The 124413-nt window shown below is 52.3% G+C and overlaps 1 protein-coding gene across 1 annotated transcript; it reads left to right on the top strand.

Annotated features, from left to right (window-relative positions):
* Window positions 1–1403: 1403 nt before the first annotated feature.
* On the top strand, window positions 1404–120441 carry Nol4l (nucleolar protein 4 like). The gene is made up of 11 exons (XM_027421460.2): window positions 1404–1724; window positions 47390–47545; window positions 53197–53308; window positions 60963–61072; window positions 96064–96205; window positions 111640–111917; window positions 114341–114526; window positions 114606–114797; window positions 115007–115129; window positions 115694–115895; window positions 119613–120441. Exons 1-11 carry the CDS (start codon window positions 1404–1406, stop codon window positions 119828–119830), a joined length of 2040 nt encoding a protein of 679 aa, XP_027277261.1. The 3' UTR covers window positions 119831–120441.
* Window positions 120442–124413: the final 3972 nt, after the last annotated feature.

A 124413-nucleotide genomic window follows, 5' to 3' on the forward strand; every position in this document is an offset into this window, starting at 1 on the left:
TGATAAGGAAGACAAAAATCCTGGAGAATTGGCCTGAACCTTTATTTATGCTTGTAATTGTATGGGGGAGGGAAGAAGTTCTATACTGGTCAGATCTGCTCAGGTGTGTGGTGTGTGTGTGTGTGTGTGTGTGCACGCGCGCGTGTGTGTGGTGGGGGGAGATGTGAAGTCATTTAAGTTTATTTACCAAGGAATTCTAGGCCAAGGTGCACCCGGGAAGGTCAGGCTTCCCAGCATGGGTTTGGGTGTGTCAAGGTCTTCAGAGGCACAGTGAGGTTGGCACTAGTGAGGCCACAGGACAAGGTGACTTCTGTAGGGCCCGGGGCTGCCCACCCCCATCTCCATTAAGGCAAGGGCGGCCAATCTTTGGGTAATCCAGATGAGGCTGAAAGAGAGGAAGTTTGGGGGCTGGAAGGGTGGCGGCTTGGGGTTCTCCAACGGGAACACTCCGGTACTGGCACCCGGCTGACACTGACACCAGAGAGGTCAGGCCAATTCCGGAAGGGACAGAGGGAGGGAGAAGAGCCTGCCCCATACCGCCCGGATTGGGCTACCTCGGCTAGGACGACCCGACCCAGGAGGCCAGGGACGTGGGTCGCTGGGCTAGGGTCTGTGCCCTACTCCCCGCGGGACAGCCAGCCCGTCCCGGCAGAGCGCGGCCTTCTAGGCTGTGAGCCGGGGCAGCCAGATGGAACCCAGTCCCTAGCTGGGTACTGCGCGCCTGCGGCTGCTGCCCTCCCGGCCGCTGCGGGTGCGCCGGCCCCCGCGCCCCCCAGGGGCCGGGCCGGCGGGGCTGGGTTGGGCGCGCGGGCGCGGGAGGGAGGGGGCGGGCGGCGGCGCAGGCTGCGCCGCTCTAACAGGTGGGATCCCGCGGCGTGGTGGAGGCGGGCGCGGGAGGAGGAGGAGGAGGAGGAGGAGGAAGAGCAGCGGCAGCGGGAGCCCGAGCCGGAGCAGGAGCAGGAACAGGAGCAGGATGAGCCGCGCAAGCTGACAGCCACCGCTGCCGCCCGCGCCCAGGCTCGGTCTCGCTCCCCGCGCCCGGGGCCGCTCCCCGCCTCCCGCCTCCCTGGCCGCCCGCGGGGCCCGCCCCCTCTGCACCTCCGGGCCCGAAGCTGCCTTCATCGCTTCTGCATCCCGGCCGGGGGGGAGGAGGAGGCGGAGCAGGAGGCGAGCCGGAGCCGCCCCGCCAACGCCCGCGCCGCCGCCGCCGCCCGAGCAGGACAGAGCGCAGCCCCGCGCGTCCGGCCGCCGCCCGCGCCCATCCAGCAGCCGCGCCGAAGCCACACCGCGGGACAGCCCGGGCTGCGGCGCGCCCCTGCCCAGCCCGGCCCGGCCCAGCCCAGTCCCAGCACCGGGCGGCCCGGTGGCCGGCCCGCCCCGAGGGCGCCGGGCGCGGCGAGAGGATGCCGAAGCCGACGCTGCTGCTGCGCGGGGGCTGGGAGCGCGAGCGCAGCCCCGGGGACTCGGAGCTGGGCCGCCAGTTCCGGGACTGGTGCCTGCGCACCTACGGCGACTCGGCCAAAACCAAGACAGTGACACGCAGCAAATACCAGCGGATCGCCGAGGTCCTGCAGGGCGGCGGCGGGACCGGCGCGGGCAGCGGCCCGGCGGCCGGCGAGAAAGGCAAGTTCCAGTTCTGGGTGCGCTCCAAGGGCTTCCGCCTGGGCAGCGGCCGGGAACCCAAGATGGGCCAAGTGGTGTATGTGCCGGTCAAGACGGGCTCGGTGAGTGCGCGCGCGGCGGCCGCGGGCCAGTCCCGCGGCAGGGCTCAGGGCGGGCGGGGGCGGGGTGGGGGTGTGGATGTGTGTCCGAATGGTGTGCTCTTGGGGTTGTCGGTGTGTTTAGCCCACCCGGGGCGCGCGCGTCCCTGATCACCAGCCCTTCCTGGCCCGCCTGGGCAGCGCTCCGGGTTTGGGGTGTCCCTGCCCCCCTCTGCGCTGCTACCCGGGCTGTGGCCGTGACGGGCGGGCTGTCCCGGGCTGCTCACCCCAGCGTGTTCTGTCCTCCCGTCCCCTCCCCCCCACCCCCCCGCCAGCAGGCGGCTGCTCCAGAGCTCCAGCTTCCCCCCTCCCGCCCGGGGGCCGCCTGTCCCGGGCGCCTCGCGCTCCCGCCCCCGGGCCGGCTGGGCGGTGTGTGTGGTGTGGTGTGTGTGGTGTGGTGTGGTGTGTGTGTGTGTGTGTGTAAGGTGGTGCTGCGGGGGTGGCGAGGCAGGGGCAGCGGCGGGACGGGTAGTCCGCTGGGCCTCCACGCACCAGGGGAGGGGGCCAGCTCTGGCACTGTCGCCCCGACCCCACCCGGCGCTGGCCCGGGGAGGGGCAGCCGGAGCCGCAGCCTGGCGCAGGAGCAGCCTCCCAAGGGTGGGTGGGGCGTCCCTGCCGCCCCCCGGGCCCCGCGCTCCCCCCACCACGGGACAGGGGCGGCATGACCTATCCATCCCCTCCCCTCCCCCGTCCCCCGGGTCGGCCCGGGTGGCGCTGGGGAGGGGGGCGGGTAACCGCAGCCCCGGGGAAGGAGGAGGCCGGTGGCCGGGCGGGGGCGTCCCCTTCGGCCCGGGGCGCCCTGGAGAGGGCGTGCGGCTTGGGCCCCGCGGCTCCCCCCCGCCGGGACCTCATTGTTCTGCAGAGGGTGGGGGCTGGGGGGGGCGGCTGCTCTCGGGGCGCTGCTGAGCTTTGAACTTTCCGTCGCCCAGACCTTCGGGTAGTCTGTTCTGTCCCCGGCCCGGGCCGGCCGGACCAGCCTATCTTTCCTCCCCGCCGCCCCTCCCTGGCCTCGCCCGGCCGGAGCGCTAGAGCCCGGCCGCCCCGCGCCGGCCTCCCTCCTCCCTGCTCCCCCGCTCCCCCCTCCGCGCTCCTCCCCCGTCCGGCGCGCCCGCCCCGCGCTCAGCCCTGTCCCCGGCCGGAGCGGGCTCTTCACACACAATTGATTCGGTCGTTACGAAAAGTGCACTTGTCCCCTCCCCCTCCCCCTCCGGCGGCCGCCCGGGCCGGGCCCGTGGGGTGAGGGGACCGCCAGGGAGGGAGGCGGGAGGCAGGGAGCGGAGCCCGAGGCGCCTCCCCCCCGCGCCCAGGGGACGGGGCTGCAGGCCGCGGGGAGTGGGAGCCGCGAGCGCGGAGGGCGGGCGGCCCATCTGCGAGGAGCGCTGATAACCGCGCCGCTGCCGCTGAGGCCGCCAGCAGCCCATCTGCGCCGCTGCCGCCTCCGGCCGGACGGGGAACAGGGGGCAGGGCCGACGGGCGCGCCCACCGGCTTCCCGGAGCGGGAGGCTGGGCCGGGTCACAGAGCCCTCAGCGTAAATGGGCACTCGCCCCCAAACCCAGGGAGTCTGGGTCATTGTCCCCTGCTCCGATGGGCCAAAGATCCTCCCTCAACCAAATCACTGTTCATTTGTCCTTACGGGGCAGGTGAGCTGTCACCTCCCACAAGCAGGCTAGGTCAGCCCTTCCTACCCTGCCAGTTTGGGACTTCCACTTGGTTCTCCCCATCCTGAACAAGCCCTCCCTATCCCAGGTGGTTTTTCCCAGGGCAGCCATCCACTCGACGGTTAGTTAGACCCTTGCCTTCAGCCTTCAGGGCTTCCCAGGTCAGTCCCCACCTCATCTTTCTCCTGGCTACCCTTCCCAGAAACCTAGAGTCTTGCCCCAACTCCTTTTTAGGTAAGATCCCCAGTTCATCCACTATGGGAGTTCAGGGGCGATGTTCCCACACCTGGCAGCTGGTTTACTGGCTCTCTGAGGGTCACCCACTCCCCTAGGGAGTAGGAACCATGAGGCCGTTTGTCCATCCCTTTATTCCACACAGCTGTCACGGCAGAACACCCTTTCCTATCCACTAGCAGAAGCTGGTGCTAGGCTTGGGCTCATGTCCCGCCTGAGCTGGCTAGCTAGCTGCTTCAGCTCTTTCCTGAAGCCCACTCTGTCTCTCTTGCCTGCCTTTTACAGCAGGGACCTGACAAGCCTCCACCCTGGCTCTAAACCAATAATAAACCTTCCCCAGGGGACCACCTGCCTGGGAGGCAGAGAAACAGGACCCAGACCTCCCTGCCCAGGCTGCCAGGAGGATGACAAACACAACAGGCATGCCCTCCTGTGACAGCCTGCCCCTCCAGTTCCCCCATGCCTGCTTGCCTGGCTTGCTTGTCCCCAGAGAACCTGTTAGTTACCTGCCACATGCCTAGCCAACCAGAGCCAGCCACTGGAGATGTCCAGAGTGCTGCCACCCCATCTCCAAGTATCTTCCTGGGGTGCCTTATCATTTTTCCATTTCCATTTTCCTTTTCACTGATCTAAGGAGCAGACCCTGCTGGGAATTCTGAGGCAGCCATGGCCTCTTCCTAGGACAGACTGAATGGGACCTTTTTAGAAAGATGTAAAGGTCATACCACTGCCTTTACTGATCCACACAGGCACATACATAACACACATGTGCAGACATGCACATGGAAATTAAAGTTGTCATTGCTTCTGTTGTCAGTGGGGAAGATTCCTTAGTTTGTCTTGGGTGGGTTCTTGTGAAGGTCATTGGGCCATAAGCCTTTGTCTATGACATTTATTTGGTGTCTCCAGGCCTTGGGGGTAGGCCCTGGGCTATTGAGATGAGAACTAGGCATTTGGAGTGGGTGAGTGACTTTTCCTAGGACGTTGGCTAGCAAGGAAGACAGGTGTGGCTGACAAAATGATAAAGTCTTTAGAGACTGGCGGTGGGGGTGGGGTGGGGAGGGAGGTGTAGGATATGTCAGAGCCCTGAGGAGCCAGACAAGCCCACAGTGACTTCAGTAGTCCAAGAGTGACCATCTTGGCCCGTCGGTGGTGGCGCATGCCTTTAATCCCAGCACTCAGGAGGCAGAGGCAGGTGGATCTCTGAGTTTGACACCAGCCTGGTCTACAGAACAAGTTGCAGGACAGGCTCCTAAGCAATACAGAGAAACTCTGTCTCGAAAAACAAACAAACAAACAAAGGAAAATAGAGTGGCCATCATGTGTGTCCCCCTACAGTTCTATGAAGAGCTGTGGTAAAGTCCTTTTCCCAGTTTCCAGGCTGGAGATCTGACACTTGTCCTGTCCCATCTGGCCCTGAGCTTTTCTGGGTGTGTGTGTGACAAAGGCTTAATCTGTCCGGACGGGCCAGGGCAGAGAGGAGGGCGCCGGGAATTACACTCAGCAGGGCCTCCTGCAGCTGGGGCCCATGTGGGGGTGGGGCTTGGCGGGGGAGGGAAGCCTAGCTTCGGGGAGGCAGGCTGGTCTCTGTGTGCAGGTTGTCACAGGAAGTCGAAGGTGCAGGCAGAAGACTGAGAGAGGGCGGAGTCCCTCACTGGAGCTCAGGGGATAAGATCTTTTATGATAAGAGGCAGCCAGGGCCTCTGGCTGGGCAAAGCCTAGTTAGGCTTTTTATTTCTTGTGTTTGGCCTGCTTTGGCCACATTGGGTATATCTAAGCCGGGGAAGTGAACCCTTTGGAGGGAAGACCCTCTGATTTCTGTTCCATTCACATAGTGAGTCCACTCCTCTCCTTTTCTCCTAGCCTGTGAGTGGGGTTGTCCCTGGGACCTGGGAGCACCACAGGTTAGGGCAGGACCCTGAGCCAGTTGCTAATTCCTAGGTCAAGAGAACCCCAAGGCTCTTTGGAGAGAAATGGTCTCAGACCAACGGTACCATTTTCCAGTACACAAACTGGGGCCCTATTGGTGGAGGCAGCTCCATTGGTGGAGAGCTAGGGCTGGGGCATAGGTCTCTGAGCGCCTCCATGGTCTCTCCTGGGCCAGCACATGGCTTTGGATCCCACCATGAGAGCCATATTCCTCCAGGGCCCCCTGTGTGATTGCCCAACGCCACTGTCAACACGAGCCAGACCCCAGGTGTTGCGCTGGCCAAATTGACTAATGGTGGTCTTTTCCCAGTTTGCAGATGCCGTTCATTTAGTGGAAAACGGTTTCACAGTCTGAAGTCTTCCTCCCCAGAGCTTTTGTGTAAACCTTTGGCACCTGCGGCCACTGGTCTGGGCGGGAAAGGGCCTCTGGTGCTGCAGTGTAACACTGTAACAGGCTTTGACTTGAGTAACAGGCTTCGGCCTTCAGCCTGGTACCAATCTCAGTATTAGCTTTGGTTTTCTTCAAACTATCACAACACCTCTCTCTCTCTCTCTCTCTCTTGCTCTCTCTCTCTCTCTCTCTCTCTCTCTCTCTCTCTCTCTCTCTCGCTCTCTCTCTCCCTCTCTCCCACCCTCCCTCTCCCTTTCCTTCTCTCTGTCTCCTTTTTTCTTCCTCCTGAATTTTTTTTTTTAATAGGGTCTCATTGTGTAGTCCCCTGGCTAGCCTGTGTAGACCACGCTGGTCTCAAAACTCATAGAGATCTGCCTGCCTGCTTCTGCCTCTCAAGTGTTGGGATTCAAGGCAGAACGCTCGCTCAGTAGGCTACTGTGTGCCTGTCACTGGCTGAGGTGCCACTTTAGCAGGAATCTCACAGCAATGTAGAGACCAACACTGCTATTATCATTACCTTTCAGATGTGTAAACTGAGGCTTAGGGAATGTAAAAAAAATTCCCTAGACCACACTATGGAGTGGGCAGGCCTTGGGCTTGGGTACTGCCTCATGCTTGTTTCTGCTGTGACTCTGAGGTATACTATAACCTAATCTAATTTGAATGTCTAAGCCCTTTTCTATAGGGTTCCAGTCCCTTACATTTCAGTCTGAATATGTTTAGAAGAATCTCCTGGTCAAGATGTCTGGAATTGTAGATTGGTGCCATGTAAGACTCTCTGGGGCTCTCCTGGAGCACAACAGGGGCAGGTGGGCATGGGTGAGGAAGGCCTCTGTTGTCCTGGATCCCAAGGGACTTTGGGAGAGAGCTGACGTGGTGTCTGGTACAGGCCCCATTTAGATTTCTCAGGAGTGGCAGAAGAAAGGAAGCCTTTTCATTAATTAGGCCTCCATAATTTGGGTAACAGGGTCCTGGAGCCTTGGGGAGGCATTTTAGAGCTGAGTGTCATTTGGATACTGAGTGTCAGGCCATCAGTTTCTGAGGCCTCCTCTCTGGGTCTGGGTCACTCAACTGGGGTGGGGACAGCATGTACTCTTCTTCTTTCTCCTTTGTGACCCAGATGGGCCACCTTCCTGTCTAGAAGGCCAGACTCTGAAAATGCTACTGGGAACACTGGTGGGTGGGTGAGAAGGAGTTGGAGCTGGGAAGCCTGTGGCTAGGGCTTTCTAGGGACAAAAGTTGATGGCTTCAGACAAGCCTTGGCTTCTCTAAGCCAGCTCTTCCCTTAGAGGTTGTACCACTGATGAATGGGGTCTACATGGGTGTGAGACCGTGGGGTGAAACACACGTGCACGGTGCATGTGCATAGAGTACACGCACAAGTCAGCCATGTAGGTGTGGCCCTCAGTGCATTGGCTGAGAATGGCAGTGGGAATGGGTGCCCGGGCACTGGTGTGTGCAGGTGGAGGGAGGCAGCATGCTTGTGATGCATGTGGTTGTTAGCATCTGTGTTGGCAGACGTGGGAGCACCTGGGTGCTGTGCTGGCAGACCATGGTGTGACTGTGTTGTCAGGCTCTGGTAGAAAGCACTGGCTGGCTGGCTGGCTGGCTGGCTGGCTGGCTGGCTGGCTGGCTGGTGTGCTACTCATGGGATGTTCTTTATCATAGCTAGGCTGGCCCAAGTGTCCAGCCTGACTCCAGTGTCCCTCTTGGCCAGCTGAAGCCAAGTTAGAGGAAGCGAGTGAAAGATGGGGCCTTGTCCCTATGCTGGAAATTCAGACATTTCCTTGACAGCCTCTTTGATCCCCAGGCCCAAAGTCAAGTCCCTAGGGTAGGATGGATCCTTCTGGGAGAGGAGGTTCTGAACCTGAAGTGAGGCCAGGCCCCATGGACAGGACCTCACCTTGACTTTGGTGGCAGGTAGCCTGTCTGGCATCTTCAAGCCTGTTTCCTTGCTTGGAAAACAGTCAAGGGATGCTGAACCTGGACAACCTGGAGAAGGCACTGTTGTCCTTGAGAATGGTAGTTAAGGAATGTGTTCAAGGTCACCCTGCTAGTGTAAAAACCAGGTCTGGCCCTTGAGTGCCAGAGCAGGCAAAGGGGTGGGAGGAAGCTGGGTGGCAGCCTGCTGTGGCTGCTGGCATGTTAAAGACTGCTCTTAGATACGGGGTGGGCCTTGGGGCAAGGGCTTTCCAGCCACAGGGCCATGGGTTTGCATCCCTGTTCCAACCTCTCCTATGGGACTACTGTGAGGTTCACATTCCAAGGCACACAGAGTCCACAGACAGCAAGTGCTAGGAAAAGTTAGCTGCTGTGCAAGCTTTCTGAGTTTTGTTCTTCTCAACCCACAAACAGAGATGGTGATGAAAACTGTCATGGACATTGAATGGGACCCAGACCAGTCCCTGGGACTCAGTGGGCAGGTGCAAGGATTTGGTCCCTTGAGATTGTGCTGGAGCATCTCTGCTGCTGTGTCATCAGGGGCTGGGGAACTTGGTGGGAACTGAGTATGTCTCAGCACCCTGTACTCTCTTTGCTGCTAGGAAGGCTGGGGGAAGGGGCTTATCACAGCCCGGTGGCCCTGTTGAGTGTCCTACCCACCACCTGCTCACCCATTAGGCCAGGGTCTGAGCAAGTCTCCCAGTTACCCAGGCCCCTACCCTGTGCCAATTAATTAATGTTTCCCCCAGAATGTGAGACTAGAGAGGTCAGAAGCCCTTTCTGGGTTCCCCAGTAAGCTGGGCTCAGGCGCCAGACCTCTGTCTGGCCTTCTCTGCACTCTGGGAGGGGTGGCAGCGGAGTGTCCTCAGCCTCCGCCCACCCCAGGCTCACAGAGCCCTTGCCTGAGGGCCATTCTGAGGCTTCCCAGACCTCCATCAGCCCTTCCACCTGCTGGCCCAGCCTGGGGAGGCAGATGCCACCCTCCCTCCTCTTCCCTCCCTCCCTCCCTCCTTCCCTCCCCCCTCCCCTCCTCCTGGTCCTGATCAGCTGCAGCTGCAGGCCTGGCCTGGGCAACTCCAGGGGGTGGGGAGACTGGAGGGAAGGAAGCTGCTTGGCTCCTGAGGGCAAGGCCACCAACTCCTCGGTCTTCATTCCTCTTGGCCACCGTGGGACCTGTAACTCCTGTGATACAGACAGGAAAAGTGAGGCAGCACAGAAGGAACTCACTGGAGGTCCAGCAGAATCCTAGGACGGAGCAAACATCTGGTTATAAAAGCCGAGCCCCTGCCCCCTTCTTGTCGTCAAGCCCCTCCTCCCTGTCCAGTCCCATCCTGCCTTGTGTGCTACATCTAAGAGGCGTTTTACCTCTGTCTCTGACCTTTGTCTCCTTCCCCAGCCAGCTCGTTTGAAAACCCTGATTCTGTCTTCAACATCTCAATCCCCATCACATGTATGCCTCCTTCCACTGTCACCAGCCCTGGCCAGCCTACAGGGGCATCTGTTCCCGACTGGCTCCCAAATCCACTTTGACCAGAGGACCCCTTCTTCATCCAGACAGCAAGCCAGGTTCTGTCCTTCTGCCCAGAGCCCTTCAGGACTTCACCCGATCCCTGATATAGTGGCACACACCTGTGATGCGGCCCTCAGCGCTCAGAGGACAGCTTGAACACAGCTGGGGCAATACAGCGAGACTCGGCTCGGAAACAGAACACAAGATCCCACCTCACTCAAGGCAAGGGTAGAAGTCACAGAGCCCCGTGAGCTCCAGCCAGCTGCCTGCTGTCTGCTGTCTTTACAACCCTCTTCTCTGCCTCATCCATCTGGCCACACCCTACTTGACTTCTGCTATTTTGCAAGTGCAGTAGGCCCCAGGGCCCTTGCATTGGCTTACCCCACCATCTCCCTTCACCCCAGTTTTCTGTGTGGCTGGCTGGCTCTGTTTCCTTGAAATCTTTGCTAAATATCACCTCTTGAGAGAGGGAGCCTACCTGAGGCCTCTTGTCCCCATCTGTCCCCATCTCTCTGTCTTTCCTATCACCCTTATGCGACTTGGTTGACAGCACTGCTTCAGTGTTCTGCCTCAAGGTGGCAGCTTCAGCAGGGCTCTGTTTGGTTTACTTTACAACCCAGAGGCCTGGAGTAGCCCCTGCCTCTCTGGGTTCCCTGCAGGGAAGGGTTACAGAGATGCATCTCTCTGAGTGGGACCCTGGGAACTCTCTGTCCAGTCCTGCACCCCAGGGTCCCAGAGCCCCAAGCATAGACACAGCCTTCAACCCATGGCTGCCTGGAAAGTCCTCAGAGAACTGACCTTTGACCTGAGCCTTAGGGTGCCCAGAGCTTCTTTTAGTGAGTATAGAAACAAAAATGATGTAACTGAAGCAAGGTGGATGCAGTTGATGAGGCCTTTGCAGGGTGCCATCTGGCTGGCTTTCCCCATGGCTAGGGATGGCAACTGATTTTGTCTCCTGAGAACAGAATGGCTTAAGGGTCCTGAGGACTGTACTGGAGAACCCGGTGTGGCCAGTCAGAGAAAGATCTGGAAAAGTACTATTCCTGCAAGGTAGTTGAGTGAGGGTTGAGGTTAGGTTGGTTTAGAAGGAGCCCTGGGGTTATGGGGTTATGGGCTCTAGAGAAGGAGAAAGAGGGGTTCTGTCAGAGAAACAGTCATGGGAGGCTTCAGGCCTGGAGACTCCTTATAGGAGATAGGGTAGCAGCTGGAATAGGGTGACATGTGGGATGAGATGGAAAGAGAGGCGTCTGGGAAGCCAGGAGATATGTGGGGGCACTGGTGGATCTGGATCAGGCTGTAGGTGGCAGGGGTGTGTGTGTGGGGGGGGGTGTCTTAAGCAGAGTCTAGTAAGTAGAATCTAGGAAGTGTCCACAAGCCCAAGGGTGGCTGAGGGAAGACAACAGGGAACTCTAGTGACTCGGCCTCAGTGACCAGCTCAGGAGCTGCCATGTACACAGGCACCCTGGGCTGCCTGAACTTTCCTGCTGAATTGGGACGGTCATCTCCTGCTCCTGGAAGGCCTCTGCTTGGGTGGATGACTCGGCATTTCTCAGTATCAGAGGACTGAGCAAATGTTCTAGCAGACATGGAGCCTTCCCTCATCAGGCCAGGCCTGATGGGGTGGCAGGGGTAGACAAGAACACATGAGGTCCATGGCTTCATCTTGGGTCTGCCCATGGCCTGGCTCCTAGCTTCTCCAGGCTTGCACATTCATCAGCCACCTAGAGAGGCTGTTATGACCCCATTCTGCAGGTTAGCAAATCAAGGCACAGCTTGTGCTGGGTACCCAGCTAGCTAACCACTAGCAACTTCTATTTCTTCATCCGAAAAATGGATCTGATGGCAATTCTTCAGGATTGATGGGGAAATTAAGGAAGGAATTGAGTTAAATGCATTACATAGTGGGATTGACAGTCTCATGGGGTTGTGAGGAGGTCCACACAGACACTCATGTCTAGGCTGGAGCACAGGGAAATCCAGATGGCAACAGGCAGGCCTGCCTTTAGAGTCCCACCAATGACTGTGTGACACTGGGTAGATGATCCTGGCCCTTTGTGCTGATAAACTCTGTACCCTGTGGGGTGGTGGGATGGTGGTATGAGACTCAGTTTGGTAGGCTGGTTAGAATAGGGGCTATTGCTCCATCTCAGGCACCTGGGTTGGGGGAGGCTTCTTCAAAGCTCCCAGAGTCAGGCCACTGTTAACCTCCGGTGAGACTGTCTTTGGGGTAGCAGGAAGGCTGGATGTGGGAAGTAGCTCCCAGAGTTCATCAGTGCTCTAGGGACCTGGAGCTTCTCCAAAACTCTGGGTTGAGAGTCCTGGGGGAGTGGGGGGTTATGGGTGGTTTTGTTTTGGTGATGGTGTTAGAACCTAGGGCCTGTGCATGCTGTACCCTCAAGCCCTTTAGGTTGACACTGAGGCTCTCTGCAAGTATGTGGGGTAGTGGGGAGTTGGAGGCAGGGGGCTGGTCTGAGGCAGGGAGCCCTGCCATTTACCACCTTGCAATCATGAACACATCCCCTTTTCTACCCCCAGTTTCCTCTTTTATCACATAGAATGATGGGACTGGTGGTATAACCCAGTGGTTGTGATCTTACTTAGTATGAACAAGTTCCTAGGTTCTATCCCCAGCCCCATGAAATATTTACTCATTTGTATGTATACCTGCATGAGTTTATATGCACCCTAAGTGTGCGTGCAGGTGCCCGTGGGGACCGGAGAGTGTTGAATCCTTCCAAGTTGCAGTTATAGGTGTTTATGAGCTACAGCACATGGGTGCTGAGAACTGAACCCAGGTCATCTGCAAAACCAGTAAGTATTCTCCAGCACTGAGACATCTCTTCGGCCCTAACCACGAAGTAAGTTTAAGGAGTATAAATAAAATGGAGTAGAAATAGCTCTGAATTCCATTCATCCCCTTGTAGGCTCTAGGCCACTGTACAGGGCTTCTGCCCCAGGGTGCTGGTCCTGTCCTCAGTACCAGTGAGCTGCTGTCAGAGCTCTGATGAGATGAATGGCCATTGAGCCACAGGAGCAGCAGTGCTGCCTGCAGACCTCTGAGCTCTGGCCTGGCCTCCTGATTGAGCTCTCAACTAACACCCACTCAGTGACCTTGAGAAAGTCCCTGCCTCCCTTCAAGCCAGTTTTCCATTCTGAGCCCGGTGGTTTTGCCTGTGTTCACGCTGTGGGAAGTAGGGAGACTCCCAGCAAAGTGCTCAGCCCAGAAATCAAGAAGTGTTTGTTGCTGTACCTGGCCTGTCGTCAGCAGCAGCTGCAAGGGACTCTGGGATCAAGGGTCAAAGAAGCTGTGAGTCAAGGTGGGAGAGAGTGACGGGGGGTGGGTACAGGGACACAGGCATGGCAGGGAGGAAGCTCCCAGGAAGAGGAGGAGATCAGCCTCCAGGATTGCTGGGGACCTGGTCCTCAGTCACTGAGTCACTGAAGGTGAGCCAATTGGGAAGGTGGCTTTTAGAAGGCAGGAGGAAGAACCCAGCCAGCTTCTTGGAGTCCAGGCCGCCCATTAATAGCTGTTTCTACCCTAGGTATACAGGCACACAAATTTAATCCCAGCACTCGAGAGGCAGAGGCAGGTAGATCTCTGAGACCAAGGCCAGCCTGGTCTACATAATGAGTCCCAGAACAGCTGGGCCTACACAGAGGAAATCCTGTCTAGAAACACTCCCTGCTGCCCCCAAGAAAGAGCTGTGTGTGTGTGTGTTCCCTGAGGTCTGGGGTTCTGAATTCAAATCCTTGTTCCCTTAATGATTGTGAAACCTTAGAGACAACTTCAGGTCTCTATTTCTACATCTACAAAATGGAAGCGTGATATTAAAGCCCTCTTGGGCCGAGCGTTGGTGGCGCACGCCTTTAATCCCAGCCCTCGGGAGGCAGAGGCAGGCAGATCTCTGTGAGTTCGAGGCCAGCCTGGTCTCCAGAGCGAGTGCCAGGATAGGCTCCAAAGCTACACAGAGAAACCCTGTCTCGAAAAACAAAAACCAAAACCAAAAACCAAAACAAAACAAACTCTCTTGGGGTGGTGGGGATGATTAGAGTCAATCCCCCCTGCATACTTCCAGAGTGAATAATGATAGTGATGGCCCAGCCTGTGTTTGTTGTATACTTGGGAAGTACCAGGTCCTGTGCCAAAGACCTTAGGTGTGCTGGGCCTAGTGTGACTATCCCCCTGTCTTTACTATCCTCACACTGCTGATAAAGAGTCAGGCTTGGAGAGCTTACGCCCTTGTGTCTAGGCTTCACAGTTGTAAGAGTTAGGGCAGGCTGGGAACCATATCATGAAGTCTGGTTTGGCTCTCATACCACCCATCCTTTTGACAGCTGGACTGAAACCTAAGGGGGGACCCTAGGGGTGCTGTGTAGGCTTGGATGGTGGCTCTTGCAAGGATGGGCAGAGATGTGAATCCATGTGGCAAAATGCACATCAGCCCAGTGGGAGAACCTGGTGCCAGCTCGGAGGGACAAGGCCCTGCCCTTTACATTGTCAGAAGGAGATGCAGTTTCAGCCCAGCCACAGTGCTGCTGCGCTCCAAGAAGAGACCAGTATGGTCCAGATGGCATTGGGGCTCAGGGTGGGGAGAGGATGCCATGGGGTCAGGGAGGGATGGGGGAAGCTGCTGTGAGCCAGTGATTCTGAAACTGAGGAAGGAAGGGCCAGGGCCTCTCAGGAGAGCTAGGACCCTGTGGACAAAGGTGCTTGGACATGCTTGCTTACCGGGAATGTGTGTGCCTGGCTTAAGGCAACAGTAACTCAGCAGCAACCCCCAGTGGCCAGTTCCTGCCCCTGCCCCAAGCTCTCCAGCCCTTGAGTGAACAGCCTTGTCTGTCTGCTGGACTCTGGGGCCAGGCTGCCAAGTTTGGATCCTGAGCCCACCATCTACTTGCTGTGTGACGTGGGCAATGTGTCTAACTTCTCTGTTTCAGTTTCTGAACAGTATGGGATAAATTACAGGACCTGCTTCAGTGAGATTAGAGGGCTTCAAATTGGGCATGTGGTTGAGGTCTCATTGCCGCAGCTGTTGGCACCACCATCACTACCACCACTGCCGCTGTTGGTATTATTGTTGTGCATGCATGGCTGTTCACACTTGATGTGCAAGTTTAAATATTTACTGAGAACCCTTCTCAGGTCCCAAAGCTCAGTTTTTATGGCCCCAAACTGGAAAAGAGACAAGAGGAGAGGCCAGCCTGAGGTCAGCCATAGCTCCAGATCTTGCAGCAGGCCTCTGTGTAGAGGGGTTTCCTAGTTGCTGGTAGGCCCCAGGACCTCACTGCTTCATCCAAAGCTTGTGGCCAGGTCCTCTACCCCTAGACAGGGTACTTTGGGTGATGATGGGTACAGGAGGGGTCAAAGCCAAAGAAAGATCTGTGTCCAGGCTCCAGTGACGGGGCACGTGGCTTTCACTGCCCCTCCTCAACCTTGTGCTTTTCGGAAAACCTATAAAGCTCCAGCCCTAGGCTCCTGTGAGGGAAGGTGGTACCAGGTTGCTGTGGGGAGCTCAGACAGTGCCTCAGGTATGATGGAGGGCTGGGGTTACTCACTGAGGACCTGGCTGTCAGGCCCCTGCCCTTGGGAGGAATGATGCTGCCTTTTGTGGATCCCAGCACAGTGGAGAAACTCACCACAGTGCTATTGAGCAGCTGGGCAACTGTAGGGAAATTACGAACCAGTCCGGTCCTCTTTCCTCCTCTGTCTAGCAAACCCGGTAACAGACATTTATGTGCACAGCTGTCTGATGCAGGTAAGGGCTTCTGGCCCAGGACCTGCCTCCTGGCTCTGCATTCAGCAGCAGTTGCAGTTATTTCATAGAATGAAGGCTAACATGGAAGCCACCAATGAGGAGCACTGGGCGCTGGGCATGGTAGCCCCGCCCATGAATTCCATGCTTGAGAGGTGAGTACAAGGCACTCTGAGTACATTTCATGGTGCTGCCTTAAAACACACTCTCAAAATATCCAATGCAGACCTCAGGAGGGCTAGGCCACTCATTCAGCAGCAGGCAGCAGGCCCTGCTCATTCATTCCACCAGAGCGCGTGAGTGAGGAGTGGGCACAGCAGACTTCACCTCCTGCCTCCAAGAACATGGAGCCTAGAGACTGGGGAGCTAGGCAGCCATCCATATCCAGATGGTGCCAGCTCTGTTGGACTCTGTGGCCGCTTCTGTCAACAATCTCCAGTGCCCACTGGCTGCCCCATTTGGCTTCCTGGACCCTCCCTCTTCTGGGAAGTTGAACTTTGGAGGTGCAAGGAATGAAGGGCCTTTTTCTTCTTCTTCTTCTTTTTTTTTTTTAGCACTCATCCTGATTCTTGTCACTTCTATGCAGTAGCATTCACTGTCCTTCCTCTGTCCTCTTCACCGTCACTCATCATGTATTCATTTAGCTATTTACAGGAACCTCCTGGGTTGCAGCATTGAGCCCCACAGGCATAGCTTCTGCCCTGGCAGAGTTCAGGATACATTGTGGTAAATAGATGCTACATGGTTACGATTACTGTGTGAATGGCGATTGGTGCTGGTGTGGGTTGATGGTGGCGATAGCAATGGTGGAAGTGGTGCGGTGGTAGTCAGGACGCTGGTGGTGATATTAATGGCGGCGGTGGTGGTGGTGATTGTGATAATTGTGGTGGTGGTGATGGTGGTGATGAGCTGGTAGTTATGATGATGGTTGTGATGGTTGGGGTAATGATGACGGTGATGATGATGGGCTGCTGGGTTATAACCATAACAGTGGTCCTGGTGATAATAACGATGGTGGTGGTGATGACAGGATGATAATAGTGTGTCAGCTCACAATTCAGTGAGCGCTCATAGGGTGGCCTTTCCTAAGTGCTTCCTATGTATTTGCACATTGGCTTCTGCACCAATACTGCATGGCATGGAGATCTTACACAGGTTGCCAAGGCCCCTGTGAACCGGATGTGAGCTCAGGCAGGCTGCTTGAGCAACAGCCACTTCAGCCATGGCTGCTTGCCAGTTGAAGCACACAGCCGCCTTCTCTGTCTCTCCTGGACCAGCATGGGGAGAAAAGTGCCTGAGTCTGACTTGCCCAAGTAGGGTTTATGCTGGTTTGTCTTCTCCACAGCACCTTGTCTAAGAGAGTAGAGCCATCCTCTGAGGGGCCACTTGAAAACTAAGGAGTTTCCCTTTCCACAGGCAGTGGCTTCTCAGGAGGGGATGTCACATCATAACCCAGGAGGCAGGAAAGAGAAGGTTCTGTTTTTCACCCACTTCTGGGATCTGGAGTGGGCGTGGCTGGCAGAGGCTACATGGAAGGACACATTTTATCCACCTTGCTGATTACACAGGCCCTCTGCAGGGGATACTGTGTCAGGAGGGAGGGAGAGACCCAGGCGCTCTGCTCTCTGTGCTTACAAACCCAAGCTGATCCCATGATGGTGAAAGGAATGGGCGGGTCTAGAGGCAGAAGGCCAGGATGCAAAGGTGGCTTCAATTCCTAGGTGTCCCCATTCTGGGCCTCAGTTTTGCTCACTTGTCCAAGCATTTGCAGTGTGCCTGCTCGGTACCCGGGCGCTATGCAGTGGAAATGCAAAAGACAATCGCTAGGGGCTGACAAGACAGCTCAGCAGGTAAAGATGCTTGCTACCCAAACCCAACAACCCGAGCCTGATCTCTGGGACTCCCGGGGTGTATGAAGAGAACTGACTCCTGAAAATTGTCCTATGAACTCCACATGTGCACCGTGGCATGAATGCCCCCCCTATATAAATGATTGTAATAAAAATGAAAAGAAAATCTGTGCCATCAGAGAACTGTCACATGGTGGGGCTGACACTGCACAATAAACAAGGACAGAGCCTGGCTTGTCAGGGGCTGGCAAAAGCCAGAGAGGTTAGAGCAAAGGAAATCTTAAAGGGTGTCAGGGAAGGCTTCTCATGATGACAGCTGAGCAAGGATCCCTGAAGGATGCTGAAAAAAGTGAGGAAGAGTAAGCACAAGGGCCCTGAGGCAGAGTCTGTGAGTCTGAGGAACAGTGAGGAAGCCATGATCCTTACCTTCTGCTACCTTTGTATTTAGAGGGTATTTAGAAATAAAAAAGACCAGCTATTTATTTAAATAAGTATTTGCTTGCTTTCAAGATAGCATCTCACTATATAGCCCTGGCTGTCCTGGACCTCACTCTGTAGACCTGGCTGGCTCTGAACTCACAGAGATCCACCTGTCTCTGCCTCCCAAGTGGTGGGATTAAAGGCGTGCGCCACCACCACCTGGCCAGCCTCCAGTTTTAAACACTGACTGAGCACACCCTGCTGCTAGGGCCGAGGCTGGGCTCTTACTCTGATCTACAGGCACTCTGTCCTCATTGAGGTCACTGACGCTCAGAGAAGAATTTGCCTAAGGTCACACTGAAAAACCAAAAAACCTAGAGGTCGATCTTTCGCATGATTCATTCAAATCGTTCTCCTGTTTTGCAACCTTGTCTTGCTACATGGGTCTCTAGGAATCCCACGAGGAAGAGGGGGTAAGAAATAATAACCCACCTTAGGAGAGATAAACTGGGGCCTGGATTGCACGAGTGAGTGGCCTATGATCATAGAGAGCAGCAGGACAGATGGATATGAAGACCAATGCCTCCTGGCGCCAGGAGTTTCATGGAGTGTGGGAACTGTTGGGTACTCATCTGTGGCCATGAGTGTGCACACATAAGCCAGCTGCACATGGCATTCTCCACCCCCACCACACACAGTAACAGCCACTCAGATTTGTGGTCCAGAGCAGGTTTTGCAAGGCACGGTCAGAAGGGCTGTGGTGATGCTGGTGAAAGGCCAGAACTGGGAGAAAGACAGGCCACAGGGCAGTGGGCGTGGGGCCAGGTCTGGGAGAAGAGGAAGGAGGGCATCATGTGTTTGGTGAGGGCTGGGTCTCCAGACTGTTTCGCCATAGTGCCCCCAAAGACAGCTGTGCCGTCACCCTCTCTGAACGGCATCACAGCCCCACAAGGGGATATCACAGCAGAGAGGGACATGCCTGTCTGGAGCAGAGAAGCCAGCATCTGGGCAGGCCTGCCTGATCTCAAGCCCCAGGTGCTGGCAGGCGGGCCTGCATAGGAGGAACCCTTGCTCCCTTGACCCACCTTTCTGACTTTCCAGCCCAATTCAAGATCCAGCCCAGGAGTCCCAACTCCTTGGTTACTGTAGCCTCAGCCCTCCAATTATTTGGCTTCTGGCCACTGGATCTGGCCCAGCTATGCACTAGCCTTGTAGAGGACAGCAGACTGCCTGGCTCCTGTGAAGGAGAGGCTGGGGAGCCCACTTTGGTTCACACCGTGAAGGACACAGACAGCCTTTCTCACCAGTAGCTTCATTTTCTGAACCCACTTTATAGATGAAGAAATTGAAGCCCATAGAATGAAGATTATGTTGTGAAACATAAGAGGCAGAGCTGAGAATCCTAGGGCCATGTCAACATCCAACTTGTCATCCTCTTCCTCAGTCTCTTGAGGTTACTGGTGTGAGCCAACTCAGCTTTTTCCCCCCTGTACTGTGGGTGGCTGCACAGTGAGAGGCATAAGCCGGACACTCTTAGAGCACAGTGAATCCTGTAGAGTGAGCTGGCTGGATTCAAATCTGGTTTCTTGGTTTCCTGGCTGGGGCTTTGGCCCACCCCAACAATTCCCCTTACTATAGCTGCTCACCTGTCATGGGCTGAGAGCAACAGCTACTCAGTCAGCTTCGGTGAGGTCCATCGAGCAAGGCACCAAGAGAGGACTAGTGGGATGTGGTGGGAGGTGGCAGTTCCCATTGTTCAGTTCCCCTCTGGGGTCCCTCCCTTAGAGGGGTTTCTTCTTCCTGAGGTGACCCAGACCTAACTGGAGCTGTGTGCAGATGCTGCAGAGGACAGGGGGCCGGGTCTGGCTGGTGACAGGTCCTTGTGGATGAGAAGCTAGCTGCACCAAGGGCGCCTTTGTCCCCTTTGTCTCCTCTCGTGCAAATTAGCAATTACCTTTCTTGCTCCTAGCTCAGTCTTTCCTGGGAGAATTGCTCTGCAGAAGCCACCTGGCTAATTAGTGGGCGGCCACCCGAGACAAGGTTGGGGCCTAGCGGTCAGAATTGGGGCTACCAACGCCTGGGAGTTGGCATTAGCTTGGCGGAGACCAGGCAACCTGGGCCCCAGGGTGGTACAGCTTTTCCATCCTGTGGCCTCAGTCTCTACGCTCTAGCTTTTCAGCCATGTGACCTTAGATAAGTCACTTTGCCTCTCTGGGAAGTTTCCCTGTCATTGATGTTGGGATTCTATGAGGTTGGGAGGCTGGTACCCAAACAATGGCAGGTATCATTACTGCTATTTTATTGTTGCCTCGCGCCATTGCCTCAGGCTTGTTTTAACTCAGTTGAGGGAACGCAAGGAATGCAAGCCCAGTGACTGCCCTTGGCCCTGTCATGTCATGTTGGTGGCACGGGCAGAAAGAGAAGCCCAGCTAGGCCTCAGTCCCTGGGGCAATGGCAGGGCTTAGTTTCTGCAAGCCCAGGCCTTCCTTTACTCCTCTTGAAATGTGGTGGACGGGAACCGGGAAGAGTGGGTGGCAAGGCCCCTCTAGGGCACAGGGGATTCAGGAAAAGGCCAAGGAAGGGATTTGATCTGTACCTAATGGGACAGAGCCAGGACACCTTCAGCCTTGTGGAAAAGTGTGAGGTGCCTCAAGAATAGAGGTGCAGGTGATAGGCTGTGTGCCGGGACAGGTGAGGCTGGACACACAGCAGAGGGTACCAGCCTGGAAGCTGTGGAGAAGTGAGGCCAAGACCAGAGATGGTACCTGCCTTCAGCCTCTGATGCCAGGCCAGACTGGCTCTCCTCGCTGGTCCTGAAGCTTCAGGAAGCTCTTGGACATCCAGGGTCATGAGGCATAGTTGAAGGAGTTCCCAGCTTGACCTGGAAAGACTTTCTGGAAGGGTGAGCCTCAGGCCTAAGGCTCATCAAGAAGCTAAGCAGAGGGTGGCTGTCCCTACAGGGGTGACAGACTGTGCAGAGACCTTAAACACCACTCATAGCCAGGACTCTGCTCCTAGGAGTGGAACCCGGGTCCTTGTGCGCGCAAGGCAAATCTTCAGCCATCGAACCACATCTCAAGGCATTAGTCTGTATTTTATCTTGGCATTGGGGAGGCACAGAAGGTTCAGTGCACACGGCTTGGCTTCTGATTGTTAGGGTAGGCCCACAGTCCTGCTAGCCAAGGCACACACACCCACCTCCTCCCTAGTGTCTGACCTGGGTAAAGCAAGCCCAAGGTTGCCTCAATTTCTGTTTTTATCCACTGAGTGGGTGTGGCCAGGCTTCTGGTCTCCCTGAGTGTTTGAGGGCTAGAATAGCATCCCTATGACATGCCTGTGGCCAAAAACACTGTGACATTCAGTGAAGAGGAAACTGAGGCACAAAGACTTGCTCAGGAGACAGCTGCAGTTTGAACCCAGGCTATTCTGACACCAAGATCCTTGCTGCTCACCCTTTAGTAGTCTTGTCCTCAAGCTAGACTGGGGTGTGGCCCAGTCTCTAGGCTGTTCCCCAGGGCCCAGTTAATCCCCTTTCAGGGCCCACCAGCCCAAGAGCCAATTAGTGCCTTCATGCTAGGGCAAAGCACCTGTCCCCTAGCTCCAGGAGGCCTGGCCCTGGGTAAATCCTTGGGCCCCACCCTCCAGGCAGATGCTTCCAGTATTGCCATTAAGAGAAAGGACTAGACTCGGGCTTCTTCAGGGCAACTAGGAGGTGATGGAGGGCACGATAAAGCCAGGGAGAGAAGTGTCCCAGCAGGATTTTCCACAGGCAGGCTGGGCCTCCCACAGAGTGCCTCCCCCCATCTCGCCCACAACCTCTTCTCTCTTCCCCTTCTGGGGTTGGGTTCCCAAGGTCCCCAGTGACAGGGGCTGCTGGTGGCATTGGCTGCAGTTTCTCACCTGCACGCAGGGTCTGGCTCCAGTGAGAAAGGAGGAGGAGTGGAAAAAAAAAAAAAAGGTCCTTGAGATGGTGACAAAGGTCTGAGTGTGGGCCGCGAGAGCAGTCTGTTTCCAGGCAACTGCTCTACCCTGGGCTCCCCGCGGCGGCGGGCACATCCGTCATGCGGTAGCTCTGCTGGCAAGGGAGCTCCGGCTGCTGGCCCCGCAGCCCAGGCACACATCCCATGGCCCCCAAGCACAGCCCTGCTGAGCATGGGAGGCCCTCTGTCAGGGGCTGTGTTAGGAAGCACAATGTGGCATGGACACTGCATGTCGGGCATTATTAGATGGGGCACGGAGCTCACAGGGCAGAGCTCCCAGTCAGTCTGCCAGCCTGTAGGATAGGACAGTCTCTTCCATGCTGGCTCCAGGCCACGTCTTGGCCCCTTGTTCTTTGGTGTGTTCCGGCTGGGCCCCAGTTTCTTCATCTGTGACGTGGACATGATAGTTCTTCCCTTGTAGGGTTGCTGTAGAAAGTAGATGACTTACAGGCAGTGTCCTAGACGCAGTGCCCAACATAGAGTGAGTGCCATTAATAAAGAGTGTTTCTTCTTTATTAATTGCTTATAGAGAGGCGATGGCTTGGTGGCACACACCTGTAATCCCAGTGGTTGGGAGATTAAGGCAGGAGGATCATAAGGTCACAAGTTTGAGAACAGTCTGGGCTATGAAGTGAGACCCTGTCTCAGAAAAAGGAAGGAAGGAAGAAGGGAGGGAGGGAAGGAGAGAGGGTAAGGTAGCGGGGAAATAAAGCGTCTATTGCAATCAAAGAGACAATGCATTGCCTTGCTTCTAAGTGTAGGACCTTAGGCAAGTCACTCGGAGCCTGGGTTTTCTCCTGACTCAGCTGGGGAGGTGACCTGTAGGTGCCTTGGCGCCCTGTCCTCAGGGTGGATTTGAAGCCCATGCAGAACTGGCAGGATTAGACTGGGCCCCGCCCTGGCAGCACTCTGGATCCAAGTGGTCCTTATTCATCAGACCTCGCTTGCTGCACACTAGGTATCCACGTGGGACCTGCCAGGCCACCCTTGCCAGTCCTCCCACCTGCCTTGTACCTGGGCCACTCGATTCTGCAGGCCTGCACTCCTCCCTGCCCCCCCCCATTAACCTGCAGTCATTGTACCTGCTCCTCTCTCTGCCCTCTGCCCAGCCCCAGCTCTCACCCTTCGCTCCCCCGCCTTTGTGGAAATAACCTCTGCCAGTGCCCTGGAGAGAAAAGAGGAGGAGAATGAGGTGGCCCAGGGGGCAGGGGGCCTGGCACACCCCTGGCTTTTTGTCTAGGCCCTGCAGTCATGAGAGGCTGGGTCCCCTAGGATGGGCCATGCTGCCAGCCTGCTGGCTGCTCAGGGAGGCCGTGTGGGCGGCAAGAGCTGGGCTGGCAGTGGCCCCCTGGGACAGCCTGGCCCACTCTGGTGAAAGGGAGACTAAAATTACCTTGGAGTGACCTTGTCCTTCTGGGGCCAGTTACAGACATGTGTTGGTGCTACTCTGTTCCAAGAGTGGGGGCAGCCCCCCCAAACTGGGCCACACAATCTGTGTCCCAAAGTCTGACAGCCTGCATGCTCACACATGTGTGCTCTCTCTCTCTCTCTCTCTCTCTCTCTCTCTCTCTCTCTCTCTCTCTCTCTCTCTCTCACTCCTTCCTTCTTTTTCTCCCCTTACCTCCCTCCCCCCACTGTCTCCCCCCTTCTCTCTTTCCTGTCTTCCACACTATCCCTCTTCTCTCTTGGTTTGTTTTTTATTTTTATTTTTATGTGTGTCAGTGTTTTGCCTGCATGTATGTCTGTGTGAAGGTATTATTGATCCCGGAGTTATAGACAGCTGTGAGCTGCCATGTGGATGCTGGGAATTGAACCTGGGTCCTCTGGAAGAGCAGTCAGTGCTCTTACCCGCTGAGCCATCTCTCCAGCCCCCCCCCCGCCCCCCCATTTGTTTTGAGACAGGGTCTTGCTATGTAGTCTAGGCTGGTCTTGAACTCCCAATCTTCTTGTCTCAGCTGCCTGAGATTTCAGGCTGGTACTGCCATGCCTGGCTTGGTGCTCTACTGTTTGACAGCTGTGGGGCTGGTACAGCCTTTCTAGACTCCTCCTGTGCATCTACAGTGTAAATGTGAGCACAGTTCTACCTCTACCTCGGGTTAGAGTGCAGAGGAGAGAACAAGCCCTGCACGCTGCTGCTGCTGTTTCTGACTGCCCTTGATGTGGGGCTGAGTTCCTACTATGTATCAGCTTTGCTCTGAGATTTCAACCCAAAAAAGCTTCTGCCTACTGTGTTACCATTCCCAGATGGGCATTGAGAATTCCAGAAGGAAGATCTAGGACAGGGAGTGTTGGGACAAAAAAGGAAAAGAAAGGGAAGAGGCCAGGGGTGGTGGCTCATGTCTGTAATCCCAGAACTCAGAAGGCAGAACTCATGGGTTCCTGAGTTCAAAGCCAGCCTGGCCTATAGAGCGAATTCTAGTGAGACCCTGCCTCAAAGAAAGAAAAAGAAGGAAACAATGAAAGGAAGAAAGAGGGAAGGAAGTAATATAGGAGGTCCTACTGTGTGCCAGGCTCTTTGCTTTACACTGGAATCTAGAGCCAACATGGGCTTATCCACCATGTGGATGAGGAAATCTGGGTCCTAATTCTTACCCAGGGTAATCTGATGGAGAGGCATAAGGGCTGGAGACCTAACCCGGAGGCCCAAGAAGACTTCTCTGAGGAGGCAGACTTCAGTCTTGGCAGTGTAGTCTTACCCACTAAGTTCCCTGAAGTGGTTCTGAGACATGGTCCATCTTGCTTTCCACATGTTTGGAGATGGGGGACTCATTGCCTAAGGAGGCAGTTTCTCTTTACAGTCCGCTGACCTGCCCTCTGACCAGTTCTTAGCACATTGGCTCTAAGCTGGGACCCAGCCCTGAGTCCCAGCAGCCGAGCCTTCTACATCAGCCACTCCGACAGCAGCTAGAGAAATCTTTTGGAGCATAAATCAGACCACATCAGTGCCTAGCCTAAAACCTTTCAGTGGCTCTCCAGGGGCTCTTAGTACAAAACCCAGACTCCATACTGCAGCCTTGGAGGCCTGGCCAGGCCTAGCCTCTCTGACCCTCCAGGATCAGCGGCTGAAGAAGGGGTCATGACCCATTGGAGCTTCCACCTGCCCATGTGGCTCCTTGAGGGTTCACGGAGGGCTTGAGTGCAGATGGATGCCACCACCTGGGCTGTGGGGGGAAGGGCAATGCAGGCTGATGGGCTGGAAGTTGGCTCTGTGTAACCTTAGCTCTTGGTCCCTTTAGTTCCATACTTCATTTTCTCCATCAGTAAAATAAGGGGCCTACCTCGGCAATGTCACCAAGAGTCATGTCCAAATTGCTAGGGCACCTGGGTTTTTTTGTTTGTTTTTTGGTTTTTGGTTTTTTTGGTTTTTTTCGAGACAGGGTTTCTCTGTGGCTTTGGAGGCTGTACTGGAACCAGCTCTTGTAGACCAGGCTGGTCTGGAACTCACAGAGATCCGCCAGCCTCTGCCTCCCGAGTGCTGGGATTAAAGGCGTGTGCTACCACCGCCCGGCCACCTAGGGTTTTTATGCACTCAGTCCCTCCACACACACCAGAGTCAGCCATAACAGCAGGGCACTTGGCAGGAGTCCCATCTGTGGTGAAGGGACGACCCTGATCTCTGGAGTGGGTTTAGGAGGTGATCCCATTTTGTGGTAGACAGCTTGTTTCATTTAGCACTTACTCCAGCTCTAACAGGTATACACTATTTAACTACAGTCACAGAAATAAATGGTCCAGAGAGGTGCGGCTGCCCCTTCCCCAAGAATGTGGGTTACTGAGTCCTGTGACCTCCATGAGGCCTGCAGCCTGAGCTCCAGAATGGGAGGGGCAGGGCGGAGTGGGGGGGCGTGGGGCTCTGTGTCTTCCATTTCTGGCTTTACTGTATACCTGCTGAATGACCTTTGGTGGGTCACTGCTCCCTATGCCCTGGGACCCCTGCTGACCTGAAGTGAATTCCTGAGAATCACTCCTCAATCCGGCTCAGACCTGTTGAGTGGGCTGATGGAAGGGGAATAGTAATTTCCCCTGGGGCTCAGAGCATTTCTGTTGGCAGATGCTGTGGCTGAGGCCCTGAGGCATGGGAGCAGGCCAGAACTGAGATTCACAGATGCACCCACTTCTGGCTGTGTGGCTTTGTGCCACTCACTTTCCCTCTCTGAGCCTCTGCTTTGGGTCTTTAGGCTCTCTGAAGGGAACTTTGGGTGGAAACAGGTGCTGAAGCAGAGCCTTGTGAGGGCTGAGGGAGCATTGTGTCAGCCCTTTTGGCAAACTTTAAAGGGGGGGGGCTCCTCTGCAAGCTCCCTATGTCTTCAGTGTTAACTACCCCCACCCAACTTATCCTGTAGCCAAGGGCCAGTGAGCCATAAGCCATTGATTTGACTTTTTTTTTTTTCTTCCCAAAGTGTAACCTGTTCTTGTGTACTAGAATTTCATTATCTCACAAGCCCCGTTCATCAGATACAGTGGCGAACAAGGCTGCCTCCGTCCTGCTTCTGCTCTTCCCCAGGGCTACCAGGGCCTTTTTGGTACCTTTAGAGATGATTCATGAATCCATACATAGGCAAGTATATTTCTAAGTTTGGTTTCTTTCTTTTTTTTTTTTTTTTTTTTAGTTAAAAGAAGCTACGTTTATTTATTTAGTGCATGTGTGCGGACAGGTGTGCCGTGCTATGCACGTGGTGGTCAGAGAGCAACTTGAGAGAGCCGTTCCCTCTGCACCATGTGGGTCCCTAGGCTGAAATGCAGGTCTTCAGACTTGGTAGTATATACCTATACCCACTATCTTGTCATTCCTGGTTTATTTTTACATGAAGTATGTTGTCTATAATTTTTTAAGCTGCATACATATATATGTCCCATACTGCACAATTCACCCATATCAAAGGCCCAGAAGTGAATTTTACTACATTCTGACCCATCACCACAATCAATTTTTAACACACTTTCCTTACTTCAGAAAGACTCCCCATACTCCTAAGGCCATACTCCTTGCTGTTCTCTGTCTCTCCCTGAGGCTGTCAGCCACTGATCTGTCTCTGTCCCTGTAGACTCTCGCCTTGTCATGGCAAAGGTGTTCTTTTGGGACAGACTTCTTTCAATTGTGTGTGTGTGTGTTTTAAGATTTTATTTATTTATTATGTATACAACATTCTGCTTCCATACCCACACCAGAAGAGGGCACCAGATCTCATTACAGATGGTTGTGAGCCACCATGTTGTTGCTGGGAATTGAACTCAGGACCTCTGGAAGAGCAGTCAGTGCTCTTAACCTCTGAGCCATCTCTCCAGCCCCTCAAGTGTGTTTTTAGAGTTCTTTACGTTGCAGCATGTATCAGTCTTTTATTCCTTCCTAGTGCCAAGTAATATTTCATTTTATAGACATACCACATTTGACTCAGCAGTTGATGGACACTTGCGATATTTCCATATTTTGCTTATCACAAGTAATGTGGCTGTGATAAGCACATTCTTGTGCAAAGTTTAGTGTGTACATACTTTTCAGTTTTCTTATACTTAGGAATGGACTTGCCAAGATCACATGGCTATTCCATGTTCAGGCATCTAAGGAACTGCCCCTTTCCCAAAGACTTGCGTTGTCCTTCCTATTAGCATCACAGCCTCCAGGGCCGTAATTCCCTGCACCCTTGACAACACTTGTTACTCTCTGCCATTCGGATTAGACCATCATCCTAGCAGGAGTGTGGTATCTTTCTGTGGTTTGGACGTGGCATGTCCCAGTAGCCATGATGCTGATCATCTCTTCACAAGCTTATTGGCCATTTGTGTGCTTGATTTGGGGAAAGGGCTGCTCACATCTTCTGCTCACTAGAAAAATTAAAGTCATTTTACTATGGAATTGTGAGATCACTTACACATGGTAGAGATATGTCCCATCTCAGATGAACTATTTGTGAATATTTGCTTCCTGTTTGCGAGTTGTCCTTTCTTCTTCCTTCTCGTCTTCCTCGCCCCTCCTCCCATGTTCTCCTTTCCCTGCTCTTACTTTCAACGCTGTGGCTTGAACTGGGGTCTCAGGCATGTTAGGCAAGCGTTCTACCACTGAGATACAGAGGTTCATCCCCAGCTGGGTTTTTACTTTTTTTAAAAGACAGGATCTCGCTAAGTTTCTCGTAGACAAGTTTTAAAAATGTTTTGTTTTAACATTTATTTTGTGTGGGTGTGGATGGGAACATGGGGACAACTTGTGGGAGGTGGTTCTCATGTGGGTTCCGGGGATCCAATTCAGGCCATTAGTCTGGCGAGCAGGTGCCTTTACCACCTGAGTTATCCTGCCAACCCCACCAGGTACACATTGACTTATGATCCTCTTGTCCCCAACTCCTGAGTAACTAGGATTGCAGGTCTGCATTCCAAGGACAGGACAAGTCAGTCAGTCCTCCCTCCCTCCGTGTGTGTGTGTGTGTGTGTGTGTGTGTGTGTGTGTGTTTCTGTGTTTCTGTGTTTCTCTCAGGAGAGCCTTTTTGTTGTTGTTTTGAGACAGGGTTTCTCTGTGTAGCGCAGGCTGTCCTGGAACTCACTCTATAGACAAACTGGCCTTGAGCTCAGAGATCCACCTGCTTCTGCCTCCTGAGTACTGGGATTAAAGGTGTGTGCCACCACCATGGTTCAGCAGTCTTACAGGTCACTCAAGCTAGTATGGAACTTGTGAGCTCCTGCCTCATCCTCCTGAGTCCTGCCTTTTATTTTCTTGACAGTGTCCGCTGAAGCACAAGAGTTTCACATTTTGATGAAACCCAGTTTGTCTGATGTTTCCTATTGCTTATACTTCTGTCGTCACATCCAAAAAACCTCTGCCTAATCCAGGGTCATAGATTCAATTCTGTTTTCTTCTAAGAATTTCAATCCCTACATTCTGCAAGTTTTTTTTTTCTCCTAAGCAGTAAATCTATGCTTTGTTGGCACAAGAGCAAGTAAGAGCATAAAAGGACATTCTCATTCTTTTTTATGGCTGTATAATACTCAATTTTATGGACATACTATAATTTATTTACGCCATTTTCCATTGATAGACATTCAAAATCCTTGCAGTACTTTGCTTTCTCAAGACTTCAGTGAACATCTGTAACTATAGATGTCCACCCTACACTAGTGAGTATAGTGAGAAGCAGAATTGCCGGGTCCAAGAGTGCCTGCTTTTGGACATGATGGCATATTTCCCTTCACTGACTGACTTGGGGCACCAGCTGTCACTACCAGCAACTGCGTCTAAAATGTGGGCCATGCATTGATCACTCTGGGCGCCGTGTATCAAATGTTCAAGCATGTACTTGGTCCCTAAACAATGACCGTGAAGGTCAGAGTGAAAATCCATACCCTACAAGGATCTAAGGTCACATGGTCTGTGTGACTCTTGACTCTCCACCACCCCATTCAGTCCCTATATCTTCAGAAGGCCTTGGCCACTTCTGAACTACTAGAAGGAGGAGATTGGCAGGTGTGCCTGGAGTGTTAGAGGTCACACTGATGTGGGCACAGAAAGTGTGCTCTACCACTGAACCACAGCCCAGCCTAGAAGTCTAACTTCAAGTCAGGCAAGACTGGGTTCAATCCTGGCTCAGGCAGTGTCTTTGGGCAAGTTATTTCCCTTCCTTCCTGGTGCCTCAGCCTCCTCGTGTGAATGTGGCGCTCTGTCTTACATAACTGCCATCATTTTCCTGTTGGAAAAGCACTGTGGGAAATCAAGGGGGAAAAATATGGTGGCTCTGTGTGTGTGTGTGGGGGGGGGGGGAAGAGAGGAGAGAGGAAGGGAGGGACGAGAGAGAGAGCCCTTCCAGGGAGGAGGACATTTGAATGCAGCATGGAGGATGGCTTTGAGCAGGCAACATTCCAGGCAGGGGACGCTGTATGACAAAAAACGTTTGGGGAGACCCAACATGCATGTCTGCTCTACTCACCCCAGATAGGGAACCTTTAACAGACCAAAAGTACAGACACCACTGAAGTTCAATATGGTGAAGTTCAATGAGTTTTATTGGGGTTACTCACATCAGCAGAAATGACTCAAAGGCAGCTGCATCACCAAAGCCCACCCCAGCATGGGTAACAGCTCACAAAGCTGGGAACCTGGAGCACACAGCACAGCCTGCAGGCAGCTAGCTCCACAGAGTGTCCTTTCCAGGTGCCTTGGTTGGTCTGAACCTCTTCCAGGCAGCTCTGCTGGTTTCTGTTTCTTCTAGGCAGCTGGTTTGGTCTGAGAGTCTTCTTTGCAGCTCAGCTTCCTTCTGTCTGAGAGGACCTCTCAGCTTTTAGTGCTTACTCTGATAGGGAGGGGCTTAGTGGATCTGCTCAGTTTCAGGGACTTCCTGAAGCTGTGTTGAACTGTCTGGCTCTTATACTCTTTCTGCCCTCCTCTTCTGCAGTGATCCCTGAACCTTGGAGGGGGAGACTGTAGGTGTCCACCTATGGCTAAGAAGTAGGTCACATGTCACAGTAACAGTTCTCAGGAGCTTCCCCAGTGGTCATGAGTGAGGCTGATAATAACAGTGACATGCACACACATGTTTAGAAGGCAGTTCCACAGGCACATCACATCCATCTAGGGGAAAAAAAAAAAACATAAAAATTGCTTTCCTATTGGGACCTATGGCTTCCCCAGCCACAGGGTTTTGTTCTGGTTTACAGTACCAGGCTTGAACTCCCTCTTGTGGAATAGGCCTTCAATCCAATTGGAAGGCTGTTGGCCTTACCCAATAGCAGAAACACTATTGCACAAGCAGGCACATCCTGCCTGGAATGTTGATGTTTGTGAACATAGGGTCCATAGTCAAGCAGGGGTGGTGGTGACGGAGGGGTGGGTGTGTGTGTGTGTGTGTGTGTGTGTGTGTGTGTGTGTGTCAGATTTGCCTTGACCCCAAGGTGGGAGTTGTGGGAGCCACCAGAGTAGCTTGAAAGCCTGGAGACCTGGATGACATCAGATACATAGATTTAGAAGCTAGAGAAGGGCCATGGTGTTGTGGGATATTTGTACACTGTATATTGCTGTGACAGGTTTGATAAAGAGCTGAATGGCCAATGGCTAGGCAGGAGGTAGGTGAGACTTCCAGGTAGAGAGAGAAAGTAGGAGATGATTGAGGCACAGGGAGACACCAACTAGACATGGAGGGAGTCAGACATACAGAATGAAAGAGAGGTAAAAAGCCTCATGGTAAAATAAAATGTAGATTAATAAACACAGGTTAAGTTATAAGAGCTAGTGGGACAAGCCTAAGCGAAGGCTGAGCTTTCATAATTAATAATAAGTCTCTGTGTTATTATTTGTGAGTTGGTGGCAGAAAAGGAAGTCCAACCACACCAGGGCGCTGGAGGTCCTGCTCAGCGTGTCCCCATCTGCAGCCTGAACAGTCTTCCCTCTCTAAACCTTATTTCTTAGTGAGGAGCAGCCTGAATAATGCTGAAGAATGAGGGGTCAGGGGTCAGGCAGCCCTGGTTGGTCTCTAGTTCTGCCACTTATGAGCTATGTGACCTTGGCCATTTTTGTCATTTAGCCTCTCCTGGCTGTAGTTTACTCAGCCATAAAAAGTAGTTGCTGCTGCTTCCTGGGGTCACAGTGAAGAGCATAAGGCTCTCAGGCCCATGCTTGGCATACAATGCGTGCTCCGTGTGGTGGTTGCTGCAGAGAAGGAAGGCTGCAGCAGTAGAGCATGCGTCCTGTTTCTGACTGGGAATGTCACGGCCTTCTGAGTGAATGAATGCTCTGGCTCCCTAGGGAATCTGGGGGGCTCATTGTTCATCACCGGTCCTATCAACAAATGAGTTGTTGGGAGCACTTGCTTTATGCCAGATCCTAGAAGACGTTGTGAGACCGTCTGACAGAACTGACCTGACCCAGGGTGCTGAAAGCCAAACTCATCATTTCAGATGCCCAAACTTGCTTCCTGTGTTCCCCTTGTCCTGGACTAGCATCATACTTGCTAGCCAACTGCCTTCATCTCTGAGCATACCTTCCACTCGGGAATTCAAAAAGAAACATTTTTTGAGACAGGGTGTCACTACGTATCTCTAGCTGTAGACCAGGCTGGCCTTAATCTCATAGAGATCTGCCTGACTTTGTCCCCCAAGTGCTGGGATTGGCATGCACCACCACATCCAGCCAGGAATTGGAATTTTAACCTAGAATCTTATCACTTAGACTTTTGCCAAGCTCCAAAGTCTGGATGGAAGGATAATGGGATGGAATGACCTGCTCTGTCCTGCCCTTTCCACAGAACAGACCCAGAGAGTGAGTGTAGAGGCTGGCTCTGAATTTCTTAGCACATGTTTCTGCCCAGCTCCTATAGTGCCCAGGGTTGGCAGGTGGTAGGATACTCTTGAATACTGGATAGAGCTCAAAGATGAAAATAGGCAGGAAGTGGGTGTGTAAGAGAAGAGAGTCAAGGATTCTTCCAGGTGCCTGCCCTGAGCATTAGACACTGAAGAAGGCCCTTGGTACAGCAAGCTGAGTGGTGAGAACTTGGGTTTGTGGACCAAATGCTTGCTGGACAAATGCATGTTTTCCCCTGGTCTCCTAGAGAGTCTCTGGATAATACTTTCAGAGCTGTCCAGTTGACTGACTGGAGGCAGAGAAGAGACCCAAGCTGTTTTTGTGAACCTGGTGTCACTCTGAGATGACCAGGAGATAGACAAGGTCTCTAGGATGCTATCATAAAGAGATCTTGTCTTAATTTCAGGTTTTCTCCTTCCATGGAATCTTCAACTTTTTTAATATCAGCAATAACTTAAAAATTGTAGTACACTCCCGTGGGTCCCTGAAACATATCCATAGCCCGCATTGGGCCTGTGGCCTCCTGCTTAGGGTCTCTTGTGTGTATGGGTGAGTCAGACTGCCTGGATCAAGTCCTAGCTGTAGGTCCCTATGCGAGTGAGTGACAGCCCCGAAGAGCTTCCAGCTCCTCATCTGGAAAATGGGAACGATAACAGTGCCACCTCCTGGTGACATAGTAATTTCTGGACTGACAGTTCAAATGAAAAACCACGATGGCTTTTGTCGGTGACTAGAGTGTTTGAGCTGGCCTGGGAGTGAGGTCTTGTCTGCCACTGGCTTGCTGTGTGAACTTGGCCTGGTTTTAGTCCTCTCTGAGAAAGCAGTGTTTGAGTCTTGGAGTTAGAAGAAGTCCTGGGTACTTCAGAGGCCTCTGAGTACCCCTCTAACTATCATCCCTCTCTGCCTCTCTCCTTCCAGCCTCGCCCACCTGCCACTTCCCACCCTCTACCCTGTCACCAAAATGATCTTTCAGAAACCACAAATCTCGGCATGGTCTTTTCCTGCCTGGAGAAAATTGATGCTGATGCCCCCCTGTCTTCAGGAACAAGCCCCAGAGCCCTGGTCTGGCGTGGGCAGGAGGGGCTGGCCCTTGCCTCTCTTCCGTCATCCCTTCCCACTAACCTTGCTTGTATCCTCGCTGCTCACAGCCTCTGCTCCCGCCTCGATGGCCACATGTCCCTTGGTGCTGGCACCCCTACCGCAGCCCACATTCCTGCCTTCTCATCTACCCCCCAGTTTCTCAGATCTAACACTTCCTTCCTCCCAGTGATCCACCCACGGCTCCAAAGCCTTCTTGTTCCCCTTCTTACCCCTTTCTCCATAGCCCATCTCCATGAGCAGACAGAAGGAGTCTGTTGACTCATGCTTGCCATTCAGGAGGCTGAGGCAGGAGGAGGACTGCTACAAGTTCCAGACCAGCCTGGGCTACATAATGAGTTCTAGGTCACTCTGACCTAAAGCACGATACCCTCAAATAAATAGATAAATGAATAAGAATTTGGATGTGTCACTACCTGTTAAAATTCAGGGTTTCCAGACACAGCTTCCATGCTGTCTCACTTACTGCTACCTATGGTGGCAGCTGCCTTCCCTTTTGCCCAGGCTGCTTGTCCTCTAGAGTGACTTGAACACTGTCACTTCAGCAGAGTTTTTGTGGCCGCCACACCTCACTGACAGGTGAGAATCACCCCTTCTAGTGACCAGGCTGCAGAACCTTCCTGGTAATATTGTAGGCACCCTTCCTCTTGGCAAAACGGTCCAGCCAAAGTCACTTCCTCTGTGAAGCCTTCTTTCACACAGCCTCCTTGAGATCATCCCTTCTCATCACGTCTTCAGGCAGCAGGGACAGAACCAAGGTGGCTCCTGTCAGCTTGGTCCTCTTGCTGTGGGCCCCCACACTCAGTACAGTTCTCCCAGAAGCTGCTGGAGGCCGGCACTGCAGTAAGGAGAGCTGTCACTCTTGGAGCCTGGCCTTTGCTAAGTGCTTGAACACACCCTTGCCTTCATCTTCAGAACCCCATGGGGTCATCTCCCCTAAAAGCCCCATTTTAAAGAGAAGCCAACAGAAGTTTGAAGAGATTTAGTCACGTGTCCTGCCTGAGGTCACCAGCCAGTCTGCCTGAGCAGAAGCAGTTAGTGAGTGCTGGCAATGACTATATATAGCACCTTTCACATGCCAGGTACTGGGCTGAGCCCTGCGCACATTCCATCCTCTCTGGGACATCCACCGCACCCCACCTCAGGGCTGGGAAACTCAGGTACAGGCATTCAGGGAGCCAGGCACAATAGGGTCAGGCTTTGGCTTGTGCTTTCTGGGGCCTGGTCATGCCTGCCACACTGGGATATACTGAGGCATGGCAGACTCCTCCCTCTGACCTACCTGGGAGGCTCTTAGCACCCCAACCCCTGGGCTAGCCTCCAGCACTGAGAGGTACTGCCTAGTGGGTGTGTAGTGAATGAGGGAACAGGTAGTTGGGGATATGGGCTGCCCCAGCCATTCTGCAGCTGCTTCCTGAAACCTAAAGGTACAGTGACCCCCAGCACCTTGTTGTCCAGACAGCCCTAGGGAAGGAGCAGATCCATAAACATGAGGCTCCCCAAAGGCTCAGGAGGGGCACTGGGCGCTGTACAAGTCCTCAATATTATTGCTTTGTCATTTAAATGGAGCCTGCCTCAAACAGGCCACCCAGTTCTAGCCACCAGCGCTGGACAAAACCTCCATTGAAAAGCCAATTACAATCACTCCATCTAAATTGTCATGGATTTGTATAGAAAATTACATCTCCATTTAGTCCTGAAGCAACGTCCTGGGCATGGACAGAGGGGAGGCTGGCCCATTTACCTCGCCAGTTCAGCGCGGGTGCCGCAGGCAGAGAGAAAGCCCAAGCTGCCAGTCTTGGCTAGCCCAGGAACAAAGGCCAGTTTGTGGGGGCCCAAAGAGAAGCTGGGCCTCTGAGGACGTCTCAGATTCCAGGCCTGGGCCGATGGACCCTGCACTGCCAGCTGGTCTCCCCTGCTGGAAGCTCTGGCCAGACAAGCTTCTGACAGCCGGCTTTAGCCCTGCCACTATCCAAGGGGCCTGGAGCTTGGCTCATGTCCACACTGCCAGGAAATGAAGGAGGTTAGCCTGGGGATCACTGGCCTAGGATCTGGAGAGCTTGGGTCAGCCATTCATTTGTTCATCACTGTGCTAAAGGGTCTTTGGGCAGTATGAAAAGCATAGTAACACAGAAATCAGCTCCAGCCTCAGGTGTCCTGGGTTCCAGTCCAGACTCTGCCCTTAGTAGTCTTTTCAGTTCTGAAGCAGGTGCTGAGCACCTGTTCTATGCCACAGAACAGAACATGGCTGAAGCCAGGGCAAAATGCTTCATCTCCTTATCCCTTAAAGCCAAAGGGAGATGTATTCTTTTGTGAATGACCTGGACTCTGAGGAAATGAACAGGGGCTGCCTGGGTTTTGTGGAAGAGGCATGTGGATAGACAGTTCTAAAGGAATAATGCAGAAGGGCACTCCAGGCTGAGGATACAGTGTGTGTATAGATGGGGGCAGCTGGGCTGGCTGGAGTAGCAGAGTGAGCCACTGGCGCCTCTACGGGCTGCTTCTCGAAGACTTTGTTCAGTCGTCTGTAATGTGTGCATGATGGCGCTACTATTCCAGCTGTTTTTAACTAGGATGAGTCCAAGGCCTTCCCCAGGCAGACCTCAAAGAGTATTTGTGGAGACACTCATGCTCACCTTGAGTGCATGTGCATGGGGTCTGGGGTTCTGTGAGTGTGACTGCATTTAATTGTGCGTGAGACTGTCCGGTGACTCCATATGGATGTGTGACCGTGAGGTCATGTGTTCTTGTATGCAACTATGACTGTTATCATGCTGACAGTCACTAACATTTCTGGTGGCCTTGTCCCCACTCAGTGCTCTCAGACTGGCAATATGTGGCCGGGTCAGACTGTGTGCCATGGTCTAAATGTTGTCTGTCTGGGTTCAGTGAAACACCTGGCTGGGATAGCTGGACAGGTGGGTGCAGTAGGTAAGGAGGGCAGAGTTCCCATCCTCCCCCACCCAGCCTTACCAGGTAGACTGGCCAATGCAAAAACAACCCCATCAGGGACTGCTCTGTGTACAGAAAACAAGTTCTTCTGGTATCAGCTCAAGTTTGGCAGGAAGTGGCTTTTGGGTGGCAGGAAGTTGGATTCAGCTCATATCAGCACCAACTGAGGGAGCAGGAGAGCAGTTATCTGGGGTTAAACAGAGTTAGCAAGAAGAGGGGCCCCCGACTCCCCATACCCGATAGTGCTGAGGCCAGCCCACTCCTCCTGGTCATCTGGGGTGGGGATAGTGGAGGGTTGGAAAGAAGAGCTGCCCCAGTCAAGTACCTGTTGGGTGTAAGACCCAGACAGCCCATTATCCACTGCTCATTAGCCCCTTTTGGTCTGTTCATAAACACAGACTTGTCCAAGGTCACCGAAGCAAGGGGCTCACAATTACCTAAAGATGTGAAAATCCAAGCAGAGGAACAGAGAAAACATTCAGGTGAGACAGAGCTGGTAGGACAGAGGTGCGCAGAGCAGCAAGAGTGCTGGTGGAGACTGGCGGGGTGCCCACAGTGTACAAGGCCAACCCATGGATACCACAGCTGACCCTGAGGTTCCAAACCCATTTTCCAGGTGTGAGGCCAGTAAGACCAGAGTGTTGAACCAAGCCTGGAATCTAGGTTTGATTCTAAAGCACAGGTTTGGTTTTTTTTGTTGTTTTCTTTTTCCTGGTCACTTCCTGAGCCCAACTTCTAGGGAAGCACAGTAGCTATCTACAAAGTGATGCCTGCCGAGGAGTTGACCCAGTCCAGTGGCAAGCCAGGGTCAGTCTTGAACAGGGTGGCTACTTTTACCATGCAACAGGGAATGTTCAGCTCTGGCAGTGCAGACAGAGAAAGTCAAGGCCCTGCCCTTGGGCTGGTATTCAGCCACTGGAATGGGGTCTATGAGTGGCCAGAAACAGAGTTCTCCTAAGGCCCAGCCCTAGACCAGCTGTGTCCCTGACCCCTACTCGAGCCCCTGGCAAGGAAGCTGCTGGCCCTGTTCTCATCCCAAAGCAGCACCAAGCTGTTCTCTGGCTGAGATGCTGATTTGAAACTCGGTTTGCATGTCGTTTGCACATTACTCAGTGTGTGTCAGAAGGTACGAACATCTCCCTTTCCGGGAGAGGGCTGCCTGCCGGAGGCCCCCCTGCCCTCCTCCAGACAGCAAAAATGCCAGCCGACTAGACGGGAGCTACGCCCTGGCCTCTGACAGCACCCGCCTGCTGCCACCTCCCCCATTCCCTCCTCGAGCCAAATTTAGGCTGCTCTGCTACTGAGAGATGGGGAGAGAGGAGGCAGGAAACCCTGTGATGGAGGCTGCTAAGCCAAGGCCCATATAGGGCGGGGCTGCCCCAAGGGTACCCCTATCCCTAACGCCCTGAGCCTAGCCTCCCTCCTCTTTTTTCCACTGGAATGAAGCCCAATTGGGGAACACTGGGTTCTCTGCCACAGCTTAGGGTGCTGGCTGCCTTGCTCATCATGGATGAGAGAGAGAGGTCATGGCCAGGGCAGTGGGGAAGGGATCAAATAGCGTCCTCCTGCCCCAGACACTCACCACCATTGGGTCCCAAGAGCTGGTTCTGCTTATCTGCACTTCCTGCCTTTCCTTGGCATGCCCCCCCCTTTATTGTGGGGTGGGAAGCTCTGGGTCTGAGTCTGAGGGGACTGACCTCTTTCCCAAAGGTTCCATCACACCATGGGCCAGCTTCTTGGTTTGTCTTAGTTTTTCTATTTGGGAAACTGGGAGAGAATGACTTCCAAGTGGCTGTCTGTACTGAGACCCAGGGTTTCTGAAAGGCTAGCCATAAGGAACAGTGGCTTCAGGCCTAGAAGCTTGCAGGATTTTTCAGTGACTAAGAGAGGTGGCTTGTAACAATGCTGGGGACAGGGCTCGAGTAAGATGAGCCAGTAGAAACGGGAAAGAGCTGGATTGCAGCCACCTCAAATCCAGAGGTGGGGTAATAGATCCCAGTAGCTGGGGCATGGATCCTAGAATAGGGCTGCCTGGGTTTGTAGGCCAGCATCAGTGTTCTGCATCTCTTTCCTCACCTGTAAGATGGGAGTAATAAATTCCCGGGGCTGCAGGAAGGTGAAATGAGGCAGTGAATGTCTGGCACATAGTAGGTACATAACGATGCCAGCCACCAGAGCAGTTGGGAGGTCCCAGGGCTATAACAGATATGGAATGTGAAGGGAAGGCATTGTGGCTCCGTGGCCAAATGGAAGCCATGAGGATGGGTGTTCAAGTCTGCATGACCCTGGGCAAATAGCCACACCCCGCTGAACCTTGGGAGAGGAGCAGCGGGCTTACCTTGGAGGGTCTGGGAGGACTGCACGAGCTCAGGCTTGGCACAGCGCCTAGCACATAGCGGGCAGTCCCTGAAGGACCCAGTGGTACCGCCCCGCACAAAGGACAGGTGGGCAGCGTTGGGATGGAGGGCGGAGCAGGGCAGGTGTGCAGAGAGCGAGGAGGCGGGGCAGGAGCAGGCAGGGAGAAGGGGTACGGGCGCGCGCGCAGCAGGTGCGCGTGGGATGGGCGGGGCCCTCGAACGGGCGGGGTCTCCAGGTGCGGGGGCACGCGCTAGGAGGCGGGTGCCCTGGGCGCACGGCCGCAGAGCGTCCCTGTGTCTTTAACGCCCCCCTCCCCGCGTCCCCCCACCCCTTTGTGCACCCCCCCCAGCCGGGCTGCAGCCGCGGAGCCGTCCCCCCTGCACTGACAGCTGGTATCTAATTACTGTGTGAGAATGGAAAGTCAGGCTGTCCCAGCTCCGGGGAGAGGGGATTAACGTCTCCTGCAGAATACACTTCCTCTGGTGGGTTGCCATGGTTACTCTCATTACCTGCCTGCCCGGGAGGAGCCGTGCGAGCCGCTCCAGCAGGCCCTCCGAACCCGGGCCGGTACGCGCACGCGCGCGCGCGCGCGCGCGCGCCTGGCTCCCCGCCCCTTCTCTCCGGGGGCGCACGCGCGTGCGCCGTGGGGAGCGCGAGCGGTCTCACCCCTGCCCCTCATCCCGCCCTAGCAGCTGTCAGCGGCGCGCGCGGCCGGCCGGCCCCTGCGCGCGCTGTCAACAGTCATTAGCGCGCGGGCTGCGCCCCTCCCCCTCGGCGCCCCGGCCCGGGGTGGGGCCCGCACCTGGGGCCCCCTGCTCGTTAGCGCACCCGGGCCTCCCGCTTAGGTCCGGAGGGACCCGTCGGGCCCAGAGCCGCCTCCTCCTGCCTAGAACCCATTCAGCGGTCCGGTCCCCAGTCCCAGCCCTCGGCTGAGACTCCCGAGGGAGGCGGGACCCCAGAGTCTCAGAGGGGCGCCCCTCCTGCAGCGGTGACGACAGCGGTCATTTATGAATGTCTCGAGAGGGCAGGCATGTTTGTGCTTCGTTTGGGGTTCCCGCAGCCCTCCTGTGAGGTGGTGAAAGCCATGGTGCACACGGTGTCATTTCACACTTGAGGAAACTGAGGTGCAGCCCCTTCTCGTCTGAGGGCAGGGCTGGGTTTTCTTCAGGCTCTGACTCACCTCTAGGAGCACTCTTATTGCTCGGATCAGCCAGACCCTTGCAGCCAGACCCTGACCCTGCAGTACCTCCCAAGGGAGGCTTCTTCCCTGCTTGTCACTTGTTCCCCAGCCCTTCTCTCTTCCCAAAAGGGTTGCTTTGGCCCGCTGCATTCCCTCCCCTTCCCCTACCCTGTCAGGAACCCCAGAGCTAAAGCCAAAAGAAAGAAAGAAAGAAAAAAGAAGAGCAGAAAAGGAAAAAGGCTACTGGGAGCAGCTTGAAGGATGTGGCACCTCGCTGTGGTTTCGGGGTACATCCCAGGCACTTTCTCTGTGGCCCCGGGTGTGCATGTCGGTCCTCGGCGTGATTTGAAAGAAGATAGAGGTTCAGCGAAGCAGAAAGGAGGTCTTGGAATATGTGAGGCTGTTCCAGATGGCAGGTGCGACTCGATGGCAGTGCTCCGCACTAACAGTTGGAGATTGAGCACAAGGGTGGAGAGGAGGCAGGTGCTACATTGAGTCCTTAGTGCCTTGCTTATGCATTTATTTATGGGTGTGGGGGGCTCCTCCCACTGCCCCATCCAGGTCTTCAGAGCTCAGTGGCACTGGAGGGCAGAGAATTCCAGTATGAGCCGTGTTTTGATGGGATTGCTTGTTTTTGGTTAGGTAATATTTACAGTCAGAAGTAAAAATACTGTCGCTTGCATTTGAGCAGGGTCCTCCCTGGCCATCTGATTGCCCCTTGTTTCTCCTGGGACTCTCTGAGACTTTTGGAGGTTTGGGTGATCCTCCTTCATTCTGCTTTTTCTTCTCTCTGTTTTCTGTGGTTTTATGATCTCTCCACCTCCTTCTTACCCCTCTGTGGCTCCTCTGCTGGGGTGGTGGGGGTGACTCCTCCCCTTGGTTCTTTTAGCTCCACTCAGGATCGGAATAAGACTTTATCCTGAAGCTTCCCAAACTCAAGTCTTGGACAAATAGATTAAAGCCGGGATCGGGCCCTGTCAGTGCCTGAGAGGAGCATGTCCGGTGCCTTTTGCTGCGTTCTCAGTCTCTTTATGGGCTGGCCGAGATGGGATGAAGCAGCATCATTGAGTTTGCCTGCACAATCAACCCCCTGAAGTCCCAAACTCCCACACAAGTGAAAGCCAAAGGCTTTCCCCCCCCCCCCGGGGTGTGTTCTGCTGACAGATGCTGTCCTATAGCAACAATCCCGTTGACTTTTCAAGCCTCGTTAAGAGTTGGACCTGGAATGCACCAAGAGTACATATTTTAAGGACTTTCTCTGTGGTTCCTTCCTCTCCCTTAAGAGGAACCCACTTGAGAAATGTCTCTGCTATTTAGCAACCTCCTCTCAACCATGGCCTCCTTGTGGCTGGAAAGCATAGTCCCCATTACAGTGATGAAGCTATACTAAAAGGTGTGCTGTGGCTTGAAACAATGTTCCCACCTTGATAAGTATGTAACTTATTGCCAGCCAGCAACTTCAAAGTTGTTGAGATGATGTCACCCATTAGCATTTGTACTGCACTTGCTGTCAAAAAGGCCAGGGGTCCATTTAATTGTCTTCTGTGGGAAAGGGACAAGATTCCATCTGAGGACTTGACCTAAGGGATACTCCCAAGGATTGCCATGAGGCCACCTGACAGGAGCCTAATGGCCTGCTAAGATGCACTTATTCCTCTTGTTGGTCTTCAGCCCAGTGTAAAACAAACAATCCCCTTTTGATGAGTATTCTGGTCACTTGAAGAAACTGAGGAATCCAGAAAACACCTGCCAAGACCCTCCTAAAGTAACTTTGCCAAGAATTCAAAGTGCAGAGTCAGACTTTCGGGGTCCCTGACTGTGCACCTATAATCTACAATAAATCTCTGGGCAGATTACTTGAATTTATAGTAACATTGCCTACACCCTATTAGGAAAGGTAGCCTTCAATAGAGATGAAAATATTAACATACATGACCTGGAAGCCCAGAGCATGGTGTCTGTATTTAATGAGCCAATATCAGTTTCACCACTACTTACCTTCGTATCTCAGTTGTGGAGATGTTCTAATCAGCATTTCTCAAAATCTCTTGGCATTATAGTCATTTGGGGATGGACTTTTTAAAACCTCACAAAAAAGACTTGGTAGGATGAGGAAGACCATGTGTTTTTGTTTGTTTTTGGAGACAGAGTCTTATGTAGCCTAGGTTGTCCTTATGTAGCCTAGGTTACCCTATACAGTAAAAAAAAAAAAAAAAAAAAAAAAAAGGCTTGGACCTCTGATGCTCCTTCCTGTACTCTGTAAGTGCTGGTATCATGGGTGTAAATCGCCATGTACAGTTTAAGTAGTGCCAGGGATTGAACACAGGGCTCTCTGATCATGCTAGACAAGCACTCTACCTACATCCTCAGCCCCAAACACTCTTTTTTTTGTTGTTGTTGTTGTTTTGTTTTGTTTGTTTGTTTTTTGAGACAGAGTTTCTCTGTGAGCTTTGGAGCCTATCCTGGCACTCGCTCTGGAGACCAGGCTGGCCTTGAACTCACAGAGATCCGCCTGCCTCTGCCTCCCAAGTGCTGGGATCAAAGGTGTGCGACACCAACGCCCGGCTCCAAACACCCATTTTTAACAACTGCTTACATGATTCTTTTTATATAATTTATTTTATTTTATATGCATTGGTGTTTTGCTTGCATATATGTTTGTGTGAGGGTGTTGGATCCCCTGGAACTGGTGTTACAGACAGTTGTGAGCTGTCATGTGGGTGCTGGGAATTGACTCGGGTCCTCTGGAAGGACAGTCTGTGCCACCAAGCCATCTCTCCAACCCCCCAAATTTTAACTTTTGTTTGTCTTTGTTTTTCCAGACAGGGTTCCTTTTGTGTAGCCTTGGCTGTACTGGAACTAGCTTATATAGGACCCACACTTAGAAAACCAGAGTTCTAAATATTCTATAATATCAGTTACATGTAAAGTAGACATTTTGTGATTGCTTCAGCTGTTTGCAACCCAGATTTTGGATCAGAATTCAAATGGGCTGGCTTTAAGGGAGTTGGCAACGTCTAAGAAAGTTGGTAGTTCTACAGTTTTCTTAATGAATGCCGTGTCCAGTTAGGTTAGCTTGGTTCTGGTTGGTCTGGAGCTGTTGGATGAGTCCAGAGTATGTTACCATGGCAATGTTCTTCCCTACAGAGTAAAAACTCCCAGTGACTGGGTATTTTTCATGTCCTTTCCCATGAAATGCTATAGAGTTTCTTTCCATCTTTCCTGCATGGCATTTCTGGAAGCTGGAATAGTCAGGGGAGTCCAGGTCCCCTCTGACCCAATCCTATAAGTAAAATGACGTTCCTTTGTAAATACAGCGGGCAGCTTGTTTAGAGCAGTGGATTAAACAATGCTGACTTGGGTGTCAGGCAGAAGTGAGTTAGCAGGGGCATCCCAAGGCTAAGGAGAGGGATCCTGTTAAGGGGCAGAGCACTTGCCTGGTATGTACAAGGCCCTGAGCTCAAAATCCTCCTTACAGGGCTTGAGTGGGGGATGGACAAGGTTCCCAAGGCTATGGGGAAAGACACTTTGTGCTCCCTTAATTAGCAGCTCTCTCCTCATATTCCTGTCTGCACTCCCAGCTAAGGAAGGCATGCCCCTCCTGCAGCATTTACCATAAAGGTCATTACCTTCATGGACACAGGGCCTGTAACTGCTGCCAAATCGCTTTGTTACCATCTTCCTGGGGTTCTCGTTGAAGGCCAGACAGACATTCTGGTGTTCTTCCTTTAGGGTGTTATGCACTCAAGGTCCAGGTGCAAACCTTGTGTGAACTGAGATCTGTTTGTTACAGGCCCTCTCCCATTAGAGACAGGACCCAACGTTGAAAATAAGCAGTCTTTTTTAAAAAAAAAAACAAAAAACAAAAAACAAAACAAGGTCATCCTATATGGCCTCTTGTCTGGTCTGGAACTCACTATGTAGCCCAAGCTGAACGTGGCCTTGAACTCCTTCAGCCTCCCAAGTACTGGGATTTCAGGTGTGTGCCACCATGCCAGGGGAGCAATCAATTTTTAAAGAGGGAGTTACTGATAAATGCTCCCTTGAAGTTTCCCTGGGGTAATTTTATGATCACGTTGGACCAGATGCAAAGCCACTGCTTACCCAAGTGTACCTAACAATAGAGATGGGAGGCTAGGCCAGGGACATTAATTTTGGGAGTTTGTTTGTTTGTTTGTTTGTTTGTTTGTTTTTTGAGACCCAAGGTCTCATTTTTGTAGCTCTGGCTGGCCTGGAACTTGGTATGTGTAGGCCAAACTGGCCTCAAATCCCCAGAGACTCTGGGGCTGGAGAGATGGCTCAGAGATTAAGAGCACTGGCTGCTCTTCCAGAGGTCCTGCGTTCAATTCCCAGCAACCACATGGTGACTCACAACCATCTGTAATGAAGTCTGGTGCCCTCTTCTGGCCTGCAGCATATATGCAGGCAGAACACTGTATATACAATAAATAAATAAACCTTAAAAAAGAACTCACAGAGATCCACGTGCTTCTTCCTCCCAAGTGCTGGGGTTAGTGGTGGCACCGCCACACCTGACAACCATTGGTTATATTTCATATCCAGGAAAAACTTAGCTGTCCAAGTTTGAGGACAGCCTTAGCATATTATTTATGAATTAAGTAACTGTGCATCTCTCCTGAATGTGGATATTACCTCATGTGATCCAGTTCGTAGTGACTAGATCAGAGTGACAAAAGCAGATTCCTGAACACAAGGAGTCCAGCTCAGTGAGCTCAGAGGGAAGAGGTGAACCTTTATCAAGTGTGATGGGCCAAATGCCTCACACAAACACCCCCATTTCTTTTTCGTGTGTGTATGCACCTGTACATGTGTGTGTGTTTGCATGTGTGTGCATGTGGAAGACTGAGGCTGATGCTGGAATTTTTTTTTTTTTCTGTTGCTGGAATTCTTGCTTGTCCGGGACTCATTATGTAGTCCAGGCTAGCCTCAGACTCAAGAGACCCACCTGCCTCTGCTGTCTGAATGCTGGATTAAAGGCGTGTGCCACCACACCCAGGAATGTCTTTTTAAAGAAATTCACTGTAACTGAACCTAGGCACATAATAAGTAACCCCAGAACTTTAGAAGTGGATGCAAGGGAGCTAGATAGACAACTCAGTGATTAAGAGCACCAACTATCCTTCCAGAGGATGTGGGTTCAATTCCCAGCAAATGTGGCAGCTCACAACTGTCCATAACTCCAGTTGCAGGGTATTTAACACCTTCTTCGCACATGGGGTGCACATATATACATGCATACAAAAAACTAAACACAGAAAATAAAAATCCTTAAAAAAATCTCTGGGCTGGGTGGTGGTGGTGGTGTACTGCACACCTTTAAAATCCCAGCACTTGGGAGGCAGAGGCAGGTGAATCTCTGTGAGTTTAAGGCCAGCCTGGCCTACAGAGTGAGTTCCAGGACAGTCAGGACTATTTCACGGAGAAACCCTATCTTGAAAAACAAAAAATATCTCTGTGAGTTTGAGGCCAGCCTGGTCTACAGAGTGAGTTCCAGGACAGCCAGAATTATACAGAAACCCTTTTTCAAAACAAAAAGCAAACCCAGAAAAAAAAAAAAAATACAGAGACAGAGGATCAGAAGTTCAAGGCTTGTGTCAGCTACACAAGGAGACCAGCTTGGGCTACATGAGACCCTGTCTCAAAGAACTATCAGTGTGTTATAACTGTCACAATGTTTGACCTGTCTTAACTCTATCAAGGTAGTTTTTGAAGATCCTCCAAATGCTGGTAGTTACCAGCCAGCTAATGAACAAACTGGCTATTGTTGAGCCTGTAAAGACAGTTTAGGACTTAAGATCGCCTGAGAAGGAGGTAAACGTGAGTTCTGGCAAGTGTGAGCCTGAAAAGATGTGTAATGTCATAGCTCATCTCGTAAGTGACCATCAGGGAAGCTGGAAGTTTACCCACGGTTGCAGAGCAATGATGATGGGCCTGCAAGTAGCTTTCCTGCACCCATGCATTGTACACAAACATATGTGCTTCCCCAGATGCCTGCTGTTTGAGAAGTCCCCACTGAAATAGGTCCTGACTGGCAAGAGAGCTGTGTCGGGCAGGTGAGGTCATAGCCCAGAGTCATCATGCAGAGATGTTGCATAGAGTTCTAGGGCTCAGCAGTCCACAACACAGATGCCCCCAGCAGGCCAGTGGCAAAAAGACTTTCCCATTCTACCATCACTGCACGTCTGTCTGGAAAACCAAGGGATAAAACTGAAGCCTATCCGTTGCATCCTGCTTAGGTCTGTATTCTCCTTCAACTCCAAAGTCTGAGGGCCTAAGCTAACTGTGCCTGTCCTGTTCCCAGGCAGGTCACAACCATCACAACCTCCCAGGGTTGTAGTGTTCAGCTCTATCATATACTTAGAAAGTCGGCCAGACACAAAACACCTTTTCTTTTCCTTTCCTTTTCCTTTCCTTTCCTTTCCTTTCCTTTCCTTTCCTTTCCTTTCCTTTCCTTTCCTTTCCTTTTTTTTCTGATACAGGGTCTCTTAAAGTAGCCCTGGATGTCTAACTTGCTATGTAGACTCACAGACACGCACCACCACACTCAGACCAAAGCATCTCTCAATAACAGTGTTTATGGAAATAGATCTGCCTGTCAGGCTTGGTACAAAGTGCTTCATTCACCCTATCTCATTTTGTCCTCACAGAAGTTTGTAGGCAGCCGGGCATTGGTGGCGCACGCCTTTAATCCCAGCACTCGGGGAGGCAGAGGCAGGCAGATCTCTGCAAGTTCAAGGCCAGCCTGGTCTACAGAGCTACACAGAGAAACCCTGTCTCAAAAAAGAACAACACAAAACAAAAAACAAAACAAGAAGTTTGTAAGCAGTGGAGTGCTTTCTTCCCCTCTTACTCAGGGCCACACATCACCTACATGGTGGGGTAGAGTTTGTCCAAACCACGCTGCTTTGCTGCTGCTAGCCAACCGCCTGCTTAGCAGGAGTTGTTTATCAATCACCTACCATGTGCCAGGCATTTTCCTTGGTGTGAGCCAGCAGATGAATTCCACACCTCCACAGGGCTGTTGTCCTCGAGCCTGCATCCTCTGGGAAAGTATTGTCTTGGAGTTGTATCTTTGGGTGCATCATCCAACCCCTTCCACACTATTTGTCCTTGATCTCTGAAGTCCCCGGGGCCTTCCCAAGCTCCCAGAGGGAGATGATGGCTGAGAGCAGGAGTCCCCAGATCCATGGGCCTTGTATTCTGTGGACCATGAAACACCTTCATGGCATACTGGCCTCACCTAGAACTCGTGCCCTGGAGTCTCCCTATGGCCTGCCTCCTCAGGGGTGTGATAGCCGGTGGGGGGCACCGGTGCCTCCCACATCGCTCTACTGCAAAGCACTCAGTCTCCATCTTGGCATACCTTGTTAGGCCAGCTGACAGCACTCAGGCTAGCCTGATAAGAGGCTTGGGGCCCATAGCCATCAGGCTCCCAGCCTTGCCACGTCCACATGGCCTCCAGCCTGTTTTTCCGTGCATCTCCCCACACAAAGAGCCTGGGTGCTGTGGCTGGCGTTCAGCTGCTGGAGTGGGGAGGGAGGAAAAGCACTGAAAAGCTTTTCAGAAAGGACTGGCCGAAGGCAGGAGCCACCCAGGTGATGGGAGCCAGTCCCCTGGGACCCCAACCCAGGACCACAGTGAAAGGTTACTGCTAATTGGCAAGCTCCTGATGGGGCCCCGCATCTATTTAGCACTCCCCCTCCCCAGAGACTTCTAGGATGGTCTTGGCACAGCATGTGATTTGAGAGCTCTCTGGGAGTCTGGCACAATCTGTCTGAATTGTGAACATTGAGCCTCTTGGTTTCCTAATTTGTACTTGTGTTGTCGTGTTTCTCGCCCATTGTTGCTGGCAGATTTAGTAGCCCCCTCAGCCACCCTGACTTTGGTACCCTCTCCCTAGATCCAGTGGACTCCCTCTTCTCCCTAGCCCCTAAGCCAGGCTGTTGGAGGCCATGCCGGGCCAGGGAGCAGCAAAGTCCCTGCCCCCCTCCCTTGACCTGTGGCCTGGCCTCAGGGCCCAGCTCTCACCCGCCATCAGCCCTGACACTAACCCGGCTTGTCCACCCTGTCGCAGGGGGCAGATGGCCTGTCGGAGCCTGAGGGCATCTCTCTGAAGCGGGTTGCTGTGGTGGAAGATTTCTTTGACATCATCTACTCGATGCACGTGGAGAGCTCCGCAGAGCCAGGCAAAGCCCCCAAGCACGCTGGGCAGAAGAAAACCTACCGAGCGGTGAGATTTCTGTCTCTGCCTCTGCTGGCAGCCCCAGGCCTTGGCAGGAGGCCATGGGCTCCACACATGTTGGGCGGGAGGCGGGGCAGGGAGCTGAGGCGTGATGAAGCGGCCTTTGGGGATCCAGGGGGGCATGGGGCAAGGGCATGGCAGCCAGAGATGGCTCATAGGGTGAGGGGCGGGCTCTGCGGTCAGAGCACAAAGGAGAAGCAGGTTGAAGGGAGGGAGAGGGGCTGGGCAGGGCAGGGAGGAAGCCCTCCTCCCCCAGTTTCAGCCTCTTGTAGCCTGCTGGGGGAGCACAGATAATAAGAATTGCAGGGGCCAGTGCTCCCTCAGCATGGCATGGACTGCTTGCCAGCCTGCCCTAGATGTGTCCTGTGTGTGAGCTTAGCCCTGTGAGTTTCCCCAGAGGCCGCTGGGTCTGAGGACCTGCTTCCCACCTTCAGGAGGTCAGTTTTGGGCCAGAGAAGCTAAAAGCAAAGAGATAAACACAAAAGGAGAAATGCCTCCAAGACCAGCTTTGAGAGCGCAAGAACCCCATAGCTAGGGGGGCTCAGCAAAGATACTGCTAGCTCTGGACATTCAGTGCTAAACCTGAGGGGCTTCATGGAGAAGGCAACATGTATACCAGCTACCTTTAGAAGGGCAGAAAGGAATGGAATGGCTCGCTAGAGAAATATTATACCCAGGGAGGTGGAAAACGGAGCTGTGGGCAGAACAGTGGCCCCAACCTTCAGGAGGACCCTGCTAGGCAAAGGCCTCCCTCCCCTATTGGCCCCACATCTAAATCTGTACCCATGGTTCGTGCCCAGGTCTGAGCCCACAAGCCAGACATTTTCTTCTCAGCTGAGTCCGCATGGCCATCCTGTGACTATGGTCCATTTCCTAGTTACAGACCCAGAACCTGAGCAGCAGTCAGCTGTCCAAGGTCACACAGAACCTGAGCAGCAGTCAGCTGGTATCCTCAGGCTCCCCTTTTGGTTTTCTCTTTCAAGTCCTATAGTTCTATCTTTCTGGGGCCAGACTTGCCCATCTACACCAGGTGTGAATGTCCTGATTCGAAGAACCCGAAATTCTGTATATCCTTGTCCTCAGATGATGACCTTTGTCTGAATGGGTATTTAGCTGCTTGCTTTTTACTATGTCTATTCACCATGTGAAAACAGTACCCTTGGAGACCAGAAGATGGCATTAGGGACTAAAGTTACAGACAGTTGTAAGTTGCTGTATGAGTGCTGGGAATCAAACCCATGTCTTCTGGAAGAGCAGCCAGTGCTCTTAACCACTGAGCCATCTCTCTTTAGGATGGGTCCTCTGCTGGGGGCCTCAGAGAATGAAGGAACCAAGCTGAGGGCCACAGGATGGTCACCCTGTCTTCCCACCCCTCCTGCTGCTTAGTGTATGTACCCATAAGGAAGGAAGCCAGTCTGAGGGTATTTTCAAGTGAGGCCGTAGAAGGGAGGACCATGGATGGGTCTGGAGCTAGCAGGGCCTCTTGGGATTGAGCAGACAGTGTTTGTTCATCATTGAGCCTGCCATAGTACCGGGCCTCCTCCTGTGCCAGGTTCCATCCTCAGCCCTTTCCAACCTCCTTCTAAGTCAGATCCATGTAAAGGCTACAGGCATGAAGCAGGGACTGCCATGTGCCCCGTTTTAAGGTGAGAGCCACGGCCTGCTTGAGGTTACCTAGCTGATGCAGAGCCCAGCAACTGACCAGTATCCATCCTTCCTTGCCACAGGTCTCCTGAGGCAAACTATGAAGCCAGCCACTGGCACGTGAGCTTGGCCATCTGGATCTGGTGACTTCCCTGGCTCCTTAGTGCCCAGCAACAAGCTTTGTCCTTAGTAGGGTCTGTGGCCTCTGGGACTTGCAGAGGCTGAGGGTGAGCTGGGCCGGTCTTGCCAGCCCTTGTGCTCCTGGGCTAAGTGGACAGCTAGCCGTTTGTACTTCTGGCTTCTGGTCCATATGCTGCCATGCACCCCATTTCCCTGCCCAGCCTGGAGCTGGCAAATGACCTGCATGCAGCTGCTGGCTGGGCTGCATACACAGCTGGAATTTCAGCACAGGGCCAAGGCTGAGCCCAGCAGGCCAGGGCCCTCCTGCAGAGGTTCAAGGCCAAGGAGCTAGCACTTTCCCTATCCCTGCGCCTCCTTACCCTTCCTCCTTCCTATCTGCCACCTGTTTCTAGGGCAGAGGTGGTACCTGGATGTCTTGTCCCCCCTCCCCTCCACCCCAGCCTAGCTCCTCAGCCTTGTTCTGCAGACCGGTGCTCCCCTCACCCTGCCCATTGCCTTTAGAAAGAGCCCCCAAGCAAACCCCGTGCTGATGGCTGTAGAGAGGCACAGCCTGGCACTGCAGGGTTTCATCAAGCCCTCGGATGAGCGGTTTTTGGATCTGTCACTGTGTATTTTGCCAAAACTGAATCCTGGGTCTGATTTTCCGTCTATAAGGCACAAGGACTTTAAAATTCTTACACTCTTAAGTGACTTACAGGGTTGGGAGAGAGGAGGGGACTGGGTAGCCTTGTTCAAGGCACTAAAGGAGGCCAGTTCTTCAGTACAAGAGTCTTTCTAGCAACTGAATTAAAGCCATGACTTAGAGAGGAAGGGTTGTAAGCTTGTGAGGTCTGAAGTTTTTAGAGTCAGGACAGAAGGCGTTCCTATCAGATGATACAGGAAGAGCCTGCTTTGGAGCAGGGAACCCTGTCATAGCCTCAGCAAGCAGGGTGACCTGAAGGTCCAAGGGTCCCAGGAGTCTCTTGGGGCTAAACCCAGAGAAAGTTCCTGGTTGCTTCAGGTTCCTTGAACCCTTTTCCCAAATGCTTCCCAGATCTCAGTCAGGGTTGGAGGAACACATTCCCTCCAGGGATGCTGGAGGCCAGATCAGCTTCCAGAGCCCATATCTGGCTACCCAGGCCACTTTGGAGTTGAGGCCAGATGTGGTCAACAGCTGTTCCAGGCCCACCATGTGCTAATCCACCACAGGGCAAAAGGAGGATCTTATAAAGTGGTGCAAATCCCCACCCCACACCCCACCCCACCTCACCCCACCTCGCCCCACCCACCTCTCTAGGCTCTGTTGGTCTCTGAGTTGGGGTGTAAAAATGGGCCTTGCAAGTCAGTGACTCTGCAAATAGCTTCTGGTCTCCCTGCCTGTGAAAGCTCTTAGGTTTGTTTTTTTTAATATTTTATTTGTTCTTATTTTATACACATCAGTGTTTTGCCTACATGTATGTCTGTGTGACAGTGTCAGATCTTAGAGTTATAGACAGTTGTTAACTGCCATGTGGTTGCTGGGAATTGAACCGGGGTCCTCTGAAAGAGCAGTCAGTGCTCTTAACCATTGAGCCATCTCTCCAGCCCCAAATCTCTTAGTTTTTAACACTGGGGGAAAAAAAAAAACAGAAAAGGGAAATCCATGCATGGTTTCAGGGTCCCGGCAGAAGACTCTGAGAGCAACACAGTAAGCTCAGGGAAGCCTACTGGGGACAGGGGTCCTGGAGCAACTCCTTCAAAACACACAGACAGCTCTCTGGTTCTGTTTTGTACATGTGTGTCTATTTCTAGAACAGGGACTGAAGCCCTTTGAAAGCCACCATCGTCCTGACAAGATATCTTTTGAGGATTGCCTTTCTGGTCTCATTTTGTGTGTGTGTGTGTGTGTGTGTGTGTGTGTGTGTGTGTGTGTGATCCCATGGGCCTGTGGCATCAAACAGAGGCTCCATTTCTGGTCCTGGACCAACCAAAGGGTGAACCAAAAGATGCTGTGAGAGCAAAGGGACTGTGGTTGTCCACATGGGTCCCTCTGGCAGTACAGAACTGATTCTACAGGCTTGCCCCACCATCTGACAGCTCCAAGGACTTCTCACCTCTCCCATTCCCCTGTGGGACCCAGGGCCATAAGATATATCCCCATGGCACAGCCAAGACCAGGAGATCTTGTTGGTCACCACCCCACCCTGGAGACAGACTCCAGTGCACCATGCAGTTCAGGCTGCAAGAATAGCCATTCTCATCCTGTGTGCACCCCGAGGAGAGCAGCCTAGCTAGGGAGCTGTTTTTTAGTCCCTTGAAAAGTGTCCAGTGCAGGTGAACAGGCAAGCTTGATTAGTCTCTGGCATGAACCTCATCCCTCCTTCCAGCTTAACTGTAGCTCTCTTCCCCCATACCCACTCAGCTCTTCTGAGGCCTAACTTTGGTAGCCTAACCAGGATCTCATCCTTTGGCCAGTTAGCCCCAGCCCTGGCTCTGTCTGGAACTCCCCTCTTGCCCTTCTACAGCCGAGCTCACTAGTCCCAACTCGGCATGCTCTGAAAGGGACTTCCAGAGCTCTAGGCTGAGATGAACATGCCGACCTGCCTAGCAGAAAGTCCCCATCATCCAGTCCTCATTCCCCAAGTGGGCCAACCTTGTCCCTCTCCTCCACTGTGGCTGTCCCATTTGTAGCTGCAGCCAGAGATGCTGGGGGTTGGTTTGGCCCTTATCCTTGACCTCCAGAGCAAGGCAATCAGACAAGGGATTTAGAAGGGAGATAGCTCATCAAAGAGACTGCCTGCTCTGCAGAGCATCAAATCAGCTGAGAAGTAACAACTGTGTCACCAAAATTAACTGGAGTTTGCAGCTGGCAGGAGTAGCCATGGAACTAGCAGCAAGCCAGTGGCTGGGCTGAGAGCCTTGAAGGCTGGTCCTTAGGGGGCTTCTGCAGTCCGGCACACCCTAGCCGTCTGTATAACCCCAGCTCTCCTCCCCTGTAGCAGCAGAGATTCAGAATGTCCATGAGTCCTTGTCTGTAGACCCTATAGAAGCAGACTGTTTGCTGGCCACAGGCAGAGAAGGACCAAGTACAGTCCAGAGTGGCCCCAAAAGCCCTCATCCAACTTTCTTGCTGGACTGTGGTAAGGACAGGAATGCTTGGTGATGCTGCCCCCTAGTGGAGAGGAGTGGGAGAACCGGGCTCTAGACAGCCAGAGGAAAGGTGGCATCACAGGAACAGCCAAAGCAGAACCAGAGAGCTTCCCAAAACCTAGAGCAAAGCTGGCCTCCTTACTATGGGACTACACCCACCCCTCCCTGCTCCCTACCCAGCCCTCTCATTTTCTCCATTCCTTCTCTACCTTCCCTCCCTCCTACCCGCTCTCCTCCCTTAGTATGGGATGGTGTGACCTGCAGCACTGCCTCCCAAGAGCTGTGTGACTTCAACTGAATCCTTACAAGGAGGAGCATGAAGGCCCCAAGTGGTACAGTGTGGAAAACTGGATACTCCCAAACTAAACCTCCCATAGCTCTGACTAAAAGGGCTCTTGGCCTGTGAGTTAGCCCAGGACGCCAGTGGTAGAGCCTTGGGCTCTGTTCGTAGGCCAGTGAATTTACAAGCCGGTCATAGTTTATACATCTCTCAGAGGAGAGGTGGTTGTGTTCTAGAGCATTGGCCATAAGCTCACCCTTTAGTGGCAGCATGGAATGTTTTAGGGAGAATATTGCTCAGTAGAGATTTAAATGCTTTCCGTTTGCAATTTTTAATCTCCTTTATTCAAGTTTTAAAAACCAAGTGGCTCGTTTTACAGCAAGGAATGGAGGCCATTGGCCTTGTTGTCGCTGGTGACTAAGTTGCCTCTAAGGTGGCACGTGACACACAAACTGTTTTCTGGCAGATCGCGGAGACCTACGCCTTCCTGCCCAGAGAGGCTGTGACTCGGTTCCTCATGAGCTGCACGGAATGTCAGAAGAGGATGCACTTTAGCTCCAGCGGCCCGGAGCCCAAAGGTGGGGGCCGCCGTCCCACCGCCCCAAGAGCCCCATTCGCGTGTGTCTGAGTTTTAAATTAACCAATGACTTGTTTACTTATTTGTTTTTGAGACAGAGTCTCACTGTATAGCCCAGGCTGGCTCTGAACTCTCAACCCTCCTGACTCAGCCTCTCGCATGCTGAGATTATGTGCCCACCACCACACAGCTTATTTATTGTTTTTTTTTTTTTTATGTTAAGCTTCACCTAAGTGAACAACCCATCCATCCTGCCCTTCAAGGCTTAGGCTAGCTTCTTTCCTCCTCCCTAATTTCTGATTAGAAATGGACACCCTTCCTGTTCTCTGGGTGCTGCCATCCTAGCCACTTGGCCTTGGCTCTGGGGCTGTTTGTCCACTCATGTACATATGGACCTGGGTTTCGGGAGAGAGACACACTCCCTATGAGGCATGTTCCTCTTACCTTTGGCCCTTGACACCTGCTGGTGTTGGGCCCTCACTAAGGTCTGCTCCCTCCCTGTGCACACCCATGTGACCTCCAATCAGTGGATCAGCAAGGACTGATTAGAATCTCTGATTAGCTGAAGTTGCCCTTGCTCTGTTGGGCCCAGTGAGCCCATCAAGGGTCCCTGTTCAATATCTCCCTACACTGTCAACCATAAGAGCCCATCAGGGCTTGTCTGCCTGCAGGTGCTCTTTGACTGTAACACAGGCCAGCACATTTAGCCATAGTTATCATGGTTCTAGTGTGTCATGGGTTGGGGGACACTAATCTAGGCCTTCCCTATAACATGCTGTACCTCTCTTGGCTTCAGGCCTGCAAATGATGAGCCATGGTCAACAGGGCAAAGTGAGTGGGGGCAGGGGCGGGAGCAGGGTGTGGGGGGGTGCCCAACCATGAGAACAAAGCAGGAATGGAGAGTGAGCTACTTAGCCAGGTAGAGCTCTAATGGCACCCACCCACCCAGGGAGGGAAAGTCAGCCATGTGATGATAGCCAGGTTACAGGAACACAGGCAGCAGGCAGGGTTTTCCTCTGAGTGCCCCTGAGGCACCTCAGTAACTTGTGACACCATCTGACTCACCATATCTAGAGGCTTTGCTGCCTGGGAGCCCAGTAGACAGTGGACGCTTGTCAGGCACATTAAACAGCTTCCAAGGTATGAGGGTCCAGAACCCACTAATGCTGTTCTATTGCTAAGAGCCGGCTCCTACGCCAGGCTGTGTGGGTGTGGGTCTCAGCTCTGTGCTTGGGGCTAGAAAGGGTCCCTACTAAGAGGACTGATAAGACTTGAGAGGTTGTCTGTGAGCCTGGCACAGGGCTCTAGTGTGAGAGAGTGACCCTAAGGGATGCTTGTCACACTGTCACACATGGCCTAGTCCCAGGGCCAATAATCCTTGGTCCTGCCAATGGGCCTAGAGGGCTTTACTCTGCTCACTCCCCACACTGCAAGTCTGGGCCCTGGTGCTAGCTGCCTGGATCCTCCTGCCCATCCAAGTATGCTGGTCCTCTCCTGTTCCTGCCCTAATTGTTTCCATAGCAACTGGAGGAGTCAGACATAAAACTGCTGCCTGAAGGAACAGAGGCAAGGCTGCCCTGGGGGACTGTAGGCCTCCCAGCTCTCCTGCTCTGCTTCCAGCTGTGAGGAGGGCGCTCCTCCCCACAGGTTGCAAGGTCTTCAGGCTCTGGGCTTTTCTGTGAGGAGCCTAGCAGCAACTCGCTTCCTCTTTCCACTGGCTGTCTCAGCTTAGGAGGGTCCTTCCCACCCCCAAGCCCTGTCTCCACCTTAGGAGACACCCTCAAGCTCCAGGAAGGAGGGGGGGGGCTGCCCACAGCCAAGAACTGCGCAGAATATAAACCAGCTTGAGGACTGTGTGCTGAGCCTCTCTCTTGGGGCTTATCTTGACAGGAAAGAGGACAGGTGCCTGGCCATCCTCAGACCCAGGCAACGGACCTTCCCACTGCAGAGAGGACCACAGGAAATCAGACAGAGCATGGCCCTTTGGAAGAGTGGGCACCAGGCCAGGGAGACCTGGTGTGCAGTCCTGTTCCGTGCTGTGTGTCCCACAGCAGGTTAGGAACCCTCTCTGAGAATCTCCTGCTCATAATAGCCATGAGTTGTCAGTCCTGGCACATAGCCAAGGAAACCAAGACCCAAAGAGGTGCTGGGTGAAATCACTCATCCAGACTTCCCTCAACCACCTCCCTAGAGAGGAAAGCAGTAAAACTGCCTTTCTCGTCAGCAGAGTGGAAGGCAGCCGTGGTGCAGATGCACAAAAGGAGCCCACTCTGCAGGGCCTGGGACTTGGATACCTTGGGAACATGGGCCCATTGTTAGGTTGTGGTGCTCAGGCCCAGGTGGCTTCCCCTTCCCTCTAGACTCTCAGCTAGCGTCCCCGAAGGTAAGGTCAGCCCCAACCCTGAGCAAAATAGCTGTGTCCACCCATGTGCTAAACTTCAAAGGGAAGGTTTGGTTTCTGGTGCCAGTAGAGAACTCCGGAGTGTGGAAGGCTCCCTCTCTGCTCCGTGGATTGAGGAATCAGCCCCTAAATCCTGGTTGCCAGCTTTCTCCCTGGCAGGAGAGATCTCTACCCTTTGTGTTCTCTCTGGTTGCATCCCTGCCTGCTAGCCCTCCCTCCCCCCAGAGGCAGGCCTCATTCCTGTCCCAGGAAGGTGGGGAGGAAGGGGGCCTGGGGACAGGATGGAATCTCATCCGGGGCTTCTGGGAGACTGCCCAGCTTCCTGGCCTCATGCTGGAAAGAAAAGGAGGAAGCAGAGTGGCCCCAGTGAGTGGCCTGTCCCCAGCAGAGTGTGGGGCCCAACAGTCCCCAGCTCCCCCCTCCACAAACAAAGCAAGCTGCAGAGGGTCTGGAAGCTCTCAAGATTCCAGGGCCTCCACACCACAACCTCTCCCACCATTCCCAGTGGGAACTCATCCTCAGACTAGCATGACTTCCTGGGCAGAGGAACCTCTGAGGGCACATTCCTGCTTTCTCTGCAGTGACAACACATTGTGACATGGTTGCAAATCCTGAGCTGGCCATGAACATGGGCTGTGCTGCTGCTTTCTTGGGAGCATGTGAATCACTGAGCCAGACTTCTCTGCAGTTCCCAGGACCAAGCTGGCCCTTCTAGATCCCTCCTTCCTGGGCTTTCCAGTCCCATTCCTGCCCATTGTCTTGCCTCATTGGCCGGCCTTTTCTCTCCCCATCCTCTCACTGTCTGTCTGTGTGACAGTGGGAAGCTGCATAGCCCTTCTGTGTGGTGTTGTCCTAGCTGCAAAGAAGGAGCATTGCTACTAGCATCAACCGTCTCCTGGGGCTTGGGGTCCATGCGGGGCCCATAGGATGCACTCAGTTCTTCTTGGCTGAGGAATCCACTTTATGTTCTTCAACAAGCTTTCATGAGCTACTCCAGGGCCCTCTGGCTCTAATGGAGTCCCATACACCCTCCCCTCGCCTGCCTACTCCTCCTCATCTCTCAGCCTCTGTTTTCCCCTTCACGCAGTGAGCAGTACGTGTGAGTGATGGATAATGCAGATGCCCACCCACTCTGCAGGCCCTTGGAGCTTGCCCAGCCACCGACCTTCCTTCTACCTAGGCTTGGGATTCCTGTTTGGTTTTCAAGTCTGAACTCCACAAGGCTGGCTGGTTTCTGGCTTCTCTCTTCCTCTTGCACATGTCCTTCAGTGTCCAACAGAACTCTTATACCCCCTGGCTAGTATCTGGAAACGTCTTTCATCTCTGGACTAAGGGGTTCTTTAGGTAAACAGGTGTGAGAATGGGCACCTTCAGAATGTGAAGTCCTTTTGGAATCTGTGTTGATTGACAGGTGCCATTTGTATCCACTGTAGAGCCGAGCATGGCTTGGCCTGTCCTGTCCTGGGCAGAGCCTAAGTTGTTGATCCTTTCCAAAGCCCCAGAGAATCAGGCTGAGCACTTGGGCTGGTTTCCATTTTCCTTGGCAAGGAGGTGCTGAAACATTGCCTGGGGGCACTTCCTCAGCAGCCTCTCTTCCTAGCAGCCTGCTGGATCACTCAGCCTGTGTAGGGTGATGCCTCTTAACTCTCCTTTCTCCATAGTAACAGCATCCAGCGCAGTAGCATCAGCTGTCTGCAGCAGCCCTGGTATAGAGGACCTCCCGGTCCAGAGAGCCAAGGGGATCCCCTTCTTCCTGTTTACACTCTGCCTTGACTTGCCCGCCATGGCACCCTTCCCACCTGTGAGCATCACACTGGGCCACCCTCGGCTTTGCAGCTGTTGATTTCTCCTCTCACCATATCCAGAGCTCATGGGGCTCCCCCAGCCCCCTTGCCTTTCTCCTTGCTGTGGTGAGCCAGTTCCGACCTCCCATGCCAGCTCCACGGCTCCCTTCCTCACTGGAAATGCCCCCTGCCCTGGAACCAAGTGCTTCATGGCCTAGCAGCGCCGGTGTTCCCTGATAGCTGTTTGTGTGCTTCCCTGTCACAGGGATCCTGCTCATCTCTTCCAGAGCAGTCCTGGCTCCTTCTGGGTCCCAAAAGCATCTTCTGCCTTGTGGAGATTTTGGGGAGCACAGACCAGGGAAAACCATTTCTTTCTGCCTACGGATCACCAGCCTGGCCACTCTTCCTCTTTTCCCCCTAAGCTAAACTGTCACCTGCTTTATTAATGCTTCTTGATAAGTAGCCCTGGCATCCAGGTACGGTGTAAATCAGGGCATCTTGCCTATGTAGATGGCCGAGTGCAGAGAGCCCCTGGACGACCAGGGCCATTGGAGGCTGGGGGGCTCTTCACAGCCTCCGTGTTGTTCAGCAACTTCATACCAGACAACTTCGCCTCCAAGGAAATTAAAGTGAAGTCGCACCTCTCAGCCAGAAACGCCATGATTTAGATAGAGACAGGAACATGGTTCTTGTCTGTGACCCCCATCTCAGTGTCCCTGTAGTCATTTACCTAATGTGTTGCCTCCAACCCAATCCGTCTTGGTTGAGCAGGGCCTAAAAGCTCCCTGGGGTTAAGGAGGTCAACTCTAGGTTGATGGTGGTCTATTGAGGAAAAGACCAGCTCCATTTTCCCACATGCTAGGCCCATGTACACAGGATTCCCTGCCCCACCCAGAAAGGGTGGGAAATAAAGACCAGTCCTCCCCACCATCTGCACAGTGCTCACGAATATTCATTGCAGTGTCAGGTATCTGAACTCAATCTGGAAGGGAAACCTGGGGAGTATAAAGGCAGGGCAGGAGCAACACAGACTCACAAGTGAGTCATTGGCACCAGTAATGCTACATTCTTTTTTTTTTTTTTTTTTTTGTGGGCTGGCATGAATTTGATAACTACCATTTTGAATCAGAGTCATCAGTGTGGAACTGTATTCTAGACTCCAAGGTGACCAGCAAACATTTTTAGGTATAATTCTTTGTGTGCAAGTAGGACTTGAGAGCTTTAGAGGAGAAGTAGTGAACTTCTTCCTCTGATTTTGGTGCCTTTGAAATGCATGTTTCAATCAGTCATCCAAGTTCCTTAAAACACATTTATCACTACGAAGAAGGGTATACAGAAGTCTTGAGCCCAGTCTGATCTGGGGCTGTTCTCTTCCAGGGCTCTTCTTAACCCTGGCCATACAGGAGGGGTGACTTTGCCTGTGTGTTTCAGAGGCTCTCTCTCCTTTTCTCACTGAGTCAAATGCTAAGAAATGAACTGTTTTAGTAGTGTTTCACTGGGCCATTCTAGATTCACTGTGTTCATGCTTCCTAGACATTTCCCACAAGTTTTTGTTCTCCTATGGCTTCTTCACTTGGCACAGTGTTGAATGAGGGCAGAGATCTCTTTGGTTGGGTACTGGCTCGGAGGGGTACGTGGAACAGATGACCCTGTGATTTGCTTCTGCACCTTGGCCCTGTCATCTGCCTTCACTATAGCTTATCTCCTGGCTGTGGTGGTGACGGAGGAGGGCAGCTTCTGCTTGGTGGGGAAGTTGTTCTCGCCTTGCTTGACTCAGATCCTACCATTTGATGAAATGGAGATCTTTTGATGGAAATCAACCTGACCTGAGGCCTGTATGGACAGGAGAGGCCTGGAGAAGAGGCAGCCAGGCTGATGTTCATGGCCACCTTGAGCAGAGATTCTAGAGTCCACTTTACTTTCTGACCCATAAACTTCATCTCCTAGAATAGTTCTATGATGGAAAAAATAAGAATGCAGACCAGTATCTATTCCCAGAGATGTTCCCCACAGTGTTGGTTACACTAGCCCATACCTAACCAATTATAACGGTATGGCTCAGGTAAATTATGGGAAAATACCCATGGCAAAATGTTTAGGGGAAAAAGTTACCACTAGTGCTCAGGAGGCTGAAGCAGGAAGATCACGAGTTCACAGTCAGCCTAGGCTACATACAAAGCAAGACCCTGTCTCAAAATAAATAACTTAATTAAAATAAACACCTTTTTTGAGAGGAAATCAGACTATAATTATCTGCATGCATTATGATATCAAGTATGCAAAGAAAAGTCGCAGGGAAAAATAAACAGAAGCATATGCCAGGCTGCTTGGTGCAATTATGCTTTTAAATTTTCTTCTTCTTAGCTGGGCGTTGGTGGCGGACACCTTTAATCCCAGCACTCGGGAGGCAGAGGCAGGCGGATCTCTGTTGAGTTCGAGGCCAGCCTGGTCTCCAGAGTGCTAGGATAGGCTCCAAAGCTACACAGAGAAACCCTGTCTCAAAAAACCAAAAAAAAAAAAAAAAAAAAAAAAAAAATCTTCTTCTTCTTCTTCTTCCTTCCTTCCTTCCTTCCTTCTTTCTTCATTCTTCATTCTTCTTTCTTCTTCTTTCATTCTGCACATTCCAGATTTTCTACAAAAAGAGCACATGTGCTGGGTGTTGGTGCACACTAATCCCAGCACTCGGGAGGCAAAGACAGGCAGATCTCTGTGAGTTCGAGGCCAGCCTGGTCTACAGAGTGAGTGCCAAGATAGGCTCCAAAGCTACACAGAGAAACTCTGTCTTGAAAAATAAACAAACAAAAAAGAGCTTTGGTCCCCGCCCGGGACAGCAGAGCAATAAGCAGGAGGGAAAATCCTCCTTTGCATGCGATTATGGAGGCACCAGGATTTGGGAGGGTAGACTAGGGCCTGGCTCAGCTCTGTGAGCCATCTGGTCCTCCTGGAGGGTGCTTGGAGCGGGGGGGGGGGGGGGGGGGGGTTGCTGTAGGGCTGAGGCTGGAGTGGGACAGGCAGAGGCAGGTGTTTACCAGGATGAGGCTACTTTGGCCAGAGTTGGAAACTTAATGCCTTCAGGGTCCTGGCAGGTGGCCTGAGTGAGCAAAGCTGTGCCCTGTGGTAAGTGGGACTGTGGCAAAGCACAGATGTCCTGCCTGTAAGAAGTGGCTGCTGCAGGGCCGCATGGTTGTCACAGGAACCCCATGTGGACCAGGCCTTGCATCTTTTTTGAAACAGACAAGTCTCGTATTTTTTTTTTTTTTTTTTTTTTTTTTTTTTTTTTTTTTTTTTTTTTTTTAGCTGGCACCTAACTGGGCAAGTGTTTTCAACTCTGTGTGCTGTACACACTACACAGGTGGACAGTTGACCAGTGAATGGTCACTGGCCCCGCCCTTCACGGAGGCATCCTCCCACCCACCCCTCCCTCCACCCTGGCACAGACTGAAAGGAGCTTCCTTTTGTTATTCCTGCAGAGAATGAGCCTCCATCCCCTCTGGTGTCTGGCATCATTGACTACAACATGCCCCTCACCTCCACCTACTTGAAGCAGATGAAGCTGCGAGTGATGAACTCTCAGGAGCAGGTAAGGTGTCTGCTCTCTGCCCCAGAGACCAGGAGGCTGATTGGTTGACCTTGGCTGGCTGTGGCCAAGTCTTTCCAGAACTGGGGGCCCGCAGCAGCCTGTATAAACAGGGGCAAATCAAAGAGACCCTTATCTGGTCATCTGGCCCCACAGCCAGCAGAGAGGGTGGGAGTGCACCCTTCCTGGGAATATTTCTGAAACCTGGAAACTCAGCCTTGCTGGGTTTCCCCAAGGACCTTCAAGGGAGGGTTGCTCCAGAACCGCAGACCTCACAGACCTTGACTCTCAGGCCCTCCCCTCTGTCTGTTGCACTACTGGCTGCTTGCCTGTGGCCTCTGTCATTCTTGGGTCCTAGACAGGCCAGGAAGATGGGCCTTGGACAGTGGCCCAGGCTAGATAAGGCCTTGGGGCTCCCTGCTTGTCCAAGACTCCCAGATGCCTTTTGCCAAGGGACATCGGGCACCATGAACACAAGCTCTGAAAAACACTCCCCCTCATTTGTGTCTCCCCTCACAAAGCAAATAGTTTGTCTTTCAAAGAATATCTGAGTGAGCGCTGTCCTCTCCCTCTGCTGCCACCAAAATCAGGGCACTCCTTCCTCACCTCGTCTGGAGTGCCCCCACCTCTGCTGATATCGAGTCCCCAAGGCTTAACTAAAGGAAGGGGAATCCAGGTCAGAACTCTGGGTCCACGCTGTCTCGTGCTGCAAGCTTCCTTGACAGTGTGAGCATGCACATGCGGAGGGTGGGTGAAAGGTGGGGAGCCTCATGGCTGGGCCTGGATGTGGCACTGTGTGCAGCGGCCGGCCCCCTTTGAGCATTCAGCCTGTTTGACTTGATCTGCAGAGCTGCCCCACAACCCCCACAACCCCAGTTTCTAGAGGCTAAAGGAAGGAAGCCAGCTTTGCTCCGGAAGGCCAGCCTCTTGTGTCTGTGTTTTCCTCTCACCCTGCAGTACCTGTCCTAGATGGTTGTAGTCAAAGGCGGTGTGGGGGGATGGGGGTGGGGGTGGTGGCTGAGGGAGGCAGGGTACGGCCTGCATGGTTTCTGCTGTGGGGTGGCAGTATCAGGGTGTCATTGTTGGTGTTAATACTTAGGAAATCTCAGTCCTACTGAACAGATATTGAGGAGTTGAATATTGAGGAGGAATCGTGGCCTTTGTTTTCCTATAACCATCCACAGTGTCACTTCTCACAGATGAAGAGCCAGGCACAAAACACAGACAGCTGAGAGCCGTGCCACATGGCCTTTCCTCTCCTGGGGCAGGCAGCTGCACCTGGGCCGCCGCTGGGGCCAGTGTGGTCAGTGTGGTGTGCAGATGTGACCTCTCTCCCGTGCTCCTGTCAGGGTTTATTTGCTTTCAAAAAATCTTACTATAGTTTCTCTTGCATTGGTAGGTGGGGGAGGGGGCAGTTAACAAAGATGGGGTCCTCCCTGTGAGCTAGGCTCTAGGGCTTAGCAAATGGGGCACAGTGGTGCTGTTTTGAAGCTTATCCTCCAGGATATGTGGATATGGGTACTCGGTGTCCAGCGGAGGGTCTGCGGCAGAGTCAGGGAAGGCTTGCTATAGCAAAGGACGCCTCAGAAGATGTTAGATGTGGAAGAAAGAAAAGTTCCAGACATAGGGAGAACCTCGGCAAGGCGTCACGGTCATGGGAGGACAGAGCCTGTGTGAGACAGAACGTGAGACATTGCACTACTAATGGAAAAGGGGAAACTCACAGCCACGAGCATTGGGCAAGTATCTAGTGAACCAAAACTCATGGACTGATTGTCCTGGCCAGGCTCAAGCTACTCCCACAGTAAGACTGCCAGAGTCATTGTTCCCAAGTATTCTGGGAGTCTGGCTGCAGCTGGGGCTGGGGAGACTCAGCATAGCCAGTTTCCCCTGTCTGTGGGGGAGGGGACCAAAGGGCAAACCCTCCTTGCATTCTGGCAGGTGAAGCAATAGCAATAGCCTCCATTTCCTTGGGCCTCCCACCTGTCAATCTCCAGCGTCCCCTACCCCTACCCTCCCCCCCCAGGAAGAGCAAGGAGCTTCAAGGCCTTGGTCTCTCAGGCAGCAGGCAACACTATTGTCCCTGCTTTATGGCTGGCACAAGGGAAAACAAGAAATCACTTTGCTCACCCAATTGTTTATCTGCAGCAGCAAGGAAGGGGCCAAGGACCAGAAGTCTCTGATGGCCCTGCTTGAGTTGAAACAGAAAATACATATCCTTGCACACTGAAGACAGAGCAGGGTCCTCCTTAGGGCAAGGGATGTCCTCTCATCCAAAGCCTGCCTTGGCCTAAGGTCTGCCTTGTCACTCTCCACATCCCAAGACAGAGTTTCACTCCATCACTCTGACCACAGAGTGCCAACAGCTGACACCTGTGGTGTTTGCAAGCTGCTAATGTGAGTGACGTGGAAAGCATAAACAGTCCCCAATAACTGGGGGCCTGGATAGAAAATGTCAGGGTAATTGGGAGGAGCAACTGCCCAATCTTTCCTGTCAGGGATTCCAACCTTGCGCGTCCAGAAGACAGCGTGGAGGCAGGGTGGTGCACATGTACCTCACCTTGTTCTGAGCAGTCAGGGAAGCCGGGCCAGCAATGTTGTTTGATTCAGGTTAATATGCTGGGAACTTAGTCCTTCTCCATGTCAAATATTAGAAATATGGAAACCTAATACCAGGGGCTGACACCTGGCAACCCCCCCCCCCCAACACACACAAAAGGACTCTCCAATGACAATATTCACACAAAGGAAAGAGATTCTTCTTGAGGTCTGATTCGGTGCAGCAAATATTTTTAGTCTTCTCAATACACAGATGATATGGAGTTAAATGACACTCTCTCTACAGAGACCTCCCCAAAGACCATGAGTACAGGAATTGTCATCAAAGTGGCCACAATGAGCTGAAAATATGTAGTGTTGTACAAGAGGTTTTATTTCCTGCCAGGTGTGTTGGCTCATACCTGTAATCTTGGCACTGGGAGGGCCAGAGGCAGAAAGAGCCCAAGTTCAAGACCAGCCTGGGTTAAAAAAACTCAGAACAAGAGGATTTTGCTTATCAGGGTCTCTCTTCTAGAGATACAGAACAGAAGCCATACTTGGTTGTGCAGATGATAAATTTATCCTCTTAGAGGAGGCAAGGTAGGGAAATGTGGTGAGCTGTGAACTCTTAGGGAACAGCTGAGAGCTTTCCAGGAGAAGGTCAGGTCTCAGGAAGGGATGCAGGCTGCACTGTGGGCCTGAGTCAATCAGTAGGAACTACCTGACCTGTCACTTTCCAAGTCCCCTTCGTGAGGGTGCTCTGGGCACTGAGAACTGCACCACCTCTTTGTCACAGAATCACCCCTTTACCGCCATTCGCCTTTTCTCGTTTTTTTTTTTTTTTTTCATTCTTTTGTAATAACACACAGACTCTGTAAAAAAAAGAAAAGAAAAGAAAAACAGTAACAAGAATAAAACAAAACAGGGGCTGGAGACATGGCTCAGAGGTTAAGAGCACTGACTGCTCTTCCAGAGGTCCTGAGTTCAATTCCCAGCAACCACATGGTGGTTCACAACCATCCGTTATGAGATCTGGTGCCCTCTTCTGGTGTGCAGATATACATGGAAGCAGAATGTTGTATACATAATAAATAAATAAAATCTTTAAAAAAAAAAAAAAGACAAAACAAAACACCCCAAAGCACAAGAGCAAGAGGACAGTAAGAAAGATGCCATCATCCCCACCTGCACCCCCCCCCACTTCTGTCCATCTTCAGGAGCACTGTGCTAGCTTTGTCTGGAAACAGGGGGCTGCCTTAAGAAGGGAAATTAGAGCCAGCCACTCATACCTTTAAATTCAGCGCTCAGGAGGCAAAAGCAGGAGGACCCCTGTGAGCTGGAGGCCAGCCTGTTGTACAGAGTAAGTTCCAGGACAGCCAGAGTGACACAGAGAAACCCTGTTTGAAAAAAACAAAAACAAACAAAAAAGGAAAATTAGGAAATATCGAGGGCAGTGAGCATCTATGGCCATCAATTCTATCTCGTGTCCACAAGAGTTCCATGTACTGCCGGGCAGTGGTGGCGCACGCCTTTAATCCCAGCACTCGGGAGGCAGAGGTGGGCAGATCTCTCTGAGTTCGAGACCAGCGTGGTCTACAAGAGCTAGTTCCAGGACAGCCTCCAAAGTCACAGAGAAACCCTGTCTTGAAACCACACCCCCAAAAAAAGAGTTCCATGTACCTTCAGTGTCCTGTTGTCCTGATTGCTCCTGGGAGGCAGGGCTTGAAGGGAGATCCCACTGTGGAAGTCACAAGTGGAAGCAGGGCCACCGTGCGTCACCCAATGTGAACCACACAGCACAGAAGCAGAAGGGGAGCCCTGCTCTGCCCTGCCCCTCAGGCTCCCCACCCCATATGTTCTGTCCAGAGGGGAGACTGTCTGCACCCGTCTCTCCTCCCGGTAGAGCTAACATGTCCTAGTGGTTTTTTACTGTTCTCATAGCTGTGTGAAGCGGTGTGAGCTCCGTTGTTCGGTGCAACCATCTTGTCTTCATCAGCCTCTGCCTCCCTCTTTCATTCCACCTGGGGCAGTGTGTTCTCTGAGTCTTGGCAACGGATGGTCAGGACAGGCCTACCTGACTAAGGGTGTACACCTGGAACCTGCAGGTTCACTTGGGGTCTCCAAACAATTTTCCCTCCTTCCCTGGAAAGCAGACAGCTGGCACTGTTCTCAGTCAGTATTCCAGACCACCCCTGCCCCCCCCCCACAGACTTCACCTCAGGTGACTCTGACCAAGGCATTTCACTCCTCTCTCCTCCATTGTTCACTAGTTACTTGAAAGTCAGAAGAATACGCTTTCCTCATTGTTTGTTTGGTTTGATTTCAGTTTTTTTCTCTTTTTTTTTTTTTTTTTTTTTTTTTTTTTTTTTTTTTTTGAGACAGGGTTTCTCTGTGTAGCTCTAGCTGTCCTGGAACTCACTCTGTAGACCAGGCTGGCCTCAAACTCAGAGATCCACCTGCCTCTGCCTCCCAAGTGCTGGGATTAAAGGTGTGTGCCACCACCACCCGGCTCCAAAAGATACTATTTTTTAAAATGCATTTAACTTTATTTTATATGCATTGGCATCCCCCAGAACTGGAGTTACAGACGGTTGTGAGCTGCCATGTGGGTGCTGGGAATTGAGCCGGGGTCCAACGGGAGAGTAGCCAGTGCTCTTAACCACTGGGCTATCTCTCCAGCCCAGGATATTATTTTTAATTGTGGGTATGTGAGCATGTGTGCTGCTGCCTGGGAAGCCCCTTGGAACTGGAGTTATAAGCCGTTGTGAACTACCAGCTGGGAATCAAACTTGGGTCCTTTGCAAGAGCAGTTGTTGCCTACTGAGCTTTCCCCAGCCCCCTTTACATGTAGACTTCTTTGTTTATTTTGTGTGTGCATGTGGATGTGGAGGGAGCGAGCATTGCGTGCCACAGCCCGAGAGCGGATGCCAGCGGGCACTTTGAAGACATGGTTCTCCCCTTCCATCCTGGGGGTCCTTGGACTGAACTCTGGATGTCAGTCAGGCTCGGCAGCAGCTGCCCTTACCCCTGAATCGTCTTAGCACGCCCACTTGTAAGGGAGCCAGGTGAGGCTGTAAAGCACAGCAAGCACTGGACTGGGCACTTCAGAAGCACTTTCTTTTCTTTCTTTCTTTCTTTCTTTCTTTTTTTTTTTTTTTTAAAGATTTTATTTATTTATTTATTTCGTATACAACATTCTGCTTCCATGTATATCTGCACACCAGAAGAGGGCACCAGATCTCATAACAGATGGCTGTGAGCCACCATGTGGTTGCTGGGAATTGAACTCAGGACCTCTGGAAGAGCAGTCGGTGCTCTTAACCTCTGAGCCATCCCTCCAGCCCCCAGAAGCACTTTCTAAAGCTGTTTATTTCTTACTTGCAGTGCTGGGAATGAAACCCGGGGACTCACACATGCTAAGCAAGATCTCTATGACTGAGCCATCCCCCCCCCCCCCCCCCCGCCCTCAGCCACCACGTTCACTTAAGAACAACAACAACAACAAAAACTAATGTAAGGGCTGGGATGCAGCTCGGATAGCAGTCTAATAGAGTGTTTACCCAGCATGCATGAGCCCTGGGCTCAACCTCTGCACTCCAGTAACCAGGCATAGTGGCCTATGCTTGCAGTCCTGGCACTAGAGGAGAATCTGAATTTCAAGGTTATCCCCAGCTACATAGTAGGTTTGAGGCCATCTGACCCCTTGCTCAGAAGAACCCAAGAAAGTGGGAAAACAAAACTAACAAAGCAGGAGTGGGGAGGAGAGCAGAGGCTGTGGCAAATACATACAATATTTAAACTATTTTTGAGGGTGTGATTAAGTGGCTTCAGCATACTCATATCATGTTGAGTAACAACTGTCACCAACTGTCTGTATTCACAGGTGTGTGTGTGTGTGTGTGTGAGAGAGAGAGAGAGAGAGAGAGAGAGAGAGAGAGAGAGAGAGAGAGAGAGAAATGGTAGAAGGTAGGCAGAGGCAGAGGATAACCTCAGGTGTCACTCTTCCACTTTCTTTTAGGTAGGATCTCTCTCACTGGCCTGGAGCTGGTGAGTAGGAGGCTGGCTCACCAGACAGCCGAGCCTGTCTCTGCCTCCAGCTGCTGTGGTTGTAACTGTGCACCACCACATCCAACTTTTTCACATGGGCTGTGGCGAGCGCTTTACTGACTGAGCCATCTCCCCAGCCCTATTTCAGGGATTTTTCATCACTTCTAGTGAAGTCTCTCATGCCCATGAAGGAGCCTCACAGGATCTGTCTCTCCAGCTCTGCTGCAGGTCCCTCACAGGTGTGACCTCAGGCCATACTGTCCTGCCTCGCCTGGATGCCGGATTGTTATTTCCTTTATCTGTTCATCCATCGATAGACGTTTGAGCAGCTGGTACTGTCTGCACGTCATTCATGTTTTAAATTTTATTTTTTATTACTACTGTGTGTGTGTGTGTCTGTCTGTCTGTCTGTCTGTCTGTCTGTCTGTCTGTCTCGTGCACTCCCTCCGAGAGCACACCCATACCTATATACTTGTATGTGCACCATGTATGTCCAGTGCCCACAGTGGCCAGAAGAGGGCATCAGATCCCCTGGAACTAGAGGAATTAGAGTTGGTCAATATATAGGTGCAGGGAGCAGGAAGTGCTGTTAACTGCTGAGCCATGTCTCCAGCCCCATGACCATACCACTTTTTAATTATTTCTCGAGGGGGGAAGCATTAAAGCAGGACACTGTTCCCTTCCTCCTCTTTTTTTTTTTTTTTTTTTTTTTGTCTCACAAACTTTTTCAACCAACTTTTTGATCAGAATAACTCAAGGAAATGGCAGACCCAAAGGGGGAATCATGGTCCCTGGGACACAGCTAGTCAAACTGTGCCCTGGGCAGAGAGGGTTAGGAACCCCCAGACCATGATGCCCTCCTCCTTTTCCTTGATAGGGTCAGGCCACATGAGAGTATGGAGGAATAGCAGAATGGAAAAGTGTCCTCATCTGCTCTAGCTCAGTGTGTGAGAACTTGGTGGCCTTTTAATTAAGATTTTAATTAATTTTGTTTTATGTGCATGAGTGCCTGCCTGCATGCATGTCTGTGTACCATGTGCACGTGGTACCAATGGAGACCAGAAGAGGGTGTCAGATCTCCTGGAGCTGGAGTTAAGGATGGTTGTGAGCTCCTATGTGGGTGTTGGGCAGGTGCTGAGCCCTCTGTAAGAGCAAGTGCTCTTAAGAACTGAGCTGTCTCTCAGAGGTATGTGTTTCCCTTTAAAAAAAATTATTTAACTTTGCTTTATGTATGTTGGTATGAGGGTATCAGAACCCCTGGAACTGGAGTTACAGTTATGCCATGTGGGTGCTAGGAATTGAACCCAGGTCCTCTGGAAGAGCAACCAGTGCTCTTAACCACTGAGCCATCTCTCCAGCTCCCCGGGTATGTCTCTTTAAAGAGCAATCTCTAGAGAGTACAATTGGAACTTTTTTTGGGGGGGGTTTTTCGAGACAGGGTTTCTCTGTGTAGCTTTGGAGCCTATCCTGGCACTCACTCTGGAGACCAGACTGGCCTCGAACTCACAGAGATCCACCTGCCTCTGCCTCCCGAGTGCTGGGACTAAAGGCGTGAGCCACCAACGCCAGGCTACAATTGGAACTTCTAGGCCTGTGGAGAAAATAAAAGAAATCAAAGGTGCTCAGCCCACCTAAGAGTGGGTGAATGGGGGACCAAGAAGAGTTACCATAACTAGGGAGCATGAAGGCCAGGGCTGCAGCAGGAGCTGTGTAGAGAGCTTGCCTGGTGCCTGCAAGAACCTGGCTCAGCCCTTAGGACCCCCATCAAGCACCACTGAATCTAACAGGAACAAGATCAAACACCGGTAAATAACAATACACGTGGGCAGGTTAAATTCTACTACAGGGACAAGAAGGCTTGGATGGGCCTTTTTAAAAAATAGCAAAATCTGCCAGGCAGTAATAGCACATACCTTTAATCCCAGTGGGTGGGGGTGTAGAGGCAGGCAGATCCCTGAGTTCAAGGCCAGCCTGGTCTTCAGAGCAAGTCTCAGGACAGCTAGGGTTACACAGAGAAACCTTGTCTTAAAAAAAAAAAATCCAACCAGTTGGTATTTACCTGATATATTTGTTAATGGTACAGAAAGGAAAATGAGAACTAGAGCAAGAGGGGTGTTGCTATTATGCTGAGCAAACAAACGTTAATTGTTAGAAAGTGCCATGTGCCCATGCTGAAAGGTAACCTCCCTGGGATGATCAGAGCCTTCCTCCTTGGTCAGCCCTTGGACAGAGAGGTGGAAAGCTGTGAGGCAGAATCTGTGTACTATGGCACGAAGTCTGGCTTTGCCTTCCTCAGTTTTCATTAGTCAGTGTCTAAAAATTGCCAGTGTCTGCTTCCAAGCAGTATAGGTGGACCTGGAGGCATCTATGACCCTGAAGCACTCACGTCCTCCTCCCTGGGTTCATCTGAGCTGGGGTGAGGGACATGCTGCTCACTCCTAGACTTTGCTGTTCTTGCTGGCCTTCTCTCTTTCCCCATCCCTAGTCTGGAAAAAGGACCTCTGTGGCCTCTGGGATTGCCCCCTGTCCTTTGACCTGTATAAAGGGTCTTGGCTTGCTGCCTTGAGAGGCCCAGAACACCAGTGGCCACATTTTCAAGATCATAGACTCTGAGCCGGGCATTGGTGGCGCACGCCTTATAGAGACATACCCAGGGAGCTGGAGAGATGGCTCAGTGGTTAAGAGCACTGGTTGCTCTTCCAGAGGACCTGGGTTCAATTCCCAGCACCCACATGGCAGCTCACAACTGTAACTCCAGTTCCAGGGGTTCTGATACCCTCATAACAACATACATAAAGCAAAGTTAAATAATTTTTTTTTTAAAGGGAAACACATACCTCTGAGAGACAGCTCAGTTCTTAAGAGCACTTGCTCTTACAGAGGGCTCAGCACCTGCCCAACACCCACATAGGAGCTCACAACCATCCTTAACTCCAGCTCCACTCGGGAGGCAGAGGCAGGCCGATCTCTGTGCGTTCGAGACCAGCCTGGTCTACAAGAGCTAGTTCCAGGACAGCCTCCAAAGCCACAGAGAAACCCTGTCTCGGAAAAAAAAACAAAAACAAAAAACAAAAAAAAACAAAAACAAAAAAAGATCATAGACTCTGAAGGAGGGTTTGAGCTACAGCAAGAAAAACAAAAGCAACTGAAATACTGACCTTGGTCAAGGTGGCTGCCTGGATTCCTCCAGGCAATTGCGGTCCTTGGAGCATTTCCACTGGTGGGGTGGGGGTGGGGGTTATGCTGACCTGTGACCCTAGGGCAGCTTGCCCTCAGAAGTGCCTTCTCCGTCTCTGGATGCCTTTTATCTTTTCTATGTTTTTGGTTGTTTGTCTTCATTTTCACTTTTACCAGGAGAATACACACTTTTTAAAAAATCCTGTTGAGAACAGTACACCCTGCCCCAACCTGTCCACTTTAGTTTCTATTCTCTACATAGATGGCCTCTTTTCTTTTCCTATCCCTCAACCATCTCTTCTATATCTTCCTTCTGTTTCTAAATAACAAGTTTATATTGCTAGCACTTTTTATTACTGCTATTTTTAAATTTGGGCTTTCCTCGTCATTGTTGTTTAAGAATTTCTTGCTATGGGAGATGAAGTTTGAAAGTCTTAGCACTCTCCTGTAAGGACACGCGTTAGTTTTTCTCCATCCCTCAGTTTACCCGTGTCTCTCTGTTTAGATAAACCACTATTCATTATTTACATTATTACTGTGCAAGTAGTACTTGTAGCTGACCCAATTAGCATGCCATGATTGCATTCGCTTTCCTTGGATTTCTCAGAGTTGGCCACTGCTTCTTTTCCTCAGCCTTGGCCCTGTATCTTTTGAACTTTCTTGTGCTGAAAATGCTTGTCTGTTTCCTTTTTATGGGCTCAGATTCACTCTCTTTTTCTTCTGTCTGCCTTCTCTCTGTAATACCTTCTATATTTGAGTATTAAAAAAAAAAAAAAAGCCAACCACACCAGCCCAGTGTTCCCTTTTAGTAATGTTTTCGTGCTTGTGCTAGATTATGTTTGAGAGGAGTTTGAGATCGACAGAAAACCTGAGAAGAGGGGATTCCCACGTTTCCCTCCACACTGCCAGCAGCTTCTCCTAATAGTAACATGTTACAATGGCCAAACCAGAGCCAACATTGATACACTGTTAACTGAAGTCAAAGTTTATTTACACTTCCGAGTCTTCACCAGTTCTTTCTGTCCAGGATATATTATTACACTGCTGTCCTGTGCTTTAAGGCTCCCTTGGGCTGTGGCATTTTTCTGAGATTTCCTTGGGTTGTGATAACCTTGACAGTTGTCATGAGTGCTGGTCATGTGCTTTGTGGGATTTTGGAATTTCTCTGATGTCTTTCTCAATATAAACGGTAATGTTTATGGTCATTCTAAGGAGGAACACAGACATAGAGTCGTGCTTTGTCACTTCATATATCGGCTTCTGACTGTCAACATGATTTATCTGATGTTGGCTTTGATGGTACCTGGCTGAGGCAATGTCTGTCGATTTCTTCCTAGAGTTGCCGGCTCCATTCTGGAGGAGGACAGTGAAGGACCTGCAAGAGCCATGGCTTCCCATGCAGTGTGCTCTTCTGTCCTTTCCTCATCCCTGTCAATATGGCCACCTGGCTGCTTACTTCACAGTATGTTCACCATGCCCCTCCATCTTGTTGGTCAAGGTTATTCCAGTCGGGGTCACTGGGAACCCTTTCTGCACCTTTCCACATGTGCCCCTCTGGGTCTGCTTTCGTTGGTTCTTTTGGTTTGAGCTCTGGTTTGATTTCTTGGTTTGTCGTGACTTCCAGTTCATCTCATCTTTCCTGTCCGCAGCTCCAGAACCAGCCATTTTTCGAGAGCCTGCTTCCTCTTCTTGGAGAGTCATACTAAAAATAAAATTGGGGTATTAAATGTGCTTGCTGTTGGAATGTCCTCTCTTTTAGACAGAGACAAACATGTTTTCATTTCATTCTTTTTTTTTTTTTTTTGAGACAGGATTTCTCTGTGTAGCTTTGTAGACCAGCTTCATTTAAATTTTTTATTGCATTATTTATTCCTTTATTTTATGTGTGCATATGTGTATGGATATACATGTGCTGCAACATGTATGGAGATCAGAGGACCACATTTGGGACCAGTCAGTTCTCTCTTTGCACTGTAGGAACATTTGGGACCAGTCAGTTCTCTCTTTGCACTGTAGGGCCCCAGGATTGAACTCAGCTCACCAGACTTGGTGGCAGGTACCTATACCTTTTCATTTTTTTTTAAAGATTTTATTTATTATGTATACAACATTCTGCTTCCATGTATATCAGCAGCACATCAGAAGAGGGCACCAGATCTCATAACGGATGGCTGTGAGCCACCATGTGGTTGCTGGGAATTGAACTCGGGACCTCTGGAAGAGCAGTTAGTGCTCTTCACCTCTGAGCCATCTCTCCAGCCCCTACCTTTTCATTTTTTAATATTTGATCTTGTCTCTGTCAGTTCAAGACAGCCTACTCTACAATGCAAGTTCTGGGACAACAGAGGCGATATCCCCCCCCCCCCCCAGACAGGGTTTCTCTGTCTAACAGTTCTGGCTGTCCTGGAACTCATTTTATAGACCAGGCTGGCCTCAAACTCAGAGATCTGCCTGTCTCTGCTTCCCAAGTGCTGGGATTAAAGGCATGTGCCACCACCAACTGGCTCAACTGGGGCTATAACACAAAGAAATACTGTCTCAGAAAAAAAATATTATCTTTGTCCATTTAAAGCTGACTCTAATATACTGTACTATATATATCTTGCTTAACCCCTTTGTCTCAATATCTTGTATTAAGTTACCTATTTAGGGGCTGAGGTATATCTCAGTGGTAGAACGCTTGCTTAGTACACTAGAGGCCCTGGGTTTCACCCCCAGTACCACAAAAATAATGATGATGATGATGATGATGAGGAGGAGGAGGAGGAGGAGGAGGAAGAACTTATTTTCCCCACAGCCTTGAAATTACCTTTATACATTACCAGGTTTTGGTCCAGTCAGAATGCATTTGCCTTCAGTCCACTGGTCTCTGCCTATTTCTGCACCATGCTGTGTTAAATACTTTATAATTACAGGGATGGATGTTCTCTTGCTGACTTTCTTTTTCAAAGTTTTACTGACTTGAAAAGAGGTTATTTGGGGAAGAGAATGCTTCTTTAATGGATCCTTGCCTTTCTGGTGGAGGCCCACCTGACTTGACTGTGTGAGAACTAAGTGATGCACTTGGCCCCAAGTGTTTGTTCACTCAACAACCTGCTGGAGTCTGGGGACTGTAAACAGGTCAGCTAGTGCCCTCACCATCCTGAAAATGGGTTCAGCACAACTGGGATTTTTCTTTTGTTTTTTAAAAGATCTACTTGTTTTAATTTTATGTTTATGAGTATTGCCTGCGTGTGTGTGTGTGTGTGTGTGTGTGTGTGTGTGTGTGTGTATGCGCACCCTGTGTGTGCAGTGCCCTTGGAGGCCAGAAGAGGGCACTGGATTCCCCAGACCTGGAATTATAGATGGTTGTGAGTGGTCATGTGCTGGGAACTGAACCAGGTCCTCTTTAAGAGAAGCAAGTGCTCTTAACCACGGAGCCATCTCTCCGGCCCCACTATTGGCGATTTTTGACCTCAAGGGAAAGTGACCTCTCAGAGCAAGACAGAGAGAAGTGTGGGAGGCTCTCTGTCAAATGTATCTGATTGGGAGGCATCATTTTCATGATTAATATACTATGGAATATCCTCAAGTGTTTTCTAGAAATTTGCTATGACTTCCAAATATTCCAAGAGAATGAATGTGCTTTTACTGGGACAGCCTTGGTTCCTCTCCTGCCACACCCCTGAACATAAGCAGAAGCAGCCAGCGTTCCCTTTCTTTCATGGGCTGGGTAGCCTGGGTCCAAAAGGGCTGCTGTCCTTGCCTGTGCCTGTCCAAGGCAGCCTTTTAACCTCAGTAACCAGGAAAAAATGTTTATAGTACCCAGAATTTCCTAGCACACGCACCATGGCTGTGTGGATCATGATCAGATATCCCACGTGCAGGCCTGGTTCATGCATGCCTCACCTGTGTCTGCAGGAAAACTGAGATGGAGGCCAGGAGTCACTAGCTGGGCCCCAGAGATGAAGGGAGAAGCTCTCTCCTCCCAGAGCTGCACTGCAAGGCAGCCCTGTCGCTCAGCCCAGCTCTGTCCCTAAGGAAAAGAGTGTTCCGGCAGGAAAGGAGGCGTCTTTCCTGGGCTGGGCCAGGAAGGAGCGGCTCAAACTGTCCAGATGCTCACTGAACTGAAAGCCGACCTTGTGACCCATCATTGAGACCCAATAGGAATTTGTGATCTTGTCCCCAGGCCTGGATTTTAATGCATTTTTGTACCCTTGTCCTGGTTGAAGAAAACTTCTCATCCCCCGTTTTTGGGTATCTCTTCCTTCTGTGGGGCATTGGGTTTTTTTTTCCGGGCCCTAACTGGTTTTTGTCATCTTTTTTTGAGGGCGAGACCTTCCTGTTAAGTCACCTAAATGCAGCCACTGTGGCTCACACACTCCTGTGGGGCCCGGACAGACCTGTCACCCCAGCAAGCAGGGACTCATGAGCCTGACTCCATGCCATGGGCAGAAGCTTAGGGCTTTGTAACCAGACCTGAAGGATACAGGAGGGTTTCAGCCGCCTCAGCAGCTGATGTCTGGAGATCAATTAGAGATAATGGCTCTGTGTGGACTGGAGAAGCCAGGCCAAGCTTTTTCCTGGTTGTAACCATGTTTACATCATTAACAGGCTCACTTTCTTTTGAGGTTGGATTTGTGCTGCCTGCTTTGTTTAATGCAGAGGGACCAGTATAGACCCTTGGCCAGGCTGGTAGCTCTGCCACTCCCATTCAGATGGAGAGAATGGCCCCCAGGCCCCTCCCCCCATGACACTGCCACTGTTGTGTGTGCATCTGAGGAAATCACTTCCTTAATTCACTCTGAAGTCATTTGTTCCTAATAAGTGCTGGGAGCCACTGAACACCAGGAATCTGGCAGTGAAGTGCACAGAACCTATCCACCCTCTGCACTCATAGGCTGGAGATGATAAACAAGTCAGGAAGAGACAGCAGGAAAGAGCAAGGTGTTTGGGGCAGAGAGTTCAAATGGAGTAAGATGTGCTTCTGAGGAAGAGCGCTCTGAAGAGGTGTGAGCCAAGCCCTGACTGATGAGAACCAGCCAGCCCTCTGTGCTTTCCTGCAGAGGAAACAGCAGGTACAAAGGACCTGTGGTAGGATGGAGGAAATGAAGAGGAGGAGCAGCCTGCAAAGACAGCTCTGGAAAGGGCTTGTCAGCTGGATACAAAGTTTGCTGTGTGCTAACATGCTGCCACCAGAGCAGAGCAGGACTTGACTAGGAACGATAGCAAGTGATGGCATCTCGCGGTTCTGGTGTTGAACACCACTGCGCTTACTTTCCCTTCTGAGGACTGCAGCTTCTGTGTTCCAGGAGGAGCAGCAGGTCTGGGCTGGGTCCCAGCATGTAGCAGAGCCTGGTTTTTACTATGGAACCCCTTTTCCAAAGGAAATGGGGTGGTGGAGTCCAGGGCATTGCCTGCTGGCATCAGACAGGCGTGTCACTGGCAAATCCAGACAAGGCCCAGAGCCCACCCACCTGCCCCTCATCTCTACCACTCCCCCACCCACCCCATTGGTCTTCCCCACTAACAGGACCCAAAGAGTCTTAAGTTGGGGGGCAGAAAACAGTTGGGGAGAAGGATACAGTCACCAAAGACTCTTAAAGAGCACAAGTTACACTGCAGGCCTCAGCAGGCTGAGGTCCAGTTAAAATGATTATGAGTGTCACCGTGCACCTGGCTAGAACCATGCTGAGGAAGCTTGTTGTTTTCCTTGTCAGTGTATCTGACTGTACACTTGTCTCTCCGACCTCACAACACAGGACAAGCAAGAGGTGCCTGGCTCTGAATACTGTCTCCTAATAGTCCTTCTCTGGAGAGAAGGCACATGGGGTTGGCTTCCCAGCTGTCTGGTCCATCCCCAGACAGAAACCCTGTGACTCAGTCAGGAATACTAGCAACCTGTGTAGCAAAGTATGAGATTCTTTCACTCCTGAAGCAAGAGGGATGGAGGTCCTGCTGCAAGGTCTGCAGTGCCCAGTTGGTGTCTGGACAATGCTGTTCAACTTTTCCTTATGCTTTGACATTGTATCCCATCCAAGGTGAGAGGAGGGTGGTGCAAGGCTAGTTCAGCAAAACAAAAGCTTCCCCAGAAGGCTGCAGAGTCATGTTGCTGCCTCTCTAGGCCAAACTCCAGACATGTCGGTGCCTCTATAGGCAGAAGGGAGGCTGCAAAAAGAGAGAACTCTTATTTTATTATTATTTTTTTTTATCCTGTGTGCCTGGGAAAGACTATGCAGGTCCCAGGTAAGCTAGATTTTGCCACGGGACCTGCCATGGCCTGGGTGCCTTCATCTGAACTTGGCATTGCCTTTGGGTAGTAAGAAGGTTCTGGCTGGGACAAGAGAGAAGAGGGACAGAAAATGGGGGTGGGGGGGGTCAGGATCCAAGGAGAGAGCAGGAACACCAGAAGTCAGTTGCAGAATGCTGAGGCTCCATTTCAGAACACCTAAGTGACCTGATGAAGTCAGGTCAGTGAAAGCACATCCCCTGCATCCTAAGGAGGACGGGGAGGAGCAGAGAAAGGGAAACAGTCATTAGCATAGGGTCAGGACCCAGGTCTGCCAGTCTACCATGGTCCCAGAACATACTGTGGGCCACACACGGCAGGGTCTTGATTTTTGCTGGACTGTGACTGTCATCAGTGACTGTCACTAGTCCTCACTCAGTTGGTGAGGCTTAGCGTCCCACAGACTTTTTTGGCTCAGCAGTCCTATCTTAACAGAACTTGCCATGCATCCTAGAGACCCAAACCCTGGTCCACACCCCAGCATGCCCCTTGCTTCCAGTTCTGTGACTATTTTTACCCCATGGCTCTGCCCACCAGCTTCCTCACTGTTAGGTGACTTTAGTCACTTAGTTTCTCAGAGTCTCCAGCCTTCCTGCTCATGTGGCATTATTATCATCCTTATTGTTTGCTGACTGTACAGCTAGCTGGGGTGGGATGCTGTGGGGTGGCAGGAATTGGTTCCAAAGTGCTCTAGATGTCTAGGATATGGTAGCTGGCTTGGCTTGTTGCCTTTCTCAAGCTTTCAATGGATGCACGTTATCTGTACCAACCCATATGCCGACGAGTATAGGGGACACAACTCATAGCATTTCATACACTGCCTACTTCCTATAACCAACATCTGGGGCAAGACACAACATTGTCTATACCCCCAAAGACTCTTGTGTCTCTCCTTGTCACTTCTACAAGCATAGGCGACCACTAGACTGACTTTTAATAGCACAGATTGGGTTTTGCCTGTTGCAGGCAACTGCAGCAAGTGTTCCCACACACAGGCTTGTGAACAGCACCATCAGTAGTTGTTCCTTTCACTACCGAGCAATAATAGGCTACTGTCATTCTCCTACCTGGTTATGGTGTCAGAAGTCTGGTAGCATTCTGATGGGACTGCTGGGTATAGCACTGCTAGGAGCACTCTAGGGTGGCACTGGCTCTGTTTTGTTTTAGAGACAGGGTCTCACTGTGTATCCCTGCCTCCTGAGCACTAGGATTGAAGGCCCACCACCATGCCTGGCTAAGGTATGTTCTTCAGGGACCATCTGTCTGTACACCCACAGGAGTGGAAACTCTAGGCTGGGTAGACTTGGCCTCATCATAGAGCCTCTCCCAAGGGTCCAGGGAAGAAGGGAGAAGAGGCCTGGGCGCTCTACTCACTCCATCAGAGTCCCCAGCATGGGGTCTGCATTCAGCACCAAGCCAAGCTCCACTGGAGTGAAGGCCATGGTGTCTGAGCAAGACCCTGGTAGGCCCTGCTGTGTGGCATGATGCAAGCGTTCTGTTGTTGAAGAGTCTGCCCCAGTCCCAGAGTTTGCAATCTGAGAGGGGAGAAGAGGCATAATTTAGAAAACTGTCAGCTCCACATTATATGACAAAATTGACAGGTGTCTGCCTCCCGACAGGTTGTTGCCTAAAAGCCAGTCTGTCACCTTGGCACTCTTGAGTTCAGCAGGGTCCAGGCTTGGTGACAGTGGACAGGGCTTTGTTGACAGTCTGGTCATCTTCCTACCTAGCAACGCCTCTCTACCCTGTGCATCTGTCAGCACTGCTTACATGTCACCTTAGCAGAGGCCTCCTGGGCATGCCGCTTCCTTCCTTGTGGCCCCGAAACTGTCAAGCTCAGATAGGTTACACCTCCTCCCAACAGCATCAGATCAAGAAGCCACATGGTCATCTGCTTAATGTCCTCCTCCCTGCTGGCCTGCAGGTACCCAAAGATAGACCTCTGTCTCCATCATCCCCTACTGTGTCCCTGTGCTGGTCATGATTCCTGGCACAGGTGAGGGGCTCTGTACATGTTTGTAGAAGGAGCACATGCTTGAAAACATGCATGATCAGAGACACAGAGGGTTGCTTATGGATGAGGAGGGGCAGAAGACGGTGGCTGTCACAGCAGAGTTCTCAGAAAAGACCAGAAGATTAGGCCAGTAGGGCTGCACAGGCTTGGACACCAGAACAGGAGCTGGGAGTTAGAGAAGGTTTCATAATAGGAGATTGACAAGGCCAGAGGACACCTGAGGGCATTTTAAAGCAAGGCGCTAAGGGATTGGAGAGAAGGCTCAGTGTTTTACAGCACTTGCTGTTCTCGTATAAGTACTATGTTCAATTCCTAGCAACTACTTGGTGGCTCAAAATCATCTGTGACTCCAGTTTCAAGGGATCCACCCTCTTCTGAACTGATCCAGTCACAGACAATGCCCATACATACATACCAGCAAGATACTCATATACATAAATAAATAAATAAATAAATAAATAAATAAATAACCCCCCCCTTTTTTTTTAAGGCGCTTTGGAAAGGAGAATCATGGGTGTGTAAGTTGCCTGTAGCCATGGCTGTTGGGACATGTTTCCCCCAGTCGGGCTCCCATTTCTCACCAGCTTTGGTTCAGAGAAGAGGCCCTTTTCAGGAACTTCCTCTCCACCTTTCAGAAGACTCTTCCCCTCTTTCTCCATGATGGAGCTGTACCCAGGGTGTCTCCATACTGGTTTATTACCTACTATGATGCAGGCAGAGTTTATGGAGATTGAGGTGCATGCTGGCCTTATCAGATTTTTTTGGGGGGGGGGTTCCGAGACAGGGTTTCTCTGTGTAGCTTTGGAGCCTCTCCTGGCGCTCTCTCTGGAGATCAGGCTGTCCTCGAACTCACAGAGATCTGCCTGCCTCTGCCTCCCGAGTGCTGGGATTAAAGATGTGTGCCAACAATGCCCGGCTCTTATCAGATTTTTTAACAAGTTTTTATTTTTATTTATTTTTTGGTTTTTCGAGACAGGGTTTCTCTGTGGCTTTTGGAGGCTGTCCTGGAACTAGCTCTGGAGACCAGGCTGGTCTCGAACTCACAGAGATCCGCCTGCCTCTGCCTCCCGAGTGCTGGGATTAAAGGCGTGCACCACCAACACCTGGCTTTTAACAAGTTTTTAAAAATTATTATTTTATGTGCATTAGTGTTTTGCCTGCATGTATGTCTGTGTGAAGGCGTCAGGTTCCTTGGAACTGGAGTTACAGACGGAATTGAACCCTGGAAGAGTGTTAGACCCCTGAAAACTAAAGTATTCGGGGTCCCAGGCCAGGTTCGCGGTCACCCCAATCACCAGGCGGATTTGAGAGCTTGCTGCAAACTGCACGAGGCTTTATTGTAATTTAACGAGTTAACCCCATGTTAGCTCGGGTCTCTCACCCATCCGCCATGGCGGATGGCTAGAAAAGACGGCTTGAAGCTGCTGCGCATAGATCTTTATAGGGCAGCGTAAGGGGAGTGTCTAGGGGTACGCACAGGCTCATGATTGGTGTGCCTCCAGGCTTGGAGGGCTTGCCCTGTGTTGATTGGTCAACTGGTTGTTATGGCCCATAGGCCCTCCCAGGGTGGTTGCTATGCTCTCTACGTCATTGCTGTGCGCTTGTCCGTAAAGCACACCCAGGGTCGTAAAGCATAGCGCCACCAGCTAACCTCTGATTGGCTCCTTGTCACGAGACAGGCATCTGACTTTAGTGACTAGGTCAAGGTCATAGAAGCACATGTTCGACCATTATGGCTGCCAAAAGGGAAGCCGGTTCCTTCAAGAGCAGTCCAGTGCTCTTAACTGCTGAGCCATCTCTCCAGCCCCCTCATCAGATATTAGTAGATTCCTTTTAAAAATATTTATTCTTTTTATTTTATGTGTATGTGTAAGTGCTTGTCTGAAGGTTTACACCATGTGGGTGTCTGCTGCCTAAGGAGGCAAAAAAGAAAGATTGGAATTGGATTTACAGGTGATTGTGAGCCACCACGTGGGTGCTGGGAACCATACCTGGGACCTCTGTAAGAACAGGATCACTGACCCATCTCACCAGTCCCCTAGCAGATAGGTACCTTAGAACAGTGAGGCAGGAAAGACAGATGAATACAACAAAACAGATATAATTTAAAAAAAATGGGACACCAGGCAGTGGTGGCACACATCTTTAATACCAGCACTCTGGAGGCAAAGGCAGGCAGATCTCTGTGAGTTCAAGGCCACCCTGGTGTGCTAAGCAAATTCCAGGACAGTCTCCAAAAAAAGCTACAGAGAAACTCTGTCTCGAAAAACCAAGCCAAAACAAAAAACCCAAAACAAAACCAATGGGACATGGCTCCTGATCATGTTTGTTAGTCAAGCTGTTGTGGCACAGGTCTTTAATCCCAGGAAGCAGAGGCAGGAGGATCTCTGAGTTCAAGGCCAGCCTGGTCTGCTTAGTGAGTTCCAGGACAGGCTCCAAAGCTACACAGAGAAACCCTGTCTTGAAAAACAAAAACAAAAAGCCAACGAAAAAACCCCAAACAAACAAACAAACACAAAACATATAGGACATTAGTTTATTTTTAAAATGTCATTTCCAACCAGTGGATAATGGTGAGGAGCAAATCAAGGGCGCCTTCTCATTCATACTAGAGTAGCACTCTACCTGAGTGTTAGCAAAGATGGTATTGGTATGGTAGTTCAGACGTGGAATTCCAGCATTTGGAAGTCGGAGGAATAAGCTGTAAATTTCAGGCCAGTCTGGGCTACATAGTGTGGACCTAGTCAAAAATTTAAAAATAAGAAAAACAATTAAGATAGTTTTAAAGGGTTAGGGTTACAGCTCAGTAGCAGAGCACTTTCCTATCAGTTTCAGGAGGTGCTGGCTAGAGTCCTTAACATTAAGGTGGGGGAGAGAAGAGGAGAGAGGGAGAGGACCAAGGAGGGAGACCAGACATAAGGGCCAGCACTTAGCAGGCTGAGGTAGCAGGCTGAGGTAGGCCAGCCTACAGTGAGACTCCGGGGAGGTGGGGTAGGGATGGGGGATGAATATGAATGAGACCATTTAGAAAACAAAAGCCTGGGCTTGTAGTTCAGTTGGTGGAGTGCTTGCCTAGCACACACAAAGCTCCTGGTTCAGTCCTTAGCATTGCATAAAAACAGGCAGCACCCAGGGGGTAAAGGCAGGAGGATCCAAAGTTTAGGGTTATCCTTCCAGCTAAATACTGAGTTCAGGCCTATCTCAAAAACAAAGCAAATTGTACCTCTATTTTAGTAATTGGGTGGAGATAAATTTAAAATAGAGACTTAATGTTCAAAAAGAGAATTCAGATGAATTATAATAAAATCACTGAAAACCTGGGAATAAAAACATACACTTCTAAAGCCATGAAGAGAAAAACCCAGCAAACTCTGATTATAAGATTGTAAAATTGACGCTGGGCGTTGGTGGCACACGCCTTTAATCCCAGCACTCGGGAGGCAGAGGCAGGCGGATCTCTGTGAGTTCGAGGCCAGCCTGGTCTCCATGATAGGCTCCAAAGCTACATGGAGAAACCCTGTCTCGAAAAACCAAAAAAAAAAAAAAAAAAAAAAAAAAAGATTGTAAAATTGTTGGGCAGTGGTGGCTCATGCCTTTAATCCCAGCACTTGGGAGGCAGAAGCAGGTTGATCTCTGTGAGTTCGAGATCAGCCTGGTCTACAACAGCAAGTTCCAGGACAGCCTCCAAAGCCACAGAGAAACCCTATCTCGAACACCCCCCCCCCAAAAAAAAGAAACAGATTGTAAAATTTCCTTACATCAAAATAAAAACACACACACAATCACCAAAAATTAAAAGACATCAAAAGGGAAGGCACAACACCCCTCCTCCACACACACAGCATGCACGCACGAATACATGAATACAGGTGTGTTCATGAAGGTGTCTTCTATTGCTCAATGCCATATTCCCTTGAGACAGGGTCTCACTATACCCGGAGCTTGCTGGTGTCTCCAATTCCTACCTCCCAGTTCTAGGATTACAGGCATGCGTGTACAGCCATGTATGGCTTTTTATGTGGGTACTCGAGAGCCAAACTCAAGTCCTCATGCTTATATAAGTCCTTGTCTTAGGGTTACTATTACTGTAATAAAACACCATGATCAAAAATAATTTGGGGAGGAAAGGGTTTATTCTGCTTACACTTCCAGGTAAAGGCCCATCACTGAAGGAAGTCAGGATAGGAACTCAAACAGGGCAGGAACCTGGAGGCAGGAGCTGATACAGAAGCCATGGGGTGGTGCTGCTTATTTATAGTCTTGCATCACATGGCTTCCTCAGCCTGGTCTTTTTTTTTTTTTTTTTTTGGAGGCAGGGTGTCTCTGTGTACCCTAGGCTATCCTAGAACTCCATCTGTAGATCAAGCTGGCCTCGATCTCAGAGATTCACCTGCCTCTGCCTCTTGGGTGCTGGGATTAAAGGCATGTGCCAACACTGCCTTTTGCCAACTAAGCGTGCTTTCTTATAAAATCCAGGATCAGCAGCCCAGAGATGGCCCCACCCACAATGAGCTGGGCTCTCCTCACAGATAACTAAGAAAATGCCCCACAGGCTTGCCTAAGGCTTGATCTTACAGAGGCATTTTCTCAATTGAAGATACCTCCTCTCAGATGACTCACTAGTTTGTGTTAAGTTGACATAAAATTAGCCAGCACAGTACTTTAATCCACTGAGCCATCTCCACAGTTCATTTTTATTTATTTATTTTTTAAAACAACAACAACAAAAGCACATTTATTTGGGGGTGTGCATACCACAGTGTGGAGATTGAGGGCAATGTGTGAGTTCTCTCCTCTCACCACAGGACTCAGGGGATTGAATGGAGATCATCAAGCTTGTAAAACAAACATGCTTACCCACTGAGTCATCCTGCCAGCTCCCCCTACACACACACACACACACACTTTTTTTTTGTTTGTTTTTGCTTTATGAGACAGGTTTCTCTGTGGCTTTGGAGGCTGTCCTGGAACTAGCTCTTGTAGACCCAACTGGTCTCAAACTCACAGAGATCCGCCTGCCTCTGCCACCCAAGTGCTGGGATAAAGGGCGTGCACCACCACCACCACCACCACACACCGGCGCACACACACTCTTTATGTAGAGTCTCTAGTCCAGTCTGGCCTTGAACTCCCCACGTAGGCAGTAATGACTACTTGAACTCTTGATCGTCTTGCTTCTACCTTCTTGAGTGCTGGATTATGGACATGTCCAGTTTATACAGTGCTAGAGAGTGAACTCAAGACCTTACGTATGCTAGATAAGTACTCTACCAACCAAGATCTATCCCGGCCCTTGGGTTTCTAATGTCAAAGCACAAGGTACTGGGCTGAACATACTATTTTATGATTCACTTTGTAGTTGGGGAAATGAGGCCTACAGAGGCTGAAGCCTGGTGCCAACATTTATGTGGTGTTAGAGCTTGAATTGGTCCCATTGGGCTAAATCCTTTCTTTTCGTTTATTTTGAGGTATTTGAGATGAGAACCCAGTCTCATACTTGCTAGGCCAGTGTCTCCCAAATATCTGGTCTCCAGTCTTGTATTCTATTGCCCTCCTGCTGCCCCTTTTGTGTTCTCTAAACCCCATCTGCCCTGATCTGGAAGCTTAACTGAGCTTGCATCACTTCAGCAAGCCAAATGAAATCCATGCCTCTCAGCTGTGTACAGGTTCAGCACACTTGGTCCTATGCATGACCCCACATGACCCTGCCACGCTCATCTCCCACCCTCCCTTAATCCCCCTTGCTGTAGTAACACTGACCACCACCACTGCTCCTGGGACCTTTATGCCAGTTGCCAAATCTGCCTGGAAGGCCTGCCTCAAGGTCTTCACCCAGCTGCTAGTCTTTGCTGTCTAGGGTCAGGGAGCATGCTGGAGTACTCCTTGAGAGCAGCTGACCCTCCTCCCAGCTCGTCTTCTCCCTTCACTTTGTCCTCACTTTCTGTCTTTCTCTCTTCCTGTACCCTTATGTCCATGGTCCAACTGGAATGCACATGTTACATTTAGCTGGTATTTTTCCTTAGTCTCATCATAACAGATTTAACGGCAATAAATGGTCTTTGGTTTTTTTTTTTTGTGTGTGTGTGTGTGGGGGGGGGGTGAGACAGGGTTTCTCTGTGTTAACAGTCCCAGCTGTACTGGAACTTCATTTGTAGAGATCTAAACTCAAGAGATCCTCCTGCCTCTGCCTCCTAATTGCTGGGATTAAAGGCATGCACCACAACCGCCCTGCTTTCAGATGTTTTTATTTTGGCTTTTGGGATAACATCTTGTCATGCAGAGTAGACTGGCCTCACACTTGGAGTGATGCTCCTGTCCTGCTTCCTGTAGCTAGCATTACAGGCATGCATCACACCCCCATTCATGATCATTGTTTGAACAGTCCAGGACTACTTGTCTGTGGAGAGCCCTCTTTCTGGATTTCTTTAGATTCAAACTTTATTGGGGGGGCGGGGGCTGGCTTGGAGAATAAGCAACACTGGTGCTGTTTTCTATCACCTTCAGAAGGTGATCAGAGTCATGTCAGGTCCGCCTTCTGCGGGCAGCTGACTTGATGGCCCCATCACCCTAGTGGACAGGTAGTCTCCCTCTGTCATTAACAAGTAATTAGTGGTGATCAATGACATCTCAATGCTTTCAGATGCTTGAGCCAGGTTTCTGTCCTTCCTCATGTCCCCTGGCCAGGCCTCTGCTTTGGGGGCGTGGTCATAAAAGGCTTTTTGTAAGTGTTCCACAGAGCAGATGCCTCTAACATTTGTTTCCAAGAGTGCCTACTGCTGAGTCTGGAGGTGACATGAAGGCGGTAAGGGACAAGGACCCAGTTTTTGTTGTTGTTCTTGTTATGGAACCCTCCCCACACTGGGAGCTGGGAGAATTCTTGGTCAATAAACTGGGTCACCTAATTCCTTGTGGAGACCCACACTGTGGCCACTTTAAGGCCAGAGGGAGTTGGCCAGAAGGACAAGGACACTGAAAACCACCTGCTCAAGGTTCCTCGAGGAGGGGAAGCCCCTGTGGGGGCGACAAGGCTTGGGAGGCTCCTGGCATGCAGAAGTACCTGGCAGGCTCCTCAAGTCTGTGGGCCCTGGGGCTTGGGGTGTTTTATTGCAAGCTTGGTAAATGAGTGTACACTTGGTGCCTTCAGGAGACAGTCCTGCCCTCCTGAGCTACAGTGTTCTCTTTTATTAGTCTGAGGAGAGGCGGGTTATCTGGGTTCAATTCCACCTTTGAACTTCAGCTGCCTTTGCCTTTATATTTCAAGACCAGATGTCCACCACTGCTATAGTGACTCAGGCCAGGCGAGGTCAAAGGTTTCAAGAAATGTGTTGCAAAGAGGCAGGAAATCCTGAGCCCAAATTATCTCATTCAGAACAACGAAGGACAGCTTCTGTGTTGTAAACGCCCACACTGCCCTAGAAGGACTGAACAAAATTGTGACCCTAGACTCCCACACCCCAATGGATGAGAAGTAAAGGTCTAACAGGACGTGGGAGAAGTGAATTGGTGAATTGATTTGAAAACACATTTAATTTCAGGAGTAAAAGGCGCTAATGAGTAACACGCCTAAATCCTTTTTTTCTAAGCACGAGTTTCATATTGACAGTAAAATCTTTAGCATGTGCAGAATGAAGTCTGTGTGCTGTTAATTTGAAGTGTTGTCATCTTTTCTAATCCGTGAACAGGGAGCTCCGAACCTGTGGCTGTAGTTACAGATCAAACCTGTAGAGGGAGTCTTGTCTATCATAGATTGTTCACAATGCAAAGCTTTCAGAGGAAGAAAGAAAGGGGCTTTTTAAAGAAAAGTTGGAGGGTTAAAGGCAGTCTGTTTCAAAATTACAAACAATCGCGGTGGCTGTCTCGTTTGCTATCCTCTGCTGGATCCACTGTGAACGAGTTGTAGCGTAAAGGAATCTACAAAAATTGCCCTTCCTCAGAGGAACCAGGAGGTGGGCTCGTTATTGGGTTTCTTTTGGGGGGCGGGGCATCTCCCCACAGAATTACACGAACATCTCTCTCTATCCTTGTTAAAGCATAAGCTTTATTCGAGGCCCATGTGTTCTAACTCGCGCTTTGGACTTGGTGGTGGGTGTTCGGGGTGCATTTGCCCCTAACCCATTTTTCTCTGTCGATGTTTTAATTCTGCTGAAAGGAGACTAGCTTGTTAGGTCGAAGGAGAGCTGAGGTTGCCCGGAGATTCAGGGTACCCCTCTGCCACCTCGCGCCGCCCTATCCTATCCTCTCCTGAACCCGAGGCGGAAGGTCTGTTTGCCCCGTGGAGGATCTCACCTTGGGTCGTGCGTCTTCCTTTTCCTGCAGAGTCCCTGCGTACTGTGCGCGCCCAGGTCTGGGCAGCATTCTTGATATTATGCTATGACTTTACTACTGTAGTCAGAGCGCCGTAAGGAGCCGGCACCGTGTGGTCGGCTGGAGCACAATGACCCGCGGAGTGGGGCGGGGGCCTTCAGAGGGAGTCGGGAGCGAGAGGGCGGCGGGCGCTCCGGGTCGCCGGAATGTTTGGGTCGAACAGGTGAGCGCAGCCTGGACCCTGGAGCTGACGGCGGGGCGGAGAGGAGGGGTGCAGGGGCGGGTGCAAACTAAGTGGTGGGAAAGAGACAAAGGAAGAGTGAGAGGCGAGATGGTGCGGAATAGAGAGGAGGCGAGGGGAGGGGAGGGGAGGAGGCGGCCCATGGGTAGGGTGCCGAGGAGCTCAAGCTTGAACTTGATCGAGAAAAGGGGGCCCTGGGGTGTGGGCGGGGGCCCGACCAAGAGTCGGCCACGTGCCTGGCTTTTCCTTGTCAGGGTCCCACTAAGACCAACTAGGGCTGAACCCTCGGGTCCCTCAACCCTGCCCGACCAGCACCCGCGTCACCCGGGATTGAGAGACGCGTTAGGTCGAAGGCTATCTGGAGGCCCCATGGCACCAAGAGTTCCCGACGATGCCTGCCTTAGTCACTTTCTTTGGGCCAAGTCTCCCTCTCCTGGCCTGAACGCAGACAGCTAGCAGGGTACGCCCCCACCCCGCCCCAAGACTTGAAGTCCGCAGCCTCTGAGAGCCAGGGGAGAGCCCAGCTCCCATCTCCTCCTTTCCTGGGCTGCACGCCCCCAGGGATCTTCCTCCAAGCTCTTCTCCCTTGAGAGAGCTCTACCCAGTAGCGCACGGCAGCGCGTCCAGCGCGCCCTGGTCCTCATACCTGGCCCAGCAAGCCCTCCTTCCTCCTCTTCTCCCCCCCACTCTCCTTTCTCCTCTCCCCTCTCCCTGGGTGCCTCCTTTTCCTCTCTTCCCCCTCCCCCCCCATGCCCACCCCTCCCTCTCGCCCGCCCTCCACCTCCTCCTCCTCCTGCTCCTCCTACTCCCCTGAGTGCGTCCTCCGGCGCTCCCCTCCCCGGCCCCCCCGTGCCCGGTCCCGCCCCTCCCCCGCCTCCCCGTGCCCGGTGTCCCCTCCCCCTTCCTCCCGGCCGCGGCGCGCGCCGCCGCCGCCGCCCGCTCGCCTGGGCCCTCCCCTGGCCCCCCGCCCCCGGGCCGGGCAGTGACGCGCCGCAGCGGTGCCAGCCCCTCTCCCCGGGCGGCCGCGGCGCGCAGCAGCAGTAGCAGCAGCAGCAGCAGCAGCAGCTGGAGCGGGGGCTGTCACCGCCTCCCGCCCGGTTCACTCCCAGAGCCAGACCGCCGGTCTGCGCCTCGCCGCCGGCCCAGGTACGGAGTCCTGGGGGACCCGCGACCGGACTAGTCCTGGGCCCTCGGCCGCCGCCCCCTCCTCCTGCCCTGCCGCTGGCCGTTGAGCTGCGGTTAGGGGAGCTGGGGGGTTCCGAGGAGGGGGACTCACGGGGAGCTTCCTGCGCCGGGCGAGCTGCTGGCCCTGGGTGGAGTGGGCTGGGGCTGGGGGCGGCGAGTGTGCCCGAGAGCGGGGAGGGGCGGAGGCTGCGCTCCGGGGCCTGCGGGGCGCCCGAGAGGTGCGCCTAGCCTCAAGTGCCCGGAGCTGCCGGGCGCACCCCACTCCTGGCCGTGCGCGCCGCCGGTCCTGGGGGGCGGTGATTGTGTGCGCCGCGCCGCGGTATTGTGCCGCGGCCACGCCGTTTGCAGCGGACTCCGCACCGCGTCCCCGGGAGGAAGACGTTCGCGGGCAGCGGGGCGGGGGCCGGGCTCCGGTGGCCGCTGCCTCCGGGAGAAAGGAAGTGGACTGTGTTTGGGGATGTGGGGACGGGAAGCGTACAGTGGCAGGGAGGGGCTCCTTGCCACGGCGCGGGGAGTTGAGACGCGGTTTGCACAGTTGAGCCCACTTTGGCAGGCTCCTGTCGCTCCACCAGGGGACCGACAGCCCCTCTCGTGTGCACCCTCGGAGCAGAAGCAAGGGTTTCGGGGACCGCTGGTGAAGGGACACACCGCGCGGGGGCCTGCGGAGAGCGCGCGCAAGGGTTAAGGTGGATTTACACCTCCGCCCTCCTGCTGCTCGCTGCCCTTCACCTAGGGCTCCCAGGCAGGATACACTGACTGAGGGGGGCGGGTATGGAGGGAGATTGCAATTTGCCTTCCTATTCCGGCCTCTTGGGTTCAGAAGTGACCCTGCTCTCACTCCGAGCTGCGTTTGCGGGGAGTCCGGCCGCCTCTGCCAGGCCGAGCTTCCTGGGGGAAGTTCTCATTAAGCCTCACTAATTAGCATTATTCCCGGAGAAAGGTTAAGGTTAGACCGTCCTTTTCCTTACCGAGAGCCCCCTCCCTGCAATTCCCTTCTCCCTCCCCTCTCCCTCAGAACACAAAAGCACAAAAAGAAAGTGTGAAGAGGCGCAGATCAATGGAGAAGCCACAAACCCATTAATTCAAATGGAACCCTTTCCCCCTCTAAAACATTGATTTTTCTTTCTGTCTGCTCTGAGGGGAGATGAATAACCTCCTGATTTCACCTGAAATGGTGTTTGGACTCTGTGATTTCCCCCTCTTTCTGAGGATTGTGGCCTGAAATAGATTCTCCCTTGAGATAAAGCCCTACTTATCCCAGAATCAGCTGGAAGCCCCCTTCCCCCACTGCACACCAGTGTTGGGGCCTGGGGAGAGTGTTGGTGCTCTCCTCACTCCCGTGGGCAGAGCCTGTGATGGTGGAGCCAGGTCCTTTGACCCCTGAAACATGCCTGCTTCTGAGCTGTGGGTTGGTGTGTGTGTGTGGGGAAGGCCCATTGATGGCCCAGGCCCCAGTGGGTAGCTTAACCCCAGGTTGTAAATTACCCTTTCATTGGAAAGCCATTTGAACCCAAATGTGTCTTTGAATGCAATCCAGTCTCCTCTGCTGGGCTGTCCTTTAGAGTAGTTTCCCCGAGGCAGGACCTCCTCCTGCGCTCTCTGCCCCATTCAGCACCTTCCTACCAACCAGTGGCAAACAGCACCCCAGCCTGCCTCCCTGCTGAGAAGGCTGACTTTGAGGAACTTCTTCCCCAGGGCTTCAGCCACCCTGGGGCAATGGGGAGCTGGTCCATCCCTGAGTTGCTCAAGAACTTTTTAGTCTAGCCTGAGTCCTTTTCTTGGAAAGATAGACCCGGAGAGGGTTAGCTCAGAGCGCTTCCCCTCTGGCCATCCTTTTGGCTGGAAGAACCCTCGTTGCCCAAGAAACTCAGGTCCCCATTGATGGCAGGAGCTGGGGTATCAGTGAGGTCTCATAGTGAGGAATGCTAGGAAAACAGTCAGTCGCCTTTGCTCAGGAACAAAAGCCCATACACTAATGGGAAGGTGTGGAAAACGCTCACTCCAGCATCCGGGCATCCCCTGTGACAAGGACATGGGGCATGCACACGGGTACATACGTGAATATAGCTCTGATAGGCACAGTGTGAGGGTATGTGAGTGAGTGAGTGTGTGTGTGAGTGTGTGTGTGTGTGTGGGGAGAATACTCCAAGTATGGTGGATGATTGGCAGGGTGGAAGGCTCCTGGCTTCTTTTTTCCCACAAGAGTGTGTTAGCAAGAAGTGGGATTGTGTGTGCTCTGTCTCAGAAAGACTCACCAGCTCTTCTGGTGGCCAGGAGGGCATTGATGGGGTACAGCATTCAACAACAGCGTTGGAAGCCCCAAGTGTCCAGGAACCGACTCAGATCTCCCTCCTGTTTCTTTCATGTAACACCATCACAACAGGGGCCTGAACCTTTGCTTGCTTTGGATCCTGAGAGTTTTTCAGTTTCCATTAGTAAGTGCCTGATGAGCTAAAGTAGTTAAGCTGGGGTCAGATGTGGTCTAGCACTTTCTTGGCATATTCTGAGTGATGTGCATAATGCTCGCCCCAAGCAGCTCAGGGGCTGAGCATTCTCTGACCTGGCTGGGCTCACTCACAGGTGACCCAGAAGCCAGGGCCCAACACTGGACTAAGAAGCCACCAACCACATCCTAGGATACATGCTAGGTTGAGAGCTGGGCCTGGAGCAACAGCACACCCTGGTGATCTTTCCAGTTGCCCAAAAACCTGGGGGCAATGGGGGGGGGGTGGAGGTGGGGGGAAGGGCAGCCAGCCGGGAGTGTCTGTTTCCTGCCTGACCTAGGAGCATCCTTGAACATCCCCACCCCCACCACGGTCTGAAACCCACACCCAGGGCTCCAGATCAGGCCTTATGGCCTCGCTAGCACTGAATTCTCGGTAAATCCTCCTCCCTTTCTTTCTCAAGTGAGTGGTTGAGATAGAGTTACAGCTCTGAGGAAAGGCCTGGAAAATACTGTAGCAGGCACGCCCCAGAATTCCGAGTCCTGGAAGATGCAAATGGCTCAGCTTCAGAGGCACCAGGAACCCAGTTCCAGAGAAGTTGACCCCAGTTGTAAAATAATCAGGTTACTGATAGCACCTGCCCATAGTTATAGCCATGGATACAGGCCTGCTTCCACTTTCCTCCATATGTCTCCTGAATTCCCCTCCTCTGGGCTGCACAGTGGTTGGTGCTGCAGAGGTCTGCAGAGGGGGAAGGGCCTGGGCTAGCTGGGTGGGGAGAAATGGAACTGGGTCCTGAATTTTGGACTGAAGATAAGAGACTCAAGGGTTTGGTCAGCTCCCAACCCCAGCCCCAGCCCAGAGTGAAGACTCCCAGGTTGGGGGTGTGTCCTAAAGACTGACTGGGTGCTACTCACCCTGCCAGGCCAACACAAGAGTATCCCTTTTCAGAAGGTTAGTTAGTTGGCCCATGATGGCACAAGCTCCGTGGTGCATGGTCTGATGAACTTTTATTGCCAGGTGGGCAAGGCCACAGGCTTCAGGGTGTAAAGGGCAAAGGCTAGGCTAGGGGAACCTAGCCACAGCTACCTGGTCAATCACAGAATCTCAGGAAAGGGATTTTAGAAGCATGGTATGCATACTTTTAACTTCAAATGAGCATCCCAGTGAAGTTATTCAACAAAGGGAGAAATTAGTGGCCCATATTCTGATATTTAAGAAAGGAGCAAGAAGAAGTGACCTACTTGTGACCTCATGGGGGAGCAGGGGAGTGCCTGGGGTCTTAAGACAGGCCTCAGGCTTCAGGCATCTCCCGACCTGGGTTGGTTGCCTCCCTTTCTTCCTCCCTCCCTCCCCCCACAGGTCCCTCTGGACTTGGGTGATGGGTCTGAACTGTGTGCTCTGGTAATTGCCTGTGTAATTAGCCTGCCTTACCAGCCTCGGCTCAGGGGTGAATCGGTGAGGAGAGTTTGAGTCTGCTCCTCTGTAGTGGCTGGCCTGGCCCCGGTGACAGCCCAGTCTGTGCAGCAGGGCTTACAGACGGCTCTCTCCAGGTCAGTCCTGCAAGTGTAGATGTGGGAGGTGGTTGTGTCAGTCTGGCACATACACAGCTGCATCTTACTCAGTTCTGGTTGTTTTCTGAAAAGTTTAGGTTTAATAGGCTTGATTTATCTTTTTTTTTTTTTTTTTTTTTTTTTAAGCCATAGCAGTCAGCGTTTGGGTTTTCAAAACTCCGAGAACCACCTTTCCACAAAGTGGCAGTTAGAATGGCAGAAACCTGGGGGCTATGGAAAAGTCCCTGGGGGGGAGAGAACCAGTGGTGTTCAGGGGGCCTCAGAGCCCTTTCCCACACTTGTAAATGGGCCAGAAGTTTTAGCTGATTTCTCTCCCTACATAGAGTCTGAGAGTAGGAGCCCCTCCTTAGCCCTAGGGCAACTCTGCACAACGTAGATGTTCAATAATGTGCATCAAACTTTGCGCGCGCGCGTGTGTGTGTGTGTGTGTGTGTGTGTGTGTGTGTGTGTGTGTGTGTGTGTGTGTGTGCCCGCCCGTGCGCACACCGTGTCCCACCACCTTTGGGTCTTTGAGGCACTTTTGATCAAAGGGTGGAAAGTGTCATTTCACGGCTCTGTGTGCATACTGACTGGATTTAGACCCCAGCTCTGCCCCTAGTTCTGTTGCCCTGGACAGTTGGGGCAAGTCTGTGAGATGCAGTGTGACTAGACCTGGAGAGCCGGAAACCCTTCTCCCAGAGCCTGGGAGTCTGGAGCATGAGGTGCTGGATGCTTTTTCTTTCCAGATAATTTCTGTGTCAGTCTGAAACGCAGTCCATCTACTGGGCAGGGTGCGGTAGAGTCCATTTTCCTGAACAGTTCAGCTGTCTAAGCCAGAGCAGCCCTATGCCATTTGTGGGATGGCTAGCAGCTGGAACTAAGGGAAGCATGCAGCCTCTGGTCCGCCAGCCAGGGTCCCAGTTTTCATATGGCCCCTGTTCAAGAACTGCGCAGTGGGACCAGAGCCCTTAATTGTCAGATTAATGCAGTATCCTCATTAAAACACCACATCCTGCCAGGCAGTTTAGTCAGTTCAACAAGTCTTGCTACCTCATGAGGAATTGAGAGAACAGGCAGTCTGGTCCCTACTACTGGAAGGACCAAGAGCCTTCTTGGGTGACAGGACAGACCCCCATAGCAGTTTTGTGCTGTTGGCACAGACAGGCAGGTTGTTTACAAGAGGAGCTGTGGAGCACGGGCAACAAGTGATGTCTGCTCCGTGGGTGGGGAGGGGCTGGAAGGGCAGGAGCAGGCTCTGCTCCACAGCTGCATTCCCAGCACTTAGCAAGACCCTAGGTGCACGGTTGGTGTCCAGGGAACACGGGAGTGAATGGGTGGGTGCGAATAATGACTGTAGTACTCTGGAGGCCGAGGCAGGAGGACTGCAAACTGGAGGCCAATCTAGGCTACACAGGTAGCTCCTCTTTCTTTTCTTTGTTTTGTTTTGAGACAAGTTTTGTCTGTGTAGCCGTAACTGTCAGAGAACTCAGCTCTATAGACTAGGCTAGCCTCGAACTTAGAGATCCTCCTGCTTCTGTGCTGCCACCTGGCCGGCTCAAGTAGCTCCTGTTTCAAAAGGTTTTTTTTTTTTTTTTTTGGTTTTTTTTTTAAAAACAATACTAGGAAACAGTCACATTCACCACAGTGCTTCTGAGTTCTCCTGCCTGTGAGAGGCCCAGGGAAGAGTCCCTGCTTCTGCCTCCCAGAGCCCATCCATGGGGCCAGCAGGGGAACAGGAGAGTCCTCGCTCTGCTCTGTCCTGCTCTGTGTCTTCCACTCTGTGTTCCGGCTCTACAACTCCAAGAGACCCTTCCCTGTTGTACTTTTTGTGTCGAGCGCCTATAGAGCATGCATGTCCCTGTCGGTGTGACACACGTGTGTGTTGTCGCTGTAGGAAGCTTGTGTGTGTGTGTATAGTAGGTAGCACAGAGAACGAGTGTATGTAACCAGCACTTGTATGGGAGAACACACTGGGCTCTGTCCCCAGGGTTCCAAGTGTGGACATGTTGGACCTGCAGTGCCGTCGCTCAGCTCCTGTCCTCTGGACTCAGCACGGAGGGTCCACATTGCTGCATAGAAGCTGTGAATTCCAGGAAAATACTGCCAGCAGGCACGGCTGGGGGAGGGAGGGAGGGAGGCAGGCAGGCTCAACCTCCGGTTCCCTAGCACTTGGAGCAGATGTGTCTGCCCCGGGGACAGCAGTCGAAGAAAGTTCAAACCAGAGTGTGTTTGCTCACCATAAAAGAGATGTCTGTGAGAGGGCCCTGTAGGGGTGGCTCCAAGGGTGCTCTACCATGGGCCCACGGAGGCTGTTGTGTCTTGCTAGGTGTTGGGGCACAAGGTCAGGACTCCACATGTGTTACAGCCACAGCCGGAGCCCCAACCCAGTTGCTTGCTGCTCTTGAAAGGGGCTGGATCAGAAGGAGGTGGGGTTCCTTCCTGCTGGAAGGCTGGACTAAAGGGGCCCCAACCCTGGGGCTTCCCAGATGACTCGCCAAGGGCACACTGAAGCCAGCAGTCAGGGGATAGGAGCCAGTGCTGTCCTCCCCGGCAGACCAGCTGCTGTTTGGAAGGCCCTGGCACCCTCTTTCCCTGTCTCTTGGTGTGATCAGAACCCTGGCCCTTCCCACCCCCTTCCTTCTGCACACTTCTGGGTTTGGCCTGCTCAACTCTGGAAGCCGCCCAAGAGCATATCTTTGAAGCACAGCAAAGGTTAGGAAGGAGGAAGACAGAAATGTCCTCTGGGCTGGGGGAGTGGGAGAAAGGAATTCCATGTATGCTCCACAAGAGTTGGCGGCAAGCCTGGTGGGGGCTGCCACCTTGGCCTCCTCCGTGCCCAGCGTGTCCTGCTACCCAGGGCAGGCACTGTGAAGAGTAAGCCCTCTTCCTCAGGCTCTGGGTCGGGGAATGGTGGCCCTTGTTTACAGCACTCATTTCAACCTTGGCTCACAAGGGTAAGAGCCAGGCCCTGCTATCCGCTCCACAGGATGAGACCTCTTAATTGTCTTCAATTACAGACAGCACGGGCCCTCAAACCTGGCTTCCACTAGAAACCAGAGCCCAAGCCACTTCAGAAGGTCAGGGGGAATGCCATCCAGCCCTCACTGCAAGGTCTCAGGGGCTTCCTGGGCCCTCTGGGACCCTTTCTTGTCTGCCCAAAAGACCACCCAGACTTGGTGTGCGCCTGCTCTTGTTGGACACCTCCTTCTTTGTCTCTGTTCAGGATGAAACGTCTGTGAGCAGTGAAGATTTTGATATGAATGACTCCACATGGATGTCAGCTGACCCCCACCTGGCCTCCAGCCTGAGCCCCAGCCAGGAGGAGAGGATGCGGAGCCCGCAGAACCTCCATAGCCAAGAGGACGGTGAGTGACCCTTGGCAGCTGGCAGGGAGGCCGCTCATTGTGCTGTGGGTGGTGGGCCCCAGGTGACACTGGGGAGTCCCTGCTGTGCTTGAAAGCTGGTATTTGTCAGCATCTGTACAAGCACCACTGCCCCAGAGAGAAAAGGTTGCTCTCATATGCAGGGCCCTTCACTGGCCATGGGGGTGGCCTTTTGTCTATTTGCTCCTGTCTTTGCTCATGGGCTTGTCAGATGAGGGTGTCAGAATCACCGTGATTCAGGTCTGGGAAGGTCAAGGATGTGTGTGGCCTGAAGCTTTGTTCTTGTGACCTGGGGAAGGCTGGCTTTGGGACAGGGCTACCTGGTCAGTGGCCAGGCAGTTGGTAGCTGACCAGGATGGACTGGGCTACTATGTCTGGATTTTCTTGGGGTTGGAGAGTCAGGGTCAGAAGTCAGATGTCCATTCCATGGTTGCATATAAAGCCTGGGAATGGGCTCTGGGCCCTGTGTCAACTGGACCTGACCAGGTTGGGGATGTGGGTAGCACTTGTAGGCAGAGGCCCTGGTAGGGCTCTTGTTCCCAGGACTAGGTCACTAGGAGTGAGGGATGAACCCATAGCTAGGCCTCAGAGAACTGGGGTATAGGGACTGGTAATTAGGAGAGGTCAAAGGTCAGGGCTTGGAATGTGGGAGGGAGGTACAGGGTTGAAAAGGGGTGTAATGTTAACTCTGCAGAAAAAAAAAATGGGTGAGCCTTAAAGAGTAAATAAGGGGTAGGAGCCTTGCAGTTTGGGTCAAAGTTCATCTCCATGGCAGAACCCACACGCTGGTCCTCCCTCCCAGCCTGAGTCCGGCTTTGTCTGGGAAGAGTCCAGCACACAGGCAGCTGGAAGTGTCTGGGCCTGGACCCGGGGGTGGCTGTGTGAGGAGTGGGGTGCCAGGCTGCTGGGAAAGAAAAGGCTTTTTGTGCCTTAATGCCTCGTGAGGTCAGCAAGACCCCCTCGTGCTGTGAGCCTCCAGACTGCTATTGCCTTATGGCATTCCCACAGGGGTGGGGCCCAATGGGGGCCACCACATGGGGGCTCAGGGGTTGGGACAACCCAGCAGCTGACCTCCAGCCTCATCTGAGCTGACTGAGAGCCACACCCAACAGCATACTAAGAGCTGGGCTAGCAGTGCTTAGCAAGCACCCTGGGTTATGCCTTCTTCCCAAGAAAGGTCTAGGTGGTTTTTTTGTTTTGTTTTTGTTTTTTTTTTCAAAGTCTGGAGTAGTAAGGCTGTCTCAATCCCCCAAAGGTCTGGTTGTGCTGTTGCTCCTCACTGCACCCTTTGGGAACCGTGGTCACTGTCCAAGAGCACACTGCTTTGGAGTCGCAGTGGATTGAGGTCAGCAAGCCAACTGGGGGTGTCTACTGGGGCTTTAATGTCCAATCTAGGACTTGGTACTGATGCAGTGCAGATGAGAAAGCAGAGGCTGGTTAGCTGTCCTGCAGTCACCTGCAGGGCAGTCACACATATCTCAGGCCCCGCCTGGCTATGGGCAGTGGACGTATCATAGGCAGGCTGGCCTGCTGATAGGACCAGTGTTTATGAGGGCAAACAGCAGAGCTAGGAACAGGGAAGATGGTGTTGATCGTGAGCCACCAATTTAATTATTGAATCAGTGGCTGATTCTAAAGACTGGAGGCTAATGTGTTAGCCAGAGGCCAGCCTAGAACCAGTGTAGAGGGTATATAGGCCATAAGGAAACCCAGACATCGGGTCTGGTCTCTGGTACCTCTCATGTCTTTGGGGCTTGCTGGTGACCAAGGTGTCTACTCAAAGGATTTCCCACAGGGTTTTGGTTGGCCATGAACACAGCCTGAAGTCTGTGAGCTGACATATCCCCCCACCCCCCACCCCCCATCCCCACCCCCACCCCCACCCCGTGAGTGAGCCAATGTCTCTTACTGTTCTTAAAGGACTAGGGGTGGGAACAACTCAGCAGGTGGCTTTGGTAATGCATCCCACACCCAGCACTAACTATGCTTGTGTGTCTATCCCTGGACCCGCCCGCCTGCCCCGCACCCCCCAACCCCTGTCACAACCCCACCTGGCTCTTAATCCCCTGGAGCCCATTGGATGGATAGGCATCTGAACGTCCCCTCCTCCCTAGTTCTATAAGGTACATTGTGCTCTGTGTTAGTGCTGGCCATCGCCCTGCCCTGTGCTCCCCCAGCTGCATGCCTGGCCTGTTACAGGGGTCTGCAGAATGTTTGTGGCCCAAATGAAAAGGCAAGCTGACATTTATAGAGATTGCCCTTGAGCATGGCAGACAGGAAAATAGAGTCCCCCCCCCCCTTGTTGGGGACAAGTTGGCTTCTTTGTTCTGAGACTGTACCCCAGCGTGCCAGAACTGCAGGGCTCCTGAGCACATCCACCCCGTCTACCTGTGTGATACCAGCCAGAGTGGTGGCAAGAAGCCAGGCAGTTCATACAGGTTATACCTCTAGGGTTAGTCAGTTAGGGTTGTCCTTTAAAATATCTTTGTGTTTGATTTTTGAGATAGGGTCTTGCTATATGGCCCAGACTGGCCTCAAACTAGTGAGTCCCCTTCCCTCAGCCCTGAGTGTTGGGGCCACAGACCTATGCCACCACTTCCGCCTTCTCTCTTTAAATTTTAACAAAAGCAGAAGGCTGGGCCTTGGTAGGGCAGGTCCCGTGGTCGGGACCATTGAACCCAGAGAATGGAGAGCGCGCCAGCTCTCCCCACTAGACTTGTCTCCTGTCCTCCTGCCCTCTCTCCCCAGGCTTTCCTGTGGTACTTTCCCCACCTCCTTTGCTGAGGACCTGTTCTTGGATGGTGGCCGCAAGCCTCCTTCCACAGTGCTCTCTTATTTGGGTCTGCATTTGAGGCCTGTTTCAGGCCATCAACCTTGTCCTATCTCACAGAGGAGGAAATTAAGGGTGGAGGAAGTCTGGCCAGCACCAACAGAGGCTCCCTCTTTCCTCTGCTTTGGCCGGCCTTTGTATGAGGTGCAAGGGTCTTCACACACTGAATGACAGACACAGCTTCCTTCTTCCTCCTACCCATGCATAGCCCAAGATCTGGTCTTGGCTTTGAGCTTTCTCTTGGGTCTGTCAGGGAGGGCTCTGTGTGTTCTTGGGAAAGCTTCTGGCCTAGGAGTTGCCAAAGCCGTTGAGATGTTGTGCAGAGCCCTTAAGGTCTGGTATTGCCTTGGAGCTGAAAGCCCATCACCCTATCATGATCCATCTGTGGGATTCTCTGTTTAGTGCCTGTGTCTCCTCCTCCTCCTCCTGTTAGCACCCCAGGGGCCATAAGACAGGACCCAGCACAAGGCAGTGTTGGGAAAGCATGGGTGAGCGAATGAGTGGATGGAGATGTGTGCACGCACACCCAGGAGGTAGTCAGGATACCCAGGAGGTATCCTGAAGGGCAGTCATGCAGGGCCAGGGTCCTAACCCTGTTGGCTGCTCCTCCTCCTATTCCCCTGCCATGACTCTACAAGGCCCCTCACTGCGCCCCTTCCTGAATGGAAAACTTGAGGCCTGGCCTCCAGAAGGGATGCATGGGGGCAGGGAACGGACATTACTCATCCCCACCTCCACCGGCAGGGCAGACAGGAAGCTCGCGCCAGGGGACAGTGGAGGGTCCTGCTTCCGCCCAGCACAGGCTGGGGGTTGCCTGGCAGGAATTATGCTGAGCACTGGAGCCTGAGATTTCAGGGCTAATGTGTTCCCTTCTCAGATGAGGCACTCCCGTGACCTGTCCTTGGGGACCTGCTGGACATGGGGGGCTTCCCACAATTAGGTTGGGACTCATACTCCCCACAGGCCAGTGCCGCTTCCTGGTGCCCAGCACTAAGCTGGGAGGAGTCAGGGAGGGGTTTTTCAGCAATCTGACCAAGTGACATACAAGGTTGTCAGCTTCTCCCATGTCTCCAAAGAATCTTGGCTCTGGCAGGAGAGCACCAGGCACAGAGAAGTGGGAGCCCTGCTGGGCTGTCACCTTCCTGAGGGCAGCAGCTATGGCTATACAGATAGATCCTGATGCTCTCCTCACTTCCCTAGTTTGTGCATTGCAGATAATTCGGGGCAGGAGCTCAAGAAGAAAAGAAAGAAACAAAAAGCTACCAGTATTGGGGCTTTTCCTGGTGCTTCTCTGACTACTTGTCTGTCATTCGTTCTCTTTGGTGGGAGGATCATACTATGCTACCTTTTTCTCTTCATGAAGTGACTTCCCCTCTTTCCTGTCATTGGTTCTGCTGCAGTAAAAGTTGTCCAGTCTGCCCAGTGACCCAAGCCTACTGTGGCCCCATCCCCAGCCTTATGCACTGAGTTCCTTAGGGCTCTGATAGGGAAATGGCTTGTCCAGACCACAGGAAGCAGCCAGCCAGAGCCATTTGTCCTAGGCTTTGTCCCAGCCTCTGCCATGTGTAGATGTTCAATGATAACTATTGTGTGACCACGGACTGATGAGAGCCAGGGAAGGGCTCCCTCTGGCTCCTGTGCCTTTTGAGCGGGGGCCTTCTGCCACCCAGAAATACCAACTGGACATCTGAGCAGCCCCTTATGAGCAGCTGGGGTCTAGTGACGCTGGTTCAAAATTTACAATGGTGCAGCCCCTCCTCTCCCAGCCAGACCCATGTCTCAGGGTGCTGCCCTCCCAGGTTCTCCTCTTCCTTGGGCTCAGGGAAGGTGTGGGGGAAGAATCAGGCACCAGCTCTCAGGTCCAATGCCTGCTTCTGCTACTTGCTTGTGTGGTATGAGCAAGACATTTCCCCTCTCCAATGGTTGGATAATAACCCTGTGCCCACTTTACTGGGCTGTTGAGGGCTGGATGGTGTGTGGTCATTGGGAAGGCTCATAGGCCGGGCTGGAAGTGAGGCTCTTGGCCCACCGGCACGCCACCTTCAGGTCTATGTGGGTGAGTTTGGTGGAGGGAGGCATGGGTGATCACTGTGGACTAAAGGCCCTCCACCTCTCCGGATTCTCTGAGGCCTTCACCAGATCCACCTGGCCAGTCCTGCTTCCTTGGCCTCCTCAGGCCCCATGGGCCTCTGCTCACAGCCTTCTTCCTACATGAAGATGGGTGTCCTTAACCCTTAGGATCTTGGGGCTTCTGAAAGGAAGCCAGAGCCAGTCATAGTGGTCCACTCCTGTAACCCCAGTGCTGAGGCTGAGGCAGGAGGATGGTGAATTGGCTATGAGCCTAGGCTACATAGCAGGTTTGAGACCAACTTAAGCTACATAGCAAAGACCCTGTTTTAAAAGCCAAACAGCTGCGCCAAGGAGACCCCCCCTCCCCCGATGCTGGCTGATGTCTGAGCTCTCACAGCTTTCCTTAGCATCCTGAGTTCCAGCCCCACTCCCATCCACAGGTCCATGAAGACCCTGCCTGTTGACTCATGGCTGGTGCATCTTTGCATGGCTCTAGGGACTTGGACTTGAAGGAGGGAAGCAAGGGAATGAAGAAAAGACAGATGGATAACAGACAGAAAGCTGGAATTGGGTGGCCTGAGCTCTGGGATAGAGAAACCGCAGCACCCTGGAAGCGCGGCGGTGTTTATAGTATAGAGGTGAACAGAGAAAGAGGTGACTGCACACTGCTCAACAAGGAGGCAGAGCTTGTGGTCTACAGCTTGAACGAGGAGGCAGGGTCAGCTAGTCTTGGTAGGAGCAGTCTCTGGGTGGGGGCAGTCTTCAGGCTGTAAACATCCAGGGGGAGAAAGCTGTGATGAGCATTTTCTGTCAGCATTCACACTCAGACCTGGAGGAAGGCTGTGCCACTTCCCTGAACCTAGCCTGGACAAGGCTTTGCTGTTTTCTCATTGGGTCTGTTTGACTTTGGAATCCTTGACATGGCTGTGCCCGTGTCAACAGCACACATTCTTTCAGGGCTTCCCCTGCTCCCTATAGGCAGCCTCTGCCCACTCCCCACTCCCGGGCTCACTGGTGGCTTAGGAGACAGCCGAGGGGTGATACTGCTTTTCGGGGAGAAGCAACCAGGTGCTAGCATGCCATCTGTGTGCTGCCACCCCCGGTGCTCCTAGCAAGTGAGAACTTAGGCAAGTGGTTATGTGACGAGTAGAGAAAGGGATGGATGAGAGTTGGGGTCAGGCCTGTGCTGCCTCTGGTCTTCCCTCCACCTTGTCCACCCCTCATTAGGCTCACTACTCATAGGGAACAACAGGTTCCGTATCACAGGTTTGAAGCTCCTGGCCCCTACAGCTAAGTCACTATGGACTTCAGTCCTCATGATTGGACACTGCCCTGGTTACTGTCACATGGAAGAAGTGGTACCTACTACAGCCTCCTGGGATGGCCTTAAAAGGGTTTGTGTTCAATATAGGGGTCTCACTATGCAGTTCGTTCAGTCCTTCTCATGGCCTCCGGAGTGCTGGGATTACAGGCCTGCTCTACCATGTCCAACTCCACACTGGGCTCTTACCTTCACTTTCTTTCTTTTAAATTACTTTCTATTATTTTATATTTATGGGTATTTTGCTTGTATATATGTCTGTGTGCCACTTGTGAACCTGGTGCCCGTGGAATTCAGAAGGTGCTGGGTCCCTTGGAACTGGAGGTACAGATGTCCGACCGTGGGCTACTATATGGATGCTGGAATTGAACCCAGATCCTCTGAAGAGCAGTCAGAGCTCTCTGAGCCATCTCTCTAGCCCCATCTTTATTTAAAAAAAAATCAGCAGTACTGGAGATTGAACCTAGGACCTTGTGCATGCTAGACACCATTTTACACCCCATCTATATCCCTAGCTGCATATAGCGGACTTTTGTTTTATGTTTTTCGTGACAGGGTTTCTCTGTAGCTTTGGAGTCTGTTCTGGAACTTACTCTGTAGACCAGGCTGGCCTAAAACTCACATAGATCTGCCTGCCTCTGCCTCCCAAGTGCTGGGATTAAAGGCATTTAAACAGAGCTTATGGGTCTTAGTCTTGTCCATCCCCTTGATCTTGTTTGTCTCAGGTCATGTCTTGTGAGACTGGAAGCCAGGCCTGGGCCCTCTTCTCCCCCTGTAAAGCAACATCTGTTTGCCCTGATTTGAGGCCTCAAGCATCTGACCACTGTAACACAAACTCTCTTTTACCCTGCCTCAGGGTTCCAGCAATCCTGGGTCATAGAAAGTGTCCATCAAGCTGGTCTTCAGACAGCACAGTGTTAGGCTGGGCCAGACCTGGACTGCAAAGGCAAGAGGAGTCAGGAGACAGTTGGGAGGGATTCCTTTATCGCAGAATCAGGCAGGGCTTGATCTTGCCCTGACCTTGTCTAGGTTACTGGGGCCCCAGTATTCCTGGTAAGGATACTAGGGCAGGGCAAGTTCTGGGCCCCAACAAGTGAGGGTCACCTGCTAAGCGAAGGGGAGGGAGGAAGACCCTGCCCCCTCCCTCTCTTCCTTCCTGACCTGGAAGATTAGCCCTGGCCTTGGGGCCATCTGGCAGATTCTAGCCTTGCTATCTGCAGACTACCCTCATCCAGCAGTACTCAGAGCCCCTCCTCTGCTAGGGTGGCCCTGCTGTGCTGAAGAGGGGCCTGGTAGGACCATATACTCAGGTACCACCTTGGCCTGAGCTGTCTGGGGGTGACTCTCCCAGGAACCAGGAAGTAGCTGGGCCACATTGTCGTCATCACGCTGACCTAAGGACTGGGATGCACCAGCCCTAGCCCAGCTTCCGGGAGGACAGGAAGGGTTGCCAGGGGCCTGCCAACTCCACACACAAGCTCCTAGGCAGGGCCCTGCCCCATGAATCACTCACCCATGGTAGCTTGAAGTGGTGCGGCTTGCTCTCAGGACACATGATTCGTGGGGGTTGGGGGTAGCAGGTCGTGAGGAGTCTAGCTTAGAGCTTTGCACTTGGAATTGGCATTTATTTCTCATTGCTTGTGCTTGGCCTACAGCAAGCATAAAAAGTGGTGGGCCTGGGAGGACAGACCAAGGGTTCCATACTGGGAGCATTTCCTCTGGGTGTAATTTACCAGTGTGTATTGGGGGAATCCAGGGTGGGGGTGGACTGAGGCATTCTTTGTGAAGCCATCTGGGCCCTGCTGCTCACTCTGGGAGACTGGTGACTACTCTGGGAGCCCCTGCGCCTTCACTGAGCTGTCTGCTCTGAAGGGGTATTTGTACTCCCAGAGCTTGACACTCAGGTCCGGTGTATACTTGGTGTCCATGCCCACCAGCAGAAGTGTTTTGGTGCCTGGGTCACCTGCTCTGATATGTTATCTACAGTTTGGAATGTCTCCAGGGGCCTGGATCCTGGGGTCTCTGCAGACCAGCAGATCTGCCCTGTGTGAGACTTCCTTCACTAGTGGCTGCTTGAGCATTCAGAAAGGGTTGGTGCAGAGGTGTGTGGCCCTCAGGAAAACACACCTGGCTTGGTAGTCTTAGCATGAAAACAGTAATGTGTTACCAATTACTTATTAAATTAAAATGATATGTTAGATAAAAGATATATTAGGTAAAAGAAACTCAGGTTTCCCTTTTGGAAACAGGGTCCAGCTATGTTAATCCTGGTTGGACTTGAACTTCCTCTGTGTAGTCAAAGCTGATTCTCCTGCCTCAGCCTCATATAATAGTGGGATACCAGGATTGTATCACTGCAATTGACTTTGCAAAACATTGTTAAAATTGATGTTTTTGTCTAGCATACATGAGACCCTGGTTCCCATTCCTAGCATTATACAAAAAGGCACTACCGCCGGGCTTTAATCCCAGCACTTGGGAGGCATAGGCAGGTGGATCTATGTGAGTTCGAGGCCAGCCTGGTCTACAGAGTGAGTACCAGGATAGGCTCCCAAGCTACACAAAGAAACCCTGTCTTTAAAAAAAAAAAAAAAAAGCCACCACCAAACTCCAATCAAACCCCCACCTTAGTTTAGTTTCAATTCTGTTTCACTTTTTAAAAACTATGAGCACTTGCATGATTAGAACCACACTTTGGCTCACACCGTTTATGAACAATGCTGCTCCCAAGAGCCTAGGAGCAAGACAGAGACGTAAGAATGCCAGTGCACTGTGGATCCAGGCATCAGTATTATAGACTGTGTGTTGGGAAACATGAGTGCATCAGTGACATGGCTCAGTTGGTAAGTGCTTGCTTAGCATTCATAAAACCCTGGGTTCCTTCCCCAGCACTGCGTCAGCTGGGCCTGGTGGCGCCCATCTATGATCACTTGGGAGGTGGAGGCAAGAGGACGGAAAGTTCAAGGTCATCCTCAGCTACAGAGCTAGCTTAAGGAGAGCCTGGGATTTGTGAGACCCTTTCTAAAAAAAAGAAAAGAAAAATGGAGCCCAGGAAGGGCAGTGGGGTGGGGGGTGGGGGGTGGGCGCACATGGTCTCTGACCCTAAGCCTTTGCCTACTAGGCTGCTTAACCACAGGAAGAGAGCCAGGGACCCTAAGAGAAGCTGGGTGGCAGCAGAGCCTGAAGACCCAAGTGGAGAATATGGGCCTCATGTGGTTGGTCACATCCCCAGTGTGGCCTTATTGACTAGGACAGTTGGATCCCTTGGCCCCCATTTGACCCCAGTCCCTCTGCCTGCCTTCAGAGAGCACAGATGGGCACCAGGAGCTGGGTGCTCCTTGGAACTATGCATTATGTAAACATTACCCAGGCCACTGGCCTTTGTCAAAGCAGGCAGGGGTGAGGCATGAGGTGGAGAGCCCTAGTGAGGTGTATGCTCCAAATTCAGAGGAGTCAGTGTGCCAGCCTGCCGCGCAGAGCTTCCTTCCAGACCTTCAGTGACTCCTGCCTGGCATATACAGCTGCGGGGGTGTGGGGTGTGTGTGTGGGGGGAGCTGCAGACTCTAGCACTTCACCTTCCCCCCCTTCCTGGCTCCCAGCTTTTGTATGTGAATTATTGATGCCCCTCCTCTCCCCTGCCTGGCTGCTGCTTTGACCAGAGCCTCACCAAGGGGCCCATGCAGTCTTCAGCCCCGCACCTCTGCTACAGCAGGCAGCTTGCTTGTGCACCAAACTTTTAGGTTCTTGTAGCCTCGCCACCTCTCCAGCCTGGCTTGGGGGCTGGTGTGGGTTGCCCACCGGGGAAGGGTACCGCTGGCCATGGCCCCAGAGCCCAGAGTGGTGATTGGCGGCTTGCACAGAGCTGGGCCTGTGCAGGCTGCAGGGCGCTGGCGCCCACATAAGGGCATTGTTTGCTGAGGTAAAAGGAGTTTTTGTCTCCTTCTGGAGACGGGACAGAAGGAGGAACAATTTCCCCCATTCATCAGCAATTCTCCCATTTGAATAGCAGCACAGCACCCCGTTACAGTAGATGGGCATGGCAGGACTCCCCTGCCCTAGGGCTCTCCAGGCACAGGTGGTGGGCTCTGGGTCCTCCCAGCCTAGGGAGTCACCCTTTGCTAAGCTGTGGAGGACCATTTGTGGAAATGGACAGAAGGGATACATTCCTGCTGCTTCCCCAAAGCCTCCAGGGCACCTCTCTAGGCTGTTCCCGCAGTCACAGGTGGGGCAGCTGTGCCCTGCCAGGGTTGTGCACACCCTAGAGGGGACTCTTGGCACAACCTCAACAAGAGGACCAGGTGGGGACGAGAGGGTCACCTGAACCCCTTGTATTCCCACTTCCAGCTCCAGGTCTGAGTAGGTCCTAAAGACTACCTCACAGGAGAGGCCTAGTGTCAAAAGGGCCAGGGCACTAGGCCCTTAGTGCTGTGGGGCCAGCTGGGTTTTTCACGGAGTCATAAAATACTGGAGCCCAGGAGGGCGTCAGCGGCAACTCCCTGGGTTGCAGATAAGAGGAGCCCAGGAGGTGGCTGTGCCCAAGGTCAGGCTGAAAGTGAGGCCAGCCGAAACCACTGGCCCAGCCCACCATAGGCCAAACATTAAGTCATATTTCTTGGAGAGCGAGGAAGAATTTGCCATGGATCAGACCCCAGCTACTGAATCCGTGACCCCTTTCCCTGAACCCTGTGGTCTGGGGGGTGGGGTTGTGGCATTCCTGGGTCAGCATCAGCAGCCTGAGGATAGGTAGGAAGCAGAAAGTCCAGCCCCTAACCCCCTGTTACTCAGAGACCAAAGCAGACCATGTGATGCAAAGTGGCCTCCAGCTAGCCTTGACAATAAGGAAGTTGTTACTTTCATAACCAAATAATCCAGGGTTGCCTTTGGTGTAAGGCATAGGCAGATTTTGGAAAGGTTGTGTTAGCCTATCTCTGATCTTCCCCAGGGTGGGCCCTGCCTAACAGGTAGAAAAAGCTCAGGTCTGACTTTGGTGGGTCCAGCTTGGTCATATGACTTTTTACCAGTGGTTGTGATGGGTCATGTTGACTGGCTAGGCCTGGGGTACATGCTTACCCTGAGGAACCCTAGAAGACCCAAGTGTCCTTGCCAAAGAAGGGGTGTGGCTTACATGGAGTGATCCAGGCCTACCTACTAGCTAGAGTTCTGCCAAGGCCCAGGGGCAACTTACTGCAAGCTACAGACACAATAAATGATAGTATGGCAAGGAGGAGGTTAAGTGGGGTGGAAAAATAGGTAAAGAGGTTAGCATGTCAGTGTGGGGGTTGAGAAGGGGAGGTTTCCTGACACAGTGACCTTTAAGCAAAGCCTCAGAAATGAAGGAACAGGAAGTGAAGAACAAGCTCTGGAGAGCCAGGGACAGTATAGTAGTGAGAGGGAACAGAAGTACAAAGGCCTAGGCCACAGCTAGGTGGCAGGTTGAGATGTAAGTGGAGGGGAGGACATGGCAGAAGGCTCTGTGGCCCAATAGGAGAAAGGGGCCAAGGCCACTGGTGGGGGCCAAGGCCACTGGTGGGGCCGATGGACAGTGCAGCTGTAGGGTGGGCACCTTCCTTGAAATGAATTCTGCAGAAGAACAGTCAGAGCTTGTGCCAGGTTGAGATGGGATGGCTCAGAGGCTCCCCCCAGGAGGTGATGCTCAAGGGAGCTTGGAAGCAAGGGCAGTGTAGGGTATGGAGCAGAGACACTTTGCTGGCTCTTGATTCCCAGCCCCTAGGTAGGCGTACACCTCCCCTTATGCTTGTAGTACCCACCTCTGATATGACACTGTGCCCATGTTGCAGTCTGGGCACAGGAAGCATGGGAAGCAGGCGAGAATGGATTAAGAAGGTTTTGGGTAAAAGGCGGCAGCTTTCACTTTTGAGGGCCTGCTCCTTGCAAGGGAGAGTTGATAACATCATAAATGCCATTTTACTGATGCACGGGCCATTTGAAAGAGAAACTGAGGTACAAGGAGAGTCGGCCTCTTTGAGGTCGGTCACACAGCTGATGTCCCCCCCCCCCCCTTCTTAGCTCGTTTGTATTATGGTAACACTCACCAGCCACCCCAGTTGGAAAACATGTGCCTCCTGTTAGGTAGCACTGAACCAGGCTGTGTAGAAAAAAGAGCCAGCCCACCAGGTAGGACTCCCTACACTGGGCAAGACTTTCAGGGATTGTAGAATGTGGGATTTTGTAATTGTTTTCCCCCTCAGATGTGGGCTCTGTGTCCTGTCCAGGTGTAGCATGGGTAAGGGCCCACTGGCTTGTTCAAAGGTTTAGGGTTTTTGTCTAGAGGGTTTTTTGGTTGTTGTCTTTGGGTTGTTTTGTGGGTTTTTTTTTTTTTTTTTTTCTGGTGGTGAAGTAAATATAAAATCTCTGGGCTGTATACTTCAAAACGTCAAAATACAATCAGCACTATTATTTCCCAAACTTTTCATCGTGCCACACAGAAGCTCTGCGTTCACTAAGTATTAGCCCTTTTCCCCCTCCTCAGGCTTGGGGGAGCCCGACTTCACTTTCTGCCTCAGTGAATGCCTCCATTCTAGCCTGTGCAGTTAAGTGGAATCATTCACTATTGATCCTTTCGTGTCTGTCTTATTTCACATAGCATAATGTCCTCACGGGTCCTCCATGTTGCAGCATATATCTAAGCCGTGTTCTTTTTAAGGCTGAGCCTTCCATTGTGTGGCTAGGTCACACTTTGCCTGTTCACTTCTAGTGGCTTTTCAAGGTGCTAATAGTGTATACTGGTCAATCTGGATATGTACATAATAGTGTGAATGAATTTCCAGTTTCTTCTATAGGTTTGCAGGCCATGGCCACAGCAGAGCCCAGGCTCTGGGGTCTTGTGGGCCTCATCTATCCAACCACATTCCTTGCCATCTGAGCATGGCCTCTGAAAACAGAGAGATGGGTACCCCCATTGGGGCCAGCGCCTGTTCTCTTTAGAAAGTCAGGCAGCATGAGCCTGGGCCTGCAGCCCCGGTGAGTGTTGGCAGCTTCTCAATACAGCTGATTTTGACCCTGGGTCAGAGCCCTAGGATTGCCCTGTGTGTCCTGAGCAACTCCAGAGGCACAGACATACTGCTTGCTCAAAGCAGGCAGACAACGGAGTCCACCTCTGTCCCCATGCAGGGTGTGGCAATATAGCTGGCCTTAAGCCTGGTGTCTGTGGTGAATGCAGTGACTGTTGGCACGGTACCTGATGAGGAGCAGCTTATCCCTCCAGAGGAGGGATCTAGTGCCCTTCTAGGTTGAGCAAGTGGCCTGTGGTAGGGTAGGAGTTATAACTTGGAAGTGGCTAAGAATAGACAGAGGCGTCAGGGTAGATATCCAGCTTTGTTCCCCAGACCTGAGATGCCTGAGCCTCTCAAGTGTCAGGTTCTACCATGGTTGTTTGGGTGGCACTTAGGACTATGAAAGTACCTCTTTCCCAGGTGCCCAGAGGTAGTAGAGCAGAGTCAGGCCGTGAAAGCCTGCTGACATGGGCCCAACTGGAAGGAGCAGGACACACAAAGCCCTAACCCAAGCCTGGAGACCTGAGTGCTAAGGGGTTAGGGTAGAAGCTGGCAGGGTAGGCTGCAAGGTCATGAGGCTGGAGCATGGGCAGTGACCTCCAGGAAGGGGCTGACAATGACAGAGGGAAGGCCTGAGCTGAGAAACGGGGCTTTGGACAGCAGATGTGGTACAGGGGCGGGTTTTGTTTTGACAGGTGCTGAGTGGATGGCACCCACCACAACTCAATTCCCCAGTTACTGGTAAACTCCCTTAAGATGTAGCTGGTCCTCAGGTATGCTAGCACCCTGGTAGTAGTCGTCACTGTCCCTGCATTTGGGATAGGGCCACCACACAGTAGGTGCTTAGTTACTGATGCCAGGTAATTTGTTTTTCTCTGCATCCTTTCTAGACTAGTTGCTGGAAATACTGCCAGAGAAAAGATGCTGAGATGAGACACGCCCAGCCCATTTGTGAGGACAGAGGACTTGGGCAGTGAGGTCCCAGAGATAGGCCCAGGGGCTTGGGATCAAGCCCACAGGGTAAAGGGAGGATGGAGCAGTGCGGGGAGGAGTGTTACTGCACCACACTCTCCCCATCCCCCCCATACTCAGGGCCCTGACTGCTCGATGGGCAGACTGGCCCCGCCCTAAGGCAGCTGAGAGGCTAGTGATTGGCTGGGGCACTAGAGCTGCTCAGTAGCCATGGGGACACTCAGGCGGCGCTCATGCTCAGTGCTCAACACTAAGGACTAAATCTTCATAATCTGTGGGCTGAAGGGGTGGGGGTGGGGTCCATCTCCACCCTGGCCAGGGGAAGAGGGTGATCCGGGTTATGGTCAGGGCTCCCTTTGCCACCCCCCCCCCCCCCCCCCCCGCTGGGTTTAGCGGCAGAGCCTCCAGGGTACCCAAGCACCATTGACATCCACATGGGTGCTCACCTGACAGTGACTCCAGGAGGTTGAGAGCAGCCACTGTGGTCCCAGCTAATGAAGCAGGAGGCTGGGGCCTGTGGGAAGAGAAACCTGGAATTTATCTAAAAATGTCTATTCCCTTGGAGCTTAAGCTTATCTATCCTCTGGATCCTGCAATGCTGCACTCTCTACAGCAGGGGGCTCCCACCTCAAGAAAGCAGGAAGATCTGCTGAAAACAGAGGAGATATGGCCCTCAGACTCAGCAGTTGGCTTTGTGCTGTCTGAGGTCCCTTAGCCGGGCACAGAGGGCAGAGGCTGCAAATCTGGCTAGATTATACAGGAAGGCATGAATGAATAGGGACTTAGGCAGTGGAGCTGCAGAAAGGAGAAATTCAAGCCCCCCACCCCACCCCACCCCACCCTGAGGGACATGAAGGTGTGAGGGGGAGCAGTTCTGAGCACCAAGAAAGGCCAGTCCTGCAACCCTGGCTGTGTCTAAGGACCTGAAGTGGAGCCTCCCTTGAGCTTCTCTCTGGCATTTGTAGGTTTGGAGGTGAAGAGAAACCTATGCTCTGCATATGCTGGTCACAACCACTTAGCTCCTAGTGGCCCCACGTTCCTCATCTTGCCTGAGGCTCAGTTCAGGTCCCAGTGCATCTGGGGTGGAGAGCAGGGCACAAGTGCCCTGCAAGGACAACAGCACAGGGACTCAGAGGCCACCACACCCAGCGGGGCCTCTGGGGACAGTGGGTGCAGGGACACAGCCTCATGCCCAGGGCTGTCATTCCAGACGACTCCTCCTCTGAGAGCGGCAGTGGCAATGGCTCTTCTACCCTGAACCCATCCACTTCGAGCAGCACACAGGGTGACCCTGCCTTCCCCGAGATGAATGGCAACGGTGCTGCAGCCCCCATGGACTTCACCGCCACCGCTGAGGATCAGCCCATCAACCTGTGTGATAAGCTCCCACCAGGCACAGCGCTGGGTACACCGTCCTACCCCTCAGACGGCTGCGGCACTGACGGGCTTCGGAGCCGCGTCAAGTATGGGGTAAAGAGCACTCCTGAGGTGTGTGGGGCTGCAGGCTGGGTGCCTCTGGGTTGTTGGGAGGCTGGAGTGGGTCATACGTACTGTAGTGTACTGTAGCCAGCTCATATGTGACGTCAAGCCAGGGTAGTGGCTGTGGCCACTTTGCCATGGTTTCCTCTTGACACACTAGAACGACAAATGGCTGAGGGTGCCCCAAATTGGTTTCTCTGAGAAGTGATGGCTCCTGCCTTGGTGGAGAGATGGCAGGTGATGTGTGTCCCCAAGGCTCATTCCCTTCCTGGGAACAGAGTCTGTAAAGAATAGGAGCAAGTGCACATTTGGCACCGATGTACAAGACATTGCAGAGCATGGCAGTCATGCCTGTAACCCCAGCACTCAGAGTCTGCCTGAAGCAGGAGGGGCACTGCAGTCTGAAGCCAACCTAGGCTACAAAGTGAGTTCCAGAACAGTCTGAGTTACATGTGAGACCCCAAAGGAAAACAAAAACTTAGGAAAGGTTCGGTTGTTAAAGGTGGCCTGAGTTTGATCCTCTGAGCCTGCATGAAGGTGGGAGGAGGGAACAGACTCCAGCTGTCCTTTGACTTTCACGCACACCATGGCTTTTGTACTCCTCCCCATTGTGTGTGTGCGCGCACACACACACACGCACGCACGCACGCACGCACGCACGCACGCACGCCCCTTCTGAAAAGGTGGCACAGACCTCATACGTCCTGGCTACTGAGCCTGCCTGTCCCGTTGTTCAGATGCTGCTGAAAAGGGACGAGTTGTCAGGGTGAGGGCTCTGGAACTCCTCCCTTGACCAGGCTGATGTGGGTAGAGAGATGGGCAGGGTGGGTTCCCAACCATGGCCCATAATCCAGCCATTAAGGTTTTGTGACAGTAGGTGCCAGCTCTCCAGGAGTACCTCTCCGATTCTGCCACCCTGAACCCACCTGCCTACTCCAACAGATTCACATGTGTAGCACAGCCCATGGGGATCAGAACGGAAGAAAGTCCAGGGACCAGAGAGAGCAGCTGTTCCATGGTAGAAGCAAGTTTGGCTTAGCAGAGCCATTTAACCACTGTTACCATGGCCATATGGCACAAGGGTGGGCACTGAGGGCACCTTACAGTTTTCTCATTTGCTCTGGCACTGCCAGAGGATTCAGCTAAAGAATCACTTGCAGATCTGACATGTCCATGGCACCAGAGATGGTAGCCAGCCCTGTGCCCTGCATGTGTTTTGACCCCATGCTATTGTTCTGGAGGGCTGGAGTTCTGCCCCTGAAGTCTTTGTGTGCTCATAGTGAGAGGGGCCTGAGAGCCAGAGGTACCAGGCCACCTGTCTTTGTTGAGTTGTTCCTCAGAGAGCACCAGGTCCTTCTAGGCCAGGCTGTGGCCACATCATAGTGCCTAACTGCAACTCTGTGCCCTCCTGGGCCCAACTTACCCACTACATGCCAGTGTCCTTCAGGGAAAAGATGACGAGGTCAGTTTGTGCTACAGATATAACTTCAGAAAGCAAACGGCAGCAGCCTCAGAGCAAGGGCTCTGTGAAATGCTGTGGAGCTGGGTCATGAGGGGCAGACAGTAGCAGGGAAGCTGGAGAAGCAGGCAGTCAGTGCAGGCTTAGGGAACCCAGAAGCCCCGATAAATCCTCACACACACAAGGGGCAGGCTCACGGGAGTCATTTTTTATTTTATTTTATTTTTTTTTGTGCCCTCCCATGACGTGACCAGTCCTGGAATGGACACTACCATCTTTGCCTGTTGTCTGGTTGAAAGAAGAATGTGGGTAGGAACAGAGTGCTTAAGCCTTCCCCATTCAAGGTCAGGCTATACCAGGCAGGCCCTTCTGGTCTCTCTTGAATACCTGCTTTCCCCAGCCTCGTAGTAATCTCTTAGGAGATAGGCAGAAACAGCCTAGCCTGGGAGCTGGAGACTGCTCCCCGCTTCGTGGCCCTACTTCCTTGGCTGGCTCTCTTTCCCAGCCCATCTGTTCCTCCCGATAGACAGCAAATTTGCTGCTCTGGTGACAGCTCACTCGTCAACTCAAGGTTGCAGTCCCTTGGGGATCCAGGAGGAACCCTGAAAGCCCAAATAGATCCTGGCACACAGAAGAGGCTGGCTGATGGCAATCTTTTCTTGTGTCCTTTCCTTAGCATGGCAGGTCCTGCTCGGACACTGCCACCAAAGAAGCTGGTACTATACTCTACCCATCGCCTCCAAGAGGGAAGGCCCTTGTGTGCTGTTCCAGCCAGGCCTCCTGGCAGTAGCCCAGGGACACTGGGGGCAGAACTTTCTCTTGGTTCACAGTGGGAGGTAGGGTTAATTTGCTTAGCTTGCAGCTAAGACTTGTAGCAGCTGGATGAGCTTACCAACCTGGTCCCCAAACTTAACCATGGGAGACCAAGTAGACAGCCACCTGATTTGTCTCTCTGTCTCTTGCCCTGTTTTAGTCTCCCCCCTACAGCTCTGGGAGCTATGATTCCATCAAGACTGAAGTCAGTGGCTGTCCTGAGGACCTGACAGTTGGCCGAGCCCCCACAGCAGATGACGACGATGATGATCATGATGACCATGAGGACAATGACAAGATGAATGACTCAGAGGGCATGGACCCTGAACGGCTCAAGGCCTTCAACGTGAGTACCAGGCAGGGGCTGGTCAGACGGGGACGGTCTAAGGCAAGGCCAGCCCCTCCCACGGCCTGTGTCTCCCTAGATGTTTGTGCGGCTGTTTGTGGATGAGAACCTGGACCGCATGGTGCCCATCTCCAAGCAGCCCAAGGAGAAGATCCAGGCCATCATTGAGTCGTGCAGCCGGCAGTTCCCGGAGTTCCAGGAGCGGGCCCGCAAGCGCATCCGCACATACCTCAAGTCCTGTCGTCGCATGAAGAAGAATGGCATGGAGATGGTGAGCGCCTCCTCCTGGCGACCCTGGCTTGTGGCACCATCACAGTCTTCCAGACCCCTTTCCCCAACTTGTCAGTAGGCCTGTTTCACAAGTGAGGAAAGCAGGCTGTTAATCAGGTGCTGGAGCCCAAACACCTGCTTTGCCATACCCTGACCCTGGCCAGGGCCCTTCCAGCCCAAACACCAGCTCTGTGTCCCTTCTGCCTGCAGACCAGACCCACTCCTCCCCACCTGACCTCAGCCATGGCAGAAAACATCCTAGCAGCTGCCTGTGAGAGTGAGACAAGAAAAGCAGCTAAAAGGATGCGTCTGGAGATCTACCAGTCCTCACAAGTATGTGTGCATGCTGCCTGCCCCAAGGGGTCTCACCCGGGGGGCAGAGGCCGCTGGCCATTCCACAGACAGTGAGGCAGGAGGGCAGTCCTCACATAGTCTGAGGTGGGGACAAAAAGGACGGAACAACGGAGAGAAGGCAGGTGCGAAGAGATGGGTGGAGAATGATGGAGGAGTCAGTCACTGAGGGCTGGCTGGCCTGTCAAAAGGAGGGCTGACTGGATGTGGAAGTACATACATCCCTGCAGCCCCAGCACTCAAAAGACTGAAACAGGAGGTCACAGGGTCTAGGCAGGCACACTAGGCAATGACAGTTGGGCATGTCCACAGAGAGACGAGATGCAGTCAGCAGAGATTGCTGGGGTAAGGTGCCCAAGGAGAGAGAACCAACAGCATCCACTAGGTCAAGTCACATCACTGGGTCCCAGGGACCAAAAGACTGTGGCCTCTGTCTCCACCCCACGCCTCCCACGCCGCCCCCCCCCCCCCCGCCCGTTCAGGGACAGTGACCGGGCGGGCGTGCTGGTCCTTGGGTTCCCAGCTCTGCCCCCCCCTCCTTTGCAGGACGAACCTATAGCCCTGGATAAGCAGCACTCTCGGGACTCCACCGCCATCACCCATTCCACCTACTCACTGCCAGCCTCTGCCTACTCCCAGGATCCTGTGTACGTCAATGGTGGCCTCAACTACAGCTACCGTGGCTATGGGTCCTTGAGCAGCAACCTGCAGCCCTCGGCTTCCCTCCAGACAGGAAATCACAGTAACGGTAAGTGGCGTCAGGCCTGTTCTCCGGATAGTGCCTCGCTTGGTCTGCACAGTAGTCCTTGGGAGGAGTGGGGCGATGGCTCAGCTCCCCTGTTAGCAGCCAGTCTTTAGACGAGGTCAGGAAACCTTGGCTCCCGTCTCATTTCCAATGGCACTTGCTTCTACCAGTCACTGCAAGCGCCCTCTCTGGTTCCATTCTCTGAAAGGCCCCTATGAGTTGGCAGGAGAGCCATTCAAGTCATTTGGGTGATGGGTACACATTGAGTTTCTCTGCTCCATGCCTAAACTGGGCATCTTGGCAAGTGCTTCCCAGGAACCTCGTGGCAGGTGCTACACGTGGGGGTGGGGATACAGACAGATACCTTCTGCACCTCCTGTGGCATTGGGTATTGTATTACATGGAAGCAGAACAGCTATCAAGCCCTTCTCCAGCAGGGGTGGCATGGCCAAGGGGATGCTGGGCTTTGGTGGGCCGTGGCCTCTAGTCTGTCATCCTAGTCTGTCTAGCCCCATGATGAGAATGTTTCCAGGGACAGGGCAGGAGGCAGAGGCAGTGTGCCTCCATGTTATTCAGGGGCCAAAGGGTGAAGGAAGTGAAGGCGGAGTGTTGCCGCTAAAGAGGGCAGGTGGAAGAAAAGGCACTTTCTGGCGGGGGAGCCCTGGGGCTAGGAGACCCCAGACTGTCCCTGAGAGCAGGGGGGAGGGCCAGTTTCTAGCCCTAGTAGAAAACTCAAGCCATCTCCACCCTCCCCTTGCTCCACACCTTCATGCTTCCTCTGCTCCAGAACTGGAAGGAAGTGCTAATGTCAGGAAGGTCCCTGCCTGGGCTTAGCCTCTCATCCCTTCTTATGCATCTTAACCTAAAAATAAGAGGCTGTCTGGTCTAATCCCTAGTGCCAGGCCAGAGAGTAGCCCACACCAAGGGTAGAATAGCTGCCCTGGAGCCACTCTCCTTCTTGCCCCCCCCCTTTTTTTTTTTTGCCTGGGTGTGTGTGTGGGGGGCAGCATTGGCTTTTTATTTTTTTTAAAGACAGTTGAATTTTTTTTTAAGATTTTATTTACTTCTGCACACCAGAAGAGGGCACCAGATCTCATAAGGGATGGTTGTGAGCCACCATGTGGTTGCTGGGAATTGAACTCAGGACCTCTGGAAGAGCAGTCGGTGCTCTTAACCTCTCCAGCCCCTTCTAGCCCTTTTGCTGGAGTATCTGAAGTGGGTTTCAGGATCAGGGAGGTTAGAACTCTTGGGGACACTAGTAGCAAGTGACTGAAACCGGGATGGCCTGATGCCCAGGCAGCACATGCTAAGTCTTCACCTGGTACACAGCATGGCCTGTCTTAGGACTGCAGCTGTGGTGGCTCCTCGGCCTCTCATGAGGGTATGGGTCCCGGAAGACATGAATAGCAGCCAGAACTGAGGTCAGGGAGCAGCTGCCTCTCCCATGTATCCCATCTCTGAAAATGCCGGCTCCTTAGAGGTGGGCAGGACCAAGATCTGGCCATTTTTTTTCCTTGCTGGGAACAGCTTTGTCCTGTGAGCGCTAGTGGCTCCAGCAGCTGGAGGAAAAGCAGCAGTAGCTGCTGGGTCACAGAGCCATCCCTCCCACGGTCCTGCCCAGTCACAGCCCTTCATGTGATTGTTCGATTTAGCTTGGACCCCACAACAGCTATGCCAATGGCTCATCCTCCCCACTTTGCTCACGTTGTCACTTGGAGATAGAAATGAGCTTAGATAGAATCAGACCCTGCTCCTCTGGCCTGGGGTGCTAGGCAGCTTTTGCCCACACTAGCTCCATAGGGGCCACTGCAACCCGAGTCTGGCTGTAACCAGAGCCTGCATAGGGTTGGCCCAGATCAGATGAAGAACTCTCCCACCCCTCCCGTCCCTGTCTCCTGTAGCCTAAGCAGCCATGAACAGTGAGCTGAGATTTGGGGATGGGGGGGGTGGGGTGGGGGAAGAAACCTGGGCATTGCCCTGGGCATTGCCTAGATCAGAGACAGAGGAAGCCAAACCTGTCCCATCCCCCTGGGTCCTGTGCTTGGGATATCCAGAAGCTAGCAGAGGAAGCCAGTCACCTGCTTGGTTCTGTTTGTATACACAGCCTTTCTCCTCCTTCCCATGTTTGATTATAACAGACTTAACTGTTCTGCCTTCTCAATTCCAAGAGCACTGTTATTTATTCATTTGTGTATTTTTTAATTAACTCATTTATTTTGTTTTTTGTTTTTTTCAAGACAGGGTTTCTCTGTGTAGCCCTGGCTGTCCTGGAACTCAATCTGTGGACCAGGCTGGCCTAGAACTCACAGAGATCTGCCTGCCTCTGCCTCCCGAGTGCTGGGATTAAAGGCCTACACCACCACGCCCAGCTATTTATTTATATTTGTGGTGCTAGAAACTGAACCCAGAGTAGGTACTTCACCACTGAGCCACATCCCCAGCAGCAAGGAAAATTTTTAAGCAAATCATCCATATTCTCTGGTTAGCGGGGAACAATAGCTGTGTTTACAAACAGTTCAAATCACAGACGTCAGCTCCCCCCCCCCCATCAGGACTGCGCCAACTCCCTTTTAGTAGCAGTTGTTCCTAAAAAATTTATCCCTAGATGTTCCTTCTAGTCTAGATGTCTCCGAGACAAGGTTTGTCCATCTCTACAGTGAAAATGCCTGGCCATCAAAACCCAGAGGAAGTAGAGACATGCCAATGGCCCATAAGAGCAAATGCATGGTCTCTCATTCCCTAGCTTTCTTCATTGCTTGTTTACTTGATAAACACCTACAAGGCCTTTCAAGCTCCAAACCCTTCCACGTCTACTGGGAGTCTATTCCAAGTCCCTGGCCTACTGAGAAGTCTCTAGCTTGTGGGCCCCTTGTCCCCAGGGGTTGCAGGAGCTTAGGCTCCTTTGCTGCCACAGCCGGCCAGCAGAGGGCAGACAGCAGACAATTTCTCCAGAAAACCTTGGGTACTGTGGTTACTATCTATCCCTTCTGCTCCAGGAGCATCAGCTTCCTCACTTGGGAGAGAGGCTGAGGGGCTGAGGCTCAGCAGACCTTGCCCCTCCTCCATCCCTCTAGGGGTACGGTGGTTCTCACTGCTTCTTTGAACTGGAAAGGTGGCTGTTCCATGGCCTCACTGCATATGGTACTGTGGGTTATACACCCACCCCACCCCACCCCACCCCCGCTTTCTTCTGGAGAAATGACACGTGCATGTTACGTTATTCCCCCAAACATTGCAACAGCTCTTTCTCACAGTGCCTGGATTCCTGAGGAGAGGCGGGGCTCAGGGGCTCACGGCATTAGATGCATCTCAAGGCTGCTGCTTCCTTTTCTGGGGACCAGAGCTGGGATGTGGGTGTGGTGGGCGGCCCTCGGAAAGTAGTGAAAGGCATGGGTAGAGGCTGAAGCGAGGCTGGAGTCTGCTGTGCCTTATGCAAGCAAGCATGTGCTTGCACGTATGCCACCCTACCCCTAAGATATTTGCCATGGGAACTTGGGCAAAACTTCCCACCTCCCTTTTGCCTGTCACATGGTTGACAATGAGGTTCAACCTGGAACCCTTGTCATGTAAAAGCCTTCTAGATACTAGGACTACAGCAATCAGGAAAATAGATCCATGCCTCCAACACTATGCCCAGTCACAGAACGAACCCAAGGCTGGATGTCCTTCCCACTTCCTCTAAAACGTAGAGAGTCTAAAATCATCTTTCCCTTTCCACAGGGCCCACAGACCTCAGCATGAAAGGTGGGGCCTCTACCCCCACCCCTCCCACACCTACTCCTTCTAGTAACAGCACCAGCAGGACCATGCCCACGGCCCAGCTCAGCCCCACGGAGATCAGCGCTGTGCGGCAGCTTATTGCTGGCTACCGAGAGTCTGCAGCCTTCCTGCTGCGTTCTGCGGATGAACTGGAAAACCTCATTTTACAGCAGAACTGACCCCGCTGGCCCCCAGAGTGCACGACACCAGGGAAGGAGGCTGTCCCAGCCTGGACCCAGCTTCCTGCCTCACCAGTTGGTACATTGTTTTCTGAAAGAGGTGGGATCCAAAAGAGCTGTTTCTAGCCACACTCCGAGCATCTGAGACTTTGGGCACAAGGACACTTTTTTTTTGTTTCTTTGGAATTTCACCACACAGGTGCTCTGACCTGCTTGGAAAGAGGCCAGTGGGGCAGCTCTGAAAGAGTTGGGGCTCCCCTGACAAGGCACAGGGGATGCAGCTCTATTAGAATCACCTTCATGGACCCTGCCTGATGTTAGAACCCCATCCTGATAATTACCTTTGAAGTCTTAGGTGAGCAGAATTGCATATTTATTGAGAAGAGCAAACGTGGACCCTTTCTTCCTCTCCCCTTAGTAATTTATTTTTCTGAAATGGATTCTTTTGTGTTTGTACAGATTGCCAGTCTGTGTCTGTCTGATCAGAAGGATGTACCCTGTACCTAACATTCCATATCACCACACTGATGTGGGCTGGGGGGCCAGCAGAGTTAGGCACCAGCTCGCTGTGTGAGTGCCCAGCACACCCTTGGGAAGGCCACCACACTCCACTAGGCTGTCTTGTTGCAGATCCCAGTGCTGCCACAGGGACACTGCCAGGCACTGCCAAACAGGAGGACCTCACCCACACCCACTACAAACAGAAGTACCACCCCCCCCCCACCCTCCGGAGTTCCAGTCACACGGTCACCTGTATTCTACCTCACACTCCAGCGTGGGCTTTTCCAGGATGTGCTCCAAGCCGGTTCTGAAAGGCTGCCTCCCTGACTCCCACACAATGTATCTATCTGCTGGGAGGTAAATCAGACCTAGTGTCCAAGAGCCAGAGCCCAGAGGGGCTTGGCCCTTAAAACCAGCAGCTTGCCATTGCCTGGCTCTTGTCGATGCTTAACAGGCCCCAGCCCCAGATAACCTGCTAGAAGGGCCACCTCTTCAGGGCCAGCTCCCTTTGTCAGGCATCTGTGTGCCCCAGGGTGGACTAAGGCTTCCGCCCCTCGCCTCATGATGGGAGTAAAGGGACCAGATCGTTGGTGGAAGTGGGGAAGCTACTTGCGTTCTCCTAGGACTAGACTTTCTTCTGGAAAGGCCTGTCCTATAACAAAGCCAGTCCCTGGAGTGTGACAAGGGACAAGAAAAAGCTGACCTGGTATCCTTCCTTCCTGATAGGCACTTCCTCTTGCTGTGTGCAATACCTACCAGTGCTGCTAAAACCAGGGATACACCCAGACCTCAGCAGGCCAGGGGGCCTCTCCCTCAACACTCCGTAGCCATGACAGCAGCACTCTGCTGCCTGCCCCTGCCCAGAGCTGGCAGAAGCCCTGTTGCCTTTCCTCCCTCAGAGCAAGGAGGCCTCAGGGGAGCCAGGGCCGAGTGGACACTAGGATAACCACAGAGCCACTCTTGATCCCAGAGCAGGTACCCCTTCCCAAACTGGTTTATGGCAGGAACTGCTTGTGGCAGCCTGACAGACCACCCCTCGAACAGGTGGATAGGCAGTGCCAGTGCAAATTCCACCCTGGGGTTAAATGTGGCCTCCAATGCCTACCCAGCCACACCACCTCTGCCTTCATGTGCCCGCTCACCAGGCCTCTGGACGGGCCAGGACACCTGAGCCCCCTTCGTACAGCACAAGCCAGTGCCCAGGGCCTCCCCACAGCTGGCCGACCATGTGCCCAGTTCCCCACCTGCTCAGTAGGACTCCTGGATGTCTGAATTTGTGTAAATATTTATTTTTGTGTGTGAATACTACAAAGTAATCAGATCTTTTGCAAAATGTTACCCCCGGCAATTTGTGAAAATGTTAAAAATTGGCAGAGACAATCGCCTTCCTAGAATTTCTGGTATCAATTGCTTACCATTGTCATTTCTGCTCCCAGAGGCAGTACCCAAGCTAGGCACAAATGGTGTGCATTTTTTGGAAGACAGAGAGAAGAGACTAGGCAGGGACTCCTCCCTCCACTCTCACGGGACACATCTGTAAGAAAGAGCATGATCAACATCTAAGTGGTGTTTCCTAAGTGCAAGCAGTGTTGATCAGCCACTGAGTCTTGACCAGCCACCAGCAGCCTGCTCCCAGAGTATGGTGTGAGCATAGGATCCCTGTGTTTTCAAGAGAAACGGAACCAATGCCAGTGCTGATGGCTTCCAGAGGGACTGCAGGGCAGTGGATGCTGTCATGCTGACCTGGACTTCCTCCCAGGGAAGCTGTCCCCAAAGCCTCAGTCAGAGACAGCCATATCAGGAGTAAGTTAGTGTGGACACAGGATTCCATTACCTAGTTCAGTCAGGGGACTTGTTCTGGTTTGCTTTTGTTTTAAAAGATGCAGCTTCAAGCCTTCCCCTCCTGACTTGGGCCTGCCTTTTCCCAGGGGGGCGCTCCCTAAAGCCCTGTCCTACAGCCATGCCACTTCAGTCTGATGGAAGGCTTAGGGCACAAAGTACTCATTGGTGATCTCAAGTTACAGTGGAAATGCCAGTGTAGAATACACCAATCCCCAAGACCTTGCAGGGCAGACCCTGCAGGTTCTCAAGAGAAGTGATGGATGACCTAGTGATAATGAACATGACCCATAGAAAGGATTTTCTCTCACCACTCAACAAATGGGACAGTTTATTCCTAAGGATGGTGTTGGGGAGGGGCAGGCAGGGCTAGGAGGGTCTTAGAGGACTTGGAACAGATGGAACCCATCTGTCCCTCCCTATTCTCAAGGGCCACATATGACTCCACGGGTGGTTATAGGATTAACTACCAGTTCATTCTCAAAATGCTGCTTTGAACTCAGAGGGTTGATACTTTTAATTTGTAATTTTTGTAAAACTTTTTACAAGATAGTAAAGTATTTCACCAGAAAACCAGTTTCAATCCGTCCGTAGTCTGATTTTTATATAATTTAGTGGTGCTTTAGAAACTTTGTTTTGTTGTTTCTGAGCTCAACAGCTCAATCCTCTCTTGCCTGTATCTACCTAAGACCAATGTGAACCTTTGTATTTTGCTCCTAATTTTGGACTCAGTGGAAGTGTACTGTTTACATGTACAGACGCCCCATCCCTGTGTGTTCTGCAAGACGCGCTCGAGGAGGGAGATGCACCTCACTAGCTCATCTGCTTAGCAAAGCCACAAAGCAAAACCTCTCACTCTGTACCCGTTTCCACCTAAAGACAAAAACCTACACCACCTGGAACTCAGATTTGCCAATACACTCTGCCTAGTGGATGCCCTGTGCCTCTATCATGTGTTCACTTAGGAATCAAGATAGCGCCTCCTGTCAGCTGGGTGGGGATAGCACACAGAGGAGACAGTAAGGCAGGACTTCACTGCCCAGCTCTGGGAGGAAGTTCTTTGGGCAGCAGGCAATAGGATGAAGGTCAAGGGGACTCATGGGCCTTGGGGAGCAAGCCAGGCAGGATTTAGGGACAACACAAGAGGTCATCAACTGCTGGCATAACAAGATGCATTTTGGAAGAGCGTGAGTTCCATGTCAGATGAGACTGTGACTGCAGATGGTACAAGGTTCCCACCACCTCTGGGGAGGGTCAGGGGCTCCAGACAGTAAGCATAAGGCACTTACCGCAAGCAGTGGATGGCACCAACTTTTAAAGGTGACTTTATTAGTCAATGGTTTCACCGCTAAATTATATTTTTACAGATATGCACCTATGCAACTTCCTGTGGCTCTTGTAAGCAGGTGAGGGCCTCCTCCTCACTGCTCTATAAAGTGTTTGTGTTCTGTAGAGAGTTTCCCAGGAAATGTGGCTTAATACTTTCATTCTTAGGATGTGTCTTTCTCTACGTGATGCGGCTACTAAATTCTGTTTTGTTTGTGGAATGACTAGCACAGGCCGACGCCCTCTTTCCCTCAGTTACCAGAAGACCAATGAGCTGTTAATGAGCGGTTATCTCCATGGTATTACTGCTAAATGCACTGATGTCCTAAGTATGTGGAATCCTTTTCCTTTTGAAACTGTATATCATATACCAGACTGAATCTACTTAATAAACACTGAACAAACCCAAAGCTGAGCTTTGACTGTGTCCCACTTCCAGCAGCACTGCCAACCAGTCCTGGTCCTTCAGAATCTGGTATGGAGACATCTTCCTACCAATAGAGTTCACCTTTCCCTACCCAATAACCGGCTCACAGACATCCTCGGTGTGACTCAGTAGGCACTCCTCCCAGGCGCCCAGCCCTGCTCACGGGTCTCCTGTCATGCTGCCAGGTTTCACAGTCTCCTCATTCCCCACCAGAGGACTATGCAGGGGATGCACACTGCATCAACACCTTGCCTAAATTCAGTCAGGAACCAAGCAAGGATTTAGCTGCAGCTGTGTGACAACAACAAAACCTGTGCCTTTTGCTATTATCCTAGTGCCTGGCCAACTGACCAAAGTTCCTATAGCTACTACCCAGAAGAGCTTGGAAAACTAGTCTTGAACATCCAATTCTAGGCAAAACCCTAATCCTACCTTGAAAGAAAACAAAAGCCACTTTCCCTAATATTTATTTGCATAGTTTTTCATCCTA

The sequence above is a fragment of the Cricetulus griseus genome, chromosome 6, assembly GCF_003668045.3.
Source record: "Cricetulus griseus strain 17A/GY chromosome 6, alternate assembly CriGri-PICRH-1.0, whole genome shotgun sequence".
Lineage (NCBI taxonomy): Eukaryota > Metazoa > Chordata > Mammalia > Rodentia > Cricetidae > Cricetulus > Cricetulus griseus.

Excerpts from the sequence above, each read along its gene's own strand:
- Nol4l (XM_027421460.2), top strand. The coding sequence starts at position 1,404 with ATGCCGAAGCCGACGCTGCTGCTGCGCGGGGGCTGGGAGCGCGAGCGC. Across the intron at positions 115,130-115,693 it reads AGATCTACCAGTCCTCACAA|GACGAACCTATAGCCCTGGA; the intron begins GTATGTGTGCAT and ends CCTCCTTTGCAG. Across the intron at positions 115,896-119,612 it reads GACAGGAAATCACAGTAACG|GGCCCACAGACCTCAGCATG; the intron begins GTAAGTGGCGTC and ends CCCTTTCCACAG.